This window comes from Anastrepha obliqua, chromosome 3 (assembly GCF_027943255.1).
Source record: "Anastrepha obliqua isolate idAnaObli1 chromosome 3, idAnaObli1_1.0, whole genome shotgun sequence".
In the NCBI taxonomy this organism is placed as follows: Eukaryota; Metazoa; Arthropoda; class Insecta; order Diptera; family Tephritidae; genus Anastrepha; species Anastrepha obliqua.
Genome location: NC_072894.1, coordinates 100,101,181 through 100,245,359, shown reverse-complemented (window position 1 = coordinate 100,245,359; position 144,179 = coordinate 100,101,181). Strand labels below are relative to the sequence as shown.

The window sequence follows — 144,179 nt, the reverse complement described above, 5'->3', positions numbered from 1 at the left end:
AAATCGATTATTTATTCATTTGTTTATTAATTGATCTATGTACTACTGTGGGCAAAGAGTAAGGTTAATTTGGTTGTAAAATGAAAAATCTTTATTTATTCTTGTAAATCAATTTCATCCCCTTCAAAATAATCCCCTCTCGATGAAATACACTTATGCCAACGATTTTTCCAATCCCCGAAACATGCCAAATAGTCCATTTCCGATATAGCCATCAGCACCTTCTTCGATTCAGCTTTTATCTCCTCAATCGACTCGAAACGCGTTCCCCGGAGTGGTCTCTTGAGTTTTGGGAATAGCCAGAAGTCGCACGGAGCCAAATCAGGCGAACACGGTGGTTGCGGAACGATATGCGTGGAACTTTTGGCGAAATGGTCACGAAGAACGAGTGCAGTGTGAGACGGTGTATTATCGTGATTCGAAAACCAAGAATTGTTGGCCCATAAAGTTTGGCCAGGTGGAAGGAATTCATAGTGCACCACACCACGAAAATCGAAAAAAACTGTCATCATGACCTTTATTTTTGAACGACTTTGACGTGCTTTTTTCGGTCTGGCCTCGCCTTTAGTACGATATTCGCTTGATTGGTCGGTTGTTTTAGGGTCGTAAGCATAAATCCAAGTCTCATCTCCCGTAATGATGCATTTGAGCTTGTCCTGATAGTCTGAAAGCATTGTTTCACACACATCAACGCGACGACTTTTTTCCAAGAAATTGAGAGATTTCGGTACCAAACGAGATTTGACTTTTCGTAGGCCCAAATGGTCTTTCAAAATGGTTTTCACAGATCCTTCTGATATTCCGATCATATCAGTAAAGACCTTACGACGATTTTTGAGCACTAACTCCTTCACTTTATTGACGTGTTGGTCATCTGTTGTCGTTGATGGTCGTCCGGAGCGCTCCAAGTCATCAACACGTTCTCGACCCTCTTTGAAGTCTTTGTACCACTTATAAACATTTTTCTGCGACATGGTCGAATCACCAAATGCCTTCTGCAACATGCTAAACGTTTCCGCAACCTAAATTTCATTCCGCAAACAAAATTTGATGGTACTTCTCTGCTCAATCAAATCAGACATGGTAAAAATCGAAAAATGCACTCTTGGTCGTTTGGTAAACACAAGCGTAAATATATTACTGATAATGGCATTCACATGAAATTTGGCTCAGATGTTATTAACAGTGCTGCCAACTCATGAAAAAAATAACTAGAGCGATATTTGAGAAATAAATTCACCTTACTTTTTGCACAGTAGTAAAAACTAGCACCATCTTTCTGGCTTGACTTGACTTGACTTGACTTGACTTGACTCACCTTGGCACTACAATCTCTAGGATAGCTTCAATTTTTCCAAAGAGGAAGCAAACGAGTACACAAATGAAAGGTAAAAAAAAACAGCAGAACAACAGGACTTCCTGTTTTCACATGTCAGTAACATTTGTATTGCGATAGGTTGTACATGTGGACTAGTCTGCTTACCTACGGAGTATTGCATTTACTTATACATTGACCAAAATGCGATGAGCGAGAATCCCTATCTTATTGAGCCTCTCAAAACCGAATGAACGGCGTCTCGCGGGTATACTAACTGAAAATTTAAGAGATGGGGTAAAGGTGAAGTTCATTTATCAGTCTTAGTGTGACTGCACTGCACTGCGATAAATGCGCGTCAAATTTCTGCGAGGGTCTGAAGTGTTTAAGCATCGTCTCACTGGATACCACCAAAGGATGAGCAAAAACTGATGATGATTTCAAGTTATTTTGAAATAGTGCAGAGGCAATCTTTCTTGGGCACTACAATGGGTTCTTACATAAGACCAGCCCTTCTACATTCACTTTACCTTTTCCTCGGACATCGTAGAAAAATCCAACAATTCAGAGAATACGTGAATAGTACTTTACCAAGAGCGAAATGGAGGGGCGTTTTTATATTTATTAGTTGCACTTTTCCAAAAGAAAAGCAATCAATTGGAAATCGCAAAATCTTTGTCTCTTCCAGTGGGCAATTTGGAAATTTCTTATGAATAATTCGTGCATGCTGTTGGCAGCTCCACTTGTAAACTCCTCTTTCAACTCGAAAAATCAAAGTCTCCTACTAAATACATATAAAAAGTCAACCCCACTGTTTTCTTTCTGCAATTTCTGCTAACACTTTTTAATATGCAAAGTTTCCTTCACCGCCTACATAGTTTACCATCCTCAAACCACTACAGCCAACTGCGCCAACTTTTCACAATCGCTAATGGTCGTCACGTAGTTGAAGCAACCATCAAAATCCTATTAGTCTAACTATGCTCAGCTTAGCCGTAATGCACGAACCAAGAGACATCATCAGTTCGCTTTTATTTTAAACCCGCGGAAAAGTTTGCAATCAACAGATTGTTTCTGGTCATTATCCCAGTGACCCGACCGCCGTTGTGGTGAGGCCAATGTGGCTGTTCTAATGGGAATTCGTATAAATATATACATTTGTCTGTCTGTTTTATATTTATTTGTTTGCGACGTGCTTTCTTATATCTCTCATGTCACTTTAGAGCGCTTACTGTTATTTGAAATTTCCGCTGCTCGTCACGTCGATCTTTGTACGACGAGTACTCGTAGCACATGTTAGCCACTGTTTTGCAATTTAAGCGGCTTATATTCAATAGGGTTGTGCTTAATGTGCCTCATGGCCACATTGCCTAAGCTTTTATGAGGCTAATCATAATGCGATTGCGCGTTTTTGTTTTTCTTAAAAAAAAAACCTTGCAGGGTTATGATTTCTAAGCTATTTAAAATATTAATAGGACTATGAATAAGTTCGTGCGGTTTTTTTCGAAATTTGAAACTTTATTGACGTAAAATGGTTACAAATTTAATATTCAAAGTATTGTCCATCGCTTACTACTACTTTTTCCCATCTTTCTGGCAATTCACGGATTCCCTTTGTGAAAAATTCGGTCGGTTTTGCCGCAATCCACGAATCGATCCATTTTTTGACTTCATCGTAATTACGGAAGTGCTGGTCAGCCAGGCCATGTTGCATCGATCGGAAGAGATAGTAATCGGATGGCGCAAGGTCTGGACTATACGGCGGGTGGGGTAGGACATCCCATTTGAGCGTTTCTAAGTATGTTTTGACCACTTGTGCAACATGTGGCCGAGCATTGTCATGTTGCAAAATAACTTTGTCGTGTCTATCGGCGTATTGCGGCCGTTTTTCTCGCAGTGCTCGGCTCAAACGCATCAATTGTCGTCGGTAGACATCCCCCGTAATCGTTTCATTCGGTTTCAGTAGCTCATAATACACAACACCCAGCTGGTCCCACCAGATACACAGCATAACCTTCAGGCCATGAATATTCTGCGCCGACGTCGATGTTGAAGCATGGCCAGGGTATCCATACGTTGCCCGACGTTTTGGATTGTCGTAATGGACCCACTTTTCATCGCCAGTCACAATTCGATGCAAAAAACCCTTTCTTTTGTGCCGTTGAAGCAGTTGTTCGCATGCCATAAAACGGCGTTCAACGTCTCTTGGCTTCAATTCATACGGCACCCAATGGCCTACCTTTCGGATCATTCCCATGGCTTTTAAACGTTTGGAAATGGTTGATTGATCAACTCCCAAAGTTTTTGCAACCTCTTCTTGCGTTTGAGCCGGATCTTGATCGAGCAATTCCTCCAATTCGGTATCCATGAACTTTGGTGGCGCACCCTCGCGTTCTTCGTCTTCCAAGCCAAAATCACCACTTTTAAAGCGTGCAAACCACTTCTGGCACGTTCGCTCAGCTAGAGCATGCTCACCATAAACTTCCACCAAGATACGATGACTTTCGGCTGCTTTTTTCTTCATATTAAAATAATGAAGAAGAATTCCCCGCAAAAACACATTATTTGGCACGAAATTCGACATTTTCAAGTGTGGTAAAAATATTGTTGTTTACGCTTCAAATAAAAAACTTATACTGACGTTTGTGCCTTACGACAGTAGCTCTCCAATGAATGTTTGGAAATGTGGATCGATGGAATAATAATCAAGTTACGCCATCTGTTGTAAAACCGCACGAACTTATTCATAGTCCTATTTTTTGTTCATTATTCGCGATAGCACAATTGAACTGAAATAAAATAAAATAGCATAAGCAACAGGTCATTGTACTTAAATTCTACAATGAAAGGGCGTGCGGTTGGTCAGTTATTTATTGGTACACTAAAAACAGCATTTTGACTAAAGTGAACCTCTTGTCGGGTTAAAGTTGACAATCTGAACTTGATCACCTTTGGTTTCAGCAGCATGGCGCACCATGTCACAAATCGTAGCTCCACTAGGTTAGGTTGGGTTAGGTTAGGATAAATGGCTGCCCTTATGGGGGGCCCACTTGGACAAATATTCACAATTTAGGTATGGGTAGGGGGCGGTAGGGGAGGGGAATGGAGAAGGGAAGGAAATAGACAGAAAGAAGGAGCTTTGGACTTAGTAAATTGATAAAATAATAACAATAGGCTTGGAATAAGAGGATGACGGCCAACAGTGGGTAATTTACGTTCATTATTAGACGTTTCAATCTACTGATGAATTTGACTATGTGCGTGATGTTTAAACCCAAAATAGCCGCAGGTGTAACGAAAAAATGAGAGTCCAAATGTCTAAATCTTTGCCCGACGAGACCAGGGCAGCTGAGAAGAAGATGCTGACATGATACACCTCGCCTCGTAATCCTAAGCCTCAGTCCATAAGTTCGTGCGTATTTTACCCATAATTTCACTTTTGTACGATTTTCGCATACAAAAAATTGTTCGCGAAATATAACGGAACTATTTATATTTTCTTTGATATATTGTGCATTCAACGAGTGATTTTAATCGCGGATAGACGCACGTGTTGTTAAAAAATAAAATGGAATCTTCGAACGCGTATAAAAGGCATATTTTGTATTTTTTTTATAAAAGTGGTAAAAATGCAACAACTACTGCTGCATAAATGTTCACACTGTTCACGCAAAGGATACCGTGAGTGTAAGGACTGCGCAAAAGTGGTTTTCAAAATTCCGAAGTGGTAACTGCGGCGTGGAGGATGCCCCGCGCGCTTGTCGTCCTGATTTAACTCCGACCCCTTGCTCGAACTCGTGGAAGCTGAGCCAAATTTGACAGTCGATGTGATAGCTCAGAAGATAAATTCATCGCATGGAACAGTTCACAGGCACCTGGTTCAGTTGGAAAAGGTTTCAAAGCTGGGAAAATGGGTTCCGCATAGACTTTCCGTCGCCAACCTTCAACAGAGAGTGAATGTGTGTTCTCAGCTGCTGCAAGGGCTTGAAAATGAAAGTTTTTTGAACCGTATCGTTACTGGTGATGAAAAATGGATCCTTTACAATAATTCTGCTCGCAAACGCCAAGTTAAAGATAGATAGATAAAGATGAAACACCAGAACCGACCCCTAGAGATGGCCTTCACCCCAAGAAGTTTCTCCTGTCTATTTTGTGGGATATGGCCGGTATTGTTTATTATGAACTTCTGGAACCAAACTAGACGATAACTGCTGATTATTATTCCTATCAGCTATCAAACCTGAATGAGGCACTTAACAAAAATCGACCGTCTTTAGTGAATAGACGTAAAGTTTTGTTTCACCACGACAACGCAAGACCTCATACTGCAACGCAAACATTAGGCAAGCTGAACGAGCTCGGATGGGAGCTAATTCCACATCCACTATATTCTCCGGATATTACACCTTGTGATTATCACCTTTTCCGTGGACTTCAATCACATATGAGTAACAAGAACTACTCCTCAAAAGAAGCTATAAAAAGTGATATCGAAGCGTATTTTAGCTCCAAGGACAAACAATTTTTTTAAGCAGGGAATTAAAAATTTGCCTAACGTTGGGAAGACATTGTAAATAATGAAGGAAAATATATTATTGATTAATAAATACTTTAAACATCTTTTTTATTAATTTTTAAATCACCTTTAAAAAACGCATGAACTTATGGACTGACCTGATAAGTATTCGGATGCAATCACGCACAGCTTAGCTGATAGAGAAAATTTCAATGGACCGCATCCTCAAAGTAGAAATGTTTGTCAAAAAGGCCAAGGACTGTATCCTCATTGCAGAATGTTTGGGTCAAAGTGCGGTCTATCTTTTTGTCTGAAAGACGTGATCAGTAGTGATCCGTAGGCATAGACGAAAGTTCAAAAAAGGAAATAAGAAAAAAACGGAAAATAATGATGGCTACCACGCTGTCCGTTCTCGTATACGGAGCTGTGGGCACATGCGCTAACCGGTGTATGCTCCTAGCATCGGTACAACGAACGCAAAGGGTAGGGGCAAGCTGTTCAAGTGATAAGCGGTTCAATGCCGATAGATTTACTAGCCTTTCAGAGGAAACAGTTGTGAGAGGATGGATAAAAGAGTAAGCAAGCTTGCAGCACGCGAACTGAAGGACGAAACGATAAGGAAAGACGGCTGGAGAAACGAACCACGTGGCAAATGGACGACCTCTAAAGCAGAAACTTCGATGAAGTCAGTTTTGGTACAACCCAAATGCTTTCGGGGCACGGATATTTCGAGAAATACCTGTTCAAAATAGGGAAATACGAACACCCCACAAGTATATGCGGTAACGCAGTCAAAGATGCCGGTCGAACACACCTTTTTCCAATGCGTGCATTAGAAACAGGAACGTAGAACGCTGGAGAATGCAGCCGATCACATAATCACTGAAAATGTAATCGACAAGATGATAAGCAGCGAAGAACCGTGGGAAATCTTCAAAGGTTTCACGGAAAAAATTCTCTGAATGAAAAATCGAGACCTGGACGCAGGCACACAAGTCTAGACTTTATAATAAAGAAGTTGGAACGTCACTCTGAAGTAATGCGAAAGCGGTTCCAAGGTGGGTGATGGTTCCAAGCGAGGGGGAGTTTTTTAGTCTCCGGACATACCATTGCTGCGACGGGGTTGACGCTGGATTAAGCATTTTAAACCCCCTCATCCGCAAAAAAATAAAAAAAAATCTAATTTAAGGGGGTATATGTTTTTCAAAAGGTATATGTTTTTCAAAAAAATCAAAATAAATTTTATTTCTTTATCGTAAAGTACAATCCCTTGAGAACATTTTCCAAAAATTTCATAGAGATCTGAGCAATAGATCGAAAGTTACAGCGTTTTAAATTGTGCGTCGTCACGTCCTGAGCGTACGGCCTCATGCGGCGCTTGAAACTTTAAACGCGATTATCTCAAAAACGTGTTTTTCCAAAAATGCTTTTGCGGTGGACGCGATTGCAAAAAAAGTATTCAACCGATTTTTATAATTTTTTTTTTAAATTGTTCGTAATTGATGTCGCCTCTTAGTGAACGATCAACTTTTTATGTATAAATTTTTATTTTGCAGATATGAATTTTTTAATGCCAATTTTAGGACTGTAGAAGTGGAGTTTTTTAAAAACATGTTCCTATTTTCACAAAAATCAAAATATTTAATATATTGATCGTTCACTAAGAAGATATAACCCTATACTAATGAAATCTCTTCGATTTTTTGATTTCAGTTGACTTGGTGGACTTGAATCGCGTCCACCGCAAGCCTCTTCCAAAAAAAGTGTCTTGGGGGAAAACGCCATAACTCCGCCATTTTTAAATATTTTTACACAAACAAAGCCTTTTTTTCTTTAAACATTGTAATATCCAATAATAAAAACTTTTATACAATAAAATTATTGCTACATATCTTTAAAAAAAACCCAACTTTCGCTAATTTCACCGGACCACAAGGTATATAACCCCTTAAGTCAATGTTCCCATATTTATTTTTGTATAGTTATTTGATTTTCCAATTCCAGCCAATTGTTCTCTTTAAAATAAACCCAAGCTACTTGATTTTCAAAACGAGTGGAGTGAGAGAAAGCACTTCAGTGTACCAGATACCTAAGGAAGCTTTTCATATAAAAACCATTCAAAATAAGCTACCCGTAAAACGTATTAAAATGTGATTGAAATTGTTTTTTAGCTGCTAGCAAAAGCCAACAAACGAGAGCCATAATAGGCACATAAAAAATAAAAAAGTAAATCAAATGTCAGATTAAAGTAATGAAATAAATTGAATTAGTTAAACGGATGTTTAAGCGGATTTTTGTCCACCAAAAGAATAGAAAAGCAAAACCGAAGTATATTACAGTACATAAATGTCACTTACGATTTAGAACAAAAAAAGTTCCAGAGACGGCCATAGAATTTATGGGATTTTTTTTAGGTGGAATGCGAATAACTTCACACAGTTAAAGTTATTTGTTTGTGCATCGAAGCACACGTCAGTCATGGTTCTTTTGACTAAATTTTCGATAATATGCCTATATTTTTTTTTCCTTTCCAATGCTCCAGGTTGAATACCAGCAATGGCTCATCGAGCCGCGTTTTTATTGGCAAATTTCGACTATTTATTTATTAAATTTTAATTTCAATTATATTTTACAAAAACACATTTCATTCTACAATAAAAATCACATGAACCAATGCGTTGAAATAAATTGGCTTGTGTTAGAGATCTCAGATGTTCCTCTCTTAGTGTTTTTGTTTTTTTTTTTGGTGGGTGGGTAACGTTCAAAATGCCTTTGCAGTTACAGCGACCGTCGTCTAATACTCCTTCCTCCTCTTCTTCTGGCGAAACACTCTTCCCGGGTATACTTTCTGCATTACTGGGTGAAGGTCCAGAACGACATCCATAAAAAGGACAACGTTCGGGTCCACCATATTTGTAGTCAGTTTCATGATAAAGGCTCGTCTTCTTGTGTCTCTACGTCAAGTAGTATGTCATTGCGAGTCCATGACTGAATTGTTTGTGGTTGTCATCGGCCCGTCAATTTCGGTCAGTCTCCACTGCACTGCTGCTAATGGTGATGCTCCGCCCGGTGCTGCTAGGAATTTATTAATTCAATTGTTTATAAGTCAGTTAAAATATTGGAATAAGGTTTACAAACGTAATATATCTTAAATGAATATTAATGCAAAAAATTTCTCAAATATCGTTGCCACCTAATCTAAAATTGAAAGGAATTTAATATGTTTACAAGTCAATTCAAATATTGGAATAAGGTTTACAAACGAAAGATAGGTTAAAAAATGTTAATACAAAAATATTTCTCAAATATGGTGTGAAGCGACCGAAATTGAGCAACAGAATGTTTGATGTGGTCCATAGTGAAACATTGAACGGCGTATACTTCGTTAATGTGGCGCAAAGTGACAGAGCTTGACCGAAAAGTATTGGTATAACCACTATTCTCATATTAACACTCGTTTCGGTACATGCTAAGCTAAGTTAATGGGGCAAAGTTGAATGCAGTTGAGATCTACAAGATCTGCAGGATCTTAGAGCACTTAGAACTTTGATACGGTTTTTGGAAAGAAATGACGCCATGCTAAATGTGTCAAAAGATTATCGATCCGGAATGGCGTTCTGCTAAATTTAACGCACTATTTTTTATTTTTCATTAATGATTCTTCGCTTGAAATTTGATAACGTTATTTACCAGAGGAACTGATACGGTGACATCAAGCGTCTCAGAATACGCCGCTGCTTCTAGCACTTCGCCACCCTTCATTTGCAGATCTGTTTATAGAATATGGACCCACATTGCCTCTTGATTAGAAGTTGTCCCCTAAAGTCCTTTTCTAATTAAAGTTCCTAGATAATCTTAAGTCTCGTCCTCAAGGAAATAATTTGTGTTTACTTTTAAGTGTATACGAAATCAAAGCAGGTATGTTACTATCAGGAAAAAACTTGCGTGTTTCAAGTGAGCATTTTTTTCACTTTTGTAATTAATTTCAAATAAACTTAGAATATAGTCCAGTAGGTGAAAACAGTTTATTCCTTGACCACTTACATAAATTTCAATAAGCCAATGATGTACTGCCGTATAATATGTATTAAAAATATACAATAAATATTTTTACACCTGATCTCTAACTTTTTACAATGAATTCGGTTCGAGAAATTTCCAAGGACATCAAATCACTTAAAAAATTGTCTTGCTGTAAGCGTTTTTTACATTCAACTCAGTACGCTTACTATCATACAAATTTAACCTGGCAGCGATTGTCATTTTGCGCTTGATAACGAAGAGGCAATCAACTTCCTGTTTGCGCCAATTTTCTCCACCAACCTCAATATTTCTAGTTAATCCGCTGAAGACTTTTTCTTTGTTATGGCATTGCAAACAATGCGCGTATGTGTGTGTGCATAGGTATGTGTGCACATCTTCTGCTCTCAAGGGTCAAAGCCTTGCTTTGTTTACAGCTCACTCATGCATTACTCTATACCGGCTTCCGTGCTACCGCCGCATTTCATACCAGTTTACTTCCTTTCATGACTTTCCGGCTTTTCCATTTTAAACACGCTTTACTCTTGCCACTCCTACTTTTACGGCTAGAGTATTTAGCTGCTGCTCCCGTTGTTTACCTCTTTCTTTTCTTTCCTTTTTTTGTATTTTGTATCCGTAAAATTCAATTTAACACCCAGAGGTATATGTATCTATGTCTCTGCGTAAACTTTTTCCACTTTTTATTTGCTCGTGTTTTTTCTCTCCATCGCCACATGGGCCACTTTTTTCTCTAACCTTGAGCAAGTTTTTCAATTTCACCAATGATTCACCTTGAATGTCTCAAGCGATATGGCGATTGTATAGCTGTACTTACTGCTGGCTGCTCTAGTCTGTCTCTAAATTGTGAGTTTCTGTTTAAGTTCTTTGTTGATACTGTCAATGTACATATGAAACTGTAAATAAGGATGCATGCAGCATTTAATTTGTTTTTATTGTTCAATACGAAATGTCGACTTGCTTGTGTCGTAATAAATGAAAAACAAATGTATTAAGCGATCAAAGGTAACAACAAAATTTTAAAAGATCTTTCCCTTTTCTTGATGGTTAATGCTTCCGAAATATTTTCTAAAAACTCATGTCAGCTTAATAAATAATTTCGCAGATATACGTCAATTAGTGAAGACCTCTTGTAGACAAAGCTTTGTTTCACCGAAGTCAGTTATCACTGTAATTCAGTCATTATTTTATAGATTGATTTGAATGAAATATTATATTATATATACGTTTTTTTCATGGAAAACTTCGATTTTCTTAAAGACTAAATGATGTTTTTTCCATTGAAAAATCAGATATAAGCTTTCAGAAATCGTCATTTCATTAATCTTGAATAAATTTCTTCGTTTTGTTTTTGTTTATCGAAAATTTTATGAGCTCACATTAAAACATTTTGTAATAATTCTATACTATTAACTTTATAAAATAAATAAAATTATTAATATAAATAAAAAAAAAAACATTTCAAACTTACTTTTTCATAAAATATAGGGAAAATTTCCTGTACGATTATTTTATTATTTTATTTGTTTATTATATTTGATAAATCCTTGAATCCTACAGAGGCCAGATGAAACAATTGCCTATATTGTATATGAGCGAGTCCGTATAAATTAATAAAACTACATTGTCATACATTTTTGAAAAAAAATATATTTTTAGAGAAATTACTTACATTTTTTTGTTCAAAATTTTGGAAAAATTTTAAATTTTTTGGTAATTTTTTGAAAAACACCCTTAAAAAAACGTTTTTTAACATTGTTCAACCTTTTTTAATATAAAAAAAATACTTAAAAAACATTTATTGCGAAAAATATTAGTCCTTTTTTAATTTTTCATTGAGAAAAAATTATGAATTTTTTTTTTGATTCTTTGAGAAAAAAAACTATATTTTTTGAAAAACTTTTTAATTGAGAAAAAATTATACATTTTTTTGCAATTTTTGTTTTTTGTTTATATTTTTTAGGGAAAACATTTACAAATATTAAGAATACATTTTTTTATAATTTTTTTCTTTTTTTTGAGAAAAAAATTAATAATTTTTTACTTTATACTTTTTTGGAGAACAAATTATACATATTTTGTTTTTTTTTTTTTATATAGAAAACATTACATTTAATAAAGTTATACAAAAAAATATGTTTTGTTCAACATTTTTGGAAAAATTTTTAAATATTTTGGTATATTTTTGAAAAACGCCCACACTCCGATTTAAAAAAAGCATTGTTAAAACTTTTTTTAATGTAAAAAAATCTTTTCCCGAAAAATATTATGAATTTTTTTTAAATTGCTTATTGAGAAGAAAATTATGCATTTTTTTAATTCTTTGAGAAAAGAAATTATATATTTTTAAAAACTTTTTTACTGAGAAAGAATTACATTTTATTGAGAAAAAACTATATATATTTTTAAAACTTTTTTTTTAAGAAAACGTTCATATTTTTGTACGCATAATACAATTTTGAAACACATTTTTTTATCATTTTTTTGGAGAAAAAAATTGTTATTTTTTTATACTTTTTTTGTAGAAAAAATTATAAAAATTTTTTTAAATTTTAATATAGAAAAAAATTACATTTAATTGACAAAAAAATTAATATTTTTATTTTTATAAATTTAAAAATTTTTGAAAGTTTATATTTTATAGAAAAAATTATATTTTTTTTATATTTTTTTTTTTTGTTTTTGGGAGAAACAAATAATATTTTTTTCTTTAAACTTTGTTTTAAGAAAGAAAATTAAATGCTTTTATAAATTTTTTTTGAGGAAAAAATTATATATTTTAAAAAGATTTTTTACTTTAGAAAAAAGTAACATTGAATTGAGAAAAAAATATTTTTTTTTTGTAAATTTTTTTTTCGAGAAACAATTTTTATATTTTTCTTTATAAATTTTATCTTAAGGAAAAATTAAATAGGAGAGAAACAAACTATTTTCTTTTATAATTTTTTTTTTATAACAGTTGTATGGAAAAACATATAAGATCTTTTTAATAAATTTTGTTTTAAGAAAATCATTATTTTATAAAAGTGTAGAATGCGTTGGAGCTATATAAAATTGGTTTTGGCAAGTTCTTCTCTCCTGCTTTACTAGAAGTCACAATGCGTCTTTTGACTTCTCTGGTTCCGGAACTTCTTTTAGCGTAGTGCCAACCTAGCATCTCTGTTAGAGATGGAAAGTGGATGCGAGTTACATTTTTGGTATGGAAAGGCAGATTATCGATATTAAAGAAACTTAGCTTGAATTCATTTAAAAGCAGAAGAGGCAGGAAAACGAAAGACAACTTAGTAGAAAACTGCTATAGCACTGTTGCCGAACTGATGAATAACCAAAACATTATAACAAGGCTATCCATTAGACGCTAATCATATCTAAACTCACTTCATACGAATAATAAACAAGTTAGCTTTCGTTTTTTTTTATTCTGGATTTCAAAAATATTTCTGCCTGAATTCGCAAAACACTAATGCAGAAAACATCATAAATCATGCAATTCTAAAAACAGTTTTTAGCACTTTCCCCACGCTCGATACCTTCTTGTCTTTGGGCAACTAAATAAAAAACAACTACTAAACTTTTTATAAGCATTGCAAGATGATGGTATAAATCATTCATTTACTCCCCACAGGCGGCGCCATCAAATTGAGTTTTGAACTTTCCCTTCATGCCGCTTTTGGCGTACAAAGTTCAGCTAAACTAGTTTTAAAATCTATAATTAAATACCAAACGGAACAGCTGGGGAAGGAGAAGTTCCATTTTTTTGGTGTTTTTTTTTTTTTTTTGGTTGTTGCTCGCATATTTCTGCTTTTTGCTGGAGGAATTTTAAAGTTTGATCTGCATAGCACAAGCAGCTTAACAATATTAACTTTTTGTTATAAAACAATTTGTTGTTGCGTGCCAAGTATGCGTGTACAGAATGCTTGAGCACATAAACTAAAAGAGGAGCAATGCTTTCAATAAGCTACTTTGAGTTTATTACAATGATTTAGTTGCAGAAATTTCAATTAAGCTTATAGCAGATTAATAAACCGATTGCTTTGAACTAACTATAATATTAATTGGCTAAATTTAGAAATTCTGACTAGTTTTAAAATATGCATTTCATTCTTTTTTTAAAGGAATGGTAACGTATTTAGACGAGTTACTCGCAAAAAAAAATCAAAAATCAACGATTATTTTGCGCCATTTCAAACTTGCACTTTAAAATACTATAATTTGATAGACGATAAAATATCATTTCGATTTTGTTGAATCTGTTTTTTTTTTTTTTGTTGAATCTGTTTAGAAAGCTTGAAACTTTTATTTAAAATTTAATTTGCAAACTCGAAATTTGTCCAATAATTCTGATAAAAAAGGAAAAAATTTTGATGAAAATTAGATGAATGTTTAAAAATCTTACTCAACATTTTGAAGCAACAGTTTGAACCTTGTGCTTATGCAGTTTTTGTTAGAGTATAAAATAAATTCTAGAAAAAAAAGTAAAAATTAATTCGTAAAACGGATTTTATATCAAAATTCTTCAACAATACTATTATTTTTAGGTGGTTAATATATATCTATTCTCCCAACATGAACCAAATTAGATAATGAAAACTAGTTTTCAGAATATGGCAACCCCAATGCCACTTTGCCACCCTATTTTCCACCTGATGAACTAAATAGTACTGGAAATACGATTTCTATAAATATCTCGACCACAGCGCCACCTAGCAGGTGTAAGTGAGCTCATTAAACTTTCCTGGCATCCCCTCCATAACTCACGAACATATCATTGTAATCGAATAAACGGTTTAGCTGTCTATAAGCTGCAGCACCAGCTAAAAATATATTTTTATTAAAATTTATTGAAACACCTTTTATTTGACACCTTTACCTCAATACTCGAATGAAATTTCTGATAAGCTGCTGTTTTTACAATTAAAATCACGTGGCAGCAACAGCCAAAAATTTTACTAAAGCCTCTTTAGACACCTATACTTCAATACTCGAATGAAATTTTCGATTAGTTGAAATTTTTGCGATTAAAATTATGTGGCAACACCAGCTAAGAATATTTGTTTTATTAAAGCTTTTTGAAATACCCACTTACCTCTGATGAAAGTCAATACTCGAGTCAAATTTCTGGTGAAATGTAATTTTTGCAAATAAAATCATGTGGCAACATCAGCCAAAAATATTTTTTTATTGCAGTTGTTTTTAGTAAGTAAGTTTGTTTAAACAGATTTACTTAACACCTACACCTTAATTCTAAAATGAAATTTGTTATAAGAAGTAACTTTTGTAATTAAAATCATGGGCAGCAACAGCTAAAAACTATTTGTTTATTAAATCTTGTTAAAACACCTTTTATTTGATGCCTATACCTAAATACTCTCATGAAATTTGTGATAAGTAGCAATTTTGCAATTAAAATCATGTGGCAACACCAGCCAAAAATATATTTTTTATTGAACACTGTAATCTTAAAAAACAAATAATTTTTTTGTTCTTTTTTGTTACCCATGTTGTAATACTTATGTCAACGACAAATAGCAAGGATAGAAAATAAAAAGGAGAAAGAGAAAGAGAAAGAGAAAGGAGTAGAGAGTAGCAATCGATGGGAATTGGTGAAGCGGCTGCCGATTTTGTAACAGAATTTTCATTATTTTTTTAACATATGGATATATAACAACAAATATTTAACAAGTCAGGGTGGGATAAGTGTATCCAAACGCCTAAAAAGAAAAAAACGCCGACGTCGTGCAACATTGTACAAACCTACAAGTACTTCGAGAATTTTCAACTTGGAAAGCAGAGCAAGTTGCAAGTGTTTGCTAAACGGCATCAGCTTTTCGACGGAAAATCTCAACGACGCAGTTAAGTATTAGCACTGCGGTACAAGGTATTGTCAACGTCCTAGGAGGAAATATACATTGGTATACAGTGGCTCACAGAAGTATTTTGCATAATAGCGCGTATGTACAAATTTAAGATTTTGTATGTACTAAGTATCCGAAAATAAAAATGTTAATACTTACACGCATTATTGAGCACTGTCTTAGCAATTGGGCTACACATCATGCACAAAAATTGTACCGTTAGGTGCATATAACAAAAAACGTGCGTATCAATGAAAATGTGTGCTCACAAAAGTATTTTGCTTATTGTTTATAGATACCGTTACTGGACGCAGTTCAGTTACTTTTTCTGTTTTCGCTGAAGTTGTGGCTACAAGTGCGTATTATAATCAATTTTATTTGTAATTGAGTTCATTTCGTTTGTAATTGTGGTACTGTGCATATCGGAAATGCCAAAGGGTAAAGAACTAACTACAGCTGAAAAAAAAATTATTTTACATCTCCATAATGAAGGAAAATCTACGAAATATATTTGCAATATGTTTAGTCGATGCCGCCAAATGATAGAAAATGTAATGAAACGGTGTAAAGAACGCGGTAATTTAGAAAATTTAACCCGTTTTGGTCGACCAAAGTTGCTAACTGAGAGAGAAGAACGCCAAATATTGAAAGAAAATCGCAAAAACCCACATTTATCAGCCCCAAAAATCAATGACAAAATAAAAGCAACCTTTCAGATTGAAGTATCCGATGAGACAGTGCGCAGAGCCCTCAGAAGCAACAATATTCACGGTCGTGCAGCAAGGAAAAAACCACTGATTTCACAAGTCAATAAAGCAAAGCGGCTTTTATTCGCCAACACCTATAAAACCAAAAGTTTTGAGTTTTGGAAAACCGTCATATTTAGTGATGAAAGCAAATACAACATTTTTGGTCCGGACGGACGTCGTATGGTATGGCGGAAGCCAAATGAAGAGCTGCGATTAAAAAATGTTAAATCCACTGTTAAGCACGGTGGAGGTTCCGTCATGGTATGGGGTTGTATGTCGGCCCAAGGAGTCGGAAAGCTGGTGTTTATAGATGGAACGATGGATAAACATCTTTATTTGTCTATTCTCAAAGACAACTTACATTCCAGTGCAGAAAAAATGGGAATGTCGTCTAACCACTTTTTGTTTCAACACGACAACGACCCCAAGCATACAGCTCATGATGTCAAAATGTGGATACTTTTTAATACAAAACATTTGCCAACACCTCCTCAAAGTCCCGATATCAGCCCCATAGAAAATCTGTGGGCCTATCTCGAAGAAAGAGGGCGAGAACACAAAATTTCGTCAAAAAGTTACCTTAAAGATGTTTTACTCCAAGAATGGGAAAAATACCTCTTGACTTTTGTCGCAAGTTAATAGAATCTATGCCAAGGCGCTTGGAAGCAGTTTCCAAAAATAATGGTTATCATACGAAATATTAAATTAATAGAAATTAGTATATTTGTACACCACCTAATCAAAAGCAAAATACTTTTGTGAGCAATGAATTCTATTTTATTTTACTTTTTTTACGTTTACATTGGAACATATTTTTCTTTTAAAGTTTTAATACATTGTTTATGTAGATATAAGGTTTATGTTTAAGAATTTATGAAATAATTAACAAATGAATTTAAAAAATATACAGGAATTGAAGCGTGAACTTATTTGTCTTCTCATGCAAAATACTTTTGTGAGTCACTGTATATACGAATATTTGCAACGAATTGCAAACACGCAAAATATTAACAATTTGTGGAACTTATGCGTTGAAGTTCAGACACAAGGATCAACACTTAACGACAGAGCAGTTGACGTCGCGTACAAACAGAGGCGCTGACTTCGCTGCTTAAACAATTTCGACTGCGAAAGGACGAAGCGAATCAACTTCAAGTCATCGTCGCTGTTGAAAGAACCAACTTACGAATTTGAAAACAAAAAGACAATAAAACGAATAGCAACGAAAATATATCAAAAGCAAATACAGCTGAAGGCAAACAAATAAGATCAGAGAGTACGAATGCGATTTTAGTGAACGAATAAAGCTAGCAAAATACAAAGAGGACACAATAATCAAACTAAATACGCTAAAGGTGATTCAGTGGAATACACTGCTACGCGCTAATGGTTTCCCACGACAGGTTTGAATACAACCAAGGTATCAAGGCTTCAAGAAGCCTTAGGCGTGGATGAAATAGATCCATCGGTGATCGAAGAAGAGGATGTTGAACCAACAAATGATTCAAGAATGCAGCTCAACAGCTTGAGAGAAGCAATTGCAGGGTTAACGTCAGCATTTGGCACATTGAATTGTAGTTCGCCACAGGTGCTAGACAATAACGCAAATCAACAAACATCCAACGTTTATGACGATGATGATCCAGCTTCAAACGAATCAACCTGGGAGTCAGCTGATGATGTACGTAGATTGTCGTATCCAAGAGTGACGAAACAAGTCAATGTTGTTGCAAATGTTGATAACGTTCAGCGAGAGATAGCATTGTACATTGTCGACGATAGCCTGCTTCCCTATGAAATTTAATTGGATCGCGACGTTTTACAAAACAATGGGTATCACATGGTTGTAGACAAAGGCGTACTACATTTAGACGAAATAAAAATAAATACTTTTAATATATCCAGCGATATATCGGAAGAAGATAAGAGCAAGGTACTTAACCTTTTAGTTGATAAGCAAAATTGTTTTGCGGAAGAGATAAGCCGAATTGGCAGATGCAAAAACGCCCAAATGACGATAGGGGTAACCAAATCAGGTCCTGGTAATATATCCTCACAAATCCCTTTTTCACAACGCTCTGAGTTGTCGAGAATTTTGGCGGAGCTGTTGGACAACGATATTATAAGTCCAAGTAGTTCACCTCACGCAGCTTCAGTAGTTTTGGTAAAAAAATTTAACGGCGAAAATCGAATGTGCATTGATTACCGTGCGTTTAACGAGGTCACAGTTAAGAAGAACTACGTAATGCCAATAGTGTAAGAGCAACTCTCGCCTCTTTCAAGATTCAAAAAAATATACAGCATTTTTAACTCACGAGGGCTTATTTGAGCATAACGTTATGCCTTTCGGTCTGGTAAATGCTCTTATGGTTTTCCAGGAAATAGTTGTTAACTTAATTAAGTCATTGAAACATCGCGATAAGCTATGTTGACGAGGATATCATAGCCACGAGAACCGTCGACGAAGGCATCATGGTCCTTAAAGAGTTTCTGGAAGCTATCAAAGCTACAGGTTTAACACTTAGACCATCCAAGTGTGCGTTTATGGCTCAGCAGGTTCAGTTTTTGGGTCACGATATAAACAGCGACGGAATACGTCCAGGTAAAAATAAAACGAAGGTTATCGAGGAATATCCAAAACCAATTTCAATGGTGCTTAAACTCCCAAGGTAATGCGACGACAAAACAGAGTCCAAATAGTATAGTTTTTACCTACAAACTTCGGAATGTTACCACCAATCGGTTAATTCAAGCAGTACAGGACGAAAGCGATGAGGACACATGTCAACACGACCAATTCCGAATGAAAGCAGTGGCTGAACGAATCGATGCCGAAAGGGCCAAGTGGAAGCAGCGGTTTGATTCAAAACATCAGACACCCAGACAATACAACGAAGGATAACTTGGTAGTGGTTGATTATGTACCCCAACCCACTGGTACCTCACACAAGCTTGATCCGTCGTTCAAAGAACCGTATGTGGTAACTAAAGTTCTACCCAATAGCCGCTACGTAGTAGAAGATCTGCCAGGTACTACAACTCGACGAAAACCTTACGCAGGTGTATTTACAAATGGAAACCCGAAACCGTGGTGTATTCAAAGTTTAGTAGAGGATGATAAGAAGTCAGGTCCTGATATCAACCCGAAATCACATCGATGACAACGACCGCAGAGAATCGTCCGGAGATACGATCGATCAGGAAAGGCCTAGCTGTCAACGACAAATGGCAAGGCTAGAAAATAAAAGGAGAAGGAGAAAGGAGCAGAGAGTAGCAATCGATGGGAATTGGTGAAGCGGCTGCCGATTTTGTAACTGAATTTTCATTATTTTTTTAACATATGGATATATAACAATAAATATTTAACACTTATATGTAGGTAAATAATTTTTTATAAACTATTTTTTTTTTTGTAAATACAAAAAACATATTTTCATTTCAACTAGAATTTTCACCGCAATACTCATTTCCAGGCTACTTTTTTTTACTTATTTCGCGAGGCGCTAAAGCTTTCCCACACTTGATAACTGAAGATATTTAAAATGCTCGCTTCATTGTTCAACCACTGCTTATAATTTCATAAATGCTAGAGGCCTAACCAGAAAAATGTGACAGGGCAGTAATTTGATGCCTTTAAGGTTGCATAAATATTATTGTACATTATGCAATTGAAGCTTTCAACATAAATATCACCAATGCTTCCATTCAGCCACTGCATAGCTTTTAGATTAACTATCCATCTGCAGAAATATGTTTTATAGCAAGTCTCAAATGCACAAAAGTGCGCCATGTCTGCTGCGGAGAATAAAATCGTAAAATTTTCAGCAGTTCACGATTTGTGCACTTTATGATGCCTTTGTGGTGTGGCCAATATAACGGTCTGAATTTTTTCTTATTTTTATTTTAATTTCTTTTTATCTCCAAATATTTGATTTATATATTAAAAATGGTTTATACGCAAACATATATATATTTGATTTTTCTCTTATTCTGTTCTATCAGCAACACCTTTAAAAATTTATTAAATGATCAACCAACGCAAATGCATCGAACATTTATCATGCAGCCAGAGATACTCAAGGATGTCAGTTGCAAGGATATCATGCAAATATTTACAGTAAAGCACGAATGCAATGAGGCAGCGGCAATCAGTAGCGTAAGAACTTTGAGCCAAGTCGACAAATATGCGAGCATTAAATGCAAGTAGAGTAAACAAAATGCAGGTGTCGAGGCAAATGCTAGAAGGTACTAGAAATGCTGACGCAGACGCAGACACATGCACATACATTCATACACGAGTACATATACTTGTATACATGCGGAAATTTCATATTCAACACTATCTTTAAAATATGTCAATCATTTCTTTTAGTGCTTACTGGTTGTTAAGGCTTCATCTTCTCCCAGCACCTACAAGTCCATATACTTCAAAAGCAACACGGAAACCTGGGTAAACATATTTTCCCAGATTAGGAAATAAAACTGAACAAAATAGAACAAATACTAAAATCGATTACGGAAATTGGCTCAAAGAAATACTCTGACTCCTTGAAGGGGGCACATTAGACCTTACAAGGCGCAGTGCTAAATCCCCTCATAATAAGAATAATAATCCATATACATCCCAGGGAAGCTTACTGACTTTCAGATCAAATCAAAAGGTACCCAACTAATACGGGTAGATCAGTAACGCTTGAGGAAACTTCTAAGGCTAACAAAGCTGCAGCTCTCGAATTTGGTAGGTATCCTTACCGGACATTGTCCGTAAGGTGCTCATACGGTGAGACTTTAGAGTACTTCAAGTCCGTAAGGTGCTCATACGGTGAGATTTTAGAGTACTTCAAGTCCTTTCTGCAGAAGCTGTTTGAAGAACGAGGTATATTAGATTCATCTTAGAACCTTCTTCTCAGCTGCCCTGCTCTCATCGGGCAAAGATTTAGACATCTGGGCTCTCACGTTTTCGCTACACCTGCGGGTATTGCGCGTGTAAATATCACACACCTGGTGAAATTCAATAGTAGTGAGAAGTTTAACACAATGTAAGTCCCCGCCGTGGATCGTCATCTTCTAATCCAAAGCCCCTACTTCCTGTCTGTTTCCTTTCCTTCTCCTTCCCCCACAACGTACAAATGTTTAACATTTTTCCAAGTGGGCAGCCATTTATCCTAACTTAAGGGGGGAAGCTGGTCTAGAGCGCAAAAAATGGGCATATTTTATGAATTTATTTTGACTCAACAAAGGAATCAATCGAAAATCTGTGAAATAGGTTTAATAATATAGCTTTCATGGTACAAATACAAAATGTTTCGTCTGAATTAATTTCAAAATGGCCGCTGTCCAGCAGTTCTCCTTAGGCGCCTTTTTTTCTAGTGGGTCCACTGCCGAAGACGTAAACTCCTTAATTTTTGTCCTGGATCAAAAAATAAAATTTTTTTAGTTTCTATATAACAACAGAAAGAGACGTACGTAGGATTTTTTCGATATTTTGTTTTTTCGCGAAATGGTGCACGTTTGAACAAAAAGTTACAATTTTCACTATAAAGAACGACATAAAATTGTTGATTAAAAAAAAAACTATGTAATATAAATAAAAAATCCTACGTACGTCTCCGGAGAAAGGTATTTCGAATGTATTGTCAAAATTTCGTAAGAATCGGTAAAGATTTGTTCGAGTTATGTCTTCGGCCAGTTTAAAAAAAGTGATTTCGAGAAAAACGCGTTTAAAGTTGTAAAAAGCGTTCGGGGCATACCTGCGAGGCACTGCCGTCGAATGAAAAATTTGGGCATTTAGACATTTGTGCTGGCATCCCTCATTTGGTATATTATTTCTAAGACCCTAAAGCACCTTTTAAGACAAAAAAAAATTTTTCGATTTTTTCAAAATTCTAGACCAGCTTCCCCCCTTAACCTAACACGGAGGCAAATTTGGTGGTTTTGCTTGACTTTTACCTGCTTTGCAAACAGTTATGGTAGGCTCTCGAATATCCCTTAATAGGCTGATTGATGCCTTAGCTTCTTAGCTATGGAGCCTTTGTGACTTACCATTTCATTCATAAATCGATGAAAAGGCAAAAGCGCCAAAGAATTCTCCAGAAAATTAATGAACGTCAAATTCTAAGCAAAATGGAATGGCCTCTTTGCAGAGCAGTTGGTCTAATCTAACCCTAACCTTACTTAATAGTTTAAGATATAGTCAGTTCTCAAAATATTTTTATTTGAATCATCATATCCTTGCGGTGCTTTCTCAAAAACGGGTTGCAAAAAACTATTACTTTTTTTTTATTTGCTTGATTTTTGCTGAAAACTTCGATTTTTTTTAATTGTCAGAGTTTTCCAAACATTAATTTTTTTTTTCATTTATGTTATTTGAAGCACTTGATCGATGGATACGTTTTGATGAAAATTTCCACTTTTTTTTAAATAATTAGAATTTTGAAAACATTTATTTTTTAGTTTGCACTTCTTCATATCATTTGATGGGTTTCTGGGTAAATTTTTAAAATCATAACTTTCAAATTATCTATTTTTGTTTACAATTCTTCGTTGTATATTTGCAAATAAAAGTTTGCACAAAAATTATTTTTCACTAATTTTCTTGAAATACGACAGAATTTTTTTTCTTTAAAAATTTGGAGTTCTTTTAATAGTCTTAATTATTTTGCATTTCCTGGCAGTAGCTATTCGATCGAAGAATTTTTTTTTTTTTGCTAAACATTTCAATTTATTTTTAAATAATCAGATCTTTCAAAATATTTATTTCTGTTTCCTTCTTCCTCGTAGTACTTGAACTAAAGATGTTTACAAAGGCAATAAATATTATTTAAGGGAGGATTTTTTTTTGTTGCAAATGTATATATATTTTATTTTTTAATAATCAAAAATTTCGAAACATCTTTTTGAAATTCTTCTTGTACTTGACAAGGCGATTCTATTAAAGGTGGTGTTGGTAAATCAGCTGATTTGTGTGTTTTTCTTTCGCCGTGTCCATGCGGCTGTCAGCTCAAAATGAAACAAGGCGAATTCATTCTTTATTTTTTAGTTTCCCAATACTTTGCCGTGACGTACAAAACATTGTTGCTGGTTTGAAGCTACCGCCTTTAATGAATATGCCTTGGTACCTGCATATTTTTTTGTCATTTTTTCGGATACTTGATCAATTTTTTTGTTGAAAATTTGAAGTTTGTTTTAAATAGTCAGAGTTCTAATAACACTTGTTTTTTTTGCCTTTTTCTCGTTGAAAATTTGGAGTTTCTTAGAGTTAGTTATATTTATTTAATAGTTAGAATTTCTAAAACATTTATTTTTTTGTAAATAATTTTTCTTTGCTAAAATTTTCAACTAATTTCTTTTAAATAATCAGAACTTTCGAAAGATTGCAAAATAATGGTCAGAATTTTCTAATATTTTGTTTGCACTGCCTCCTAGTACTTGAACGAAAGATATTTACAAAAATAATAAATACATCTTTTTTATTTGGTTGCAGTTTTTAATCAAAGTATTTTTTTCTTAAATGTCGTATTTTGTTTTTGTAATAACCAAAATTTTCAAAACATCTTTTTGAAATTGTTAGTATTTTATCTTTTGTTTTCAAATACATACTTAATCGAAGGATTTTTTTTTTTGTAAAAATTTGTTTTAAATAGCCAGAGTTTTAAAAACATTTATCTTTTTAACACTTTTTCGTTGAAGATTTGGAGCTTGTTTTTTAATAGTTAGAATTTCCAAGTGTGCTCATTCCTTGGGCAACCATACCAACCTAACCTAACCTAGAATTTCCAAAACATTTATTTTTTGCATTTCCTTGCAATACGAGTAAGTACTGGAACGATTTTTTTTTTGTGTTATTTTTTTAATTTCGTGTTTTTTGGTATTTTTTTAAATGATTAGAATTCTCAAAACATTTATTTATGTTTGCAAGCACTGCAGTACTTGATCGAAAGTTTAGTTTTTTTATAATTGTTTTTTTTTTTTGTTGAAATTTCGCGTATTTTAGAGTACAAAATATCTCTTGGAATATCTCTTGGAGGAGAGTTGTCTGCATTTTAATCTAAAATCAATTGTTTGCATAAAATCGTGAGAAAGCGCGAACTAGTTATGGTTCCAAAGTAATTTAAATCGCATTTAATTCAGTACTAATAAATTTTCCCTTGGGGTACAATATCTTTTCCCCAAATATGCTTGTCTACAAGCCAGCTCGCTTGCATCCACTTATTTTCAAATTTACTAGTACAGTAGCCCATTCATTCACTTCGTTGATTTTTTATGCGATTCACATAATTTATGCAAAACAGCAAAGCTCATAAAAATGTGAATAAACAGTAAAAATAAGACAGTAAAAATTGTGTGAATTTTTTTTTTTCATTTTCTCCACCTCCGACTGCTTGGACTCCATTTAAAAGTGAATTGTGTATTTGTCTGTGTGTCTGCACTGTCAACAGTTGACACTATCTTCCGCTGGGCGATAAAATAGAGCTAGGGAATATTTGTATTTAACAACTTGCTTTCTGTTTTCACGCACAATGGATACATTACTAATTTTTTCCTTTACGACTGGCTCAGTCTGGGCTACGGACTCGTGCTAATAAATGAATGTCTGATTATTATTGTCGGCGTTATTACACTGGAAAAGAGATACTATTTAAACGAAAATGTTTATATTTATTTATAAAATAATTTAATAGGTTCTTGTCTCTAAAGTATAAGTAACTAATCGCATTTAGTTGAATGAGTTGCTAACCAACTTATCGAGACGAGAACTTGCCAAAGTAGCTTTAATCTTCGGGAGGCACTCTGAGTTTTTAGACATTTTCAGACGTAGTCTCACATCGAGAGGGTTTTGGAGCCCCTTAATTAAGTGATATTGGTTATACTGTATTCCTCGTTTCAGGTCGAAGATTACTTCAAAGCATTTTAAAATCAATACGCGTTTTCAAAAATACTACACTGGTGGGTATCACATAGGGTCTCCAGCCTTAATTAATCCCTTATACATGGAGAGTGGCAGCCACCGTAGCTTATCCGCATTTAAGCACCTCTGATATCATAATTTTAAATGAAGCAAAAGCTCATCTGTAGTCAAGCCGCTAAAAAAGCTACACGTATTCAACTCGCGCAAATAAGCACAACTTTCTGACGGTATATTCCACGGTGTCAAAGAGAAAAGTATCGATAATTTAAGAATTTCATAATTCCACAATTAAAAGAAGTTATCGTCCCTATTGTTAGAAAAAACTTTACCAACACATTAATTCACCTTAAAAAGGCCAACTTTATACCATACAATTTTTGAAAATTGTTAAAAAAGTAGTAATGACTTGTTGTCAGATCTGTACTATAAGACGAGTTAGAGTCCCCCATCCAAGCTTTGGGTACCACCGACGCCTAGTTAAAGATGCCTATGGGCTCGCGCCGAACCGCAAATCAATACCCTCAAAACTAAGTCCATGGAAATCAACACGTTCCTCCAAAACAGGTTCAGAATTTATGAAGAACCCATTGAAAACTTCAACAGCTTCACCTAACCTAAGCCAAATGTCACTGGACGGTGGAATAATATGGAATAATATCATCTTAACCAAAAAAGCCAAGGTAGCCTTTGCAACACTCAAAAAGAACTGCTTTTCGCAATAGCTGACAACGCGCATCAAGTTAAGAATTTTTAAATGGAATGTTAAATCGGTTGTTTCGATACTTATCTTGGTTTGGTACTGTATTTACGACGAGGAAGTTAAAAACATTTCTAAACCGATTTCTCAGAACTATCCTCCGTACCTGGAGACTCGACAACTGGATTTCAACCGAACAATTCCTTAATAGAAGCAGACAAACGTCAATAGACATTGAAATACGAGAGCAAAAATGGAAACTCATTCGCCGTACACTGCACAAGGATCGCCCAACAGGGGAAGCCCTAAGGGATCTCGGCGACGCACAATGCGGATTTTTCGACAAATTTTGCTCACAAATCCAAACAAAGGCAATTTTTTACCGATTTTAATAATTGTTTTTTTTTTTTTTAATGCTCCTAAACGGTTTAGGAAGAGACTGCCTAAGTCCGTATTACGATTTGCTTCTTATTATATCAAAACACACAACCTTGACTAGGGGTATTTTTATAAAAAATTCAGAAAAACGTGGAACAAAGTTTATTTCTTCTTGAACAGCATTTACCTCCGCTTGAAACACAGATGCGTCCATTCCAGGTGCGTACATTCCAAGGTCCAGGAGCCATCCATGAGAATCCGGAAACGGTGCTTGCTGGGTTCATTTTCAGAGTTTGACCACAATCGAGCCACTGGCAGCAAAAATATTTGATACTCAATATCAAAATTGCTGATAGGTAGGTAGGTAGGTAGGTTAAATGGCAAGAGTACCCAGGTACACTACAAGTAGCACTTACGTGCCGTTTTGATACCATAATGTGGACCACTACCTGCGAAAAAATTGAGGGAAGAGAAAACCGTCTACAGCCCCAGAGCTGTTGATGTAATGGAGGAGAGAAATAGGATCTAGGCTGGAGAATTTCTTTAAGCCATCCCCAAAAGGCACGCTAAGAAATCTCAAGCGCCTAGCCGCCAGAGCCGGACATTTGCAGAGAAAGTGCTCAACAGTCTCTTTCTCTGCAGGAGCCCCACAGCTTCTGCAATAGGGGTTGTACAGAATTCCAAACTTCTCCGCATGAGTACCGATCACCCAGTGACCAGTCAGCACCGCAATGAGTTTGGAAATTGATTGGCAGTGGACTCCCAACATCTTAAGCATTATGTTTATATCGTATCGAGGCCATGGTGTTTTCGAAATAGCACGCGATGAGACAGACCTCCATCTGTCTTGAGCTTTTGTTTAGAAAGAAATTGTGTAGTTTCCCTTTAACAACGGTCAAGGGACAACGATGTCTGAGAGGGGGACAACTGAAACCGGTTCTGTCGACCCTTTCCTGGCAAACTCATCGGCAATTTCATTTCCCTCCATATTCCTGTGCCCTGGAATCCAGATAAGGGAAATGTTTCCTACACGTTCGAGACGTTTGAGTTGCTCCTTACAGGAGTTTACGAGAAGAGAACTGCAATACGGGGACTACAGGGCCTTGAACACAGCTTGACTATCGGAAAAAATATTTATGTCTCCCTCACAACACCGATCCCTTTGCATGCTTGCAGGATCGCGAAGACCTTTGCTTGAAAAACGCTGCTCGCTGCCGGCAGTTTAAAGGATACCGAAATATTGGCTGATTTGGAGAAAACCCCCGCTCCCACTCCAGATTCCATCTTGGATCCGTTAGTGAAAACAGAGGTATCTATATCCATACCGACTCTCCCCTGTTTCCAATCTTACCTGCTCGGAAAGATAGCCCAAGCACAACCCTCAAAGCCCAGTTTGCGGATGGAGAGATCAGTGTGAAGTACAGAGAAGGAAGGGGAGATCTGCTTCAAAATGCTACAATGTCCTACAGGAAGTTGCCTCAAGAGGCCAATCTCCTTCAACCTAACAGCGCTCTGGGCAGCAATGAATTTAACTTGCATATCCACGGGAAGGAGGTGCAGAATTACGTTGAGGGCAGCGTGGGGCATGTTCTATAAGCCCCAGTGATGCCCACACATGCAGTTCTCAGAACTCTCTCTAGTTTAGTGGTATTGTAGCGCTGCTGAAGAGCTACCCGCCAAATTAGGCAACCATATGTCAAAATTGGCAGAACCACTAAGTTGTACATTGTTGGTACTCAATAGCCTTTTAATCTTACCGTAAAAATTGTAAACTGAAATGAAGCGTTAGGTTAGGTCGTAGAGCTGCAGTAGTAGAGTAGCTGATTTAGGTTTTTTCTTAATTTTAAGTGTTTTTGCTTTTGTGGTTATCTAGAGAATTCAAATAAAAGCAAAATGTTGTTTTTTCTCTGCAGCTACTACGTTATTGGTGTGGAGTGTTAGTCGAAACATGCAAGAGTATACACACAAACAAAGTCAAAATCACTAAGCCAAGTAGCGAAACTTCAAGATCCACAACCGTCTGTATTCTCTCAACCGTGATTCGCATTCAGACATTCCCTCTCTCCCGCTCTCCGCTGTCCAACTGTCCAACCAGCTATCGTCATACATCAATATAAAAGTAATTAATGAACCTGCCCAGAGCGACTAAACTCAAACACTTATAATAAACGCAAATCCCTCCTGGCGCCTAATAATCAACTTTAACAGCGAAACTTTTCCCTCAGAAACGTGTACAACTAAGGCATATTTCCACTGAACAAAACCGAAAATGCGTTTTCAATAACCGAAACTACCTGCCCCTCAAACAAAAACAATAAATCTTACACTATTTAGCTGTTCTAAGTAAATAATTAAGTGTCTGCGCCAACAGCATGCATCCATACATCCAAACATACACACTTACATACAATAAGTGGATAGACTTCCGGCGTGAACAACTAATAAACAATTTAATGAACTGAGCAGCACACGACAAACATTCGCACACTAGTTATATTAGCAACACAGCTAACAACAACAAATCATGTCAGCAACATTTAACAAGTCTAAGCTTCAAATAATGTCCCAAAAGGATAACAGCCCCGAAACTTTTATCACTTTCATTTTCAATTTGACCAATTCATTGGAACTGGCTGATGTTGTATTAAAAGCGCCTAAAAGCAGACCACACCAGCGGGTGTTGTCGCCACAATTCTGCAGAACTTGTTGTGGCTTAGCTCTGGAGAGTCGGTTATTTATTAAATGAAAATTAGAAGGTTAGGGGCATGAAAGTTTCTCACTTAAGGTAGCACACTTCAAAGCGCTTGACATTGATAAATAACACAACATAAGCATAAACAAAGTTTTGATTTGGGCAAATTGGAGTTTCATTTCTGTGTTTTTTTAATTGTTTCTGTTTCGAGCTTGACTTGTTTACAGTAGCACAGAAAACAAACTATGTGACATATCACGCTGAAATTTGCCATGTAAGCTTATAACAGTCCTACCAAAAAACAAAAAATTTATGTTTGCCATATGTCATCCGCGGACCGTTTTATTGATAACGTGTCGTTCATATTCGTGCAGAAGCTATTTTAAGGGGTGGTCTAGAGCTCGAAAATTTAGAGTATTTTCAGGAATTTTTTTACAAAAAAATGAAAAACTGTATTTAAATTTTTTAGGCTTTTTATTTAACTTCTTTTACATAAAAAAAAAAATTAAAAACATTTTTTTTTTTATTTTAATAATTTAAAAAATGGCGTTGAAATTAACCCTTCCGCAAAACTGGACCTGTGTTTGGCTCTTCTATATAAATATATGAAGCACAAAAACCTTAAAAATTATTATTCAGTATGACTGTAGCCATGCCCCGCACTAAAATAAAAAAAAAAAATTACAAAATGGCGCGGTTTTGAATTTGACACTAAAAAAACGCAGGTCTTTTTCAGTTTTTCAATCAAAAAAATACGAAATAATTGAAATAATAATATGATTCTATAACGAGCGATAGCTATTGACGTTGTGACCAGCATATTAAAATTTCAGACGATTCGGTTAAACAGTTTTTTTTTTTGCTTCGACAACACCAGGCCGAAAAAAGTAGTTTTGAGATAATTGAGTTTAAAGTTTTGAGAGTGGATATATTCCATTGGTGCCGCCACGTAACGAATCTGACTCTACCTGCTAAAATGGTTGTAGAATCGAAAATACTGGGAATATCCTTCTAAAAATTTGGCATTATATTCCCAAAAGCTTATACTTTCGAAATATCAAAAACAAAAAAACAAAAAACAATTTTTTGAAAATTCCAGACCACCGAGACCCCTTAAATTAATAGTGGCAGCGCTGCTTTAATTCTGCACGTGTTTCCTGTAAAATATCATTTTTTTGTTTTTCATAAATGAATTTATTGCTCTAATGCCGGAACTCATATACCTTAATTTTTGCTTTGGTCAAGCGAAGTATACGCTTGAAGACAGATTAGGTTAGGTTAGTTGAAGCGGTTGTCCACAGTGAGACACACTCAGACCCATTGGGATGCTGCGTGGGGAGCTTGTCCTGATCTCTCTTAAAACCAGTATGTGCTTTTCAAAAATTTTAGCAGATCCTCGATTTCGACAGAACTGAGACCTTCCAATTCATTAAAGGATTGTCTACCGAAAATGATGAGTTTAGGCGGGCAACTATTGGCGGGACTGCATACATGCATGGGCTTTGATTAGCCCCCCAGTAAATAAGTATCCGTAAAACAGACAACTAGAACCCTCCCAAGGTTTAGATCTTCAGTATTTCCCTTCTTTTTATTCATACAGCATTTATTTCTAACCTTTCAGTCTCTTTTTTATATTCCTCAACTTTTCCTTTTTTCCATTATTTTTCCAAAATCTTCGCCTTTTTATTGAAACTATTTTGAGCAATAGCTCGGGTGCCTCAGCACTACAAGTACTGACAGTTTATTATACTCGTAAGCCATACAACTACAAAGGGTATGCATTCGTTTTCCGCAATTAGTCCCTCACTCTGTATAAGGTAAGCACAGCAACTACATCCTTGATATACCAGCATATCACATTTGAGAAGCCTTCTCAAACAAGACCAACAATAGAAATAAAATGCAGTAATAGCTCTAGAATGTGGTCAGGCTTGTTCTTCTTTTTCTTGATTGGCGCGATAATCGCTTAAACGATTTTGGCGGAATTTCACAAAGCGCGCCAGTCGTTTTTTTCTCATGCTAACCGGCGATACGCCAAGTCTTCACAATACGCCAAATATTGGAGAAGTCCTATGAAATGAAAATCGACACACTCCAGCTTTTGTTGATTTCAATGCTGCATACGACAGTACAAAAATAAGTTGCGTACAGGGTGCGCCATCTTGTATGTCGGTATGAAAACATTGAATAACTTTGAAAAAAAAACAACTGATTTGTATAAGTGTGGTATTTTTATTTTGTTTGGTTATTTACAATTTATTAAAAATATTTTTTGAATACAATATCAATCAAGTGGCCACCTTTATTAGCAATCACAAACTGCGATCTTTTTTCTGCGTTTTTCATCACCTTGTCAAGCATTTCGGGTTGTAGGTATAGCGTCGATTTCGGTTGCTTCGGTGTAAGCGATCCACGGTTGAAATTGTACTGAATTGACCTATCGAAAACATGACGGTGAAGTCGATCGGTTGGTAAATGAAAAAGTTATTCAGCGTATACATACCGACTGAATTTGGTATCCCCGCAAAACTAATACGACTATTCCAAATTACGTTGCTCAATACTTTCAGCGCCATCAGAATTGTGAAGAGCCACTCGGAGCCGTTTGATACCAAACGAGGTACGTACAAGAGCGTACAATTGTTGACCTAAGCCGATGATATAGACATCTTCGTCCTTTACAACTACACTGCTGCTTCTGCCTTTTTGCAAACTGGATAAAGAAGCAAAGCGAATCGGTACCCACGTCACTGTTGTATGACTTCGAGATTGTAAGAGACTTTGTTTTTCTAGGAACCAGCATTCACACCGATAGCAATGTTGTCAGCCGTGAAATCCAACGTAGAGCCTCTCTTGTCAACAAAGTGCTACTTTGGACTAAGTAAGCAATTTAATAGTAAAGTCCTCTCTCTCCACGAACAAAACTAACCCTTTATACGGCTCTCATCATGTCCATCCTAATGTAAGGCGCAGAATTCTGAACGATAACAACAACCTCATCGGATGTGCCTTGAAGTGTTTGAGAGGAAGATTTCGCGGAAGATTATTGGACCTTTGCACGTTGGTGACGGCGAGTATCGTAGGCGATAGAAAAATAAGCTATATGAGCTTACCACGATAGAGACATAGCACAGCGAGTAAAAATCCAGCGGCTACGTTGGCTGAGTCATGTCGTCCAAATTGACACCAACGCTCCGGCTCTAAAAGTATTCGATGCGGTACCAGCTGGTGGTTGCAAAGAAAGCGGAAGGTCTCCTCTACGTTGGAAAGATCAGGTGGAGAAGGACTTGGCTTGTTTCCAACTAGCGCCGGTTAGCACGAAAAAGAAACGAGCGGTGGACATTGTTAAAAGTCGGCTAAAATCGCGTGAAGGGTTATCGCGTCAATGAGTAAGAAGAAGAAGAAATAAAAACATCCTCTTCGTCTTCTTATTTTCTTCTTCTTCTACATAAACGTGCACCTCAAATAATTTTTTATTTTAATATTTTATTTAATGCATGAATTTTAAGGCCCATTTTTCAACCAAAATCTGCTCAACATTACCTAAGCTTGCCCGTAATTAATCAACGTCCAACATTTTCCATAAAGTTGGCCACCAAACCAGCATAAAATTGCACAACTACTCACCATCAATAAATAAAGCACATAAAGGACATATCTAAATTGTGTATAATTCCCTTAAAATTACTTTCATTTTCTACTAGAAATTTCTATTTTTCATAAAGCATTAGAAATTCCCATTTATTTAAGAATTGTGGACACCCAAGTGAGCAGCATCCAGCTATAGCAAAAACCCAGTACCACTGAGTAGCCACAAAGTACAGTGGCGCCTGGTTTTACTTTCGCCACCTACCTAACCATCCACCATTTCCTATTTAGTTGCTGGCGCCGCGCAAGTTGTATATTTGGCCTCTTGTGTACGGCGCTAAAGGCAAGAGTTGTGCATGTTGTTGTAGTTCATGACACATGAGGCAAATAATTTAGCATAACAGTTGCTAGCATATCACCGAAACAAAAACACCCACAACACCTAGAAAGCTAAGTAAGACTATGCACGAGAATTAAGAGGACTTACAAGAAAGAGTCTCAGTGCTTGCTAGCTCGTAAGAAAGGACAGAGTAAATACGGAACAAATTGCGTATGTTCCAGCAGTAGCCGGAGCGCAAAAACGTACAACTCGAAATGGTGGACATAACAACAAAAACTGCATACACAAGTATATGTGGAGTAAATTGTTGGTTACTTTATCAAAGCATTTTTGCTGGCGTCACTACGGTCAGCTGTACCAATCAAGTAAGTGCCGATTTACACAGGGAAACATTTATTTTATTTTATTTTATTATTAATCAAACACACAACCATAAATTATTTTACAGTGTTTGAGCTTAATTCTAAAAGATTAAAAATAACATTAAAAATAGAAGAGTTTTGGAAGGGCAACATTTTGTTCGTGGGAGAAAGACGGACGAGGAAGAGAGAGAGGATTTTGTTTCACGTACTTACGACACGCTTTGTGATTCTTTTTCGTATTTCATTCATTCGTTTTCTTCTTTTGTGGGAAAAAGTTCTTAGTTCTGTGTTGGTTTTCAATCAAATTGAAGAAATCAACGATGACAAACATCAAAACGCTGCTTGGGAAATACAGCATAATTTTTTTCAGTAAAGTTTATTTCTAGATACCCGGCTTAATCTTAAGTTGAGTATATACAGGGTCCGGCACTCGAAGTGTAACCAATTAAAAAGGCCATAAATTTAGTTTGGAAAATTACTTTTATTCAATTCAAAGTAAAAAATGTGTGGAAATATTGCAAAATTACGAATCAATTTACTTTTGCTCGATATGACCACATTTAGTCTTGACTATGGCCTGGAGATGGACCAAAAGCGAATCGCAAGCTGCGCGAATGTGACAATCTCGCGGACAATGTCTTTTTTCACCGCCTCGAGACTGGTGAATCTTTTAGTTCGGACCTCGCTTCCCAAAATGGCCCAAAGAGAGTATTCCATCGGATTCGCGCCTGGTGAATTTGAGAGCCATTGTGTGGACGTTATGAAGTTAGAAACGTTGTTTTTTGACCATTCTTGGTTCACTCAAGTTTTGTGAGACGGTGCCGAGTCCAGTGGGCGGTGGAACGTCCATGTCTGCCACCGAAATATTTGTCTGCCCACAGTTTCAAAGCGACATCCAGAATATTTTCCCGATAATATTTCGCGTTTACCTTGACGCCAGGCTCAATGAAAACGATTGAAGGGCACCCATTTGCGGTTACAGCGGACTAAACCATTACATATGGCGGGTTCTACCTCCTGGTGATATGAATGATCGGTCAAATAAACCCTATCGTTTTGGGATATTACGAATTGTTCAATTTGAAAAATTTTCCCGTCATAAAACACAATGTTCAGAAAGTTACCGCTTTCGGCCCGAAGCAACTCCTACGCTCTCTCAAATCTGACTTGTTGCTGTTTTGGTGTGTGATTATGCGCCTTTTGGATCTTGTGAGGTAATTTTTCAGTATGCGGCGGATGCTACGGTCAGATATTTTCAGTTCTTTCGCATTTGATTGGCGCTTTGTCAATTTTTGAAACATTTCACATGACGTTGCAGTGTTTTGATGACCACCTTCATGACGTTCCGCGATGCTCCCAGTATCATTGTAACGAGTAATGGTGCGATAAACAAAAGCTTTATTTACTTGAGCTCACAAACAATCGCTGGTTGTGATTTTCCAGCCAAATATAATGCAATCACACTATTACGTTTGAAATCCATTACTGATTTTCTTTTCTCGCGGTTACTCTCGGCAAAATGCTTCTGCGCGCTTATAAACAATACTCTGGACTGTCATTTAGCCAACTAACAGACAGCTGATGCCCGTACATCAGCTGCGCGAGCAATCTGAAGTTGGTTACACTTCCAGTGCCGGACCCTGTATAACTGAAAATGAAAAAAGGTTTAATATTTATTATTGTATTTAACCAATCCAATTTGCCTTATTCATTGAAATATTTAAAAAACTGTTGACGAACGTTCTCCGCTTTACATTTTCATAGATAGTAGAATATATTCGAACCAGAAGATGCTAAAGAAGTAAACTCAAAAGCAACGAATGTTGCCCGTGTGACCCCGAATGAAACATCAAAAGAGAATTTCCAGTGCCTCACTTCCAGATGTCTCTATGTGTAAATCGTCGCTTACTTTATCAATGCACTTAATAGAAGCTGAAATACGTTGTCAGCACCCGCTGTCTTCTCGCCACAACTACGTGGCTGAGAAAGAAGAGTAAGAACATGTGGGCATACAACACTGCTGGACGCGTGTGAGTCTACTAAGTGAATGGCTAGTGGAGTATGTAACCTGAAGCTGTTAATTTTAAAGCATCCGAGGCTTTAGTTGCTGCGCTCAATTATTTTGTTATTTTTGCTTCATACATTACATGTGATGTGATGATTTTTTTCATTTAAAATTCTTATATATTTTATTTTAGATTTTTTCCTTCTTTCGCATTCCACGCAGCCTGTTGCTTACTTGCGAGATGTTGTTGTCATTATATGTGGTTACATGTCAGAAACCCCAAATTTTACTCGTACTTGTCTTTGATGATGTTACATGACCGGAAATTGAAGCGTCAGCCTACTGTTACCAAAGGGATTTATCGGCAAGTTTTATTCAATTCATTTGTTTCTTACTTATTTAAAAAAGTTGTTTAAGAAAATATGATGCATTCTCCTAGAAAACTTTTGTGGAAACTAAAAAAAAAATTCTAAAAATTTTCATTAAAATTTCAAACTTTTTAATTAGAATTTGAAAAAAACGAGTAAGCAGGACTATATATATATATAAGTATGTAAACATATAGAACATCCTCTTTGTCTCGACCACATTTCATGAATCTTTAGGGCTTTTTTTTAAACATTCACAGACAAATACCACGATTTTCCATGCGAAGCTCTTCCCCTTAATGGAAATAGTGGAAATCATATCCAAAAGAGGGTTCGAGAAAGTAAAAATTAAAATACTTTCTGACCGCCAATCGGTTCTCAAAGCCTTGAAAAACTTCACATTCAAGTCAAAAGTGGGTACCAGCACATGAGGGACACGAAGGAAACGAGAAGGCAGACTTTTATGCCAAAAAATGGGCAGAAGGGCTATTTATTAGACCAACCCCATTTTCCTGCTTTAACAAAAATACCTAATATAAAACAGGAAACTAAAAAATGGATCCAAACTAAAATCAGTGAACTCTGGAACGGCACAAGCGGCCTTAATCACTCCAAGAAGTCGTTCAACTTCAATGCCTACAGAACAAAATCTGCTGTAACCCTAGATAAAAAGGGAGCACTGTGGAGCACTTATAGGTCACTTTGCCTATAATAAACACTTTAACACAATAGGGCTTACTCTTAAAAGATCATGCAGGCTCTGCTGTGATGAAGAGGAGAATGGAACACTTAATCACCAACTGTGAGGTATTGGGCCACAGGAAACACAGAATCCTGGGCTCGTACCTACTAGAGGAGGAAGACCTACAATTGCTCTCTCCTAAGGAGCTGGTTCGATTCCTCGGTATACTAAATAGTTATAATTAAGTAATTAGGGACGCACAATAGATCAATCCAGTCGCAGTTCATAAAGGCCTTAGCTTAACCGGTACAACCATAACCATTACCATTAGACATTCACAGAGTTGTCCTCGCCAAAAAGTATAAAGTTGTCTTTTAGAAACTGTGGAAGTGATGACAATTGCAAAGCTTTTTTCCTTTATTTGGCTCAGAAAGCCGCACCAGCGCGCAATCATTCGACGTTTTCAAGCTGATCCCTATATCTTAGGAACTGTGTGAATAAGTTTCTAAACTTTTACTTGATGACGCCTAATCGTACGTCGAATTCCTCTTAAATAATTTTTTTAGCCTGGTTGTTTATTTTTTTTTTGGTTTTTTGTTTTGTTTTAACTTAAATGATATTGTGCGATGTCATTAAAATTCTTCGGCGTTCCAAATTGGGTACTGGATATTGTCTTCTATAAGAAATCTCCATATATCCATTCTTGCAATAAACAGCATTAGAACTTTTCAAATAGGCACTTGTACTTTTTTTAAATTTCAAATAATTATCATAGCCTTAATGAAACACCCTATCACCACTGCGTATTTGTGAAATTTGTCCTTCCATGCATGGGCGTATCATCGCTCGGCGTGTGCAATTAAGTTTATCTAAACACGTGTTTACGAGAAGTGTTTTAATTAGAAAAATTGACCTCATTGAGAAATAATTTATGTGCCTTATTTTACTGCTGTCATTACAAGGGTGTTCGCAAAGGGTTTAAGTGTGCATGTGTGCATGCGAACATACAAGAACCAATCTAAGCATGTAAGTGTGTATTCAAAAACATGAAAATGTGGATTACAAGCAAGCGAACAGCCATTAATTTCAGACGACGCACATTGAGAACAAAGACATGACAAGACGCGAGTAAAAAGAAAAAACATTTTAAAATATTCTGTTTCTTAGAAGGAAATTAAAGCTTTAGGTGAAACCCCCAATCTACAAAGCAACCCAATCTTCTTTGCACAATAAATAATATATGTTAGGTCAGTCCATAAGTTCGTGCGTTTTTTAAAGGTGGTTTTAAATTAATAAAAAAGATGTTTAAAGTATTTATTAATCAATAATAGGTATATTTTCTTTCATTATTTATGTACAATGTCTTCCCAACGTTAGGCAAATTTTTAATTCCCTGCTTAAAAAAATTGTTTGTCCTTGGAGCTAAAATACGCTTCGATATCACTTTTTATAGCTTCTTTAGAGGAATAGTTCTTGTTACTCAACTTTGCGTCTATTCACTAAAGCCGGTCGATTTTTGTTAAGGTTCAGATTTGATAGCTGATGGGAATAATAATCAGCAGTTATCGTCTGGTTTGGTTCCAGAAGTTCATTATAAACAATACCGGCCATATCCCACCAAATAGACAGGAGAATCTTCTTGGGGGAAGACCATCTCTAGGGATCGGTTCTGGTTCTGGTGTCTCATCTTTATCTAACCATTAGCGTTTGCGAACAGGATTATTGTAAAGGACCCATTTTTCATCACCAGTCACGATACGGTTCAAAAAACTTTCATTTTCAAGCCCTTGCAGCTGCTGGGAACACACATTCACTCTCTGTTGAAGGTTGGCGACGGAAAGTCTATGCGGAACCCATTTTTACAGCTTTGAAACCTTTCCCAACTGAACCAGGTGCCTGTGAACTGTTCTATGCGATGAATTTAACCTCTGAGCATCATATCGACTGTCAAATTTGGCTCAGCTTCCACGAGTTCGAGCAAGGTGTCGGAATTAAACACTTCAGGGCGACCAGCGCGCGGGGCATCCTCCACGTCGCAGTTACCACTTCGGAAACCACTTACGGACTGCGCAATTATACTTACGGTATCCTCTCCATGAACAGTGTTTATTTCTGCAGCAGTAGTTGTTGCATTTTTACCACTTTTATAAAAAAATACAAAATATGCCTCTTATACGCGTTCGAAGATTCCATTTTATTTTTTAACAACACGTGCTTCCATCCGTGATTAAAATCTCTTGTTGAATGCACAATATATCAAAAAATCCTACCAATACTCTTGTAAACCTACCTATCATAAAAACACTACTGAAAGAAAAAAGTAGAATTCTTACTAACATCAAAAAACACAACCGTCTACAAATATACCTCCCTCCTAACATTCTCCAACAAGAAAAAAGCAAAACTAAAACTTATCAAAAAATTAATTAATGACAATATAAAGATTCAATTTAATAATAAACTCGAACACACACTTATTTCCCTTAAGAATACCGACCCCTCAAAATTTTCAGTAATTAAACGAACTTTTCTAAAAAACGACAACTCAATTAGTCACATAAACGTTTCTTTTAACTCATCAGATATACTTCAAAAAGCTGGCCTCGATTGCAATCTGCTAGAAAAAAATTTTACAACAGGCAACTACTGCATCAAAAACAGTGAAGATATACCCGATATAGTAGTGCTTCATTTTGAAGCAATTCATTCTTCAAAACAGTGCAAGCCTGACAATCTCGTTCACTTACAGGTGCAAGAATGCTTCAATAAGTTTTTAGAAACAAAAACTTTATTCGACAGCTTTCGAGCAACCAAAACAAGATTTGATGCCATCAAACAAGCCAATAATTTAACCGAAGAACAGACAGGCAACTTCTTTATTCGTTTCGATAATCTCTCAGATATATTTTCCAATCTTAAAAGTAAACCGTCCTCAGGCTTAGACCAAATACCTAACATCATTCTGAAAAACTTATCCCAAGAACTAATTTCAGAATATTACACACTATTCAACAATATGTTGAATAATATCTATTTTCCTCCTATTTGGAAAACAGCTAAACTGATCGTGATACCAAAAAAAAGAAAGACAAAAACTGTTTGAAAAATCTCCGACCAATTAGCTTGTTACCAAACATTAGTAAAGTTTTTGAGGTCGTCATCCACATAAATAGAGTCACTAAAACCAACAACTTAGTGAATTCTAAGCAATTTGGTTTAAAATATTGACATTCAACTATACATGCAATTAACCTTTTGACCTCCGAAATTAACTGGAGCTGGAATAAAAAACATGTCACAGGAGCTTGCTTCTTAGACATTGAAAAAGCTTTCGACAAAGTGTAGATCGAAGGCTTGATGTCTAAACTCATAGGCTATAAATTCCAAATTCTCATTTATAACATGCTGTCAAAAAAAAATTTTTCAGTACACATAAATAATATGAAAAGTAAGCGCGAATTTAATATAGCAAATGGTTTGCAACAAGGGACAGTAAATACCTCAGTTCTTTTCAATCTCTTTATACTTGACTTGCTGCATAAAATAGACAATATCATAGCCTTTGCTGATGATATTGTCATTCACCATCCAGACAGAAGAATAGAGGATATTAACAGAAATCTGCAACTGAAATACAATATTGTAGAAGATTTTACAGCAAACTGGCATCTTAAAATAAATACAAAGAAATGCGAAATCATTTTGTTTCGTCCACCCATAAAAAGATGCAACTCAAATATAAGAAAAAAATGGAAAAATCTAAATATAATATCTAATGAAACCAGAATCCCTATTCAAACCACTGAGAGAGTCAAATATCTCGGTATCCACCTTGATCAATTTTTATACTATAACGATCACATTAACTTCCAAGTCGAGAAGACCGGAAGAGCTTTCCATATCTATAAAAAAATGTTTTCATCGAAATTACTACACAAGAAAGTCAAAATACTAATGTATCAAACCCTGGTAAGACCGATACTCACATATGGTTGCTCAATTTGGTACAACATTTCACCCTCATATATGGAACGACCAAGGAAGCTTGAGAGAAGAATACTACGATCATGTACTTCCTTATACAGATCACAAAATAGTAACTATACCAAATACATCTCGAACTCAAAGCTTTATAATACAGCGAAAGTGCCCAGAGTTGATTGTCATATTATAAATTTAATAAGAAAACATATCCGGCGTTGCCTATACAATACAAATAACATATTAATAAGGGCCTTTTACTACGAAAGGGACGATTATTTCTCACTAGCTATTTCTAATGGATTTCCACCTCCCGAATCCTTCTTATACCTCGACGTAAAAGGCTTTATACAAAACGAAAACCACACGCCAATAATATATCACATATTCAGAAGAGCGAACAATAAAATAATCACATCAAAAACACTTAATGCAAATAATAAACGTTTTGATACATATATTTAAAGCTGCGACAAAATCGGATCCACCCTTACTATTAAAAACTGTTGGTGGTTAACAAATGACACGCAACACTAATTCATACCACCTTTCTAGTCTGACTACCTTCTTTTACTACTTTTAAGCCTTTTATTATAAACAATAATTTATGCATCGTTTTTGTTCCCTTTTTCCCTGCATCAAAGATACAAAATATTTAATAACTTGTAAGTTAAAACAAAATTAATTTCAATACTAAGGAAAAGTTACTAGACATCAGATAATATATGTACTTGAGAGCTCGTCTAGAGACATTGTACGACACATCATTAATATACTAATACTATTGTTTATTGTAGTACTTAATATTATTAGTTGAAAATAAATAAACAAATATAAAAATATAAAAAAAAAACGGTCATTTTCCGAACATTGTGTTTCCTGACGAGAAAACTTTTCAAATTGAGCAATTCGTAAGCTCCCAAAATGATAGGGTTTATTTGACCAACCGTTCGTACGAGAATTTGAGTCAACGATTGACCACCAGGAGGCAACACTACAGGTAATAGTTTGGGTCGCTGTAACCGCAGATGGGCGCTCTCCAGACGTTTTCATCGAGCCTGGCGTCAAGGTAAATGCGAAATATTATCGGGAAAGTATTCTGGAGTTTGCTTTAAAGCCGTGGGCAGACAAACATTTCGGGGGCAGACCATGGACGTTTCAACAGGACTCGGCATTGTCTCACAAAGCTCAAGTGAACCAAGAATGGCTCAAAACATTTGGGCCATTTTGGAGAGCAAAGTCTAAACTAAAAGATTCACCAGTCTCTAGGAGCTGAAAAAAACCATTGACCGTGAGTGGTCCAAAATATTGCAAGTCACAGGCGGGCAACTTTGCAATTCGTTTCTGGACCGTCTCAAGGCCATAGTCAAGGCAAAAAGTGATCATATCGAGCAAAAGTTGGTTGGTTGGTTTAAGTGGTGATTCGTCTAGAATCCAACTAGTGCTTCCTCACCATTTTGTTGCCACATCCCCAAAAGTAAATTGATTCTTAAACGTGCATATTTTCACACCCAAATTGACCGCCATGCAAGTAAAAATATTTAGAAAATAAAACTAAGAAAGCTCACAAGCAAAAAGATAAAAAATGCTGAAAAACCAATTAAAGTTCTTAAAATACCTTTCGTAATAAGCAAAGAAAAATTGCAAAAAAAAAATAATAAACGCGTTAAAAATTCAGTTTAAGTACATTTTTTTTCTAAGTACCCACACATCATCATGGATGAATTTTTCACTGTGATAAAAACAAAAAAAAAACATTAAATTTAAAACTCATCACCACTCAAAGAAAATGTATGTTAATTTAACTATTTGTTCCATGAGATTTTTATCTGTATACCTGTATAATTTCCTCCCGCCCAACGACCAGCACAACTTTTAAATTTTTTCCCCCCAAACATTTGCCACGACTATTCGACGTTCCGGCTAACTTTGCTGGTCATTTGCCAGCATTATTTTTAGCTTAAGCGGTTACACTTACATTGTCCTTTGCAGACCAAAAAGAATTAACATATCAAAGAGCCATTTAAATCGACGTTTAGCCATTTGAGTGTTACATAAATTTTGTCGCACGGACTGGTTGTCAAATAAAGTAACACTCAAGTTGCTGGTGTGGGAAATTGTCAATTTTGCGCAGAGTGGCATATGTACATACATATATACTGCGGCCCTGTATTATTTATAGCATGGGAATTTTTATTGCATGTATTGCCTGTTCTAAAAAAAACAGAAAATTATTCTTCTCAAATAAGGGGACTGAAATGTAAAGTAATTTTAAAATTTCTGCCTAATCATTTGTAATTTTCGATTCATCATAGACGAATTGTGTGCCGAAGTAGTTATATTCGGGACTTTTTTTTCATAATGTCAGGAACATCTCAAAAGTGCCGTCACACCAATGATATGTGGTGCACGCTCCCACTAATACTATAACAATCCTCCACCTCGGGTAACTCTAGCCTGGGACCACAAAAGAAAAACTTTTGGATAGAGAAGCGTTTATGTCCGAAGACACAACAGGTACCTGCGTCTAGGTTCCTCTCCAGCACATATCTCGTAAGAGGGTAAGGGGGGATGGTTGATAGCCCAGGGTTTGTTCCATGATAGCTCGTTCCTCTCTGAAGCGGCCGCAATAAAAAAAACGTATTCTGCGTGTTCGTGAATATTCGGGCAATTTGGGCAGAAGGGGTTGTCTGCCAGCTTAAAGCGGTGCAGGTATTCCTGACCAAAGCCATGTCCTCTTAGCCACTGCGAGAGGTGGTATTCGGTATCTTAAATGTTTTTTCATTAACCACTCTTCAACACGTGGTATGAGTTATAATCGGCATATGTCAAAAGGGTTTGCCTATTTCCATGACTGCTCAAGGTACAATCAGATTAAAGAAGGTTGCCCTCTGAAGACAATCTCTCAAGGGACATGTTAATATTTTCAGGTAGCTAAAACCGTATTTCTCCGAACTTCGGGCAGTTCTTTTCCTAAATAAACAGGAGATTGAGCGGCGTGCTAGGGTAGTCTTTCCAAGTAGCACTGAAGCTAGTAGCTCAGTTTTTACTGACGGGGCTTCAAAATGGAACCGGAAGTCGGAGCAGGGGTTTTCTCTAAAACATCCAATTGATCTTTTTCGTCAAAATTGCAGATTCAAACTACTAAACTTCTGTAAGGAGAAGATCAAATCTCTTGGATATGCAGTTAACATTTCTCTGATCTGGGTTCCAGGGCATAGGAGCATAGAGGGAACTGAAATTGCTGATGAGTTTGCCAGGTAGAAGCCGACTCAATTAGTCTCAGAGGTATCCTACCCAGACATCGGCATCCCCTTGAAAGGGTAATAGCACAACTTATTTATCAAGAAAGCGCAGAAAAGTTGGAGCTCCATTCCTTCATGCTCTCCCTTTCCTTTGACTCTAGTGCAATAAAAGAAGGACTCAGAACGTACTGCGGACTCCACGCTATTCAATTTTCAAACTCTTAGCTGTATTTACCGGTCATGGGACGATCGGCCCACACGCGGTAAAGCTAGGTTTACCATTTAACCCACATTGCAGAAGCTGTGAAGACCTTTCGGAGAAGCAGACTGTTGAGCGCTTCCTCTGAAAATGTCTGGGTTTGGCAGCTAGACGATTATGGTCACTGAGTGCTCCTTTCTTCGACAAGCTGGATAGTGTGCCAACACGAATCCCATCAATCTTCTTCATTACATCAGCAGCTCTAGCTCTGTAGATATCTGCCTGTTCAAAGTCCTAAAATGGTACCAAAATGGCGTTTTGCTTGAGGCGTGCCAGAGAGGTACTTCAACCAATTCACCTCCTTCCTTCTCACCTTTCTACCTTTCCTATTCTTTCGTATTTCCAAAGTTTTATTTGTTGGTAAGTTTTTTTTTTTTGTAATGATCTTACGGCTTATGAGCTAATCTTCGTAAAATATATTATTCGAGAAATGGACAGAAACTCTGACATATACTTTAATATTTTCCAAAGCCAGTAGAGGCAAGAACTCTTCCATTTTTGTGACGTAGAGTGTGTGAGCGTTATGAAGTGCACTGAGTTCAAAAAAAGTTAAAACATTCTCACAGTGTATTACTTTGGAGCTGAGCGTCCACCGATATGCTCCAGGCTCTATTTATTTTGCTGAGGGAGCAATTAACAGTTAACAGTTTACTAATGCACTTCAAAACGTTTTTGTTCAATATTTGGCATCCTTGAAGCCTCCAATAGTGCACAATAGGGCCCTCTGCCATAACACCCGACGGTCGACTAATTTCCTTCACAGATTGAATATCAGTATCTTGCCTATATTCACGACGAATTTCCACAGTGACCGTACTCACGAAATTTCAAATAAATATTCTTCAAAAAATTTAAATTGCCATACTAAGTATTTGGTTTAATCAAATTTTTGCAGTTCACTCTACAAAAATAATGAAGGGAAGAATAAATAATTTTGGTATTTTCTTGCGACCGTTCAAAGATCTCGTAATCTGCAAATCACTTTGGGAAAAAGCATTTCCAATCTCAAGTATAGGGTTTTTGAATAGGTGCGCTTCAACTTTTTTCCGATAGGGAGGGCGAACGACGCAATATTTTTTATTTTTCGCTTGTCATTTGTAAACTTCATTAGTATACATTTTATCATGGAACGCTACACAGTTGAGCAACGATTGCAAATCGTGCAAATTTTTTATGAAAATAATCGTTCTGTTGCTGCTACTTTAAGAGCATTACGGCCATTTTACGGTCCATTTAACAAGCCGTCCCGTTTTGGGGTTATGTGAAATCATTGGTCTACAGTAACAAGCCGGCGACGATTCGTGAGCTCAGAGCCAATATTGAACGCGAAATTGCTGGAATTTCGGGCGATTTATGCAAAAGAGTGGTCGAAAATTGGGTTCAACGAATGAACTTCGTAAAACGTGCACGCGGTGGTCATGCAAAAGAAATCGAATTTCATACTATTTCATACTTAAATGTATATGTTCAAACTCGATAATAAAAAAAAAATTAGTTAAAAAAGTCAAACCCTTTGTGTTTTATTCAAACAAGTTCAAAAGTTGAAGCGCTCTTACTGAAAAACCCTATATATACATTAATGACCCTTAACAGTTTATTATAGAAATCATGGAAAATTGTCATATAAAGCATAGGCAACCTACTTAATAGAATTTTTCTAAAAAACGATAGTTAGTAGTTTATTATAATGGAAACTTTGCTGGGCAGTAGGTACCTCTACAAACATATATAGAAAGCTTGAAAAATCAGCAGCCAAGATTTTCAGTATGTATTATTCAATAACTTGAAGCATTTTCAAAAGCTTGAAAGTCACATTGCCGTAATTATAAGCCTTTTAAGCAATCAATGGGAATGAAGCTTTTGCATTAAAGCTTTAACGATTTTTTAGAAGCTTTAATAGGTGCGTGCATTCGCTAAGTTACGAAGAAAAGCTGTACACTGCAAGAAATTTTATTCGTGATATACTCGTACTCAATATTTTACTGATAATTTTCGTATACCATAAACTTGAGAACATAAAATTCATATGGGAACAGATGGCAGCCATTTTCAGTAAGAAAGAGAGAAATTACCGGGTTTGAATATTTTGAAAATAAGAATTTTAATATACTCGTAGGTGAATAAATCGATTAAAAGTGATTTAGAAGTTGATCATACAAGGGTTGGCAACATTTCAAACGACATTCCGATTTTACTCCGATAAGAACCTCATCACGTTGGTATCCTTGCCGCGGGGAAGAAGCTGAAGTCGTGGTTTGACGCCGATATCATTGGGACCAACCCAACACGTACTTAGAAGGAAGCTCCATATGGGGATTGCCAGCCATCCTTCCACTTTACGGCGCAATTGCCGTAGCCAGGGGGTTTACCAGAGCGACTGTACCTTAACGGCGCCTCTCTAACACCGAGCCGCCTTAGGGAGTAACTGTGGCCTTGCCACGGCATGGCTGCAGTGGTGAACCATTTAAATTCCCCTTTATACTACTTAGACCACTGCGCTTTCCTTGTCGAGTAGGTAGTCGTACGAAAAAGATGACTTCAAATACTTACTCTTGCGACCAAACTTCTACTGTAACGGGAGCAGGTTACAGTGGTCGTGATATTACTGCCAAACATACGAAAAATGCTATGCAACGCACAGGTGCCATAGTCCGCGAAAACTCGGACCTGGAAAATGTTGCAAGCGTGAATACTAACAAGGAAGAAGCTTCGCTTCGCTCTGCGGTGAAGCTTGATGGTGCCAGCTCTGTGAGTAAGAAAGAGCCTACAGCCACCGCAACCAAGGATGAAAGCGAAAGCACGCTACAAGACTGCAGTCAAAATCTGCGACCGGCATTCAACTTATCGGCGCTCACGTTCAACGTTTGAGATCGGATAATCTTTACTTTTAGGTACGCAGTGCTGTGTAAGTTACATAGCAAATCAAGCAATTGTGAACCGGATTCAAAACTTGGGTTTGACAGGCGCTATTGTGAGCCGTCTCAAGCTTCTTTTTCTTCATTGACGCGATAGCCGCTTAATCGATTATGGTTGAATTTAATAAATCAAGTGACCTTAAGTCCTTCTCCATCTAATCTTTCCAAGCGTTTCTCTTCCTTTGCTACCACCAGCAGGTATCGTATCGAGAGCTGGAACGTTTGTATATACCTTATACTCAAATATGAACGAGACGTTATCAATAAAACGGTCCGCGGTTGACATATGGCAAAAATAAATTTTTTGTTTTTTGGTAGGACTGTCATAAGCTTACATGGAAAATTTCAGCGTGATATGTCACATAGTTTGTTTTCTGTGCTACTGTAAACAAGTCAAGCTCGAGTGTGTTCTTCGAATTCTCTTTTATGACTTCAATTGTCTCAAAATGTTTTCCACGGAGCGGCAACTTGAGCTTGGGAAACAGAAAAAAGTCACATGGAGCCATATCAGGCGAATACGGTGCTTGCGGAACGATATTAACATTATTTTTGTTCAAATAATCGCGAACAAGACGTGATGTGTGAGCTGGTGCATTATCGTGATGCAAGAACCATGACTTGTTGTCCCACAATTCCTTCCTTTTAAGACGAATGTTCTCGCGCAAACGCTTTAAAACGTCTAAATAATATTCAGCGTTAACCGATCGGCCTTGCGGAAGGAACTCCGAGTGCACCACACCTTCGTAATTGAAAAAAACAGTCAGCATAACCTTTATTTTTGAGCGACTTTGGCGTGGTTTTTTGGGTTGATGTACGGCCCTCTTTGAACGATTTGTACCACTGGAAAACACGTGCACGCGATAGAGCAGAGTACCCATAGGTTGTCTGCAACATTTTTAAGGCGTCTGAAGCCGAAATTTTGTTGGAATAACAAAATTTCAAACAAATTCTTTGTTCAACTTGAATTTCCATCGTTAAATTCGAAGAACACACTCGAGCTTGACTTGTTTACAGTAGCACAGAAAACAAACTATGTGACATATCACGCTGAAATTTGCCATGTAAGCTTATAACAGTCCTACCAAAAAACAAAAAATGTATTTTTGCCATATGTCATCCGCGGACCGTTTTATTGATAACGTCTCGTTCATATTTGGGTAGAAGGTATTATTTATAGAGAAATTTTATGTATAATTTTTAGTCATTGGTTACGTTTATGAAGGCCTGGTGTGCGTGAAGGCCTGTCGTTGTCCGAAATTTTGAATAAAACCAACGATGCTCTTTTTAACATTTTCTCAAATATGCGCATAATAATATTTATTGTTACGTTTCTTGTTGTTGTTTTTGTTCTTTTTTATTATCCTTATATAATTATTGTTATTATTATTTTCTTCTGTAGTAGGTAGTACTTGATTATAATACAATATTTTTCAATAAATATTGATGCTTATATTTTATTATTAATATTTTTTATATTTTCTTCTCTCTTTTGTGTTTTTCTTCTTTTTTTCTTTTGAATATATAATAATATAATTAACGCAGAACTCAAGAACGCACACAATATAAATATATTTTTACATATACATACATACACAACTTCTGTATAGTTTATGGTATATAAATACTTACATATATAAGCGGTTATGTATTACAAATACAAATACAAAGCAGAAATGTATTTATGCGTTTAAGGCAGGAGTAAATATTATTTCATGTTATTGCCAAATATATATGATATAGAGGGTGGTTAAATTTTAAGGGCCGATATTAAATGTGAACCACACCTAAACGTCAAGTTTTTTTCTGCATTTCATTTAACATTTTTGAATTTCAGATTAACTCAATTTGAACTATGGAAAGATACATAATCGAATAACGCGTTAAAGTTATGGCTTATTATGAAAACGGGAGTTGAAATCAAAATGCATATCGCGCACTTCGTGAAGAAAATCATCTTCAGTGATGAGGCACATTTTCACCTCAGTGGATTCGTCAATAAGCAGAATTGCCGCATTTGGGCGAATGATAATCCAAAAGTGATTGCCGAAAAACCAATGCACCCACAAAAAGTGACTGTTTTTCCAAAATGAGGAAGGTCAGGCAGTTACTGTGAATAGTGTTCGCTATCGTGAGATGATAACGAACTTTTTATGGCCCGAATTGGAAGTTAGGAATGTGGACGATATGTGGTTTCAACAAGACGGTGCCACTTGTCACACAGCTAACGAAACAATGGCTCTTTTGCGCTAAAGATTTGATGGCCGAATAATCTCACGTCGCGGCGATGTCAATTGGCCGCCAAGATCATGTGATTTGACACCGTTGTACTTCTTTCTTTGGAGTTATTTGAAAAAAAAGGTGTACGTCGATAAGTCAGCAACAGTACAAGAGCTAAAGGATGAGATAATTCGGCACATTAACGGCATAGAACCTTAATTATGCCTCAGCATCATCGAAAATTTGGACCATCGGATGGAGGTGTGCCGCCGAGGCCGCGGCGGCCATTCGGCCAATATTTTGTTTCATACGTAATTGAGCCATACCAGTATTATCATAATAAAGAAAAATTAGAATAATTTTTAAAAAAAATTGTATTTTATTCAAAATCAACACCGGCCCTTAAAACTTAACCACCCTTTATAAGCAACCATATTATAGATGTACGTGTGTATGTAGGCGGTTAATGGAATTTAAAAATGAATGAACTTTTTATATATTAGTTTTCCAATTTTTTACAATTTAGTAAATATTTTTATTCAACAATTTCTAACTTTCAAAACGAATCATGAAAACTTACTTTTACAAATCATAGCTTTTGCAGAGTTCTAAATTTGTTTAGTATTTTTTACTTGCTGTCAATATAATAATAACATGAAATATTAAGTATGAAAGAGGAAATGTGAATTATGGATTATGAAATATAAAATATAAAACGTAAAATGTAAAATATGAAATATAAAATATTAAATATAAAATATAAATATAAAATAAAAAAATAAAAAAAAAATATAAAATATAAAATATAAAATATAAAATATAAAATATAAAATATAAAATATAAAATATAAAATATAAAATATAAAATATAAAATATAAAATATAAAATATAAAATATAAAATATAAAATATAAAATATAAAATATAAAATATAAAATATAAAATATAAAATATAAAATATAAAATATAAAATATAAAATATAAAATATAAAATATAAAATATAAAATATAAAATATAAAATATGTGAGTTATGAAATATGAATTATGAATTATGGATTATGAAATTTAAAATATGAAAACTTAATTATGAAGTGTGAATTATGAATTATGAACCACAAATCAATTACGAATTATTTTACAATATAAAATATAAAATGTGAATTATGAATTATAAATTATGAATTATGAGTTATGAGTTATGAGTTATGAATTATGAATTATGAATTATGAATTATGAATTATGAATTATGAATTATGAATTATGAATTATGAATTATGAGTTATGGGTTACGAATTATGAATTATGAATTATAAATTATGAGTTATGAATTATGAATTAAGAATTATGAAATTTTAAATTTGAAACTTAAAATTTGAAATTTAAATTTTGAAATAAAAAATGTGAATTATGAGTTATGAATTAATTTCAATTTGAAATTTGAAGTTTGGAATATGAAATATAAAATACGAATTATAAATTAAAATACTTAATAATATTACATTTCTGCTTCAAATAAAATTATTTCTGTGTATAATTTTTTTTTTATTATAAATATTAACATAATTGAAAGGATTTCGTAACCATTTAAATTTCCTGCAGTTTCATTCACACTATACACAAATATTCACTACTTTTACGTTTACTTATGTAGAAAATAGTGTTTGTTTATATTTACAAAACAAAAATTTTTGTTTTTATTGCCCATCAACAATACGAAAATAGAATTGAACTTTAAGATGATATTTAATAATAAAATAGAAATAAATTTTAGGGCAAGGCAGTTTTAAACATCTGTGCAGATCAAAAGCCCTCTGGTGGATGCTATTATGAGTGCACAAATCCAGTAGCTTCGCATTGTAATTTTCTGCTATGACCGATAGACGATCATTTGGAGGTCACATACATCGATCCGCCCCAATGTAAACGCCGATTTAGGTTTAGGCGCAAATACATATTACTTGGTAACTTTTACGAATTACTCAGGAATTAATATTTATCACAGTTTAATATCGATTTTTATCATTTTTTCTATTGGTTTTTTTAATGTGCAATAATAAATGGAAATGAAAAGACAAGAAATAAAATACATGAAACTTATTTTAGCACTCACTATATCACCAATCCATAAATCACATCAAACGATAACTTTGGCGTGTGAATCATCGATTGTGGTACAAACTAATAAATGCACATTAGGGTGCACGCAAGAAATAATGAGATTTTTCGCGTTATTTTTGATTTTTTTTTTTAATGTTTGAGGAAAACTTGAAAATCTCAGCCCAATCCGACGTCGGCAATCAAGAAAATGGATCATGGGACTACATTTAGGTTGAATTAAGCGGGTCGCTGGAAGGAAAAACGTAAAGTCCTGCCAATACTCAACTTTTGGAAGTACTTTCAAATCGGTTTAGCACACATAGTTCTAAATTTTTCGACAATATTTTGTCGGAAGTCCTAAAATATGATCGATTTTATAATGCGTTGGAAAAACACTATTAATTTTTTTGTTTTTTTTTTGCGAGTTGCACCCCAATGTAAAATAATCGACTGAATTTTGTTTGGAGTACAAGCTAATAAATGTACAAGGTAACGCAAAATTAAGCATCCAATTTTGTTTGTGATTAATTTTTTCACTAAATAAAAAATATTCATTTTTGCAGTAATTTTTAAAATTTAATTCCAACTGTTATAAAAAGGGGCGCAAAATTAATCACCATTTTCTAATTGGCCGCCGTAGCCGAATGGGTTGGTGCGTGATTACCATTCGGAATTCACAGAGAGGTCGTTGGTTCGAATCTCGGTGAAAGCAAAATTAATAAAAACATTTTTCTAATAGCGGTCGCCCCTCGGCAGGCAATGGCAAACCTCCGAGTGTACTTCTGCCATGAAAAAGCTCCCCATAAAAATATCTGCCGTTCGGAGACTTGAAACTGTAGGTCCCTCCATTTGTGGAACAACATCAAGACGCACACCACAAATAGGAGGAGGAGCTCGGCCAAACACCTAACAGAAGTGTACGCGCCAATTATTTATTTTTTGTTTTTAAATATTTTGTCACTAAATAAAAAAAATCATTTTTCGAGTCATTTTTAAAATTCGTTCCAAGTGTTTATATAAGGTGGCACAAAATTAATCATCCATTTTTTTAATAACTTTTTTACTAAAAAAATTATTAATATATTTTTAAATAAAAAAAAATATTTTCCAGTAATTTTTAAAATTTTTTTCCAACTGTTTGGTGGGGCATTTGTTTATTTCTCATGTGTTATATGAGGTGGCGCAAAACTAATCATCCTTTTTTTAATAACTTTTTTGCTAAAAAAATTAATAATATTTTTTTAAATAAAAAATAATTATTTTGCAGTAATTTTTTAAATTTAATTCCAACTGTTTGATGGGCATTTGTTTGTTTATCATGTGTTAAATAAGGTGGCGCAAAATTAATCATCCATTTTTAATAACTTTTTCCCAAAATAAAAAAAATATTTTCCAGTTGTTTTTAAAATTTAATTCTAACTGTTTGTTGGGCATTTGTTTGTTTCTCATGTGTTATATATAAAAGGTGGCACAAAATTAATCATTCTTTTCTTTTTTTTTACTTTTTGCAATAATTTTTAAAATTTAATTCCAACTGTTAAAAGTGCCATTTCTTTGTTTCTCCGCTGTTATATAAGGTGACGCAAAATTAGCTTTGTATTTTTTTTCTTTTTTTTTATTAACTTTTTTGCTAAAACAAAATATTTAGTGTGAGGGTAAACTGGTATTTTGACCTGTACGCGCTCCATTGCTTGCCGGTTTGTATACTGTGGCTGTCTACTTCACAAGTGTCAAATATGATTGACATGCAACGCCATTTGCAAAAATTAAAAATCTTCCGATGGGGTTATTAATTTTGCGACACCTCTTATTTAATACATAAATAGACTTGTAACCATTTTCGTAATGTTGCTGGGTAAAAAAATCGCCACCCTCTTCATAGTTGCTTTAGATAGTTTCTTCTTAAAGTATTTTTTCGCCAGGTAATGTTTAATATCTCTGCCTCTTCCTATAAATTTCTATATGCATATATGTGTGTGTATAATAATATCTATTTATTTATATATATATATATATATATATATATATATATATATATATATTTGCTTTTTTTCTTTTGTCTGTTAATTTCATTATAAAGCAAGTAAACAATTTCTACACACAGAGCACTCAAAGTCACATCTAAGTGTTTTTATTATCTTTTTATCCTGGGAAAAGTAGGCTGCATTATAAAACTGTAAAATTTACAAAAGAACTTTTGAAGCTGGTCAAAAAATCACAAACATCTTTGCAATTGCGAAATTTTCTTAAATTTCTATTTTTTGTTTTTGTAGCAAATATTAACTGAGTGTTTAAATTCTTTGCAGTTTTTGCATGTTTTGGAAATTTTAAAATAATATACTTTTGTGTGTGTGTGAGCATTCATATATAGTTTTCTAAAATGTAAATGTACTTGAGTTGCGTTTTGTTTTACTTTTTATAATGTTTTTTTTTATACTAAATAAAAATAAAAAATTATTGAAAGCACTGAGAATTTAGTTAACAGTGCGCACTACAACACAAATTTATATAAATATTTATTTTGTTTTTATATATATGTATCTATATATCTATATATATATATATATTTACATGCATGCGTAACTATTTTTTTCTTTTGTTTGTGTATTGCTGCTAAACCTATCTTCTAAATTATGCTTATAGTTTTGGTTTTTGTTTTTATATTTTATTTAATTTTTTAAATATTGTGTTTGGGTCATTTTTTGGTTTCGGTTGATTCTAGCGGCCTTTGAAGGGCTTACATGGTTCTAAGTATAATTTCACAATTTTTTCCATTTCGATTATAATGGCATAATAATTTTCACATAAATCTGTATCATATTTTAAAGCTTTAATTGCATATATATGTTGTTTGTGTTTTTGTAATTTTTTTTGTGTTGTTATTTGCTAGGTTACACACAATTTAATTTCATAAAAAATATTTGTTGCTGTAAGAAAAGAAAATGAAAAGTACATTTTTCAAGCATTACACTAATGTTTTTTGTAGCAGTTTTTGCAGTGTACAACAAAACTTCTTAGTAATCTAAGTTAATAACAATTTTGTTGTACGATTTTGCCAGAAACAAAAAATCAAGCTTAATCATTTTTTATGCTTAAGTTTCATTTTATATTTACTCTCAAGTACTTGTTTCCTTTTAGAAGACTTTTCACATGTTCACATTTCACATTTGTTTTTCCTTTTCGGGCATTTATTTTGCATTCTGTTTTGCATAAATAATTTTACTACTTTCTTTAACCTAACTGTACAAATTTTTTATATAATAGAATATTTTCCACTTAACTAGTTTTTAGTATTGCCTCTCGTTTTGATCACACCTTCTCTCCGCTCTTTGCCATCATCACTCATCACTCAACATTCAGTTATTTGTCATTTGGTATTTGGTTAGATCCAGCAAATGTTCGTAGAGTAGATCCTCGTGTGGCGTCAAACCGATCATTATCCAACCACAGATGGCGCCAATGCTGCGCGTCACCGACAAACTACTCCATACGCTCAATACGCTGTTGCTATACTGCTCCGTGGAGAAGAAGAAAAAAATTATAGAATTAATGTTTGAAACTGCAATTTAACGTTCAATTGAAGTTATGTATTTAAAAACAAAAATCCACAAACTATATTTTAGTTATGCTCTAAATCGCAACAGATAAATTTCAAATTCCCTAACAGAAGAAAAACAAATTATGGCCAGAATATTCGGCATGGTTTTACTGTGTACGCCAGAGGGATAATGACCCGGAAAATGCACACTAAAAAGCTCATTATTCTAGCGGTAAACTTAAAGCTCACCACCCCTATGACAACTGCTAAAAGCGAGTACTTATAAATTACAATAGCAAACAGCCAGCGAAGAATAGCCACTTTTGTCTTAAGTAGATCAAAGCAAAGAATGTTCGAATGACTCTGAAATTATCTTTCAAAGTCTCTCGGCAGAAACTGAAAGGCCCTGTGCTGTAACGTTAAGGGCTTCCGCAAATCACATTCTCATTTCAGTCAGTGAATCTTACTTTAGTATCGAAGAGCTTCCCAAAAGTCTAAGAGTCCGTAACTATTTAACTCTTGGCTTTCTCAAAAATTCGCTCGTTAGAGCTGGTTTATCAGCTCGACCTAAATTTTCTGACTCTTTTCTTATTTTATTTTATATATTTTTTTAATATTCTATTGACCTCTTCTTTGTCATTACTAACTTACCATTTCCTCTTGCGTTAGCGTCACATTCGCATTGTTGCTGTAATAGAGTCGTTCGTCAATTGAATCGGAGCAGATCGTTAATATTATTGTCGCTATATAAATCATTGCAATGATTAACCAACGAAATGAGACTAACTCGGTGGCATTGCTGAAATCCCAACGGCAAATATCCATGCTGCAAAAAAAAAGAAATAAAACTAAATATTTAGACTGAAGTATTTGTGAAAACTCAATAATTTTTAGTTATTGCAAAATATTTTTTTTTGTTTTGCAAAAAGGTATATATGGCGTAAAATTAATGACCCTTTTTTAATTATGTATAATAATTTCCTGACTAAATAAAAAATAATCGTTTTTCTAGTAATTTTTTAATTCAATTCCAATTGTTTTATGGGACATTTGTTTGTTTCTCATGTGATAAATAAGATGGTGCAAAATTAATCATCCGTTTTTTTAATAACTTTTTCCCTAAATAAAAAAGAATTATTTTGCAGTTATTTTTTTTTAATTTAATTCCAATTGTTTGTTGGGGCATTTGTTTGTTTCTCATGTATTATAAGTAAATGGTGGCGCAAAATTAATCATCCATTTTTTTGAATAACTTTTTTACTAAAAAAGCAATAATTTTTTTATTAAATTTGATTCTAACTGTTAGAAGGCACATTTGTTTGTTTCTCAACTGTTATATAAGGTGGCGCAAAATCAGTCATCGATCCTTTTTTTTTGTTAACTTTTTTGTTAAAATAAAATATTTTGTGTGATGATAAGCTGGTATCAAGCGACTCAAAATTACGCAACCTCTAAAATTTTTTTTATCGAGGAACTTTGATAAAAATTACGAGAATCAAAAAACAAATTTTCCAAACATTTTATTTTTTTTCAGTGTATCAAGATTGCTCTTATAAGTTGTAGTTTTTTTGGTTGGAAGGAATTACGAAATAAATTTAATAATAATTTTTTCTTGCAATAAATGCAACAAGCTATTGCCTTAAAGTTAAATTTAGGCATAGAAAAAATTGTCTTATTGCAATAATTTTTTCTTTTTTTTAAGAAGTTATCAATAAACCTTTAACCTTAAAGTAAGAATTTCGTAAAGCCGAAAATGTTTTTCTAGTTTTCAATTTTCCTATAAAATTAGTCAAGCAGCTTTTTCTGCTGTCAAAATGGTTTGTTTGTTTCTAAATTTTGTTTTTTTTTTGCGGAAAAGGTATCAAGTAATTTGACCTTATTAATTATAATTCGTTTGGTTGGGAGGTTTGCAAATAACTTTTTTTCTATTATATATTTTTTACAAAAAGTGTTAAGATGCGTTTGCATTAAAGTCAACATTACAAGTAGCTAAAATGTGATTATTGCAACAATTGTTTTTTTATTTATTTTTTTTTTGTTACAGAAATGGTCAAGATATTTTTGCGTTAAAGTCAAACTTCCGACTTAAAAACAAAAACGTGAACAAAAACATTTTTTTTTTCTTGCAAAAAAGGTGAAGAAACTTTTACATTAATGTCAAAATTGTGAAAATTGAAACTATTTATTTTCATATTTTCAACATATTTTTTTCTATGCATCAAACAATTTTCCGTCTATGTTATAATAACATCATTTTATTTTCTTTTCTTTTTTTGCAAAAGGTATCAGGTAGCCTTTGTCTTAAAGTACAAATACAAATAATAATTTGCTTGTTATAATAAAAACAAATTATCAAGAAGCTGTTTGGAGTTAAAAGTTCTTTGATTAAAAAAAAAAAATTTTGTCAAAGGTGCCAAAAAATTTAGCCGTGTTTAAAAAAAAATTGTTTATTTCTTTTCTTTTTTTTTGCAAAAAGTGTCAAGAAGCTTTTGCCTTAAAGTAAAGATTACAAAAAAGACAAATATTTATTTTTGCTACACTATTAATTTGTTTAACAGAAGTTGTAAAAAAAGAGTCAAGAGTTCGAAATATTTTTAATTCAACAAAACATTTTTTTTTATGGAAAGGGAATGAAGAAACGTTTACCTTGAGTTCAAAATTGCGAAATGTCAAAATTTTCTTATTGTAACAAAAAAAAAAAACAAAAAACATTACTGAAGTTATGAAGAAACTTCTGCCTTAAAGGGAAGATTGCGTGGAAGACGGAATTACTGGAAGTAAAAACAATTTCTTGTTGCAACAAAAATAAAATGTTTACAGAAGTTAAAGAAGCTTTTGGCTTAAATTAAAAATTACGAAAAGTCTTATTGTATCAAAAACAAACTAAAAAATTACAGAAATTGTCAAAATGGCAAACAGTCAACATTGTTTTTTATTAGATAAAATTGTTTTTTTTAAGTCGTTTTCTTGCAAAAGGTTTAGCTTTATTAATTATAATTCTTTTGGTTGTGAGGTTCACTAAATACATTATTTTAATTTTTCTACAGAAGTTCTCAAGAAAAGACTACAAAATGTCAAAATTTTCTTGTCGGAAAGAGGAGAAAAATTTTGGTTTACAAAAGTTCTGCAGAAAATCTTGCAGAGAGATCGAAATTGCAAAAAATCAAACTTTCAAAAAGATTTTTATTTATTTTTGTATGTAACAATTTATTTGGGAGGTTTATCATATTAACTTCAAAAGGAGAAATCGTAGCACGAGCGCTAAGCTTCAAGCCAAACATTTCTTAAGGCACCTTTCTGGTCTAGAATTTGGAAAAAATCGATTTTTTTCATGTTATGATAGTTTATACTTTCAAAAATATTCTTGCAAATTTTTATTTTGAAATTCGTTGTAGTTTAGAGGTTAAAGTTCTTTAAAACGAGCCCTGCTTGGAGTACGATACCCAGGTATAAGCGCGTTAACCATTTTTTTCTCGAAACTATTTTTTCCAAGTTGGCATTGATGATTTCTCAAAAAGTACTGAACTGATTGATTTGAATTTTTAATTTGTTATTGAGTGGACTTGTGGCTCTCGCGGGTAACAAAATTAATACTTTATAATCAATTTTTCTATTTTTTTTTTAGGAGTGAAAAAAATCCTTTTTCTTTTTTGTTTTTCCAATAAACAGATAAAATATCTAGCAAACAATTTTTTTTTTGTAAATCTGCTACCCACCATAGCGATGAATGATGATGAATTTTCGACCGATTTTTTTTTTTTCAGACGTACCTGAGCAACCCAATCAGTTACGCCAGTGGCATGTGTTACGTCAGGGGAAGTAATTTCTTGTATTATTGTCATTGAAAAAAATATTTTTTTTTGTAAATAAAGAATTGATCTAATGAATAAAAACGATTTTAAATTGATACCGATTGTTTTTCTTCAATTTTCAACGCCTTCAATTTTCACTTCTCTAGACCAGAAAGGTGCCTTAAGAAACTGTTTCTACCTTAATCCTAAATAGAAGAATAGCATTTAAATATGTATATTCAAAAAACAAACCTGGGAAAAAACTAAACTTAATCATATTTCATTTGACTTATTTACTCTACTGTCCTCTCCTTTAAATTTCAGAAATACTCCCTTCCATTAATAAAAGTTCAAGCCGAAATGCACATTTGAATAATCAAAATGCGCTAAAAGTTAGTTTTCGTGTCAAAAAAAGCGTTTTTCAAATTCGGCATCTTGTGAATTCCAAGCCTGCTGCCGCATAAATAACCGCCACTACTCCTGGCATCGCTCCTTTAATTATATTATTTATCTCAAATGAATATGAATAGCCGCAAGAGAAAGTCTAACAACGGCTGGCATACCATAAATAACAAAAGATGGTTGAATTTCTTTTTTTTTTTGTGCGCTCACTACCCTTTTTTCATGAATAGACATACATACATATATTTGCATTTAGTTTTAAATTTCAATGAATGCAGCGGTGGCATTCGGCACATTTGGCATTTCATGCCTTCACCACCGAAATACAGGAAATATCGAAGGAATACCACAAAAGCCATTTTCCCCCACACGAAATGTAATAATAATCATATAATACAAAATAATAAAAGTAATGAAAAATAGAATAAATCAAATGCACGCGCATACACCACCTACACACATACGCACACCCAATCAGAGTTCAAGCATGTGCAGGTGTAGTTGAGATACAATACAAATACACACACAAACATACATATATGAATGAGAGTGCATGCACTTATAATTCTCTGCATTACAAACAAAGTTGACATTTAAAAATATTTCACACAAAAGCAAAAAATAATAGTAAGTACCGCGCAGTTACGATGAAAAGAACAACAATTCGTTGTATGCACGGAAGTGAATTGAAAGGGCAAAAGACAAAAAATACCGCAAATAGTAGAATGGAAAAAATGTAGAAGCAGAGCAGCTGTGTGTAGCAGCTGCAGAAAATATTTTAAGTTGAAAAAGTTGACGTGTTAAAGGTCAAAATATTTTTCAAATGAAGGCAACACAAAACACGAACAACAACTGCACTTCAGATGTGTATACAGGTGCAAACAGTGCCCTTGTAGGAATACACCAAGTTAGTTAAATACGGCAAGCTAGTTTTTGGCTGATTCCCCATATAAAATGTATCCAAAAAGTATAGTTGGGTGAAAGAAAATTTTAGAAATCTGAGGAAGGAGCTATCAGCATTATAAAACCTCAATGCCTACGCTCACCTCCACCTCCATTCACCACCTAACTGAAGACGAGGAATGCAGGCCGCGTGCGAGACATGATCAAAGCTAACAAGCGGGATGGTTGTGGGGGAGCTACTTTCACACATGAAATTTAAAAGCCTCCCGAACTGCGCAGCGTGTGTTTCGGAACGTGCGGCTGCCAAAGGCGTCGATTCTTCAGGTTAGAAGCAGCCTAATGCTATTGAGTATACGATCACCTTACCCTCGGACCTCACCAGATCTTCCTTAAGCTTGTTACTTATGGATGTACTCCACGTTTTTCGAGCTACTGATATAAAAACGTGAATTTAGGCCCGCGATGAATGCAATCTCCAAGTGGTGCACACAGAAATGTGGAAAATCCACCTGCTAAGGCAGCAAGCACGTTGGATTAGAAGGTGCAGAATTTGTATTTATAAGGATGACCAATTTAAAGGTATCACATTTTAAATTGAAATAAAACAAGATTTATTTTTTAAAGATAATCCCATTTTGAATTACCGCCTGGCGGACTTCGGTCGATATCTCGTGAATAACTTTATCAATGTTGGCTTCAAATGCCTAATCGAAGCTGGTTTGATCACAAAGCATTTAGACTTTACATGCCCCCACAAGTAACACAAGTAAAAGTCCAAAGGTGAGATACCACACGATCTTGGGGGCCAATCCACTGGTCCGAGACGAGAGATAAATTGCTCACCGAAGCGATGACGCAGTAAATCCATTGTTTCACGTGCTGTATGACAAAGTAGCGCCGTTTTGTTGGAACCAAATATTATAGAGATCATGGACTTCAATTTCCGGCATCAGCAAAGACGTTTATTATGGCGCGATAGCGTTCGCCATTCACCATTACATTGCCGTCAGCCTCATCTTTGAAGAAATATTGGACAATGATACATCCAGCCCATAGGCCGCACCAGACGGTGAAATGCACAAAATTTTAAAAAATGAAAAAAAATTAAGTATTCAGTATGACAGTTGTTATTGTTGTTGAAGTGTTTGAGTATTTTTTTTTTTATTTTTTTGCTCTAAGTCAGACCCATTTAGTGAGGTCCAAGTATAGCAGCAAATTCTTTGATGTCTGAGATCTCATTAATTTGCTGTAATAAAGGCTTACCGAAGGAGCGAAGTCATTCCCTAGCTCACCCTGGACATTCACATAAATAGTGGAAAAGACTTTCCTTCACCCCTTCCGCTTGACAGCTTTTGCAGATGGGTTGAAGGCGAGGTTGAGCCTGGTTGCATAATCCCCTACTTTCCAATGCCCTGTAAGAGTTGCAGTGATGCGTGAAATGTTTGGTCGAGGACATCCTAACAGGTGATTCGTCCTTTGGATATTGTACGACGGCCATGTGATGTTGTTGTAATACATGTAGTTAATTGCTTCCATCTTCTTTCGACTAAAGCATGATAGTGTGAAGCAATGCATGCTTTTATTGTGTTCAGTGGGGGGGAGACTGCCACCGCCTCTGCTATGTCTAGTCCTTTTCTTGCTAGCCCATCCGCTACCCCGTATGTTCCTATGACCGGGAACCCATATCAGTATGACAATAGTCACGCGTGATCTGTCAAAAAACTATATTGGAAAAAGCACCTCCAATCTGATCACCCTTTATATAGTATATAGTATACGCGTGTTACATAATTTCCTGTCGGGGTTTGTTTGGATGATTAGAATGCAAACTGTGTAGAAGAAAGAAAATTGCACACAGATGCATAAGAATGTAGCTACAAAAGTATGCTATAGAGGCAACAGAATTATGCGCTCTAAAGGTGATGCCAAATGGCACAATAGAAAAAAAACAACAAATAAAGAAAAAAAAACTATAAAAAAAAGTACTGAAATAAACACTCCTACTTATTCTCTCATCAACCACCCAGCAATGAGCTCACTTTGGTATGTCGGTACTTATTTCATTATTATGTAAAAGTGAAATAGGAGACTATTTTGAAAATGTCAAAGGCGCATTCATGTCAGCACGTCATACGCTACAAAAATAACAAAGAAAGTTTTAATAATAACCCTCAAATGTACGAGACATGCACACATACACTCGTACATATACATATTTATATGTGTGGGTATGGATGGGGTGGGAAAGCGATATGTTTGGCGTGATGGAATGACAAAACGAGGTGTGACGATGAAAGCCGTATGGGCGTTGTTTTCCGGACACATCATTTTGTAATTATTTCTATATTTATTTCCCACAGAATATAGGATATGTAGTGTCAAGAAAAAATATTTATTTTTAAATTAAAGTAATAATTTGCGGGATGTGAGACACCTGGTGGTATTTGTGAACAACACTTACACATATGTAAGCGGTTTATTTGGATTTATTTACTTTTTTATTTATTTATTTATTTTTATTTTTTTAGTTTAGTCAAAAACACAAAGGTTCTTACTGACTATTGACTTGGTGCCAATATTAATATTAATAGAATATGGATGGTATGTAGAAGACCACGCAAGTGGGGAAAGGACGATTCTTCTACATATAGTTCAAGCAGCTTACACCTTCCAAGATTAGCCCAAGTATCCTCTAGGTAGCTTCCGAACATCCGTTCGAGAGCGAGCCAACGTGAGAAGGCGAAGCATTCTAGGAACGCTGGTCATGCGCTGGGTTTGGGACCCGCCTCTTAAAAATCCCCCCCATGAAAAGATGTAAAAAGCCTCGGATGAGAACTTTCTATACTGAACATGACCCCTGCAAAAGAACTAAGAACGATTTGAGGGCATGCACCTGGAATTTCCGGTTCCTTAATGGGGAGTGGGGCTCTCATCATGCCCGTCCTAGCGTATGACGCAGAAGTCTGGACGATGGCAACATCCGATAAAGCGACGCTCTGAGTGTTGGAGAGAATGATTCTGCGCAAGATTTTTGAGCTTTGCACGTCGGCAATGGCAAATATCGCAGGCGATGGAACGATAAGCTGTATGAGCTTTACGACGACATAGACATACCGCAGCGAGTAAAGATTCAGCGGCTACGTGAACAACTTGGTGAATTAAATGATGTAATAAAGAAGGGAATCGATTTTTAGTTATTGTAAAATCTAACGATATGGAATTCTAGTTCTCGATAAAATTCGTGCAGAGCCCGAGCAATATGTGCATTGACTTCGAAATTCATTTTGAATATCTTGAGATAAAAAGGATAAGAGCTGCATAGAGTGCTCGCCGGAATGGCGCCAAGGCAACAGTGAATGGCGAACGCTATCGCGCCATGATAAACGACTTTTTGGCGACTATTCCTGGAACTTTGGTATGTACAGTAACCACTTTTGCAACGCCTTCACTCCTACCATCCATACAACCACACGCGCCTACGATGACCGCGAAGAAGTGTTTTAAATTTATGATGTATTATCTCAATCAAGCACTCACTCTCACACGCACACACACACAGTCACATACCAGCGTGCTACTGCCATATGAGCATTCATTAACCTTTGAAAAGTTTGAGTAAGAGTGCTAAGAAGCCGCATAACCAACTCAACCAACCCATCACTCCAATGTACCTATTAGCCAGCCCTTCACTCTTCAGACTAGTAGGTGGTTCAACTGGTGCTCCATTTTTCACTGGCCCACTAAATCAGTGCACCAATTTTCTGAATTTATTTTTTCTCATTTTATCTTTTGCTACTTTAATTTACATTTCTGCTGCGGTAAGCGTTTAAATATTGATTTTGTTGTATCCCTCACCCTTCCGTCAAGGTCAATGTGTTCTTGAAATATCTAATAAGTACTAATTTTACATTGCATTGCAGGCAGGAATTATATATTACTTTGTGTAAGAAAATATATAACAATCCAAGCGCCCGCAGTCAATTTGTGAAATTGCTTTTACTAACCGCCACACATGTGAATGTTTGCACAGGAGAATAAATACAGGTTTTTTTTCTTGTGTGAGTATTAGTGTGGTACGCTACCCTCAATTGCACCGTCTTTCCTTTCCATACCCACCACGCAGTATTGGAAAGTGGAGAAATGATGCGAATTAAACGCTGCTGTTGTTAGACAAGGCTGTTCACAGCACCTCCGGAAATGTGTGTTCATGTATCCTTCAGACATAAGAACATAGGCGGTGAACGGGGCAGCGCAAATTGCCTAAATTAAAGGTCTGCCCGATCGAATCGGTAGTAGGGACACCAGGTGGACCAATACAAAGCGAAATTCACGAAATTCTAATTGTGAAAATTAGCTAAAAGCAAATGGTTAGGCCTTCAGATCCATGCCAATAAACCGAAGTCGACTCATTCTCTTAAACTCAAAACATAACCCAGGCTTTTGTTCAAATTTGGCTGGATGTGTGCAACAGAGTCATAGAAAATTAATCCTCTTGGGCTGATGCTACCGTGTGAGGACGCGCAGAATATTTGATCAGTGTCATATTCCATACGGAACGGTTTAATTGGATCATTCAATTAAAAACAGAATTTTGTTCATATTTCACACAGCTTTTTATGCCATTTCGACAGAAATGAAATTTTTAAATTTCGGTTTACTTCTTAAAATTTCAAAATTTTCTAAAAATTTAAACGTTCTAAAGTTTTGGAAATTTCGCTTTCTTATTTCTTAAAAATTTAAATTTTCTGAAATTTTAAACAAAATTTTCGAAATTTCTCTGAAAAATTTTTCTAAAAAAATTAAATTTTCTGAAATTTTTAAACACTCTAAATTTTTGAAATTTCTCTGAAATTTTTCTCAAGATTTTAAATTTTCTGAAATTTTTAAACGTTCTAAAATTTTCGAATTTCTAAATTTCCCTTTTCATTTCTTAAAATTTCGAAATTTTCTAAAAATTTAAACATTCTAAAATGTAGGACATTCCCAGCTTTCGCTCTCTTATTTCTCAAATTTTTTGAAATTTTTAAACTTACCATAATTTTGAAAATCTACAAATCTCGCTTTCTTATTCCTAAAATTTTTTTAATTTTCCAAAAATTTTATTAAAAATTATATTTTGATTGAAAGCTCAGAGATTTTATATTTTCAATAATCACCGAATTTTCCAAAATTTCGCAATTTTCTAATATTCTCAATATTTTAAAATTCTAAGTTTCTATAATAATTTAAGCCACAAAATTTTAGAATTTTTTTCAGTTTTTAATTTTTGTATTCTATAACTAATATTTTTAAAGTCCTACAGTTATTAGATTTCTTAAAATTCCTTAATTTAGGAAAGAAAATTAAATTTTCTATAATTTTTAAACTTTCTAGTTTTCTCTCGTTATTTTAAACTTGAAAATAATTTAAACGAAAAAAAATTTTAAATTTTCTACATTTTTTCCTAACATTCTTGTATTTTTAAATTTGCTAAACAAAATTTAATTTTTTATTAAGAAATTTTTAAAATGCATAATATTCTGAAATTTTTACATTTATATATTCGAAAATTATGAAATTTTCTAATATTTCAAAATTTCTAAATTTTCCAATATTTTAAATTTGGAAAAGATATTGAATTTCTGGAAATGTCCTAATTTCAAAATTTTGAGAACTTAAATTTCCTACAATTTTTAAAATTTATAGATTTTTTGAAACGTTTAAAAGTTTCAAATTTTCTGCAATTTTTTCTATTATTTTCATGTTTTGAAATTTACTAAGCCAAACAGAATTTAAATTTCCTATCATTTTAAAAGTTTCTAAATTTATAGAACCTCCAAAAACATTTTAAATTTCCCAAATTTTTCCTACCATTTTTGAGTTTTTAAAATTGCTAAACAAAATTCAGTTTTCAGTTAAGAAATTTTAAAAAGGCATAATTTTCCGAAATTTTTAAATTTTCCACAGCTTTTAAATATTCGAAATTTATGATATTTTCTAATTTCTTAAAATTTCTAAATTTTCCAGTATTTGAAGTTTTCTGAAGGTATTCAATTTCTGAACATTGAGATATCCTAATTTCCACATTATAAGAATTTAAGTTTTCTATAATTTTTAAAATTTCAAAATTTTTCGAACTATAGAAAAAATTTAAGCTATAAAAATTTGCAAGTTTTTACAATTTTTTCAATCATTTCCATATTTTTAAATTTACTAAGCAAAACTGAATTTTAATTTCTTATATTTTTAAAAATTTCTAAATTTATGGAACCTTCAAAAAAATTTAAAATTTCTCCAATTTTCCCTACCATTTCCGTATTTTTAAATTTACTAAAAAAAATTGACTTTCTGTTGTGTTTTTAATCTGGTAATACTACCATTTTCTAAAAACTTTGAATTGTTTAAATATTATAAATTTTATTAATCAGAATATCCGAAGGTTTTTGTACATTCGAAATTATGAGATTTTCTAATTTCTACAATAATATTCTTAATTTTTGAAAGATATTGAATTTCTTAAAATTTCCTAATTTCCAAATTTTAACAGTTTCTTAATTTTCCAAAATTTTCATTATTTTATTGTAGAATTTTTAATTTTCTAGTTTTCCTTAATTCTCTAAACTTTTTTAATCTTTCAAAGAAAAATAAATGCCTATGAAATGGCAGTAAACAGTTGCAGTAAGCCTTTTTTAGACTCAAATTATTTACTATATCTTCTCAGGGCGCCCTTCCGTACTGCAGCCGATTCGTTGTTAAAGGTCAATTTTACAAACACTTGAAAATATGCAGCGTAGTAAATAGCACAAAATACTCGTTCGCTTCCAATGGCAAACAGTCAGCTGATGGCCTTCTTCACAGCAAAACTGTGCCGTATATTATAAATCAGTGACGTAGTAGTCATTATATGGCCCATAGAGATGGGAGAGGCTGAGGACAAGCTTCAGCGTCTCTAGCATATTGAAAACGGTACTCGTGTACAACTGTGACAAGAGAAAACAAAAAGAGCAACAACAAATCACAAGTCATAACACGTGGCTGTAAATGTTTGCGCTTTTGAGTGAACTGCAGTTTTAAGGTAAAATGCTTCTTAAGCCCATTTATGTATGCACATACACACATGGATATAAATGCACAAGTATATACTCAAATATGTACAAGCACTCACATACACACATACTGGGTGTAAGTGTTTGTGACTATGCCATTTTTCTATTGCTATATTTACGTTTTGAGGTTTTATTCTGGTCCGAAGGTTATTAAAAATATCACAACCAGATCTGTGTTATCATCACAAAGTGCACTTTTTCATGTTCATCCAACCATACATTTATTTTTGTGCAAAATCTAGTGTATTTATAAGTGCTTGTGTGCATTTATTTAACTCTCAAACGCTGTATTATTAGCAATTTTTGTTGCCATTTTCTATATTTATTCAAACATTGCACACATGACTTGCTTCATAATTTTCACAGTTGTGGTTGCGGTCGTATTGTTACGTACAATAGATGATATATTATACATACAGACATACACAGCTATTCCTAGTCTTAAGCAGTAACATATTCATGCAGGTTACATACGAAGCGTTTTTTTACTCAATTCTTACTTTCAAAGAATTTAGTGATTGAAATCGCTGACTGAGTGAAACTGGTTATAAATGAAAAGGCTGTATTTAACATGCGCACGAATATTAGAAATTTGCGCATATAACGGTTGGTCGTAGTATATATTAGAAATTATGTATTTAACACATCAAAATGTTCAGAATGATCAGAGAAAAACATTTTACTATATAGTAGTCTATACAGGTATAGCCAAGTTTAAAAGAATAGATGACCCCCCATAGAAGTCAGTTATATGTAATTTTATCAAAACAGTATTGAGTTAAACCTATTAGTTTTAAATTTATAACAATTTTTACGAGAATACTATATAGAATATTTGAATATGAATGTAAGTCCAGCGGTGTAATTATTGTTCTATTTTGTATCTGATAGGCATTATTTTAAGGAGAAACACACAATTAAGTTAGGTTAGGTTTACCTGGATGGCTGAAAGCCATCGAGCTTTAGTGGTACCAGATGGAGCTTGACCCTTACGTTTCCTTGTAGTAGGCTTCTTGTAATAAGCCTGCGTCTTTTGCGAATCTAAGTAAGCTCTGAAGCTCTAGCGCCGAGAGCCATTCTAACCTCTCATATTGTAGAGCTCCTAAACATTTCGTTCGGGTTCTAGCTAATGCAGGGCAAGAACATAGAAGGTGTTCAAGAGTTTCCCTCTCTTCTAGTTCATTGCAAAATCTGCAGCTACCATTGTTTGCAATTACCATGTTGTATGCGTGATCTTGTCTTGCCGCTAACAAATTGAAGCCTGTCAGTGTACCTACGATAGTTCTGCTTTCTTTTCCAGACAGAGCTAATACGAATCGGCCGTATTTGTCTGCATTCTGTGTATACATGATTTTCGCGGTTTTACAAGTGGCTAGATTATTCCGCCTCCCGTCTATCCGAGTTTTCATGTCCGTCATTGTATACCGTAAATAGCGCTTTTGGCAATTTCATCTACAATTTCGTTTCCTGCAATGCCCTTATGTCCGGTTACCCAATAGACGTATAACCGTCTCTTTGGAATCCTTTCGGAATCTCTTCGCCCAATTGTATTTCGGAGTCATATAGTCCGTATTGGTCCGATATCTTCTAGTAAAAAGTATCATATACGTTTTATCGCCGTTTATCCCCAAGCCTGTCTTAGTTGTCCATTGATGCACTGTTGCTAGTGTGCTTCAAAGCAATTATTTTCTGTAGAATTTTATCCGGACTTTCAGATAAAAAATTAAAAAGAAATCAAAACATTATTTAAAAAAAAAATCAAAAAATGGAATATGTCAGTAAAATTGGTAGAGTAAATCGACAGTACGTAGAAACACTGCAATAGAATACTATGGCAGGCAAAGTGGTTGAGATCTTCATAACGCCAGAACACTAAAATAAACACCGATACACTAAAAAAGTAAAAATTTCGTTCACTTTTAATAACTTTTCTAACACCTCTCTCTTTGATCCAACCTACTGAAAGAGCAAAATTCCAGAGAGTGGCAGAGTAATACAAACATAATTTCCAACAAATCAGAGGTTGTAACTCGAGTTTGAAGAACGCAGCACAATACCTGATAAAGTGTTGGGCTGAGTTTGCAGCCTCCATTCATGAGGAACAGATGTTGTCGTACCCTACTTAAATGTGCGGCAAATATACAATAATGACCAGTGAAAATATCAACAATCTTCCCCCATTGACAAAATAGATATGTAAGTTCATATATATAATTGGCGCGTACACCCATTTTGGGTGTGTGGCCGAGCTCCTCCTCCTATTTGTGGTGTGTGTCTTGATGTTGTTCCACAAATGGAGGGACCTACACTCTTAAGCCGACTCCGAACGGCAGATATTTTTATGAGGATCTTTTTCATGGCAGAAATTCACTCGGAGGTTTGCCATTGCCTGCCGGGGGGTGACTGATATTAGAAAAAACTTGGTCAATATTACTTATATGTAAAATAACGAAAAAGTTTCTACAACGAGTAGTGCCTCTTGCCTGATCTCATATTGTTTACAGACCGAATAGGAGACATGTGGTTTCATGATGTTAACTATGAATATTTCATATTCACTTACAATTTCAGAGTGTACAAAATAAATGTGATGAGACCTTAGTGGAGCAGCGAAATGGACACGACTTAGTAGGTAAGATTTGCCTAAGACAAGGCACTTGGTGGTTCTAATGCATTGCGATAACTGCATTTGATTTCTATCCCCTAACTAAATTGCTTCAACGATTTAGATATTTTTAAGAAGTCCCTCCAATCAGGCATTTTGCAAATTTCCCAGGTCTTCAAAGAAATAATTGCCAAAGCACAGCTTCTTTGAAGTGCAGGACGTTCACAGCGGAGTTGTTGTGCGGACTCAGTTTCTTCTTCATTTTCACAACTTATGCAAAAGGCATTGTATGGTACACCCATTCCACCGGCTAGAGAGCCAATAGTGTATTGACCCGTTATAACACTTTTGAGGACGTTGGTAGTTGAAATAAAGCCAAGCAGATATTTTGCCCTTTTAAAATAACAAATAGTACTGCACCAATTATCCCTGAGGTATGCAACACTTTTTACTTTTTCTTTCATAGGCATTTACATTGTGAATGCGCAAAACTATAGTTCTACCTGTGTTGGTAATTGCATTTTTTAATGCCTTAGGAAAAAGTTGTTCTTAACTTCATATTTAGAATTTATGTAAAACAGGATGATTTATAAAAATAAAGGAGCTACATTGAGGCAAATTAAAAGCGAATCATCCAAATATGTTGATGTTCCAAGTACAAAAATACCATTACGCTACTCGGAGATCATTCATCTGTTTCAAACGCACTTTTTCATTTACCATATACTTCAACTTTTTCTATCATTCTGCTGTTTGTGTGATGCAATAGTGAACAGCTCTGGTACTATGAGCTTACCATCCTCCCATTAGTGTAGAGTACTATTTTTTTCTTTACAATTTTTTATAAGAATTTTGCACTTTTCTCCTACTTATTATCTTTATACGTATTTCAGGATTTCTTATCACCATTTAAATTCGAAACCACCTACCGCTAAGCTAATTTTTTCCCCCACACACAAACTTACCGATCAAATACCGACACCATGCAGACAATCGCCAAACAATAGAATGTATTCAGATAGATCTCAGCAAATGAGGCATAATCCTCCACGAAGCTAAATGTTTGCTGCGTGCCACTTAGCGTAGGTTTACCATCGACATCCACACCGCCGACATCGCCGCCATCACCGTTCACCGCTGACGCAGCTACTGTTGTCGCTGTCACTGCTGCTCCTGCTACCTCCGCACCCTGTCCCTTGGATACAGTCTCGCCAGCAAGACTGAGTACCCGCGACCAATCCATCGGGTGACTGCTTAATACGAATAGCAAATGGGCCAAAGCTAGACCAGCTAGCAAACCGTGACAGATATTCGAGATGAGTATCCAAATTCGTTGAATGACGCAGGCCAATTGTATATTCGACGTGATCTCACGATGATGCCTATAAGAGAAGAGAGAAAAAAGGAATGAATATGTGACTAACATAATTGATTGGATTTAAAAGAAATCCAATAGAAAATGTGTTGAAGAAACATGAAAACAATTGGCATAAAAGGCTTAAATGTAAATATATGGCACTAAAACAGTGGCACGTAGCCATTTTCGGGAACGGTTATTCATATACACATACATACATGTATATACATACATAAGGGTGTTTCTCCAAATATAAAAATATTTTTTCTGGCTTCCACTAGAATATTTCGGAGAAATATTAAAATTTACTTGAACTGGATGGATTTGAAAATACCTGATTTTATAAATGAAATTAATTTAAAATTTTTTTTGTTTTCTAAAAAGTTATCTCAGATGAAAAAGAAATTTAGTCGGTAACACCACCTCTTCTGTGAATGTTCTGCACTTCGAAGAAGCCTTGCAAAATATCTTGGCGATTATTTCTTAAAAACTAAACTAACCCAAACTACCTCATATGGTAGAAGAGTTCAAGCTCGCTCAATTTTGAATCAAAGAAAATTATTTTATTACGTGGATGACATCAAAATAATGAAATTCCTTATTCCATTTCTGACTTTTCTTGGCAATAGGTTTAAAGAAAATTTAAATAACTCAACCTAATTTTGATCGATTTAGTTTAATTTGTCGCAAACTGGTAGAGTTTTTTCAAGAGGAGGTCTTCGCGATCACGCATTCATGCAAAATGCTCCAGGATTGCTCTTGAGAGGGAGACATAAATATCCTTTCCGATAGTTAAACTGCGAACAAGGCCCTGTCGTCGCAGATTTCTTCTGGTCAAGGAAGAGATCAAACGTTTCGAACGTGCAGGAAGCATTTCCCTTATCTCTCATCTGGGTTCCAGAGCATAGGATCATAAAGGGAAATGATATATTATTATCGATAAACTTGCCAGGAAGGGGTCAACAGAATCAGCTTCAGTTGCCCCCATCTCAGACATCGGTGTCCCCTTGATCGTTATTAAAGGGAAACTGCACAATTTCTTTCGCGCAGAACAGATGGAATTCTACCTTATCGTGTGTTAACTCCATCGGCCTCCGTACGTCAGAAGTGCTGGGGATCCCCGCCATTCAATTTCCAAATTCATAGTGGTGTTCACCGGCCACTGGATGATCGAAACTCATGCAGAAAAGCTTGAAATTTCGTACAACCCCCAGTGCAGAAGCTGTGGGGATCCTGTAGAGAAAGACACTGCAAATGTCCGGGTCTGGCGGCTATTTTGTATCCTTAATTTGCAAGTTGCCATAGGAACTCCAATATTGCCTCTGTTTTTGAGCAGTGTTCTTGCAAATTGATTCAATACATCCATGTCCCGGTTCCCAAATAAGGCTGACCTTGAAGATACTATTTAGAGCCACCTGTCATTCCTGAGCAACCTTTGAGTACCTTCCATCGGGCCAGACAGTCAAATAAGAATATTATTTATCCATTTTGAAGCGTTTGAGAGATGCTATAAGTAGGCAAACAATTCTGGGATTTTGCATGATGATAACGCGCCATCGCACTGAGCCTAAATTGTGCTGGTTCATTTGGCCAAACACTAAGGAAATACCCCTTATATGGTCCCGTGCGACTTCTTTTTGTTTCCCAAGTTGAAGTTACCACTTCGTGGAAGGAGATTTCAGTCGATAGAAGAGATCAAAGATAACGCAATGAAGGAGCTGAAGGCCATCTCTTCTTCGGCCTACCAGGGGTGCATGGAGGACTGAGTTAAACGTTGGAATATGTGTGTTGCTTCAGACGGGTCATATTTCGAAGGAGATAAAATAAATTTGCCTGAAATTTAACTCTGTTTTGTTTTATTTAAACATTCCCGGTACTTTCTGATCGTAGGGTATAACTGCCTCTATTGATTTGATGGCCGCCTGGCTGTCCAAGAAGGTATTTGTCGCAGTTTTGGTTACGGCGTGTGTGTTAACGTACACAGTTACCTCCTTTATGGCTAAGACCTCTGCCTGGTTGACGCTATAGTAGTCCGGAAGTCGGGCAAATAATTCGCATCCCAATTCTTTTGAAAAAACTCCATGGCCTACTTTTCTTTATGAGGTTTGCACTTCGACGTCATTGCCTTTTGTGCCCATAGCCTACTTTATTTTCTGGCTTGGATCCACCCATGTTGACAATTTTTCCCCCTCTATTCCATGGTCTTTGAGTTTGACACTCTCTTCTTGACGAGATGTTAGTCTTGAAGATCCCGTCGAAGGTGGGTTTAGGAAAATAGTACTCGATTTATTGATTAAAACTGCCTGCTTCTTTAAGTTTTGTAATTTTTTGCAGATAGTGATCTACATTTTGGCATCAAGGTGGCACCCTAGTGCTACTTGTAATGTACCCGTGGTACTCTTGTCACCTGGTTGTAAAAGTATTTTTCACTTTCTTCTTAGATTTCTTGGAAAATTAACCCATTCACAATCGAAAATTTTTTTACAAATATTATTATTTTGATGATGTTGCTAAAATTTTTCAACATTTAAACATAAACATAAATTAAAATTAAATTTTTTTAAGTAACTCTTCAGAATATAATAAATTTCATAATTCGCAAAAAACGTACCAATTATTATTATTAATATTTTTTCCATTTATTTATATATATATATATATATATTTATATATATATTTTATCCATCCTAACCTACATTTATATGAACGTTCTTATATGCAAAGTACAACCAAGAGATTTCCTTCACTTAAATTACGACATTGTTGTAAATGGCAATGCAACAACACCAAATGGTAACGTGTTACTATTTTTATATGCCTGCGATAAGATTCTCTTTTTTTAGATTACTGGCAATAACAATTTTTCCTTCATTTTCCATTCATTTCTCGCACACTGCGTATTTTCAAAAGCGTCATTCGCTGAATTCGATACAAATACACCAAAAATGTAAGTGTAGCACCATAGAAGCACCTTTGAACGCCCACAAGCACCTTTTCCCCGGTCTACAAATGGAAGCTTCATTGCTCAGACGGTCATTGTGTCCGGACGTCGCGTCTAGAGACGTAGGCGTATGGTCGTAATCAGCTGCACCCCACAGACCACGCACACAACTACCTATGCTTCGTATTTGTTGACGACTTTGCACGCATCGCATAAAATCGCTGAGCCTACGTGGTATGACCTTTTTGCATATTTTTGGATTTAATCTTCTTTTTCTTTTGCTTTTTTTTTTTGAGGCGCAGAATTCTTGTAATTTGCGTAGGCGTAAACGCTTACAAGGCAAATGTCGAAAATCTTGCAAATTAGACTCATTTTATTGCTAATGCAAGGCAAATACACAATCATCCACAGCGCACACACCCACACACACACATACCTACAGACCTATAGGCATTAGCAACGATTGTGCGTTTTATGTTTTGCGATTTGCGATATGCGATGGCGGATGTGCCCGTTTTTATTGCCTAAAAATAGCAACCAGCTTTTTACCGACAGCCAAAAATAAATTCGACTAATGAAATTTACAGTGTAGGACATAACGTAAGCACCTGTTTATTCAGCCAGAGATTGGATTGTTGCCTTTTATTTGCATATTCACACGGCCTGGCGTCCAATGGAGATACTTTTTTGGGAATTTGTTAATCAGAAGATTTTTAATCAGGATGGCGTATATTTTGTTATTTTGAATATTTGATGTGGCATTTATTTAAAAAAAGAATCAGTATAAAGTTGCTGCACCTATTTGTTGTGTATTTTGTTACTTCGTCTCTTCTTCTTATGTGACGCTACAACCCTGAGTCCGTTTTTGACCGAATCTATAATACAGCAGCACTTGGCCCTTTCAACGGAGATATGGTATTTCGCTTTTTGGGTAACGTGAAGCGTCTTCTTTCATACGGTTGACATGGCCACGTCAGCGTAGCCGCTGTTCGGATAATTTTTCTATTGAAGGCTCCGAGCACTGACATTGTCTCTGCCATATAGCAGGGCGAGAATGATAAGCTCTTTCTAGAGTGCCAGTTTCATCCTTCGAGAGAGAATTGTACTTATCAATTGCCTTTGCCTTTACCAATGAGTCCTAGAATGAAATAGGGTCTGGAGTCTAATAGTCTCCAGGGTCTGAAGCCGATAGTAATAAGTATCACTATGTTATGGGGGAAATGGCAACTGTTTTTCAAACGGCAATTTTTACCATCCTGAATGAATAATCGAGGATGGAGAAGGAGCGGGAAATTGCTTGGAATTTTCTGTGGCAGTCAGGCTCTACTGAAGGTCCTGGAGAACGCGAAGCAAACCTCAAAAATTGTTCAAGAATGTAAGAAGAATCTTAATTCTGTCGCAAGGCAGAATAGGCTTGTGTTTATATGGGTTCCAGGACACTCCGGTGTTCAAGGAAACGAAATTTCCAATGAATTGACCTACCGTGGATCAGCGGTTCCCCCACAAGAGCCAGAGCCAATAATCAGAATCAGTTCAGCAGGAATCATGAATTGGATCGGCAATTATATATACAATCTACAAAGTGTTTTGTGACAAGTCCGAACAGAAAACTGTTAAAATTTCTACGAAAACTTGGAAGGAAAAGTGTTCGGTTGATGGTCGGCATTATTACAGGAACAGGGTCAGCATATGAGCACCATAGGACCCAATGTGCCTGTCTTTCTTGGAGGAGTCAGATAGCACTGAGCACTTTCTCTGTGAGTGTCTTGCCTTTGCTAGAGCAAGGCTACGAGTTTTGGGTTCCGATGTCGTGATACTGAGTAATATTCGTTCTCTAAAACTGAAGGATATTTACCGATTTGCCTCACACAGCCTTTGTCTCCGTGTGTGTCTGAGTGTTTTAGGAGCCACCAAATCTCTTGGTGCTCCTTGACTCGACCTATTCAAATTTCAGTTTTCTCAATTGCCTAATGAGACCAAAGTAACACTTGTTGGCAAGAGTTATTCTCCGTTTGATTTCCTGGCTGACGTCATTTTTGTTGTTGATGCTGGTCCCAAAGTAGAGAAAGTCCTTCACAACTTCGAATGGTTGGTTGTCTACACTGACTTCACTATCTACGTGATTGTAGTTACCTCGGACACCATACTTTTCTTTATGAAGAGCCTATTTCCCTCATTTCCAATCTTAATCGTTCGAATATTAGTAACATTTCCAAATTTCAAGTCGAATAAAGCTCTTCTATTTAAACTTAAATCTTTCTTCATATATGAGGAAAGCAAATATTGATCGTCGGCAGATGTTACATATTTTTAGGCACATCTGCTATTCATTTTAATATTTAACCCTCCGATTCCCAAGGAAAACTGATTCGAAAAAGCAAATAAATAATAAATAAAAAAAACTGTGGAGTAGAGAAAAGGGATCTAGGCTGAAGAACTGTCTCAACCCAAGAGCCACACTAAGGAACCTCGAGCGCCTAGCCACCAGACCCGAACATTTGCAGTATCTTTCTCTCCAGGATCCGCACAGCTTTTGCACTTTTCTCCGCATGAGTTCCGACCACCCAGTGACCGGTGAACACTGCTATAAATTTAGAAATTGAATGGCGGGGATCTCCAGTACTGAAGTGTTTTTAAGATAACACACGATAAGGTAAAAGATATCTTGCGTTTTTTTTGAGAAAGAAATTGTGCATCTTCTCTTTAACAACGTTCATGACAATTAGGACAACTGAAACTATCGGTAATTTCATTTCCCTTTATGTTCCTATACCCTAGAACCCAGAGGAGAGAGAAGAGAAGTGTTTCCTGGACGTTTGAGGCGTTTGATCACCTCTTTGCAGGAGTTGACTAGAAGAAAGCGGCAACATGGCGGCGACATGGCCTTATCTTGATGGCAGCTTGACTATGGGAAAAGATATTTACGTCCACCTCTCAACAAAGATCCCTGCAGGATCGCGAAGATGTCTGCTTGAAAAACACTACCAGTTTTCGACAGTTTAAAGGAGACTGAAATATTGGCTGATTTACAGAAAGTCCCCATTTCAACTCCATGTTCCATCTTGCAGAAGTCAGTGAAAACAGAAGTACCTATGTGCGTGCAGACTTTCCCTTTCTTTCAATCCAACCTGCTTGGAAAGATAGCCCATCAAAACCCAGTTTGAAGATAGAGAGTAATTTTTCAAAATATTATATTGAAAGTGGCTAACTACAGCCGGATATAATGAAAATTTACTACACACACTGTTTCCAGAAGTAACTGTGCTACCTTCTTAATATCTAACTTCATATAGGGATCCAGGCGCAAATTTTCTATAAGAAATTGCAGTAAAGTAGCACAGGTCAAAATTTGTGTAAACTAGTGTAATAATTAATCAATGATTTATCTGAAATGAGAACTGACAACTTGGCTGATTTCCATCCAGTTGATCAAGTATCAAATTGCATGCATAATAGATTGGCACACTTGAGCAAGCAAATACTTCGAAACGAATGCCATCGGCCATTGAAGTTGCTTATACGCCACGTTGACCAAATGACTAGTCAGCGCTTCGTTTCTGTGAAAGTGCGGGCGTAAGTGTGACATACACACGATTACTAGTATAGGTTTGTCACCCAACTTTTAAGCCTTTCGTAGTAAAATTTGTATTTTTTATAAATATTTTTTATTTACATTTCTATTTAAGCCAAATAAAGGCAGCGTCATCATGCATATGAATAGCAACTCAGTTCACGTAAATTTAATTTAATAACCAATATGTGTGTGCTCTTCGTATATATTTGCATATATACGTAAGCGGGTGTGAAACCATATATTTTTATATTCAATTTCTTCATTCTAAAAATGAACATTGCAACAAAAACATGTCAATTCTTCCGCAACCATCGTGACATTTGCCGTAATAACACATCGCTGCAAATTTAGCTAGCAGCAGTGCAAAATCGTACGCCCACACGCTTCATTTTATTTTTACTTTTATTTGTTATTGTTATTTTCCATTACCTACTCCCCACTCACCTTCCACACTCGGCATCCAATAGACAACGCGTATCGCCGAAACTGCCACTCGCCCGCAACACGCCCGCATGTTCCAAACCACCAGCCAAACTGCCGCCTGCGGCAGACAAGCGATGTGCACCGCCATAGCGCCCACTGCCACCGGCGCCACCTGCACCACCTACACCACCACCAACACCATTGCCACCTCCGCCACCGCTAAGGCCTCCCATACTACCTACACCCACAAACGAATGTTTATAGTAGCAGTGCTCAACTGGTCGATATCCCGATGACGTCTGCAGGAACATTTTGTCAATGTGTGCGGGCGTATCCTCGGTGGGGGAGACAACCGGTGTGAATGGATTGTAGATTTCCTCACCATCTGCGGGTACAATGTCATCGGAAAGCTCCCGCAATATGGAAGAGAGACCGCCAGCTGAGTAAAGTTTGCCTGTAAAGTGAGAAAAAAATATATTTAAATAAACACAAAAATGTTGAAGAGAGTACCTATTTACTATGCTATGGGCGTAAGCAGAGTACATATAAAAGAGTATAGGTAGAGAGCGATGCCACATTGAGGAAGAAGAAATTCAGATTGAGAGAAAGCAAGAAATTCTAATTTCGAGACATTCCTCTGAGATATTTTAATATGTTTTGAATGGTCTGAATGAATGCTCCCTGTGCGAAGGTTTGCCATTTTGGGCGCTGATAGGTAATTATTTCCCAAGATTAAGATCTTGAGGAATATGTCATTTTATTAAATTCAGAATAAACTTAATTTCTGGCAAAAAATTTTAGGAAAACTGCCGTGAAATATGAAAGATATCTAGGTAAAGCTTTCTAAAGTAGTCACCTCCATTTACTTGCTTTAAAAAAGTCTCTTTATAAAAGGGAGTATTTTAGGGCAAAAAAAACTCTGGATATCAGCGGAAAAAAATTCTTAACAAATTTGTCCACCCACTGACAGAATATTTAAGTATCTACAGCAAACTATGGAACAACCTCTATTTCCAAAAATTGTAGCTTGGCTTTTCCTGTTGTCGTGGTTGTTGTATCAGCATAAAGCATTCACTATAAATATAGCGAATGCCCCTGAAGTGATAGTCATTGGCCGAAAATACTTAAGTATTTAAGTCGCTTCGGTGACGTTGCACTGAACAACGTGGAAATATTTCCTTTCATTTTTCGTTTTCTCAATTACTTCAAGTCTAAAACATCGTTATAGTTTTTACAGACCACTTAGAGCTTATATTACTACAAATATTTAAATAAATATCTTTAAAAAAACCTGTAGAAAGTTATAAAATTCATTCTTCGATACCGCAAAGTCAAGCGGAATAGAACTTGAGATCTCATTGAATTTGCTTAGAGCGCGGACAATAGGAGTATTACGCGCATAATTCGTGTTAAGCAATTTAAGATGAAATGGGTAAGTGTGGCGTAGAGATCTAGTACGGATATGCTCCGTAATAGAGATGTCTCCTTTATTTACGCTAAAAAAAAAGAATGTGAGAGTATACACCTTCTGCTCTCTAGAGACTTTAAGTTAATTAAAATTATAGGAAAGATAGGATTTGGGAATTTTAACGATCTGAAAATATATTTAGGGAACACCTTCTACACCTATCAATTGCAAATTGGTTGCAAGGCCTCTCGATAAATGTTGCATACTCTAATCTAGAGCGAACAAAGGAAGAAGAAAGTAATTTGAGAGTGAATGGATCCGAGAACTTCGAGGCCGTATAAAACTTAAGATTGAGTAAGAATAAAGTTAATGAGAGTCAAAAATTACATCTTAATCTTTGAATTCATGAACAGATTCAAGTAAAGTGTTAACAATACTCTTAAGGCTGAAAACTCCTTTGAATTTTGTCGAAAGTAACATTTCTTGATATTTAGAGAAATGCCAGACTTATTCCATCAGCGAACGAGCGCATTAATTTGCGAGAAACGAAAAAACCAGACATGGGGAAAAAGGAAGATGAGGTTTTACATTAAAGGATGACGATCAACAGTAGCTACTTACGTGCCTATTAACCACTTCAAGCTACTGATAAATTTCACCAGATGTGTGATATTTAGACCCGCAATATCCGGAATGAGAGCCAAGATGTCTAAATCTTTGCACGACGAGAGCAGTGCAGCTGAGAAGAAGGTCCACCTCGTCCTCCACACGGCTTCTGCAGAAAGGACTCGAAGCGATTCCAAGTCTCACCGCATGGACACTATCCGGTAAGGATACCAACCAAATTCGAGAGCTCTGACTTTGTTAGCCTTATCTTCTCATTTTGCGATGAAACCCTCATCAGCTCAACAGTTTCCCTCTACACCGCTGTGACCGCCAACCCAAATGAGCCTAGTATCAAAGTAATCAGTTGCAATTGAGAATGAAGTCAGGAATTTCTCCACTGAATTCGAACGCACAAACAATGAGCCCTGGGCCCTAATTGCCGCTTGGCTGACAGAGTAGATATCTACGTCATTTACAGTAATAACAGAAGTAAGCAACCAACCGACTGATTCCTACCTCCGCTTGGAAAACACTACAGTGACCCGGAAGACTATATTTGAGCTTGATAGGGAGCTTCTCGCAGAGTACTCCCACACCAACTCTTCCGTCCAACTTCGAGCCATCCGTAAACATGTTTGCTATCGACTTCGGCTAAGCTGCATAGCTGAAATATTTCACAATAACTCTGCTCCTTGGTTGGTTGATAATAGCCTCACCTGAGTGTCTAAAGAAAGTCAGGCACTATTCGACTAAAAGCACCCGATATCGTCTGTTGTCACTATTCGTAGTTAACTGAAAGTGTATAAGTTTTTTTGTAACCTTTGATAAATATTATGTAAAAAAGTCCACTCGCCCCAATAAATTTGCACGAATTTACTTAGCTTACATTTAAATTCTGATTACCAAAATAAAGGTTGAAGAAAAAGATGTGATCGTTTCTCTATATGTACGTACGTATATGACGAGATAGATATAGCATTTGCTAATAATTTGGAAATGATTTCGTGGCTCCATGTTGAGTGGATGGACTGGAGGAAGTGCACTTCGATCAATAACTTTCCTTCAGCTAAAAAACTATAGGGGGATAGCCATGGGGAAAATTCCGCCGTTCAAATTGCATTGATCTTGTGTTGTCGTGTTCATTTCTTTTGAATATGAGACAAAAATTTTCTAGTTTCAGCTCAGTTTCAGTTTATTTTTGAAAAATCAGAAACTATGAAAATCTTTCGAATGGGTCGCTCGATTTAGATGAAATGTTCATGTTGTTTAAACTCACCTACATTTCTTTAGAATCTTAGATTGAAGAAGAAGAAACCGAAGAAAGAACACTTTCTGTGTTGGTGCATTGCTTCATATAGAAAAAGGCTTTCCACGCTCGGATTCGCCTTTTTTGAAGAGTCTCAAGAGTTCTCATTGAAGAGGTATCGCAAATAAAGTTGCCGAAATTAACGAAATTCATTAAATCTAGAGGTTGGTTCAGAGAAGCCTAAGGAGTGTAAAGGACGAGCTCCAGTGGTATTACAATGAGACTATTCAGGCCGAAGTGTGAGGGATGACAGCCACTTAACCTAATCTAACCTAACCTTGATTCACTTAAATAATTTAAAAACATAAAAAAATGTATAACTCGAATTTTATTTTCTGATTTTTAAAAACCCACATATGCAGATGCAGTGCGTAGTATTGGGGCTCATTGCAAAGTTTTGACAATTTATTGTTTTAGTATTTAATTTAATTATCTTTTTTTATAACAATACTCTCATTCTCCAAAACTAATATAATAAGTACGAGTTTATATTATTAACTTTTTGTACGTTCGATTGTCACGGCAAAGTAGAAAGTAAAGAATGAAGAATGAATGAAAACTTTTTAATCAGATTTTTTAGAAAATTTAAATTTTTATATTTTACTCGTGGTCTCCATATAACGAATGCTCGATATATTTTTATGTGGAAGAAAACACCCAACACCGTGGCCAAAAAATGTCAAAAATCACCGACCTTTTTATGCCACTTCAAATTTGCAAACAAGCGGATTACCAGGGTTAAAAATATGCGGCAGGTACACATTAGATTCTTGGATTAGAAGTACTTGTTTATAGAGGGCCAATTGCAAAGGATCCAATTTAGGATCAAATGATTTAAAGGGACACTAAGGGTAAAAATAAAGAAACCGAACTTTAAAACCCTCTCATGGTAGTATCAACTCAGCATTTTCTCTACTTTCCACTTTCGTGAAAGGCCACAAAGTGGCATCATCTCACCCTCTTTTACGCATAGCCGTAACCGAATGGGTTTGGCAATGAATACCACTCGGTAGGCCCCGAGTTCAAAGCCTACTGTGTCCACGAAACACCAAATTATGGAAAATAATAACGATAACCTAACGAAGTATAGATAAGTAGGTGAGCGCTGTTTTGATACCATTTTCATACCTGCAACGGGCAGATATCTATAGCCAACCGGCGCTGTTGATGAAAGAAAGTTAATGGGATTTAGGTTGGAGCATTGCCTCAGGCTGTCTACAAAAGGAACACCCAGTGACCTTAATCGTCTGGCAATAGTCTGCTTCTCTGAAATGAAGCAATAGTCTCTTTCTCTCAGCTTTCCTGCGTGTGTGCCGATCGTTCAATGACCGGTAAACACTGCTACGAGTTTGAAAATTGTATGACGTGGAGTCCCCAGCACCATCTGCGTCCTGCGTATATTGGATTCTCGCCATAGGATTCTCGAAATACCACACAAAGAAATGGGGATCGATCTGATCTGTGCTTTCCTGAGAAATAAGTTGTGCAATTCCCCTTTAACAACAGTCAGGGCGATGCCGATGACCAGATGGGAGACCTCTGAGGCCAATTCAGTAACGAAGTATGCAAGTAAGAAAAATATAAAGTATATATTTATATACAAGTATATGTTCTACATTCAGCTTATATTGCCTAATTTGATAAGATTTTTTCCTGCCGACCGATAACTTAGGAAACCCCATTAGACGGTCAAAAAGCAGGCAGAATATAAAGTGAGAGAGATAGAGAATAAATAGTCCATTAACAACCGGCTCTATTTTTTTCTCTTTATCCACCAATCAGCGTTAAGAGCACTAAGCTGATATATATTCTCATATTTCTACTATTACTTTGGTTCTCTCTTCAAGTTTTGCCCATTCGTTTCGAACTCTCATAGTTGTTTTGAATTTCTTTCAAGGAGCTCAATCTAAGTAAGGAAACCAATAAATATGTATACGTATAGGTGACAGGCATTGCAGTGGGTGAGCGCTACCTCTTTGCAGGCTACTAATAGCGAGGCTAATAATAGATTTGTGTTGTTTTGCACGAGGAATGGTGAATACCTACGCCATTCCGTTTTGTACTGGTAGTTGGGAAATGTCGCAGTAAATTTGTGGGTACTATACAAATGACACTTAATTACAGCTACCACGCGAATGCAAAGCATTAAAGGTTGGGTGCATTAAGATCGAATTTTTCCCATTGCACTCACAATTTAACACCCGCAACGCATTGCCTCTAGCACCAATCCAAACTGCCACTATTCCTCATTCTCGAAATCAACAATACTTTTCCCTACTCTTTATGTTCTTTCCTGCGGTTTGTATGAACGAATACTCACTTATTAAATGCCCACGCTTATCCCGTTGCGATTTCGTTTTCCGATGCACCCGTCGTTCATCGTAATTCTGATCGATTTCCAGCTCGCCTGACAACGAAGCGTCATTCATTTCTGAACACTGCTTCAAATATCGCATCAAAGTTTCGTTCGCCTGTCGCACTTCCATTTCACCAGCGGCAATTAGTTTGCGTTCGCGCCGCCTACGCGATTCCGATTTGCTACGTTTGCGACGCGGACTCTTCTCCAGACTGCTGCGCGAACGTACCGAACGTTGGGCGGGACTCGCCTGCGGATCCGATAATGATTGCAGCTTACGCACTGTACCACTACCACCGGCGCCACTGCTAACACCACCACCACCACCCCCACCTCCACTCGCTGCACTACCACTGCCCACACTTAACGCTGACGGCGTCGGCGAACTGTGCTTCAGTTCACGATCCATGAAACCCAAGATGCCGCGATGAAACGAAGCGTCCACTTCTTGAGTGCGCCTCGCCGGCGATTGTGGCGAATGTGTGCGTCGATGACGATGTCCGTGTGTAACCGTAGGCGGTAGCTGCTGTAACGTTTCACGTAAGCTAAGTGCATCGCCAGATGAGTTACGACTGCTGCCACCGCCACCGCCAGTGCCGCCATTAGGATTAGGTGCTGTAGGCGACTCAATTTGTGTGGCACCATCTTCCTTCACCGCAATGCTGCCAATATCTCTGGTTGTACCACACGCTGTCATTGTTGGCTTGAAGGTGTTCTCTTTGGTAACTTGCTCCTGTTGGTGCGCAACTTCGTCGTCGTCGTCCTCCTGCGGTGGCGGAGAATGACCATTTACCAACAAAACCGTTTGCTGAGATGTGGTCGACAAACTCAATGAGGTTGTGCCCAATGGATCGAGTGTGTCTTCTGTGGAAAGTCTACGTCGCTCATGCACGGTAGTTACACTCACAATAGAGCAGACATCTTCTGAGTCGCCGTGTGTGCCATCCTCGGCGACCTCCTCATCCGCAAGATGTGTAAGTGCTGTGGGAATTTCAATTGTTGTTGATGTTTGTGGAGCAGCTACAGTGGTAATGGATGTGGCGGTGGCGGTGGTCCCGGCGATTCCCAATGCACTAGTCTGAGCTCTGGCTGTCCGCGCCTGACTACGACGCTCACGCACTGGCGAGTCAATTGCGTTTGAATGCGTTGTTTGCTGTTGTGTTCGCGTCTGTTGCAGCTGATTCAATTGCGCGTTTGGTGTCGTCGCTGCCGCATCCGCTGCTTGTGTTGGCGTCGTTGTTACTGATGTGGCTGTTGTTGTTGTTATAATACCATTGCTCCGCCTAAGCTGCTGGCCATTGCTATTACTGTTGCTGTTACCGTTACTGTTGCTGTTACTGCTATTATTGCTCTGACGCTCGTGCCGTTGATGACGCGAATCCGAACGTCGGTGACGATGACGATGCACCTTCGGGGTGGCTTCCATCTTCAAGCTCTCTTGCAACAACCTACGCGGAAATGGGTTAGCGCTTGTGGGTTTTGCCTGCTACTGCTGCTGTTGCTGGTTATTTGTTATTGGTTAAAGGGATAAAGATTGTTGTTTTTGGTGCTCGCTTTCTTTTCGGTTAACAAAATTATTTGCTGCTTTGCGTTAAGTAAACAGCTGCTGCTACTTAACTACTTTGCAATGGTTATAAACTATGCTCGCTACTTGCGGTACGCTTGACTAGTTGAGTTGTTGGTTTTTGGAATTATTGTTGTTGTTTTTAGAATTTGTGTTGTATGTATTTCGTTTTTGTTTGTGGTTTCTTTTTGGACTTTTTTCTTAGTTTTGCCAAGTAGTTTCGGCCTTCATGTTTCTACACCCACCAAATGCGCCTTGTGGCAATACTTATTTGTTTTTGTATTTGAAAATTTTCCTTAAATTTTTGCTATGTCTTGTATATTTTCTTATTTACTTTTGTATCTGAAAATGTGCCTTTCGTCTTTGGGTCTTTTCAATGCTTATTTCTTTATTGTTTTCCTCTTAATTTTGCTATGTTTTGCTTGGTTACTTATCTTGTCAGGCTATTCAGCGTTTGTTGAAAACTCAAACCAATGATTTTCGTTTCTTTGCTTTTGTTGCTGTGCTTTACATGATAATTTTCCTATACTATGCTTATTAAGCATTGTTGTTATTTCCTTAGTTTCACGTATTTATCTGTGTGAAACCTTCACTTTTCATTGACCCACAAAAAAATCGAATTCATTCGAAATACTCGCTAGGCTTTTGAAGTCCCTCTTTCACCTGCGCTGCCTGCCAGTGCTACGCTAATGCTGCTGCTGCTGTTTCTTCTTCTTCGTTTTCCCACTAGTCTGCCACGCGCGTGCCACTGCTTATTGATTTTATGTTTAATTGAGTTTTGATATTTGATTTAACTGTCATTTCGCGCTTTTATCACTCAATCAAAATGTGTATTTTTATTTTTTATTCATTTGTTGTTTTTTTTTTTTGGTTTGCTTAAGTGTACGACTTCACGTCTTTTATTTTCCGCGTATTTACCTCCGTTTGTTATTCCACACGCGCGTATCTATTTTTCAGCTCCTCGCTGGTCTCGTGTCGCTTGGTCCAGTTCGTTTTGACCTAAATAGCATTTCTGGGTAAGCAAAATATTCAGTATTTCAAGCATTCAAGCGCCTTACATTTGCCTCTTAACAGCCTATGTAAATGCGTGTGTGCTGCTGTGTGTACGCGAATTTCCTTTGTATCCTAGTTGGACGTTTTTAAAGTTTAGTTAATAATTTTTCAAATATTTTTTAATATTTAGCGCATATCTTTAGATTATTTTTTTGTTTTAGCTATTTTTTAATTTTGTTTTGTTCTTGTTTATCTGCTTTTTCGTAAATTTTTGTATTTGTTATTTTGTTATTTATATCCCACTTACTTTGCCACAACAAAGCTCATTTCACTTCACTTGACTCTTGAACACTTCTTCAACGCTTCACTATACAAGTGGTTCGTTTTTTCGCGACGCGTTCGCTCGCGTTCACGGCTACAAAGCGACTGACTTGTTTAAGCACTGCTTGCGCCCAAAATGGCTGCTGTTTAAATGCTTTCCCTGCCATAGTATGCTTTCATGCTTTTCTTGTGCTAAGTCTGCTGCCGCTGACAGTCTGGTTGGTTCGTTACTCTGCCAGGCCACTTTCTCTTACTTCGTTCGCATGCAAACGCCTTTGTTGTAGTCTATGCTTTATGATGACGTCAGCAGTGCTAGTGGCTGCCAAAAAACATCTCACCACCAAAAAGCCACATAAGTAACTTGGTTTTTGTGTGTAGATTTGTACGTGCATATGTGCGTATGCGGGAAAGCCGTACTTGGCGCATGTTTGGGGTGGAAATAATTTCATAAATGTATACACCCATGTATGCTTGCAACAGCGAGTTCTTTTCGTTGGTTGAACTTTATTTTCACTATTGTAAATACAATTTGCAATTGCCAAAAACAAAAGCAATTATAAAAAGTAATTTTTATATATTTTTTTTAACTTTCGTTTGTTTCATTTTCGCCATTTGTCTACTTCCTACTACGTTCGCTTCCCACCATCACTTGCCCGTGTTTTCCCACTATTTCCTTTCTTTCAAAACGCCTTTCACTACTATCATCTCTCCTCTTTGCGCCCACATATTTGTTTTTGTACTTATCCCTACATATGTACATGTATTTCGCATGCTAAGTATTTCCCTACTCCCTTGCAACTTTTATTTCTGCTCTCCCTTACTTGAAGATTCATATTACTTGCCTATATTTCAAGCACCATTCCTCAGCTGTACTCATCTCATATGTATTTGTGTGGGTGCATTTTCGGTAATTACCCAATATCACACCCAAATATTATTATGTGTATGTATGTATGCCTACAGTATTTGTATATATAGTATAGGTATATTTATAGCAAAGTTAGTGTCTATTTTTAGCTCAAACAACCAAGCCTTTCCCATCTACTTTGCAGGACTCTTTACAATTTGACACTGAGCAAAATTTGGAGATATTTTTTAATACTTTATTAATTTTTTTTTTTCGGCAAATTACTGCAGATTGTGGCCTGTCAAGACGGAACTTATGCCCTTAACGAATAGGTATTCCATTTGTATTATACTTTCTGATAGGGTAAAGTACCTACGGCTAATTCTTCACAGAAAGCCAACGTTGAAGGCCAACATAGGAGACGTTTCCACGACAGTCGGTTCTGCGTTACCGAAACGACCCGGATTTATATCCGGCCAAGGACTGTACCTCCAGTAGCATTGTTTATGCTGCTACAACAACAACAACAACCAACATTGAAGAGAGGTTTAAGAAGGCGGCAGTCGTCTTGTATGGAAGCAGTAGGGCCATCAGCTGCAGCTTGGGTCTATCGCCTAGAATCATAGTATATTCTATCTCTATAGCGTAGTTATAAGGCCAGTTTTGCTGCATGGCGTCCCCGTCTGGGGACATCCACTGGAGAGCACGGCATCAATTAAGAAGCTAAAGAGATACGAAGGATCTGCACTCAATGAAATCAGTCGTGCCCTTCGGACTTCTTAATGAAATGCTGAATGTGGTACCCGCGGTATCACAGGCAAAACTGTCGCCGCACATGCTCTGACCGAGGTACTCAGCCCAGAAACTCGACTTAAGCTGTAGACACTTCTTTTTCCTTACAAACTTTGTGTTAATCCCCATGGTGACGATGACATGGATACACACTCTTGCTGGGTCAGAGCGGGAACTTTTCATTCACATTCCTTCAGGGGAGGCTTGAAAGGCTGCAGTGCATATTAGACCTATTCACTGATGGCTCAAAGCTGGACAGATGAGTTGGTGGGGGAGTATTCCTCGAGAAGCCCCCCATCAAGCACCAATGCAGACAACTGAAACACTGCAGTGTCTTCCAAGCAGAGGTAGACGCCATCAAAGAACCAGTTGATTAACTTTTATAAAAGTAAACATTTACTCCGACAGTCTAGCGACAATTAGCGCCTTGGGCTCGATATTGATGCGCTCGAAATTTGTCGGGGAATGTCTGCACCTCCCGACCGTATCTGAATATTTCGATATTAGGCGCATTTGGGTTCTTAGTCATAGGCACATTACAGGAAACTGCAGGATGTATGAACCAGCTAGACAGGCGACCTTCGAGGTGGTTTCCCCGCGTAATGAGAGGATTATATATATACAAGTATAATTGGCGCTTACACCGCTTTTGAGTGTTTGGCCGAGTTCCTCCTCCTATTTTTAGTGTGGAGCTTTTTCATGGCAGAAATACAATCGGAGGTTCGCCATTGCTTGCCGAGGACCGATTGCTATTAGTAAAACTTTTTCTACCATTTTGGCTACGGTCGTCGCCTTGGGATTAGATTCGCGTCAACTCAGCGAGCGCTGGGTAAGTGCACGAGATCGAAGTAAGAGGTAAATCAAAGGCAATTGAATTAACTTTAAAAGCTGAAAAGCCGCAGCGCTCGACTTTTGTGGGGATTCTTCCGGACATCCTTCGATAGGTATCCATGAATGACTATGAAATTTTGCGCACAATTTCTTTACGTAATTCACCAAGTATCTCTGGGAGATTTTTTCTTATCTTATAACTCCTTTAACAAATGCATATCACCTTTTTTTATTTAAATGAAGTGAGTGGTTGTAAAAGTCTCTGATTATCTATGAACCAGCACTAACACCGATAACAATGTCAGCCTTGAAATCAAACAGAGAATATCTCTTGCCAACAAGTGTTAGTTTGGACTATGTAGGCAATTAAGTAGTAAAGTCCTCCCTCGACGAACAAAACTAACACTCTACAAGGATCTCATCATACCCCTCCTAACGAATGGCGCAGAAGCTTGGACGATGACAACATCCGATTAGACGATCCTTGGAGTGTTTGAGACAAAGACTCTTAGGAAGATTTTTGGGATTTGCACGTTAGCGACGCCGAGTATCGTTGGCAATGAAACAATAAGCTGTATGAGCATTACGACAACATAGGCAAAGCGCAGCGAATAAAGATCGAGCGACTTCGTTGGCCGAGTCATGTCGTCCGAATGGATAGAAACGCTCCGGTTCTAAAAGTATTTGATGCGGTACCAGCTGGTGGAAGCAGAGGAAGAAGAAAACCTTCTCTTCGTTGAAAGGATCAGGTGGAAAAAGTTTTGGCTTCACTTGGTGTGTCCAACTGGTGCGGGTTAGCACGACTGGAGTACTTTGTTAAACTCGGTCAGAATCGTGTAAACCGTTATAGCGCCAATCAAGAGAAAGAAGAAGTAGACAATAGTTAGAGCCGTGATCAGCGTGCAAAGTTTGACGACTCCTTCTACAGTTTTTAAACTTTTTCTCAATCCATCACTGAAATCCAAGATTTTTCTCATTGTGTGCGAGTATAAGTATATCTAGAGTATTATCCATGCAGAAGTTTTGGGTATGTGCAATGCTTGTATGTGTATGTATGTATGTGTGCAACAATTTCCAAAAATTTCTGCCACCTTCTGTCGTCACCGTACACACACATGAATTTATGACGTCCACCTTACTTTATGAAGAATGTGGAGCGTGCGCGCCAAGAACAAGAGCTACAAAGTTACTAAACGCGCTTACTTACTCTTCTTTTCAGAATTGATTGCCTCTTCCATTGCCCAGCTTTTTCTCTGCCGCTCAAAGCTTCTTTAAGAAATATTTGGTCGAAGCGCATGCGCTGTTTTTTGCTGCTGCCACTATTTTTTATGCTTTTACTTACAACAAGCAATAGGAAAGACGCCAGCACACTACCAACGCGCATGTAGCGCACATTTTTGCACGATGACGTCAATCGGAAAAGCTCAGGATATAATAAATCAACCAATCCCCGACAAAAAAACAACATGACTGCAAATAGGTACACGCGCATAACCAACCATTCTGGCAATAACACAAGCAACAACAGAAAGGCAGACAGGGGAACAGGGAAGCAGGCAGCATCTGCAACAACAGCGAAAAGCCGGCAGCAGAAAGTTTAACAATAGCAATAACATGGCAGGCGCAACAGCTTTAGCTGCCACTACCACTACCAATGCCAATACTGTGATGCTTCCTCTGCTTGAGGCAAACAAAGGATAAAAAGTGTTTGAGCTGCATGCTGTATGGAATGGGTGATTTAGCAGCCAAACAATGATGCAGCCGCTGACACCAGCAGTCCGAATAGCGCCACAACAATAGCAACACTGATGCTGATGCTGGTGGTGATGATGGCATTTGGCAGTTGGCAGTTGGCAGCGACGTGGGTTGATGCAGCATTTTATAAGCGAATATTTGTAACTGTGTGAGCGTATACCCGCCACCGCTGCAAGCAGTACTCCGTCAGCGAGTTGGTGGCACAGGTTTCTGTGCGGGTGTTTGGGCTGTTGCGCAGCAGCTTCGTCGTGCGCCAAAAAAGTCTCGAGTCTGCATTTAATTGCTTTCGAGACATTTCAAAAGGTCAACAACGCCAACGCGACAACACTTTTTTGGGGGCAAAAAAAAAAAAAAAATAGAAGGAGACAATCTGAAAAGTTTGTTAAGGGAATTAGACAGGCTTTGGAGATGTCAGCGACGCCCACTAAGAAACAAAAAAAAACAAATATATATATACACTTTTAAAAAGGTCAAAGTTGCAGCGAGCGTTAGATACTTAGGTGAATACACACATACAAATACCTTCTTTTTTACCTCTTGTTATTTATGCTTAGCGATATTTCACTGAAACTCATAAAACTCTATGTTTATGAAGTCACGCAGTGATAGAAGCAAACACCAACTACCCAAAGTTAAATTTTTATATTCTATTGATGTCATCAAGACAAACTGGATGCCGTCCAATTTCGCCACAAATTTATTGCACTTGGCTGCAGCCGGCTGCCCGGTGGCTGTGTCACGCAATTTGCAATTCCTACTATCCATCTCTTAAGCCAGCCAGCCAGCTAGTCTTTGCCAATGAGCCAACCAAGCGTTGTGCCAACTAAATACTTAACACCACTCTTCGGTCACACGCATTTGTTGTGACGTCACACAAGCAAACAATACAATTACATACCAGTGTATTAAAGAGCGCGCACTTACACACACACACACACACAAACAAAACGCTGACGTCAGTCAAGCAGTCTTTGCGCCCTAAAGGCAAATGCAGCTAAAGCCCGCATTTATTGTAAGGAAAAAAAGAACACTCAGCATGTCATAAAAAGCCTGAATACTTGAGTGCCTAAAGGCAGTGAAATGGCTGTTGGAAAAGTTGCGCAAATGTGTCAACAACAACAATTCACCTGACATACAGATACCCAAATACGTTCGAATACAAATGTGTGATTGTTAATGTTTTATGAAAAAATTCTTCTCGAAGTCACCAAAACGGAAAAGAAATTGAGGACGGGGGTTGAGAGCAGGAACTCAAGTGCGCATTAGATATATGCAATAAAATAATATATAACGGTTTCGGGGTCATTTTTGTGGGATTGAAGCAAACCTACCCGAAGCGAAAGTGGGTAAACTTAGTAGCGAAAATCAAGGGTAGAGAAATGAATGCTTACAAATGTATGTATTCATAAAACAATAGATAAAATAAAAATCAAAAACATTTTTTCGATTTTTCGACCGCTTTCCATTCTACACTCACAAGGCGTCTCCAAACGTTCATCAACCGCTGCTTGCACCGCATAATGCGAAATTTCTGGCCTCGAACTATATTTAACACCGATTTACGGAGGCTAATCAATCCGATGTAACGACTGAAATCCACAGAATAAATGGCAATGGATCGGCTACACCCTGAGGAAGAGTGACGACAACATCGCCCAACAGGCGCTGTGATGGAACCCCTCCGAACAGACAAGACGAAGTGCAGACAGGCCACGAACCACCAGGCGCCGCTCAACGGAGGCGCAAATGAGGTCCGTACATAAGGCCTAGAACGAACTGAGAGCCTTTGCACAAAACCGTGTTCGAAGGCGAAGCGGAGTTGTTGACGCCCTATGCTCCAACTAGGAGTTAGAGGACCTTATATATATATATATATATATAATATTTCCATTCTACGATGGCCTTCAATCAAAGCCTACGATTACTCAAGATCTGCAAAATAATAAAATAAGTGAAGGTTGTTAAATGGCTGAACTACCAGTCTACCACCCTCAAGTAGCACTAAAGCTCCGATTTGATATCATTATGAGACTTCCAGCCAACCAGAGCTATTGATATTATGAAGAAGATTGATTGGATTAAGGTTGGCGGACTGCCCGAGGCTTTCGGGGATAGGAGCACCCAGTAAACTTAATCGTCTAGTTGACAAATCCGAACATTTACAGAGAAAGTGCTCAACAGACTCCTTCTCTGAAAGGACCTCACAGCTTCCGTGTAGGGGGTTAAATGGTAAACCTAGTTTTTCCGCGTGTATGCCGATTGTCCCATGGTCGGTAAACAGAGCTACGAGCTTGGAAATTGAATAGCATGGAGCCTGCAGTACGTTCTGAGTCCTTCTTCTATTGCACTAGAACCATGAAGAAATAAGTGATGAAATCTCCCTTTAAAAGCAGTCAGTGGGATACCGATGACCATGTAGGAGACCAATTCAGTCGACCCCTTCCTGGTAAGCTATGATCTGGAACACAGATCAGAGGAACGTTACCTTCACACTCAAGACACTCCTCTTTATAGGAGTTGACTAATTTGGATCTGCACCATGGCGTCGACAGAGCCTGGATGGCGGTTTAAGTATCGGAAAAAATGTTAATATCTTCCTCGTCCCCATGTTGCGTAAGCATTTTGCATACCTACAGAATAGCAAAGACTTCTGCCAGTATTCGGTAATTATAAGGAAATAGACAAATTTGCTGATTTAGAGAAAACCCCTGCTCCGACTATCGATTCCATTTTGGAGCCATTAGTGAAGACAGAGATACCAGCTTCGGTACAGATTTTCCACTTGTTCCAATCCTACATACTTGGAAGTATTATCCTGGCACGATCCTCAAGAATAGTAAGACCTGTCCGAAGTACAGAGAAATAAGGTGCTAACTGCCCAAAAATGATACCATGCCCCTTTAGAGATTGCCTCCAAGGCCAACCTCCTTTAACTTGATTGCTCTTTGAACTTTGAACTTCGTGTAGTCGATAAACAATTGACCCATATCTCTCACGACTAACCGTTTCTTCACATTTGTGAATAAAAAATAGTAGCAGAAGGGCTTGATTTATGGATGTATTGTTAATACTTGAGAAATTCACAACTCAATTCATGAAATTTAGCATTGCAACTGCGGAAGAGATTATTTTTCGAAGCCAAGTAGTAGCCAAGAAATTTTTATTTTAAAACGCCGTTATTAGATGGACACAAAATATTTGTTAGGTCCTTCATTGGCCACACTACAGATACAAATTATTGTTATTAAGTTAATTGGATTCACGGTAATTGGCGTGAATGACACGGCCTGCATCTCAGGAGCCTCGTGTCATGACAGGTCCGCATTGGCCTTATTCGGCTTTAATTCAATACGATAAATCCATTATGCGAGCTTCGATTAGCCCTAGCCGATTTTACATAGCCGTATGCCATTTTAGTCAATTATCTCAACTCGTTGTTTTTCTTTGTAATTATGATTAATTAATTGTAAGCATTATACCTGTAGTCTGTATGAATTTATTCATTCAAATATTTTATATACAAATAAATAAAAATAACCGAAAACTTCACAATTTTCCAAAAGACACATTAACAAATTCAAAAAAGTGCTATATTTAAAAAAAAAAATTATTTAAAAAGTTTTACTTTTTAACTAGAACTTTTAGAAAACTTATAAGTATGCAGTTTTATAGCTCATTCAATTTTAGCTTAACATTGGTAAGTTGGACGCGTTGATTTTTGACAATTTTTTTTTTTTGCATACGATGTTGAGCATTTTCGTCCACATAAAAGACTTTCGAGGTGCTTTTTTGTAATATAGTAAATGAATATATGGTATATATATATATATGTATATAATTGGCGCATACACCCTTTTTGGGTGTTTGGCAGAGATCCTTCTCCTATTTCTAGTGTGCGTCTTGATGTTGTTCCACAAATGGAGGGACCTACAGTTTCAAGCCGACTCCGAACGGCAGATATTTTTATGAGGAGCTTTTTCATGGCAGAAATACACTCGGAGGTTTGCCATTGCCTGCCTCTTTCTTAATGATTTCTCTCTGTGAATTCCGAATAGTAGTCTCGCTCCAACCCATTCGGCTACGGAGGCCGCCTAGGAACCAAAAAAACAAAATATATATACATATATAATTTATATATATATTTTAAATATAATGAGATTGGTCTTGTCCTTTTTTCTTTCTATAGATTTTACTTTTCTTAATCCTTAATTTAAATTGTTAGCCCTAAACTGTTATTAAAAACATAAGACATTTAGTTGGTCTTATAATTTTTTCCTGCGGTGTATAACCGCTTTTTTATAAGCCAGTTGAGAATGGCAAAATTGAATGCTAAGTGAATGAAATAATAAGCAAATCGTGCATTCCATTGTTGAGCACAGAACTCACTCGTGTAAAGAAATACCTATTTAGGGGAATATTTTGAGACTTTTAGTAACTACTGAATTGTGAAGATTGTGTACTGGTACTGCGAGTAAAATATTTCAGCACATAAAATTAATATACAAATTTGTTTTTCATGATTTTCCTTTTAATTTTCTTCTGTCCTCCTTTTTTACCAACACCACAGTTCATTCATTTTATTTTTATTTCTCTTCTACCCATATTTCATTTGTTCAGTTGTCCTTGCCAACTTTCGTGTTATTGCTAGTTTGATCAATAATTCGTGTAAATTTTATTTTTTCAGTTCACAATAACTGCGCCACATAAATGCAGCTACGCGCCGGTTATCGCAGATTAATCCATAAAAATGCCCAATTTAGAGGCGCCTATTGGTTACGATGAATCTTCGCCCGACAATTCCTATTCCGCCGAGGCAGTTGATGATGTACCGACGGTGGGCGAACCGATGCAACCACTGCCGGCTGGCGCTGTTGAGATACGCGTACAACCACCTGAGACACCAGCCAATGTACGTCGCTTGCCTGTGCTTAGTCCGCATCCTGTACGCGTACGCCCACTGCCACGCTTCAGCGATTTCGATCGTGATATAGCCGCGCTAGAGGAGGAGAATCATTGGCCTGTGGTGCCGGTGGTACAGCTGTTGCCGATAAATTTGCCGCCACAACTGCCGGAACCTTCATTGGATGAATTGTTGGTGAGTAGCACAAATTGTGAGCAAATATTTTTCCCCTTTTTTTAATTTATGGTACATATTTTCTTTTCATATCTTCAGCGCCGTGTCACGGGACGCAATGATTTGCATAATGTGGAAATAGTGCGTCTGCGCGTCATCTCCTACTCCATCAGTTTGGCGCGCTTGCCACTCTTCTTGCCACGGCTGCAGCATCTTGACTTGAGTGGTAGTGTACTTTGTTCGTTGCGCGATCTCGGCTATGGTCTGATGCATTTGAATTATTTGAATGTGAGTAATTGTGGACTGAATAGTTTCGATGGCACAAGTGGGCTGCCAGCTGTGCGCACACTTATCGCCGATGGCAATATGATACAACGCGTTGATCCGCTCACCGAACTGCCTTTACTGCAGCATCTGAGCGCGCAGAATAATCGTATCAGTGACTTGGGTTTACTTACTTTTCTCGGCTTGTGTCCGAATTTGCGGGAATTAGAGTTACAGGGTAATCCTGTCGTCAATCTCTCACTCTACCGCACCACAATGCAACGTAGCGTGCCTACGCTGCGGCTATTGGATGGCGCAACTTTGGGAGAGGAGAACGTCACGCAGGCCACAATTGTCATTGAATCTGCCAATGTTAACTCCTCAACAGATGGTGAGATTTCATCGCTTTCGAGCGAGTTGTACTCCGACTCTTCACACGCCGAATCGAATGCGTCGTCATTGCCAATTGTGGCTGTAGCTACGCGGAGGCCTGCCACAGCGCCTCAGCGTGCAGCCTCTGAAAGAAGCGGTTCGAATCAGTTGCAAAGGCCAGCTTCTGGTGTGTCGAAGTTCATTGAATATTTTTGTCAATTGTTTAATAATAATTTTTCACAGTTTCTCATTCGGCTGAAACGCGTCGTAACTCACTCTCCATGGGCGCGCCCGTGGTTGGTTCAGTGGTTAGTTTGGCGCGTCGCAACCGGCGCCAGCGTCGTCAGGCTTGGACTACGTCTTCAAATAGTTCTTCATCAAACTCATCCACACACTCTCCATTGGGTAATGAAAGTTTCGAACTGCGGTTGCCTACGCTGCAACAGCAAATGTCTAGCGATAGCAACGACTGATTGCAGAATGCAACTAATCAGAATAATAAGCAGTTTAAGGCTTTTCAAAATAAAGATTCAAATGATATATTTTATTGGAAAATACATATTTTACTAAGTACTAAAAATGGTGTGACTTTCGATCGTTGTAGAAATTCTACCATTATATGCAATGAGGTGAACTGAAAAATTCAGGGAGATTTCCACTAGAGGCCTTTAATGAGCCATATGGTAAAGAAGGGAAAATGCCACCGTTTCCAATGTAAAAAGGTAGAACAGCAAGCTAAAAAAAATTATAGTATTTATTGGTCCAATGCAGTAAAGAATGGAAAAGCACGCTAGTTTTAATAATTCCGTTTTGGTAATATAGACGTCAAAGATGAAGCAGGCACTGGTAGGTCAATCGAAGAAAATGTCAATAAAATCATGGAAATTTTGGAGTCGTACTGGCCTGCGGGCACTTATTTTATTTTTTGAGAATTGAGGATTAGTCGTAAAGTCATGTCGAAATATTTGCACAAACCTGATCTCAAGAAGAAGTTCGATTGATGAAAATGACCTTTTGAACAGCTGAAACCTAACGAAGTTTACCCTTTTTTGTTTAACGGAGTAACCGACGATGATAAATGGCTGACATACAAAAACTACAGACGAAAAAAATTGTAACCAAATTGCGTTGTGGCCACCGTAGCCGAATGGGTTGGTGCATTTAAAAGTGTACAAGTTCGAAACTCCGAGCACGAAACACCAATTGATAGACACATTTTTTTTCGCTCCCCGCCTTACAATGGCAAACCTCCGAGTGTTTTTCTGTCAATGAAAAAACTGCTCATAAAAAACCATCTGCCGTTCGAAGTCGGCTTAAAAGTGTAGGTCGCTCCAATTGTGGAACAACATCAAGACGTCCAATAAAAATAGGAGGGGGAGTTCGGCCAAACACCCAAAAACGGTGGAGGCACCAAATATGTATCTACTTATATATATATATATATATATATAATATATATATATATACATATATAATTGCGTTGAATCGACCCAACAGATTACCAAATCCGCATTAAAAGCTCTGACTATGTGTTTGGTCGGATCTCTCTCTGGTATATATCTCTCTATCCGCAAACTGGAGTTTGATATCTGTACCGTTGCTGGTACCTCGGTCTTAATTAATGGCTCCATGAATGAATCAGCCAATTTATATATTTCCTTAGTACTGCCGTTTTTCAGGCAGAAGTCTTGACGATCCTACCAGCATGCGAAAGCTTACGGAATGTGGGAGATATTAAAATTTTTCCGATAGTCAAGCCGCGATCAAAGCTCTGACAACACAATGGTGAAGATCCAAAATAGTCAACTCCTGTAAGGAAGAGATTAAATCTCTTGGGTGTGCAGGTAACATTTGACTGGGTACAATTTATTACACAGGAAAGCACAGAAGAGATGAAGCTCCATTTCTTCATGCGCTACTTCATGTGCTACTTGGGGAGTGCCATACTGGTACTTCAACCATTTCATCTACCTACCTTGATCGGATCGGAAGAGAAACATATACTACGAGCTACTCCTATCAGGCCAAACACTCTGTTCGGACCTCTACTTTCATCAACTGGCCAGATTGAAGCAAACTATCGAATATAAGTGACCTGAATTGGTCAAGAAAAAGTATGGTATTAATTACGCGCCAGAAGCACCGTGGGATTGTATGTTGCTCTGATGGTATAAAGCTGGCCTCAAAAGAGACTTACACAAATGAGCTGGTCAAGTTTTTGTCAATAGCGAAGTGATCTTCACGGTATTTTCTAATTGCCTTCAGAATTAGTAAAAATTATTGAAGAAAATGGTGTATATTTGAACTAAATCGGATAATTCTAAATCAAGTGAAAAATTACTCAGAACAACATTTTATCCAAACTAATATTCACTTTATTCCTGTAAAGAAAGAAATTTGCCTCTTTGATTTTTTTTTTATAAAATTTTTTCTCAAATTCTCATGTTTGTTCTATTACTATAAATAGTAATAAGCCGCGCCTTATACCTACGTGTGCGACCGGCCCTCTATTCTCCTTGAGCTAATAAATTATGTCTCCTTATGGAGTGCCTGCCAATTAGGCCGTTTTATTTGTTGTAAACATATTCATCCAATTAAATATTGTTATAGGAAATATGACAATACCATTTCTATTAATTACAGCAGACAATACTCACATAACTCAACAAATATTTTCGAAAAAGGCGAACAAAGCAATCTACCACCATAATCGGACACATAAAATATTCTGCCACATATAAGGAGGTACAATTACAACACATTAACAGAATTCATTTAACGCCAACAAATCGCAGTTATTATTTCGGTATGTTTATTGAGGTAGTAGAACCTGTAGGAAATGAGATATTTGTTCAAAAACTAAATTAGTACAGTTTGTCTGTTAAGACCTGTCTCTCAAATAGAGAAACGCTGGCATTATGAGTGTTAATTTTGTTGACTAAGCACTTTTGGTAGTCGACATTCATTTCTTATTCAATCAACCTGTTCTTAGAAACATACAACGAGAATGCCTCCATTTATAGGTAATTGAAAGCAAATATAAAAAAGCTTCTCTAGGAATTTTTACGTTGGTGTCATAAAGATTTAGTCTTAGAAGACCCCTAGTGGAATTTTTCGAGCAATAATTGTTTGAAATATTTTAATCCTCTAACGACTTTCCCAATTGGTTTTTTACGGAGCTTCTTTAAGAAAGGGTAAAAATTACCCCTTTAGATGGGAACTAAGGGGTTAAAATGTTCCACGTGAAATTTTACTCGATATGTTTTAAACTTTCCTTTCGCTTAGACATATATTTTTATCATTTTTAAAGCATAACTTGAAACATGAAACCGGAACGTAACAATTTAAGTGGGCCGGAAAAAAATTCGAGCCATCGAGTGCTTTGTTCCTAGATATGTGCCCTCTTTGGGTATTTGGGTGAGCTCCTCCCCCTATGTGTGGTGTTCGTCTTAATGTTGTCCCACACATGGACGGACTTACAGTTTTAAGCTGACTCCCAAGGGCAGATATTTTTTATGAGAAGCTTTTTCATGGCAGAAATTAACTCGGAGGCTTGCCATTGTCTGCTAAGGGGTGACCGCTATTTGAAAAAACGTTTTCTACCATTTTGCTGTTTCATGCACGTAGATTCGAAACTACGCACTTCCGAATGGTAGTCACGCATCAACACATTTGACTACATTGGCCCAGATAGGTATGCTTTCCATACCTCCTTCCCGTACATATGGTGGTTGGCTCTTGTGGATGTCTCTCTATAGTCCCTCTTCTTACCTGAGCTCTTATTTTATTATGTCTAGCCTAACTTCTAAACTGGTTGAACAAAGCAGGAATATCCTTACCGTCTTAAGCGAAAACCATAAGGTTACCTTAATTCGGGTCCCGGGATATCGGAACATTGAAGGAAACGAAAGTGCAGACGAACTGGCAAGAAGGGGATCTGACATGCTTAACATTCCTGCAGAATCGATATTCACACCACTGGGTGTAATCCAGAATACAATCTCCTCAAACCTACGAATCGCGGGTTGTAGATGAAGGGATTAGATGACATGCAAAGTCAGCAGAATGTTATGGCCCAACTACAAGCACAAACAAACATCAATATTGATAAAAATGAAACGTAGGGATGCCGACAGACGCATGGCAGTGATAACTGGCTTCTGACCGAAAGATGAGCAAGCAATTAAAATGGGTACCCCTTACAAATTAAACTGTCACAGTTTTAAGCAACTGGAGAAAAAGGAAAATATCTTCCACTTCCTCTGTGAATGCCCTGCTATCTGGAAGGTGAGGTTGTTAACTCTTAGCAAATCGCTTTTTGAGAACCTTGAAGAGCTGGCCGGAATAGACATAAACAAGCTTATAAGGCTACTCAATCGCACAGACTAGATACGGTCGTGTAGGAATGAACCATATAACTTGTTGGTAGTGAGGATGTGGTAAAAAAATGTTGCGGAAGAGATAATTGGAATCTTGGCGAATCACCAATTATATATACCAACCAACCAACTTGACTACAAGGAAGGATTCGGTCCCTATTTGTGCCTTTTTTGTTACACTTTTTGCTGGCCTTCACATCTTCCAGTATTTGTTGAATAGACTACCCGCTTATTAAATATTGCAATTAAATACTCTTAAAAGGTACTCGCAATAGATATTACAGAATCTCCACATGTTTTTTTTCCTGCAGGATACTTCTAACAGGTGGGAATATAAAAAAAGCCTTGTATGCACATACCAATTTTGTTATTGCAGTTGACAGAGTTACGCTATTTATCTACACAGCGGGGTGAGATTTTACGTACAACCTGTATTCATATGCACATACTCACATATATATATGTACATGTATGGTAAATATAGATATGTACATCAAGTAATACATTAAGAAAATTCGTGGGCGTGCAAAATACATAACAAAAAGTCAGAATTACAGTTCTAATAATGCTTTTACGAAACTAATCATTTGAATTCAAATGAAATAGTGCATGTCTGAACACCCTCTAGCGTCGGTCGTAACTTTGATTGATTCATGCCTACTCAAGGTCAAGGTACCATATTTTATTTATATATGAATTCAGTTTTGATGACGAGTATGGGGAAATTTCATACCCTCACCCGAAGGCATAATTAGCCTTTGTGAATGTTCTCTGTAAGTTCCGATAGGAGGCATATCCCTCTAACCTGGTTTCCTTTGACTACTCAAAATACTGTTTTGCTAAACCACTCTCTATTCTAGACGAGATTTAGAATGTCTGATACTTCTACCTTAATGGAGGTAGATGCGATAGTAGGGAAAAAGCGTTTTTTCAAATATTTGAGTCGCTTCGACAGCAACTCTAGACTTTGACGTGGACGTGTTAAATGAATTCTTCATCTTTCAACTTTGCAACTTTTGTAGAGGACGGGTCTTTGTGAGTGCATGCCATCTTTAGTAAAACGTTGTTGTAATAACATAGTGTCGGCAACAGATTTTCACGGTTCAGAACCACACTTTGGTATCAGCCGGGCAGAAGCTAAATGTAGGGTAAATATTTGGGAGAATACTCAAAGAACAACCCATTGGGAAGTCACACAAGAACTCCGTCTAGCCAAAAAGCGTATAAGACCTTTTACCAAAATCAAACATCAGGAATTTAGTGGTTTTCTGGGAGGTCACTATTACTTACATTACCACTGCAAGGACTCTGTCTATCATTGATAGGTCACACGCTAAGAAAACTACCAGATAGCGCTTTGACCCACTGGCCAAAGATCACTTAGAGAAGGTCGATGTTGCGCGAGCTAGCAGATGCCGACATTACATGGGACAGGGCAAAAACAACAGCCCAAACCATGTACAATGGAAGAGACTTGTCGAGGCCTTATGCTCCCGAGTGGAGTGTAGAAGAATATAAAAAACAGACTCTGTCTGGGGGATGATGAAACCGCAAAGCATATCTTATTCAACTGTATTGCCTTGACAAAGACAAGACTGCACGCCTTCCATCGAGGTGAACTGGATCCGAATTAAATCAAGAATGCTCCTATTGCAGATATTCTGAAATTTTCCCGTAAAGCAGAAAATGTACTAAAAGAATTTGGTTTTCAGCCAATTCACAACCTGAGGCAGAGAACATCTGTGTTAAATAGAACCAGGTGTAATACATATAATGGAAGTAGTGCCAGACAATAGGACGAGTATTAACTACTTCTAAAACATGTAACAGGATACAAAAGGTCCTTTAGGACGAAATGTCGGTCAGTGGACACACTACAGCATAGTGTCTCCTAAGTCGACCGGCTTAAAGATTGAACGTACCTCATTTTGACTATTACAGAAACTGCAAGAGTGAGGAGGAGGAAGAGTCTGTCAGACATCTTCTCTATCTGATGATTTTAGAAATATAAGTCTCAGCCAGATCAATGGGTTTACACTTAAAATAAAATCGTTTAACGAGGAGTAGCAGGTGAACTGCTACTGTGGTATCACAATTGATCGGTAACGGGATAAATGAGTTGGTTTAAGACCCACTGCCACTTTTACTTAGCTACAGACAGCTTTTACCCGAGCGAATCACCAACTGCATTAAAAATTAAAGTTGCAGACGTTCTTATACAGATTTTTATTAAAACTTATCATTTGTTTTTATTATGCAACTAGGATTTACATATTTTATTGTTTCTTGGTCCCATTGTGTGAGAGATGTGCAATCGATGTAAATGTAAAACTTTTGAAAACAGGGAAGGTATGTGTTAATGAGTGGAAATATGCTACACTTTTCAACAACAACTACGAAAATATACTTAAGGGTATTATTTTATACGTATTTAGTTATACGACTACTTTTTGAAGCCGTAATCAGATATCAGGCCTTTCCTCAAGCACTTTCTACGCTATTAGACAAAGCAAGTGGATCTCTACTTTTGAATATTTCAGCATTAGTTCCGTACATCCTTAGCCGTTCGATGCATGCAGCTGGCTGCATTTATGTTCAGCTTTTAATCCTCTCGGTATAGTAGAGAAACTTTTTTCCTCTTTAACTCCATCGCCGCTACTACTCAGTGTAAGTATACTGAAAGAGCGCTGCTGAGGGCGCACGCACCGGTACCAGCTGGCTTTGACCGTTTGGATTACGAAATACCATATAATCACGGCCATTAATTAAGCGACGCACACCACCTGCATTACCACCACCTGGCATCTGGTAATTGCCCAAAAACCCACCACCACCGAAATGTTCATGATGCCGCCAAGGATTCAAAACGCCATCCTTACCCAGATGAGACGCATCGGGATGATGTTTATGACGATGATTGTTACTGAAGATGCTTTGGTAAGGAGGTGGCGGTGTGATGGTCGACTCCGAGGATGAAGCAGTCAAACGTTTTTTGTCGGTATCTATTTCCAGCTGACGCAACCAACGTGGCATATGCACCGCTAGTCCATTGGTGGTACGTCCAATACCATGACGCGCCCACTTGCTAGTCTCACGACGGCTATTCAAATAGCGGAATAAGATTTCGGTGAAGAAAACAACCACAGCAGTGACAAAGCCGGCAAACATGATGTAGTAGGTCATCATGAGATCGGTATTTCGTAGCTGACGTTCTGTGCCGGCCAGATTTTGTGGGCATATTTCGGCGTTGGGTAGATCTTTTGATGACAGATACTTGATGATGCCGGATTCGACAAGGTTGAGGAGCCTGAAATAGAGTTATAGACATTATTTAAATGAAAAGAAAAAATACGAACTCGAATAAGGTAGGAACTGAGATTGTGAAGTAATAGGAATAATAATAATCTAAGGCACTCGATTTTCAAAAAAACAGATAGTGAGCGGGGTGCAGCATTTACAGATAGGTGAACCTGTTCACAGATGGCTTGAAGGATTGATGAAGGTGTATTCTGCGCGGAACTCCTCATCAAGCTCAAGTTCAAGCTACCAAACCACTGCAAAGAGTTCTAAATCAAAGAAGCTGCTACGGACAGCCAAGCGGGAATTAGGGCGCTACGTTTGTTGATGGTGCACTCGAAACTGTACGAGAATGCCTGCCTCCCTTTCGACCGCATCAAATTCTTTGAAATTGGTCTCATTTAGGTACTTGGTCATAAAGACATCACGAAAACTGTAGAGCAAATAAAATAGTTAGATTGGGTACCCGCAAAATAAGAGGATTGGAGTCCCTTTGACTAGCTGTATTCTGCTCTTGGAAAGATGAACTTTACATCAACACAGCGATATCTTCAGGCAACTACACCACCTGCAACCCATAGATGGATCGGGTGTGCCCAAGAGAACTTCTAAAGTTACCACAGCTTGAACACTTGAATTTTTTGGGTGCTCTTACTGGATATTGTCCGCCAAGTATACATGCTGTGGGACTCAGCTTATTTACTCCAAGCCCTTTTTGCGGAGGCTATCCGAAACATGAATGGAGCCATCTTGGCACCTTCTTCTTAGCTATTCTACTCTCGGGAAGCTAAGGTTTATAAAACCTGGTTCTCAGTTTTTTACTACGCCTGGCAGATATAGCAGGCCTAGAGAGCCATCTGATGAATTTCATCACTAGCATGCTGCAGTGAATACAATCGTGATTAGTAATCATTCGGTCTCCTTTGTTTGCTTTTCAAAACTCTGAATGTCCATCCCCCTATGCTCTCTTTCCTGTTATTTCCTCCCCTTTTTCATCACACGGCATGGATTGGATTTCTGATCTCTCTCATGAGCAACCACATAACCTAATTTAACATATCTTTAGAGAGGAAGTTGAGTATCATGATTGAGAAAGATTATTTGAAGTTTGTTCATGAGGCCTGAATTTTTAACACTATACTTCATCTTATTATTTATTTAAGCGTCTACAGCCTTTAATAAAAACTAGCATCTGAAACCTGATAACCTTTCAGGTACAAACAGTTATCTAATTTCCAGCTCACACTTCTCCGATTAGAACTCCCGAGTTAACTTAACGAGTGAACTTTTCGACAAAGAAGCTGCTTCTAAGAGTAGCCTGAGGTTAGCATGGCAGTAGATCGTAGATCGTATAATATTTCTAAAGAAGTCCTCTTCGGAAAGTACTTCCAAACTTAGTTTCCACTAAAGAGGAGTAGAAGGATAACCAATTTACGGAAAACTTCGCAGCATCTACCGCACTCGTTTCCTTTCGTCATAATTTTGCTTGTTGAAGTGTATATCTTTTTAACTTACGCCCCCCAATAACTCTTTTAATGTAATGTACTAGTCTTTTTTAGTAGAAATTAAAATTCAACCAAGCATTAGGAAGCACAAATCTGCCCAAACAAAGTCCGGAGCTCAGCCTATTTAATTGTTCACAGGTAAATGCAGGTAAAATCTTCAAATCTGACGAGAATAGTGAGAAGAAGCTATACATTATTTACTACCTCCCAAACAACTTATAGAATAGTAATGATTTTGATATAAATAAACAGCTGCGGTTTGGAATGTTTGGCGGTAAAGGACAAGTTAACTCTGTTATCTTTTTATGTATAGAGGAAATTGAGAAGAATAATAACAATCAGCTGATGCAGGCAAGTATTTCTTATATTTCTCTATGGATACCACCGAATAATTGCATCGGATCGAAGATCCACAAGAAATGTGCGGAGTAGCAGAGATAAAGTATCAATGAACTGTATGAGCTTAACGACGTTCATGATGTAAATAGTTTATGTTACTAAAAAGAGCGTTAAACTAGGCAACAATTGAGATAAGTAATGGGCCATGTGTGTTAATAAATTTTTAAGGCAAGCCGCAGCTAAAAATAGCATAAAAGTAGAAGACTAAGGCAACTGAGCTTAATCTATCTCCGTGTAGGTAGTTGAATAATAAGTGCACACAAACTAAAAGCTATGTACATATTTCAGGTGAAGCTCATCCAGCTCGTTTATACAACAGTTTACGTATATCGGCATCACATAAATGAAAAAAAAAATCGTGTATAACACTTAATACTTCAACTTACTTTGGATCGAAAAGCTCGCTCAAATTCGAGCCAATCGGGTAAGCGAAGGAACGATTTTTCTTCAAAAAAGGCTCCTTAGCCATGGCGAAAGGGCAGTGCAGCTTCTCATCAGTCATGCTTATAGTTTTTCGATAACGATAGTCGGCATAGAGTAAATGATGAATAGCCGGCCGATCGCGTATAAATACATAGCCATCCTTTTCGACAAAATTTTGCAAATTAAAAGTATCATTCGAGCTCTTCGAAAATATAGCATGATTGTTGCGGATCATATTCGACAGCATGTAGAGACTCTCGTTAGTCTAGAAAAATTAAAACGAAAATTTTGAATGGATTTGTTTCCCTTTCTATGGATAAACACCATTTGTTCCTGCCCTTCGGCAACTTACCTAGATACCTACATGTATGTGCATACATACTTACATTTCTTATGGCATACTCTATTCCGCCACCACGTGCCGAAACAAAATGTTTATTCTTGTATAGTATATCGCTAACGGTATTATAGGGCAAAGTAAATTGCGATAGCGTGAGAAAAGCTGTTAAATTGGCTGTATAAAATGAAGTTAATATCGTAATGAATATCCACCAGGTGGCAAAGAGTAAACGTGTTGAATCTGCATGAAAAAGAAAATGAATATATTTATATTGAGCAAATATAGAAGTAATTAACTCATGTATGCGTTTGATTTGTGGTACATTTTTTTATTGATATCTAGGCAAGTCAATATTCTAATGACAGCCGATAAACACTTAAATCTATATCACCCAAAATTAATCATGAAAATATGGGATAAAAGGATAAAAATCGATTTTTTTTTTTGCATGTTATTGTAGTAAAACATTTCAAAAATACCGTGCTAAAATTTTAAGTCAATCCGAGCAAAACTTTTTAAGTTATAGAGCATAAAGCCGAACCGCCTCAAACATCTGCCGAGACGCAGCAGTTGCGCGCGTAGTCCGTTACAAACTTTAAACGCGGTTTTCTCGAACCTTTTTTTTAAAGTGCGTAGTCATTGGCATTTGAAAACTACTCAACCGATCCTTTTGAAATTTTGCACCCATATTTTACATATAAAAAACCTCCCCCCAACGTTTTTTTTCGCCATTTTTTTTATATTAAGGTGGTTTTACACCTACAAAATGGCGGCATTTTTTCGTCAAAAATCACTTTTTACTTCAAACGACTACCAAATGGCTGAAAATGAAAATAAATCGTCAAAATAAACGTTGGGGGGAAGTTTAACTCATACTTTAACTAAATTATTCGATTTTTTTGATTTCAGATGATTCTACGCTGAGATATGCTGACTACTGCAAAATGTATTTTTGAGAAGACGTCTACGTAAATGTGCTCTCATTCACTCATTTTGCAATATTTTTACATGAAAATTTTATCAAATATTCTTGAAATATTACTTTATATTATGCAACAACTTTTAATAAACTGACTTGAACCGTTTCACTACAATAAATTCATGAAAAAAGTGTTTTTTTTAGCGTTTATCCCTTACCCCCCCCCCCCCTCTCCCCCCCCCCTTAAGAAAAAACAATATAATTAATATTTAGTCGGCAAGCCTTTATTTTTTCTCACAGCATTTAGTCTTCTTGGCATAAATTTAGCCAGCTTCTTACATGTTAAAGGATCTTTTTCCCCCACTTCTTCTTTAATAGCATCTTCTATGTCTTTCTTGCTTTTAATAACATGCTTTTTCTTTTGGTTTTCCAAATGAGCCCACAGATGTTTAATTACATTGATGCCCGGAGATTGTGGAGGTGTTTGAAGTACTTTGGGGCAGTTGTACATAAGCCATCGACGGACATCAAGTGCCTCATGCTTGGGATGGTTGTCTTGATAGTACTGAAAACTGTCCTCAATTCCCAACTTTTCAGCACTTGGGACCAAATTTTCTTTCATAATTGTTAGATATTGTTTGTGGTCCATATTGCCTTTAATGAAGCACAAATTTTCAGTACCAGCAGCGGACATACAACCCCATACCATTACCGATCCACCCCCACGTTTAACTGTAGGACGTAAACCAGCAACACTTCATTAGGTCTTCTCCACACATATGATTGTCCATCTGACCTAAATATGTTAAACTTGCTTTCATCTGTAAATAAAACATGCTTCCAGAACTCTAAATCGTTATCCCCAAGATGCTTTGCGAGTTTTATTTTCTTGTGTCGGTTATTCTCGTTGATGAAAGGTTTTTTCATGCAACTCTTCCATTATAATTATTATTTCGCAACACTATACGTATACTTTCAGGGTTTCAGTTAATATTAAGGTGTTGGGCGACTTCTGTTGCGAGCTTAGGAGTACTCAAATTTGGATTTATCTTAATCTGTTGCACTATCCTCCGTTCCCGTTCACCTGCATCCGAAAACAGTTTTAGTCGTCCCGATTTCTTTTTATTTTCCATAGATTTTGTTTCTTTGAAACGTTTTATTACGTATACAGTCAATCGGGGTCTATCCACTATTTCTGCGATTTCCCAAACGGTTTCAACCGTTTCATGATAACTGATAATTAAATTTCTGATTTCAATTAGGCTTTGTCTACGCTGTCTAATGTTTATAAATTGGACTTTTATATAATAAAACACGACTGAAATTTTAATTAATTTAATTTATTACGTTTAGTTCTTTCTTTGCACAGTTCTACCGAGAGAAAATTAATTGTGGGATTCCCCGTTTTCAAGTGCCAAACAATCGTAATAATTCCAGACGTCCGACTTAATTTTTGGCACCAAATTTGCGAATGCTGCATAATACATTTTTTATAACAAGGAGGTAATGGCGGGCACCGTAGCCGAATGGGTTGGTGCGTGATTACCATTCGGAATTCACAGAGAGAGCGTTGGTTCGAATCTCGTTGAAACCAAAATTATATATATATATAATGGATTTGTACATTATTATTACCATTTTTAAAATCCTATTTGAATACCCAATAGAAAAATACAAGAAAAAAATATTTAACTTGCCTTTCCCACAAAAATGTTGAATTTGAAGCTGCATGATATGTATGAATATGTCCGAGCTCTTTATTGAGCCATTGTACATATACAGTTAACGTCAAAAGAAAGTGTGCACAATATATTGACAAGTTTGGACTACTTCTTGGGTTATGTTTTAATTTTATTTAATTTTATACTTATATATAATAATAAATAATTATGCAGGTACCTATGTTATGTATATTTTTCAAACATTGTACAAAAATTGTAAATATTCGGCGCATTTCTATCAAAATTTCAAACTTTCATCAAATATCCGAAAAAATTCAAGTATGCAGTTTTATAGATCATTAAATTTTGGTACAGCAAATTCTAAGTTTTAATAAGGTCAAAAATCACACTGATTTTTGTGCATTTTCTCCATTTACCTTCTACTCCACCTCCTTTTGTATGGAAGAAAAAACCCAACACCGTCAGCAGACAAAATTGCACTTCATTGTACCAAAATTCTGGGATCTATAAAACTGCATGCCCGAATTTGTTTTTAATTCTGAGTAAAAAGTTTGAAATTGGGATGAAAATGTTGTCGCATTTTTACAAATTTAAAGTCCGAGACATTGCTTAAAGTCCGAAACTTTGCTTTATATGGTTCTTAAACTATATTTTTATAAAAAAATAATTCAAGTAGCAAAATTAATAAATAAATAGCCAAAACTTATCAATCAGTTCTAACTGTCCCTTACTAAATTCTTTCAGTCAAAGTTCCATATCTCCGTAAGTTTTCCTCAGATTACCTTGAAAGTTTGACACAATATTAAGGAAGCATTCACCTTTAGAAAAATTCAAGAAAAACCAATATTGATATCACTAGTTCCAGTTCCTTTACTAAATTATTTCAAAATCTAAAAAAGCCATAATTGGTTTTTGAAAAACAAATTAGTGAAATGAGCCTAAAGTCTCACTCCAGATGTCCTTTACTAAATTATTTCAGTTAAAGTTCCATATCTCCGTAAGTTTTCCTTATATTAAGAAAGCGTTAAACTTTAGAAAATATCTAGAATAACCAATATAAATTTTTGAAAAAAATCAATGAAATGAGCCTAAGGCGTCACTAGTTCCAAGTTGTCCTTACTAAATTCTTTCAGTTAAAGTTCTGTGTCTCTTTAATTTCCTAAAAACTCTACATCTTTACATCTAAATTGTGACGTGAATATATTTTTCATTAAACTTGAGTATTACCTAACTCAAACCATCATCAGCACAGTTACTTGCCTGCAATTGGCGATAATGTGCTGCCCTGCTTCATCAGAGCGCCGTACACAAACCATGCACAGTGGCCCAACGAATAGGGTTTCTGCTCCGTATCACCAGTCAAACGATTGCGTAATATAATCAGCATATAAATAACGGGCCCAACCGCCAGCAAGGATATGAAAATCAAAATCCAAACCCAAAAATCGAATGGAGCCATCAGACCTGAACCAGTGGCTGATTCGCGTGGACGCTGCATCACCATAATCCATTCGCCCTCATCCAAAGTCGTTGACGAGTAGAAAACGAAACTGTGCTGCTCACTGAGGGTGGGTATAAAAGCTGCAGCTACATCTGCTTCCTATGGAAAATTGCACGCGCAAAAAAAAAGAAAAATTCATTTAATTAAAATTTTGTCAATTTCAAGCATTAAATTATGGCAATTATGAGGTTGATTGTGATTATTACTGAAAATAAAATTTATATAGAAATAACACATGGACTAAAAAACCCCGGGCCAAACACATAGTAGTACTAGCTGTAAAAAGATAGCTGCAAAAAATTCGTGATATTCTATTCTTAGCTCGTGAGTTATTGTGCACTACTTTTGTTATTTTATATTTTAAAAACAATGGATCAAAAAGAATTTCATGTTTTGATTTTACACCGCTTCTTGATGGGAAAAAATATCGTTCAAGCAAAGCAATGGCTTGAAAAGTGTTATGGGAACTCCGCTCCATCAGAAACAACAATGAAACTATGGTTCGCTGAGCTCAAACGTGACCAAGACATGCACAACTCAGTGGACGCCCAAATAAGGCAGTAATATTGAATGATCGAAAAGTGAAGTTGCGTGAGTTTGCTGGCATCGCAAAGATATCAAAAGAACGTGTTGGCTTTCTATTGCATCAGCACTGTGAGAAGGTCTGTTCAAAGTGGGTGCCGCGTTTGCTCAAAACAGGAACGTGTTGATGATTCTGAGCCAAATAATGCCAAAACTATATGGATTGAACCTCGAATTCCTCCCACATCCATCGTATTTGCCAGATTTGGCATTAGCGACTATTAGCTGTTCGCAGACCTAAAAAAATGCTCGCCGATAAGAAATTTCGCAGCGCTGAAGAGGTTATCGCTGAAACTGAACCTTTTTTGAGGCAGAAGATAAATCGTTCTACAAAAGAGGTATTGAAATGTTAGAGCGGCGCTGGAATGGTGCGTTGTTCTTGATGGAAATTACGTTAGTGAATAAACCTAACTTTAAAAAAAAAACGTTTTGCTTTGTTAGACTTGGGACTTTTTACCCGATATGTTATATTCATACTCCACTAGTAAGCTAGGAGCCATTTTCAATTACACTTCAGTTTCAAAAAAGTTTTTTGAGTAAAAAAATTTCGTTAAAAATATGCTACATTTCAAAAACTTAAGTATTTATTATCTTTACTCACCGAATTATTTAGCATCTTTATCAAGCTTTTCTCGTAATCCTCTCTTGAGCCAATAATATTTTCTTCCGGCACCACCACTTCGTATGTGAATTCAAGTTGTTCTTGCAAGAAGTCTATTAACTCAAATGCCACTCCTTTGCCCACTCGCGTATCATTTTCAATCACTGTATAACTGAGTGGATAATCCTCGAGTGTGGCAATCACCAATTTTCTGCCCTTAATCCACTCTTTTAAGCCATTAATTTTCTGTTCCTTCTGAATTATAGAATTAACCGTTTCAACCAGTCCTTCTTCCACTGTTGAATCATCAGCTGCCAATTCGGGTAGCTTCGTAATCACTTTACCATTTTCATCCAATTGTATAAGATTAGCGGGTAGACGTGTATCGTTAAGGTTTGTGCAGGATAGGCAGAGTGCTGCAGAAAGTATTAATTCGAAGCCGGTCATTGCGAGAGCGCTGAACTCTGCTTAAGTTAATTTTGTTTTCCTTATTTTTTTGGTGATTAGTTTTTTAAATTATTTCTCTATTTGTGCTTTTTAATAATGAGCAAAAGTAATTGAACTTAATTTTGTACCGTAGCAAAACTTTGTATTTACACATAGCGCCAAAATTCAGCAGTCAATGGGCACACACTTATCTTTCGCTGATAATTGAAGCGTAATCACGTAATTTGTTGAATGCAGAATTTTCAGGTTTTAAAATTTTTGGAAAAACATTCATGAAAAAAACTATAAAAATTTGCCTTAAGTCCACTTGAGATGTTGAGTTCAAGCATTTTTATTATGAGATACTTTTTTAATGCACTGTATACATCGGTGGAATTTTTAATATTATATTTACCAAAGGATTAACGAAACCAACAATTTTTTGTTTCCATAGAGGGATTCAATGCCAAAGAATCCAAGTATTTTGGGCAGTGTCGTCAATTCTTTTAAAACTTAGTTTATTTATATTAGGCTCGATTATAATAAAATCAAACTGAAATGTTATGAAAAAAATGTAATAATCTTGAGAATGTTGAATGTTGAAAATTGTTGAATGTTCAAAATTTTGGCATGAAATTTTTAAAGTAAAACATCTTCGGTTCTTTTTACCGTTTTTATAATTTATTTTTGCTTTAATTTAAAATTCATATTTTAAAAAATTTGTTGGGGAAAATATCTTAACTAAATTGTTTAGTTGAAATAATTAAAATTCTTTTGGTAAAATAACTAGATTTTATGTTTCTTTCTTTAGTAGCAGTTCTATATTCAAAAATGAGGATACATACATCTTAAAAAAAATATTTTTTTTAAAATAACTAAATTCATTAGTTGAAAATTTTGGAAAAATAACTAAATTCTTTAATTTAAAACTATTTTGGAAAGATTCTTTTTGGAAATAACTAAATTTTTTAGTATTGGCATTTATGAAAAAAAACAAGAGGGTGATATTTTTCATAAATGAGGATAAAAAATGTATTGGAAAAAATATTAAATCTTTAATTGAAAATTTTTCAGGAACATTGTTTTGTTTAGTTTAAATTTTTTTTAGGAAAAAAATTTTGCCATTTTTGAAAATCATTAATAGAGGGATGATAATTTTCAAAAATAAGGATAAAATGCATTTAAAAATATTTTTGGGAAAATAACTAAATTCTTTAGTAGAATATTTTTGGGAACAAAATTTTTTTGACAATTATGAAAAAAAGGGAATGATATTTTTCATGAATGAGGATAAAATATATGTATCTTAAAAAATTTGTTGGAAAAAATATTAAATCTTTGATTGAAAATTTTTGAGGAGCATTTTTTTGTCGAAAAAATAGAGGGATGATATTTTTCAACATTTTCAAAATAACTAAATTCTTTAATTTAAATTTTATTAAGAAAAAAATTGTTTGTTGTCAAGCTTGAAAAACAATAATAGAGGGATGATAATTTTCAAAAATGAGGATAAAATACATAATTTTTTTTAGGAAAATAACTAAATTATTTAGTCGAAATTTTTTTTGTCATATTTGAAGAAAAGAATGAAAGTTTCTTGAAAACTAAACATACAATTAAACAAAAATCTCTTAAAAAATGGATTAGGAGAAATACTAAATTTTTAGCTGAAAATTGTTGACCAACATTTTTTTCTGGTTTTGAAATTAAAATAGTACACTATTTTTCAAAAATGCGAATAAAATATTTCTTTTACATAATTTTTATGGGAAAATAACTAAATTCTTTAGTTTAAAATTTGGTTGGGAAAACATTTTATAGTTATATACCTATATATTGTATAATTGGCGCGTACACCCTTTTTGGGTGTTTGGCCGAGCTCCTCGTCCTATTTGTGGTGTGCGTCTTGATGTTGATCCACAAATGGAGGGACCTACAATTTCAGGCCGACTCCGAACGGCAGATATTTTTATGAGGAGCTTTTTCATGGCAGAAATACACTCGGAGCTTTGCCATTGCCTGCCGAGGGGCGACCGTTATTAAAAAAATGTTTTTCTTAATTTTGGTGGTTCACCGAGACTCGAACCTACGTTCTCTCTGAACTCCGAATGGTACTCACGCACGAACCCATTCGGCTACGGCGGCTGCCGTATATTTTTCGTTTTTTAAAAACAAAAAAGGGGTGATACTTTTCAAAAATGAGAATAGAATGCATCTTAAAAAAATTTTTTTGGAAAAATAACTAAATTCTTTAGTTGAATTTTTTTTTTTTTTTGTCATTTTTAAAATACAAAAATCCATATTTTTCAGAAATCAGGATAAAATATACCTTTCAAACAAATTTGTTTTTAAAGATAATTGAACTATTTAATTGCAACTTTTTGAAGAAAGTTCTTTAGTGTTTTTTGAAATCCAAAAATTTATGAGAAGTGTTTCCTTTTAAAAAATTTTCAACATTGAATAAATCTCAAATTTTGTGAATTTTTTTCACCAATTTTTCTCTTTTTTTTCAATTTACTTCTTATTATACTCAAGCATACAAAAAGCCCATTTTTAAAAGGATTAGCGGCAATGTGCAAAATACTTGAATCTCTTAAGATTTTTCCTGCCTGCTTAAACAACATGAATCAAGTCCTTACAGGATCCACTCAACTAGTCCCCTTTGTAAACCTACTTCCTTATTTAGCCCCATACAGTGCCTCGTAAGACGCATTCATGTGAATAACCGACGCTTCTCCTAAGCCTATCATAGGTAATATTTTTGAAAGAAGAGAGAAGAAACTTTGCTAATCGCCCTTCTGGAGGTTTATTTAACTAGTTGCGCCTACTAAAATTGGCATATATTGTAGTCAAAATTAGGTGTTTAATTTGTGGCGCTGGTGTGAAGAATCGGCTGATGAGTCTTGAGCTTCAATTATTGCATGGCCACAATTAGGAATCGGGCTAGATACTTCAGTAATTCTCTTGACGAGTGAGAAGACTTGCACCTTCACCACGGCATTAAAGTTGTTCTCGGTGATTTCAATGCCGACCTTGAAAAATGTAAAAGAACAAGACAGCTTAGAAATTTAGCTACTGCAGATTTGCAGTGTAGATGAAGTATAGCTGTATTGAGAATTACAGCAACTATTATGGGAAACAGGACGCCAGGAAAATAGGCTTTAAAAATAATTCTTCCATAAAATAGAATGTGCCACTGATAGCGAGAAAACTGTCACTCATTTCCCGACTCTAGCGTCCACGTTTGTGCACCCTCAGCAACGTGAGCTAAACCTGAACCTCCTGAACCTACTACGTGTGTGATGCGGTAAGATACAGCAGAAAGAGAGGAAGTTTTAGTGGCACCACTCCGACGAAGTGTTTTAATGGCGCCACTAAAATAAGGAAATAAGCAGCGTCAATCCACCAGGAGGAACGGCTAAAAGCTTGCATTTGTCTTAGCTCGCTATATAAATATGTGAATTAAATTTAAATGCCCACAGTGGCGTTGTGCCCTGCGCTTGAGACCCGTTACGTAAAAATCCTTTCCATTGAGTACAGAAAATAGCAACAAAGCCTCCTGAGTAGACTTCTGAAATAAACAGAAAGCACTGCAATCAATAAACCAACCAACTGATTATTTTCTAGAGAAATCCCAAACGGAGTGAAATTTTGTTTTAATCGGCAATTATCAGTTAAATTCTATTTATTTTATTTTTAATTTTTTCACTTTTTTAACTTTTTATTACTTCTCTCTTTACATAAGTATTTTTTGAAACGACTTCTAAAAGTAGTTAATTATTATTTTTTTTATTTTTTATTATTACTTAATCATTATTTCAATATGCTGACTCAGCACTGCTGTCGTTTTTCTTGCTCAATTTCATTTATTTTTTATAATATATATATTTTTTTTAAAATAGTGTAAGCCTCTTAAACTTAGCTCATTAATAACGATTTTGTTCAAATCTTTTACCGTCGCTTTATTTTACTCAACCTTTTCACATTTAAAATTTTTACCGCTTTTCAACCGTTTCTCATCATCGCACGACGTTGACTGTTCTACGAATCTGTGGATGAAATCTATGACAATTTTTTTCTATTTTCATAAAAAATTATAATCCACTCGGAGACCAACACAAATCTAATGTCAGTCAAGACAAAGACAAATAGAAATTATTATAATTATGTGCATACACGTATGGAAGGGCTGGAATGAATATTAAAAATGAATTGTAATCTTACACACAAACAAAGTTACATGTGTGCACGAATGCAATACAATTGAACACTATTACCACACAGGTACGGGCACCCATACAAGTAAGTACAATACATATATGCAGGTAAACATTGCAGGGAAATCAACTGGCGCCGAACTTGTGTCACGACCTACTTTTTAACGTGGAATATATTCAATTAACTGCTTCGACTGGACATGTAAGGATATTGAGTAAAAGATATTGTAAATCCACAATGAAACTTTCAGAGATTACTAGGAATTGGTTTTAAAAAATTAGACAAAAAATAATTTTGCCAAAAGTAAAAAATGTTTGCCCAAAACATCCCAGTCTCAGGTATTAATGAAAAAATAATAACCTGATGGAATAGTTCTTCAAAAATTAAAAAAAGAAATTTACTGAAAAATTTTAACAAAAATAAAATAAAATTCAAAAAAACAGTTCCACTATGGAACTATCTAAGATTACTGAGCATGGTGTAATTACGAATAGTGCTGTTAGTAAAAAAAAAATAAGAAAAAAATTACATTTTGTTTTTCAAAAAGAAGAAAACAAATTGCGAAAACAAACAATCCCACTATGGAATTTTACGATTACTGAGCATAGTATCATCTATTAAAAAAACATATATACAAAATCTGAAAGATGTGGTTTTAATAAATTAGGCAAAAGAAAAAAATCCAAATAGTATAGTTTCAGCTAATGAAAAAATAAGAAATAAAAATCTGAGATACTTGTTTTTCAAAATTTAGAAAAAAAAAATTTACTGAAAAATTAAAAAAAAATTCCGAAAAAGAGTCCCAGTCTCAGCTATTGTTTTTCAAAATGAGAAAAAAAAATTACCAAAAATTTTAAATTTTAACAAAAAAAAAATAAATTTTTTCCAAAAGAAAATCCCATTCTGAAAATTTTAGGGATTACTGAATATAGTCCCAGCTATTTGAGTGATGCGTTTTTCAAAAACAAAATTTATAACCAAAAATTTTAACAAAAAAATTTAATTTTTCTCGATAAAAAACAAAAACAATCCCACTATGAATTTAAAAAAATTAAATTTTTTTCGATAAAAAATAAAAAAAAAATTTAGAAACTCCCACTATGGAACTTTCGCAGCTATTAAATAAAAAGAAAACATTCTTAAGCATTTTCAAAAAAAAATTAAATTTACTCAAAAATTAAAAAATATAAAAAATCAAAAATTAAAAAAAAACCCAATAGTATAGTTTCAGCTATTAATGGATAAATAAATAAAGAAAGGTATTTGTTTTTCAAAAATTAGAAAAATATATATTTTACAAAAAATTTTGAAAAAAAAATTAAATTTACTCAAAAATTAAAAAATATAAAAAATCAAAAATTAAAAAAAAAACCCAATAGTATAGTTTCAGCTATTAATGGATAAATAAATAAAAAAAGGTATTTGTTTTTCAAAAATTAGAAAAATATATATTTTACAAAAAATTTTGAAAAAAAAATTTAAAAAAATTCCGAAAAAGAGTCCCAGTCTCAGCTAATGTTTTTCAAAATAGAAAAAAAATTATCAAAAATTTAAATTTAACAAAAAGACTTAATTTTTTCCAAAAGAAAATCCCACTACGAAAATTTTAGGGATCACTCAGCATAGTCTCGGTTATTAATAAACAATTTGAGGGATGTGTTTTTCAAAAATAAGAAAAAAAATGTAATCAAAAATTTTGACAAAAAAATTTAATTTTTTTCGATAAAAAACAAAAATAAAATTTAAAAAATCCTACTATGGAACTTTCTAGGATTAGGGAGCATCGTCTCAGCTATTAAAAAAAAAACAAAAATTCTTAGGGATTTATTTTTCAAAAAAAAAAAACATTTACCCAAAAATTATGGAAAACGGTACATTTTTCCTCAAAAAACACAAATTAAAAACAAAAAATAACACTATGAAACTTTCTAGGATTCCCAAGCATATTCTCTGCTATTAAAAAGAAAAAAACAAAAAAATTCTTAGGGATTTATTTCTCAAATTTATTTCTCAAACAAATTTAATTTACCCAAAAATTAAAACAAAAATATTATATTTTTCCTAAAAAAACTTTCAGGGAATACTGAGCATAATCTCAGCTATTAATAAAAAAATAAAAAAATTTCTAAGAGATTTATACCTCCAAAATAAGATAAGAATAAAAGTGTTTACTCAAAAATTTAATTACATATTTTTCCAAAAAAAAAAAATTAAATCCCACTATGAAACTTTCAGAGATTTCTGATTATAGTCTCAGCTATGATAAAATAAGCTAGGTTTGTTTTTCAAAAAAAAAGGAGAAAAACTAATTTATTGCTCAAAAATTATGGGAAAAAATAAAATTGTTTTCTGATTAAGCAACTGAAAAGTGGATTCAAAGATTACTTCCTAATCCACAATTTCATTAAGAATATTTAGACGCGAATTCTTTATAAAATATGAGGTAGAGATTAAATGCTTTGTTACAATACTGAGTTGCTGCTAAGTTAATATCAAAATAACGAAGTGGTTCGCTAATGGTGAAATGGGACTAGTTCTGGGTCATACATTGATTTTAATAGTTCAGGTTTACCCCACGGGATACAGGCACACGAAACACTAAATGTAAATAAAATTAAGCGGTCAGCAGTCAACGGTCAGAGAGTATACGAACTGAAATGACTGAGTCCCCATAACAGTAATGCATTAATAACAACAAAAGCAAACAGTAGCAAAATAATAACTAACTATATGTGGCAGCGCACAACCAGCAACAAAGGCTATTCATACTAAACATTGCTCCATATATGCACTAAAAAAACTGGTGAGTTGTCATTTTGAGGAGTTATGGAATTGTGAGTTGTCTATTGAAGACACAGACCGACATTTTGAAACAATTTATTTACTCTGCACGCTCATAGTTCGATGTGAAAACTGGCGCTGTAGAACGCCCAAGTAAGAGATTTTAAGTTGCACACATTGCATGGCATTGAAAATTTGTACATATGTATACATGCAGTTAGCCTTTGACATTATTCAGCTATAATTCAGGACATAACATTTTTATTAGCCGCTTTACGGAACAACCATTATTAGAGGAAGCATGCGAATTGTGCTTGTAAGCATAGGTAATGAAAACTCGCGGGCCATCATACACGGATTGTGCGTGTATGGGTGAATAATTAACGATGTCTCATTAGCGATTACTGTTTATCACCCATGTACATAAATGTGTATGTATTAATTCATTAAAAAAATGCGCAACTCTTACTGACGATCTGTTTGCTGGCATACAAAAATGTGTTTTGTTTTTTTGTGAACTTTAAATATGAATTCACCAAATCGCAATAGCAGCAATCAGGCGTTGCATTGCAAATTGCTTTTAAATGCCATTTAAGCTGCATTATTATTTAAAATATTCTGCGGTCATAGCGTATAAATGTGTAATTGGTCAACAGTTTTAACGCCACGCTGCTCTCTGCGGCTGCGAGTATTTGCCTTGCAATTAGTGTTAGTGAGTGTGCAAATAGTTGCATTTGTTTGTTTGCATATGTAGTGTAAATATATGTAGATGTATGATTTTACTTGCCTTTGTACAATTCGTCATGGTCATCTGTTGATTTTGTGCACGTTTTAAATATTACTGTAAACGCTGTTTGATGCACTCTGGCACAGGTCATAAATAGAAATTCTTGAGAATAATAATGCAGGTCACTTGCCTTGGTCACCTGCCAGACTTTAAAGATAAACTGAGATTGAAGCCCGACTGTTAGGTTAGGTTAAAGCAGTTAAGAGGAGAAGTACGTGGCAATCTCTCAATTTAGAAGATCTCTGATTTTAATGTAACTAAGATCTTTATGGGCCCCCCAACCACTTCAGTCGGTAGTCGAGTCCTGTAAATCCAGGCTGAAATATGTCGGTGGACATATTAGCCTGATGCTACCATGGGTCTCGGGACACGTGGATAACGCGAGATCTCTGACTATTTAGCCAGAATGGGCTCTGAGCCCAACTTGCTTGGCCTGGAGTCCGTTCTGCCACTCCCTTCTTCAGCCATCAAAGCCACGGTTAGCAAACGGGTTACTCTAACCCACAAGCGAGCTTGGCAGGCAGAGAGAGGCTGCTGATGGACAAAACTGATGTTACCTGGCATGTCCGACAGACTGTCGCAGTTCTTCCTGTCACTAAGCAGAGGGGACTTTAGGAGGCTCGTTGGACTGATGACGAGCCAAATTCTATGGGCGAAGCACATGGAAAAGATAAGCATCTCAGACAGTGCACTCTACCCAGCATGTGGAGAGGAGAATGAGACGGCGGACCACTTTCTGTGCGTCTGTCCAGCCTTCGCTCGAATGAGGCTTGAGGTCTTTTGCACTGATGTATTAAGAAGCGACCACCTTGGCTCCTTGACACCACAAGATCTACTCAGATTTCTCCGGAGGTCGAGTAGATTTAAAGAAAATTAAAAAGGGAATTAGAGTGCATCACAATGGACTTAACTGTGTCTGAGTGCTGTACTTGCTAGTCTGTCCCGACAAAACAAAATATCTTTATGGCAGCACTTTCTACCCTCAATAGAAAGTCCTCGCCTAACTGATACCGGACACTAACACAAACAGCGAAAAATTGTTTTAATGACTCATTCAGCTCACATGGATTTCGGTGGGATTGTTTATATCACCTTGAACCAAAATTTCCCGGAATATGTTTCGAAAATTCAAAAATCAAGTTTATCCCTAAAAAATATTATTATCGCCTGCAAAGCACTCCCCACCAATTGGAACGCTCTTAGGTATATATAGCATTTCATCCAGCTCTTAAAATATTTGGGAATTGGAACTCTATTTTCGGTATAGCCATCATAGCTGTCTTCGATTTTTCCATTACTTCTTTTCAGCTGTTAAAACGCGGTAACCATAGTGAGTTTTTTGACTCAATCAAGCAGAAAAAATCACAGGTTAATTCGATGGCTTTTGGATGTTTATTCGTTCTTAGTTAAAAATTCACGGAGAATGATGACACTGTACGGCGGTGCGTTATCATGGTGCAAAATCCACGAGTTGTTTTTTCTGAAATCCTTTCTTTTTTGACGAAGTACTTCACTTAAATGTCTCGCAATGCCCAATTGCAGTCCTTATTACTATTTGATCTTCTGGCAAAAAATGGTGATTTACAATACCTTTGTAATCCATAAAAAACGTTGAGCATCGCATTCTTTTTTGACTGAAAACGGCGTGATCGTTTTGGTCTTGGTTCATTCGTACCTCTCCACACACTCGCCTGATGTCTGGACGGCGTGGCATACTCATTATGATTGTTGGGTTGGATGCAGCCTTGGCGATATCAAAGCGAGCTCTTTTTTGCAAGAAATTCAAGTTCTTTGAGACCAACATTGCAGGAACACAGCGCAAACCGAAAATCATTAACTACAATGTCCTGAACGGATCCATAAGCAATGTGCAAGAGTGAGCTGCCAGCTCCCTGGTGGTTAATTTGCGGTTATTGCTCAACTTTCCTTTCATTTTGTTAATGTATTCATCAGTTTTCGATGTCGACGGCCTGCCACTACGTTCATCATCCTCAATGGTGTCACGGTATCTTCTGAAGTGTTCATGCCACTCGTAAGCGGCTGCACCTATTTGTGGTGTACGGCTTGACGTTGTTCCATTAATGGAGGGACCTAGAGTCTTATGTCGCCTACGAATGGCAGATGGTTTTTGTGTGTAGCTTTTTCACGGCAGATATACACGCGGAGATTTACACTTGCCTACCCTGCCTGCTATTAGAAAAAACCTTTTCTATCATTTATTGTTTTATGTCCATTATGCCCACAATGGGTTTCAAACTCGAATCCTGCCGAACCCGCACTAATATTGATATATTATATATATGTATATATACACTTGCATTCTGTTTAAGAAGTAACTTGTTACTCTTTTATTGATTACAACTTATGATTTAAGTAAGCAAAGCCACTGCGTTCTACACGGCGTATGCGTAACATTCCATATACATATTACATATATCAAGGCGGGCTTTTTTGATTTAATTGGTCGTGATTAATGTGTCCCAAAGGATTAAAACAATAATAATAAATAATTGACGCGTACACTGCTGTTAGGTGTTTCGCCGAGTTCCTCCTCATATTCGTGGTATATGTCTTGCTTTTGTTCCACAAATGTTCCACAATGCACCCCAGTAGTTAAATGATATCTAAACCCATAATCCAAATGCCACACTCTAAACTATTTTCACTTAAGCACTATTTTCACGTTTTAAAGCCATATTATTACATCTACCTTCCCCTTTCTGACTTCCTGTAGCTTATAATCTCCAGCGAAAAATCAAATCAAGTTCAAGTTTAATGGTTCCACGCCGTCTCCTGCAGTAAATGGGCATGCACGACCTAACATAATTACATTTTATATGCCACTAAAATGTTTATAAATGCCATATATACACACATACTTACACAGATGCTTTTAGCGGGTAGAACCTGTCATGCATTTTTTCTGGCTCAAGGTTGGCAAATGTTAACAAACTTACTCACTTATTTTCAGATATATTTTTATACTTATGTATGTATAATATGTAGGTCCATATATTACCTGCATGTTGGCAATATTTGCTTTCGTATAAAATGATTCCCTTGTTTCTTTCATGCGCAAGCCATTTATTCCTAAAGGAGCGTTTATCATTAATTCAACAAATTCTTCCGCCATTACTACAACACAGATAGGCTTAGATGACTTTGACCTACATAAATAATTAGCAGAGAAATTAAAATAAATACCAGTTCTCGAGGGAAGCTCATACAATTATTGATTTTAGTTTTAGCCAGTTTCATTATTTAATTTTTTTTTGTATTTTTTAAGGAGAAGCTTTGTAACTGCTATGCGCTACGCTTAAGTTAGCTTTACAAAGGCATTCTCAGGAAAAGAAAAAAATACTCTCCCAATCTTATTTACACCTACTTGTACTAATATCTACAGAAACCCGATCGTCCTCGAAAAAAATAATAGTTTGGGGGAAAAAAATCCATTATTTTCTCGGTAGATGGTTGTAGTGATCGATATCTCGTAAAGTATCGATCAAACCATTGAACGTTTATGCTCGTTGTCAAGGGAACATTTCACACAAAAAATTCGTTACATTTTTATTTTTTTTGATAAAGGCGAAAATGCAAGTCAAGCCCCTGATACTGTGAATGGTGTTTATTATAACGGGAGTGCAGATACAGTAACGGCTAATTCCGTGTAATTTTGGTTTCATCGATTCCGTTAAGAGGTTATATACCTTGTGAGCCCGAAAAAATCGACGATTGTCATAATTTTTTTAAATATGTTTTAGAACTTTTATTCAAATGAGGCATATATCATACTGAAGGGTCACTCTCGAAGAATACATTTTGGTGTTTTTATTTTAAAAAATGTTATTATTTATTGTTGATATCGCCCCTCCCCCGAAACGCCGTTTTTTAGAAGAGGCTTGCGATGATCACGGTAGCGTATGAGCAGCTCAACTATATATAGGTATATATAATTGACGCGTACACCCTTTTTGGGTGTTTGGCCGAGCTCCTCCTCCTATTTGTGGTGCGCGCCTTGATGTTGTTCCACAAATGGAGGGACCTACAGTTTCAAGCCGACTCCGACCGGCAGATATTTTTATGAGCAGCTTTTTCATGGCAGAAATACACTCGGAGCTTTGCCATTGCCTGCCGAGGGGCGACCGTTATTAGAAAAATGTTTTTCTTAATTTTGGTGGTTCACCGAGACTCGAACCGACGTTCTCTCTGTGAATTCCGAATGGTAGTCGCGCACCAACCCATTCGGCTACGGAGGCCGCCAGCTTAACTGAAATCAAAAAAATTAAATGATTATTGTACAATAGGAAAATGTTTTTCAGTGAATCTGAAAGGTTTATTTACCCAAAAAATTGTTCTCGATACGAAACCGGCTTTGCACCAAAAAAAACGATTTTAAAAAGTGAACCGTTCTGATTCACGAGGTTGTAACTTCGAATAATTAAAAAAAAGTTTATGCAAATCGGTCAAAAATTTTTTGATAAATAATGATCACCGCGACGGTAATCTTCAAAAAACACGACTTCGAGATAATCGCGTCCAAAGTTTTGCGAGCACTTCATTTATGGATAATTTGCGCGCTTCCACGGTCTGTAACTTTCGTTCTAGTGCTCCGATTTTTATGATTTTTATTTTTAAGATGATGTACTTTTAGAAGATGCCATAAAAATTTTTCGATTTTTTAGTCCAACACAAAGTATATAACCCCTTAAGGCATTTTTGATGTTAAAAACAATTTCCTTCATGCCGAAAATGTCGATGAAATCACAGAAATAATTGAAGTTGGCTGGCATGTTAGTAGTCGCAGCAACGTGCAGTAGCTAAAGATGGACAATAATATGTTATGTAATTTTTTGCATTTGAAAAAGTAAAAATTTTGTAGCTTTAAAGGGTTACATGCATCTAGAATTTTCAAAGAATCAATTTTTTTACAGATTATTATTCTTTATAGTTTTAGGCGTATTTCTGTGGAAGTCGATTGTAAAAATTCCCCATAGATACAAAGTTATGGTAGAAAATGTAACGACAGGAGTTTGATGCGCACAGGAAGATGTCCTTCGTTTGAGGCACTTGAAAGTTTAAACTCGTTTTTCTCGAAACTACTTTTTCCGACACAGTCTGCATGTTTACTCATACAGTTTTTAATATTTTTTGAAATATTCGAAATATACCCGGAGTTTTGATATTTTTATTAAAAAATTGTATGACGTAAAACGCATACTTTTTTAAAATGCCATAAATTGCAAAATTTATCAAAATTTAAAAATCCGGCTCGACAGACTGTAACTGCCACTTTATTTTCAAGATTTTTTTTACTTTTTACAGATCCATCAACACTTCAAGGAGAAATGATAAAGAAATGATACAAGTCGATACAATTTTTTTATAAAGTTTGAGTACTAGTAAACAATGTATAGAATTTTTTTATATTTATTTCTATTGTTACTCCTTCCAAAAACAGTTTTTCTTTTAGCGCATTTTTGGCGCTGCTGAACGTATGTAACCCCTCAAAGGCTATATTTCGAAATTATATGAAAGCTTATCACAGTAAAAATTTCCTAGTTATTGGCCCAATGCTTGTACCGCCAAATCAGGTACATTTTACATATTGAAAATTTAATATAAAATTACTGAGCAAAAGAAAGCATAATTTTTCACAGCATTCAAAGTAATAACATTTTGAATCAGAAAAATCAGCTCCTTCAAAATCGCTGACAGCCGGTTAATAGTCTGACGTTGGCCACACCTTCTGAATTCTCTCCGCCATAGTATGAACCAGGGAGAATATATTACCATATTTATATCAGTTTGATACTTTAAGTATTATGGATTAAAAGATTTGAACATCCGAAGTAAAATTGCGAGAGTAATTTTGTCTGCTTTAGCGAAGTTTTCAACCATCTATGCGATCCTTCTGGCAGAAAAATGTAAAACACAGATGGCATTCCAAGCAGTAAAAAGGGGTTGTTCCTAAGTTTGGGACTGGTAGCGGCAGGCTAATCACCTACCCTGCCAGAAATCAAATAGATTAACTTAACCAACGCAAGACAAATGTCTTGTCGAGGTGCTATGCTCTCGAGAGGAGTGAACAAGAAAAAAAAATAAAAAAATTTGTCTGCTACGTCATTTCCCACGAATTCTTACGCTCTTCTAATCAGTCGTTGTTCAGACGGCAACAGAGCAACAGGAGCGAAGACTGTGTGATTTTTTTCGTGTATCACGACGCCCTCATGAACCATGTGACGTTAGCCAATCAGCTGATTCCTTCAAAATCATTAATAGCCGCGGTTAACGATCTGATCTTATAGCCACACCTCTAGAAATCTTTCCACCAGGGGTTAAACTATGTATATTTTTATAAGAAAAAATTTTACTGTCCTTATTATTTTGCAACGGGGTGTATATGAGAAGAAATCGTAAGGGTACTAATTAATAGTGGTTAGGCTTTGTATAGCCGCCCAAGGAGTGTCACTTCAACAGCATTTACCAAAAATGTACGGGGGAATGTTTTATGCTGTTACAGCAACAACTCTTTCTCCTCTCACAGTACACATAAAGACATTTAAAATCAAAGTTTTATGCCGTTATCATATTCAGCTACCACCCTTTTGTAATAAGGACCTATTCCCATATTTGCTAACCAATTCCATACAATAAAAACAGCCATAATTTTGTGCACAATTGTGTAATCATAACATTAATAATTTATTCAGAAATTATAATCTCTTTTACAGAATTTCCATTTGGATGTGTGTGTGTGTATGTGTAATTTTAATTCTATTTGCTTAGCCATTACGGGAGCTCCAATGACGAATGACAATTCAGCCACATTCACATGCACAGTTCAATGAAGATGCGAACTGGCGTATACTTACAAATAGATGTATGTATATATGTATGTGTGTGTGTATGCCTGCTTGCTTTCATAGGTTTGGTGCTTATTTATTTATTGTACAATAATACGATCTAATGGCGTATCAATTACATACTTCAATATTTGTAGACTTATTTGTTTATCAGAATAATTTGAAATAATTAGAAAAGCGTAGAATTAGACTTAGAATACAAAAATTTTTTAAATGTAATTATAAGTATATTTATGTCAGTGCTGCTTATTAGCTGGATTTTTGGTTTTAATTTTTTTTATTTTTGTTTTTTTTTTTTGTATCGTTTGTAATACTATACATTTTAAGATTTGAATGTTTGAATATTTTGACTTTTTTTAATTTGGTTTTTTTTTTATTCAGTGATTAGTTTTTGGGCAGAACTTCTTGGGAAATACAAAACAACTTTATTTTTTAATTTAAATTTTTTTCCATGAAGAAATAATAATTGCCTGGTTTTTAAACATAAAAAGTTGCCTTAGCTTTATAGTTAATTCTCAAATTCATAATGTTTCACACTCTTGAAAGGGTTAGGTCACTGTGGAAATTTCATTTTAATTTTTTCATTTTCAGGCCACTGATGTTTTTTTTTTGGTTAAACGGTTGCTTAATAGTTTGAAAATAAAAAAATTGAAGGTCCAAAACCCATTTTCATGCCTATATTTTGAAATTTTATGGGTAGCGCGTCGAAATCTTTAAATGCGTTTTTCTCGAAACTTCATTTCTGAAGTCGGCCGACCTCATAAATGGAACAAATCTTAAACGATTAACTTGAAATTTTAATACATTTTACTTGGAAGTACGGATATATTAGTTTTTATAAGAACATTTCTAAAGATTTAAAAAAACCTCAAAATTTTATTTTTACTTAAAAAAAAAACTCAAATTTTTTTATTTGAAATTTTTGTTTTGGTTTAACAATAATAAGAAAATAATTTTAAAATTTAAATTACAATTATTTTTTTCCTTTAAAAACACATTAAATTTTTTTTACTTTAAAAAATATCAGAAAAAATTTTTTTTTTTTTTTGTTGGTTTAATAATAATCAGAAAATAATTTTAAAATTTAAATCAAAAAAAATTTTTTGACTTTAAAATAACCTCAGATTTGTTTACTTTACCAGAAGAAATTTTTTTTTTGGTTAAGAAATAATCAGAAAATAATTTTAAAATTAAAATTAAAAATATTTTTTCTTAAAAAAACATTAAATTTTTTTTTACTTTAAAAAATATCAGAAAAAAAATTTTTGGGTTTAAAAATAATCAGAAAATAATTTTAAAATTTAAATTAAAAAAAATGTGTTTAACCTAAAAAAAAGAAGGTTTTTTTACCTTTAAAATAAAAAACAAACCTCAGATTTTTTGACTTTAAAAAATATCAGAAAAAAAATTTTTTTGGTTTAAAAATAATCAGAAACTAATTTTAGAATTTAAATCAAAAATTTTTTTTTACCTTAAAAAACATCAGATTTCTTTTACTTTAAAATATTTCAGAAAAAAATTTTTTTTTGTTTTTTAAATAAAGAAAAAAGAAAAAATCAGAAAGGAGAAAAACAAAAACAATTTAATTTTAAAATGAAAATTTTTATTTTTATTAAAAAAAAAACAAATAGAGTTCTTGTTTTTTTGCTCACCATAAATTGAAAATTGCTCATCAATGTACCCACCAAAAACAAAATAGCTGCGTGAAAGAAATGTCAATCTTGTCTTAATTTTATTTTTTCTAGTTTTATCAAAATAGTTTGTAAAAACTTATACTTGCTAGATTATAAATATATTAAATAAGTAAATAAATAAATAATAAAATAAAAACTGTGCTATTTTCTGTTTTTTTTTTTTTTATAATTTGAAGTTATAACTCGCACAATAAAACGCCTTTTTCCGAATTTCTTTGCTAAAGATTCTCAACATATGCGTTCTTGCCCCGCTACAGCAGCCTAACCCCTTAAGTGACGAAATATTTCATTCAAATTTCCAATAAATTGTGCTCTGTACAAGAAATCAAGATTTTAGTGTAAAGGTGTCTGTATTCGTGTAGCTCTTCATTTCAGTTTTGCATATCTGTGTGAAAGCACTAAGTTTTCAAGTTCAACTTTTCCTGAAAAAAACATTATTTTTCAGTATTTCTTAACAAACTTTTGTATTCAAAGCAAAGACTCTCAACGTCAATTATTGTTGATCGAGTGACCATTGATTCAATTTTAGTACGAAAGCTCAAACTTCTCAACTTCAGCTTTGTAGATCAATGGTCAATTTCGAGACTTCAAAGCTATATATGCCCATTTGAGTTGGAGCTAATATTTTGAAAAAGATATATTAATTTTAATCATAATACTCCAAGTTCTCAATTTAAATTTTTGATTGAAGAAGTGCTTATTTCATGAAAGCTCAAAACACTCCACTGCAGCTTTTATCAATAAAGCCCTAATTTTGGAATGAAAGCTGAAAGCTTTCAGTTTGTTTACGCTAAAATTTTATTAAATACTTTTTGATTTAGTTGTAGGCCTCTAAGGTCTGAACTTAATTTTTTTTATACAAGTGATTTCAGTGTTTAACGTCAAAGTCTCCATTTCACCTTTTCTCGAAGAAATTTTAATAAGCTTCAAAGCCTCAACACCAACTTTTGTCAGTGAAACATTGATTTCAGTATCACAATGCAAAGCTCTAAATTCGGAATTGTTTTAGAATGGTGTTGTTATCAGCATCAAAGTTCGAAGCTTCACAGTTCTGTTTTTATTAAAAAGGCGTCAATATAAAAGTTCAGGACTCACCGCTTCACAGTCTGTCAAGCACTCGTAAGCATTGATTTCAGTTCGAAAATAAAAAGAGCTGAACTACAGCTTTAGTTAAAAAAAAAACTTTGATAAAACACTTCAAAAGCTTAATAGCTCAAAACTTTGAAAACCTGTAAAATTTCAGAATGTTCAACTCAGTTTAGAGTTTTCGATCGATTATTTCAGCAGCTGCTTTTTAAGAAAATGTCAATGTTACTAGTTTTAATAGGTGTGAGGAAGAGGAGCGCGGCCAAACACCTAATTTTTAATCTATAATGCTCAATTAAAATATCTTATTGAAAAGCTTGTGAAACTATTTAATGTAATGAATGGTATTTATTATTATTATACTCAAACGTTAAAAAGGCGTACATTTTAAAGTATTGCTAATATTGCTAAAAATGTGTAGGCGAAAATGAAGCTGCTAAAGTTTGAAGCTTTTAAAGCTTTTGTGAAACCTCCAAAGGGAAAAGATTTAAAAAAGTATTTAACTTTTGTAACTGTACAATAAAACTAGAGTTCTTTTCAAATTTTTTTAGTGACAGTTTTAGTGAAAAACTTCAAAAAGCTAAAGCTTTTAAATCATACTCCGCCGGTAGCCATTAGCAAAATTGCAATTTTTAAACATAAATTTTCATTTTTTTTTCAATTTTCAATTTTTTATAAAATTTTTTCTTCGCGAATGAACTAAACTAATGGCAATGTTTAAATAAATAAATGATGATTAATGCGCACTGCCTTATCGACTAGCAGTTTAATTACTAAACTAAATAATTTTGCAGTACATTTCAATAATTTATAAGGTAATATATGTAGATATATAAAATTTTATGCAAAAGTGCAAAATTAGAAATTCTTTAAATCTAATAAAGTAAACAAAGATAAGGAGACTAGCAGTGCTACTTAAAGCGTAGCCGTATAGCTTCACTTCATCCAGCATTTCAAACTGTCGCAAGCTTTTGTTTTTTATTTTTTTGCTTTTTTTTTCATTTATTTCCTTCAGTTTCCATCTGCACCCAAAGCAAGGTTTAGACTTCCACGAGGATGTTCGACGTTTGTTGGCCTTATTTTCTCTAATTTTAGTATTAGCGCTGTTATGACACAAGCACCAGCCTCCTTGGTGAACCAAGTCATGTCCTTGAGTGATGCACTCGACGTTGAGCCGCCGCTAAGGCTGCCGGCACCACCACTGCTGCTACTACTCTGTTCAAGCGTTATGCCGCTACTCGATTCGTGCGGATGCAGCAAATCACAGGAAGAACGCCGTTCCAACAAACTCAGCGACGCTGCTGCAGCACTCGATGAAGCAGCCACCGCCGCTGTAACATTCATCTTACTGCTATTCGTCAAGCAGAGCGATTGTCGACGCACGTACACTTCAAAAGCGGTGCCTATGCGATACGAATGCGAGTTGGCCTTATATTTGTGCTGGCTATTCATTGACAAAATGCCAGCAGCATTTGGTGAGAAATGCAATTCGAGTCGCGTGCCTGGCTCATCCTTCTGATTGCTTGTCGCAGCGTGTGATTCACAACTCGACTCCAACGGCAGTGGTTGGCCGTGGTCGAGTATGGCGCGTATTTTGTCCACACGCGTCATATAGTATAGCGGCAGCCATTCGCCGGTGTCGAGGGAGTGCTGTGCAGCTACCGAATTGACCGTTTGCTGATTCAACTTGAAATATACCCAACCGTGCAACTTTTCCGAAACGAAAGCGTTGCAATGCGAACAAAAGCAAACAGGATCGGTCAACGGTTGGAAGAATGACTGCGGCAGCACAAGCGAAGCACGGAATTGTTGCACCAATTTTAAGTATTCACAATCCTTACGTTCAATGGAGGGTATCGATTGTAGCGAATCAAATTGTGTGGACGATGAAGAGGAGAGCAGACCGAAATGCTGCGATAAAGGCTGATTCAGCTGCTGATAGTGTAAACGCAGCAGGTCATGCTGCTGTTGCAGCAATAACAAGTGCTCCAAATTATCATTGTCCTCCAAATCGTCATCGTCATCATCATCATCATCATCGTCAACATCTTCTTCTTCATCGGCCCGCTCTCCAGCATTATCATCGTGCATATCAACGACGTTCGCATCAACAGCATCCAAAACGGGTGCGGCGGCCAAAACGCTAGCAGTTAAATTGCTATCAGTTTCAAGAGCGCGTTCGCTCGACGCTATACAATTCGTAAGTGTGCCCGCTGCAGCTGTCGCCACGCCCGCCGAGCTAGCACTTGCGCCATGTATACCAACACTACTTACCAGCTGCTCTAGTGCATCTAAATTATTAGAAGAACGCGAATCGAGCAAGTTCTCTTTCGAACTGCAGCGACGCAGTTCACTTTGCAATGACACGCCACCGACAGCGCCTGCCTCCTCGTAAGCATCGTAGTCTTTATTTGTATCGTTTGCGTACGAAGTAGATGAAGTAGGCACGGCGCCATTGTTTGACGCCGACCCATTTGATGTGGCGGATGTGCATGCGGCGGCAGCATCGCCCATTGCGCCACCTGTTGTTGAGTTAGCCGAGGCGTTCATGGCGTTCTGGAAGCGTTGAGTGCTCTGACTGCGCTGTATGTTGAGATTGGTATTGTGCTGTAGTTGCAGCGATTCGCGGAGGCAGCTGGAAAATCGGAGGCAGGTGAAATTTAGTGCGACATATAAGAAAAATAGGAGTGTAGTTTGATTAGAAGTTTACAATTGCTGTGAAATCTCGATATAACGAAAATGTAGAGAATGAACAAATGCTGTGTTATATAGATAATTGCTTGGTAACCGAAAAATCTTAATATAGCCGAAACTGAAGAAATTCGAAAATTTTCTTTTGCCAAAATTACAATAAAATTATTATAAAGCTGCTAGTGCTGCCTTTGCTTCTGTTTACCTAATAATTTTATTATCATGCAAACTTTTTAAAATAAAAACATAAGAAAAAAAGAGTTATTAAAAAAAAATATATTATTAAAAACAAAAATAAAAATTATTAAATAGAAATAAAAATTATTAAAAAAATAAAATTTTTTTAAACAAACATTAACTTTTTGATTATATTCTAGCGAATAAGCTTGATATATGTAATATAGGTGATGTCCCTATGTTTCTTAACTCGTCTAGAAGAGAGGTACTCGATATTACTCTTGCTAGCGAATCATGTACACAACTGGTGCAGGACTGGAGCGTTGATAAACAGCACTCTTTTGCCGACCACCAATATATAACATTCATTTTAAAAGCCGAAACGGCAAAACCCATGAAGTACCTTAACAAAAAACGTATGAATTGAATCAAATATAAAGAACATCTTGCCAATGGACTTCCTGATATCAGGCAGTTTGAAATGGCAAACATAAACGATATCGAAAACGCTGTCAACATGATAACGAAGACGTGTCAAAGCGCAGCACGACAATTGTCCCCTGACAAAAACAGGAGGTAAGCATAAACCTTTTTGGTGGACTCCAGAAATCTCAGAACTTCACAATCGAACTCGGAAACTCTTCAACCAATGTAAAATAACAGACGAATGGGAAGAATATCGACAATGTCTCAAAGACTTTAAGAAAGCTGTCAGAAGTGCAAAACGCACATCCACACAAATTAGAGAACACTTCAGAAGTAAGCAGACTACGCAAGATTCTTGCATCAAACCCAGTCTCTCCCAGTTTTATCATGACTCAAGATGGAACTTGGACTACTTCAACTGACCACACTCTTAGAATACTTCTAGAATCTCACTTTCCAGGCTGTGTTGCCAACTTACCTGCACTTCCCAGCACTTTTCAGAGTAATTATGGGAATAGATCAGATCTAATCAGATCTAATAGCATCTCTACAGCAATACTAAGCTTTAAAAAATTTAAATCACCAGGTCCTGACAACATTATTCCAGCAGAACTTCAAGAAGGACTGAAAATTCTACTGCCTTGGTTAACAAGGACCTTTAACAAGTGTTTAAATCTCTCTTACCTTCCGACAATTTGGAAGAAATCGAAGGTAGTATTCATTCCGAAAACGGGGAAGCCTTCACACTGCAAACCAAACGACTTCAGGCCCATTAGCCTAACCTCTTTTTGCTTAAAGGCTTTTGAAAAAGTCTTAGATGAGCAAATCAAAACCCAACTTGATACTAAGTTGATATCTGAGGCACAACATGCCTACACTAAAGGGAAATCGGCTGAAACGGCACTTCATTCACTGGTGCAAACAGTGGAAACTTCCCTTCACAATAAGGAGTACTCTCTTGTCGCATTTATGGACATAGAAGGTGCTTTTAATAATATTGAACCCAACGCTATTTTGTCTGAAATTGCCAAATTGGGTATTAATTACTCCATCCGAAAGATGATAGAACAAATGCTCCAAAATAGAATAATCACTTCAGAGCTTGGGTTAAGCCGCATGAGAATGTACGCCGTCAAAGGCACTCCTCAAGGCGGAGTACTTTCACCCCTTCTCTGGAATCTCGCTGTAAACAGTTTGCTTCGAAATCTCGAAAAAGCAGGCTGCAAGGTTGTAGCCTATGCAGATGATGTTGCTCTCTGCGTGTCAGGCAAACACCTGAATACCCTCACTGAGCTCATGCAACGCTCAATCAATATTCTGTCAAAATGGTGCAACGAATGCGGACTAAATGCGAATCCAGCAAAGACAGATCTTGTTCTCTTCAATAGGAAACAACAATCTCCTCCACTGCAAACAATAACATTAAAAGGGGAATCATTACTCCTATCTGATTCAGCTAAATATCTAGGAGTTATTCTAGATAGGAAGTTGAGTTGGAAATTGAACATCGAAAACAGATGTAAAAAAGCTTTCATAGCTCTTTATACTTGTAAGAAAGCTATAGGCAAAACCTGGGGTTTTTCACCTCGGATCATTTATTGGATATATACCTCGATCATCAAACCGGTGTGGTTGTATGGTGGACAGCACTCGAAAAACGGTGCAGAGTAGCCACAATTGATCGAGTCCAAAGAACAGCCTGCCTCCTGATAACAGGATGCTTAAGTACAACACCTACTAAGACTCTTCGCTCTTCTAGGTTCTCCAACAATTGACAATCTTTCAGTACTCTAGGACCTGAAAATCGAATCTCTCATCAAATTTTCGAAACGAATTAATATCTTTGACCAAAATCTACAATAAAAATCTCGGTTAGGTGGGGAAATCATTTAAAATAATGAGCTCTAGGGCAACACAACGGACCCAACTTGCGGTCTATGTGGCACTCCGATGCGGGGTCCCCCTTAAACCAACCAACCATTAAAAAACAAAATTATTAAAAAAAAAAAACAAATTATTAAAAAAATAAAAATTATTAAAAAATACAAACTATTAAAATAATAAAAATTATTTAAAAAAAAATAGTATTATTAAGAAAAATCAAAATTATTACAAAAAAAAAATTAAAATTATTAAAAACATAGAAATTATTAAAAAAACAAACCAAAATTATTAAAAAAATATAAAAATTATTAAAAAAAAAATATTAAAAAAAAATAAAAGTTATTAAAAAATAAAATTATTAAACAAATAAAAATTATTTAAAAGAAAAAATAGTAAAAACAAAAAACTAAAAAAAAATAAAATTATTAAAAAAATTAGAATTATTATTGTAAAAAAAAATTAAAAATTATTAAAAAAAACAAATTATAAAAAAAAAATTTTTGAAAAGAAAATAAAAATTTTTCAAAAAAAAAAAAAGAAAAAAAATGTAATTATTAAACAAAAATAAAAATTAATAAAAAAACTATTAAAAATAAATAAAAATTATTAAAAAATTATTAAAAATATATAAAAACTGTTAAAAAAATATAAAAATTATTAAAAAAATAAAAAATTTTTTAAAAAAATAAAAATTATTAAAAAAAATAATAATTATTAAAAAAATTAAACTTATTAAAAAAATAAAACCTATTAAATAAAATAAAAAAAAATTATAAAAAAATGAAAATTATTAAAACAGAAATATGCATCCTTAGCATGGTGACCCAAGGTCAAGCAAAGCAAGGCGGCAAACGAATTAAGCAAACTGCATCGCCTGGTATGTGTTGGTATTACAGGGGCTATGAAAACATGTCCCACGGATGGATTGGGTGTGCTCCTGAACATACCACCGCTTCCAATTCTAATTGAAAGGGAAGCTCGCTCGAGTGCCTTAAGACTAAAAGGTATATCTGAACTTAAAAGTGGGGATATGAAAGGACATTTAAAGATCTTAGAAGACTTCCTACATAGTCCCATTCTTCATAGGGATGATATACTATCACCCAAACCAATACTCTTCAGGAACTTCCAAGTTATAATCAATGAACGAACAGACTGGAGAACTAACTCTATCACTTTCAAACCTGGCTCCCAGCTATGGTTTACTGATGGGTCCAAATTGGAAAATGGTAGAACAGGGGCAGGAATCAATGGGCCCAAATTCAAAAAATCGATTCCGATAGGATCCTACCCAACAATATTCCAGGCAGAAATACATGCCATTGAAATATGTGTGAGAGAATGCCTTAGAAGGAAAATGAGAGGTACTCACATCTACATACTTTCAGATAGCCAAGCGGCTCTAAAAGCCCTTCTATCAACAACTATCACCTCTAAATTGGTAAATGATTGCCTAAACCTCCTAAACACGTTAGGAAACCTCAACACAATAACACTATGTTGGATTCCGGGACATGAAGGACATGAGGGAAATGAAATGGCTGACGACCTTGCAAAACAAGGAGCAAATATGCAACTTACTGGTCCTGAGCCTTTCTGTGGACTGACAAAAGGCCACATTAATGAATTCCTTAGGAAATGGGAGGAAAGAAAACTTGCCGCACACTGGCTAAACTGTGCCGGTCAGCGTCAAGCCAAACTATTCCTAAGTCCCAACAAAGGAATATCTGACAAACTTCTCTCACTAAACAGAGTAGATCTGCGTCTTTTAACCGGATACCTTACAGGTCACTGCAGCCTGAGGTACCATCTAAACAATATTGGTCTATCCGAGACCAATGTCTGCCGCTTTTGCGAAATGGACATAGAAAGCTCAGAACATGTGCTTTGTGAATGTCCTGCGTTGGGCAGACAAAGACTTCACCACCTTGGTGGTATCGTAGTATCTCCATGCAATCTTTGGAACAACAAACCCAAAACTGTGCTAAAATTTCTAATAAGCCTAAAACTCTAAGGTTACAAAATAGGCCTTTCACAATAGATCAGCTCTGGTCGCAGTGCGTAATGGCCTTCTAATAATAATAATAAAACAAAAATAAAAATTATTAAAAAAAGTTATGAAAAAAAAATTTAATAAATGGAAAATAAAAATTATTAAAAGAAAATATTAAAAAAATTAAAATTATTAAACAAAAATAAAAATTATTAAAAAATAAATAAATATTATTAAAAATAAATAAAAATTATTAAAAAATAAATAAAAATTATTAAAAATATATATAAAAGTTATAAAAAAAAACAATTCTAAAACTCACATGTGTACATATAAATTATTTTTCGGAAAAAGAAACACATTATTTTTGCGTAAATGTTTACGCAAATTGCTTAAAACTGTTTTATAGTCGAACTTTAGCTCCTGTGCGATGCTACTACTAATAATTGCCGGTCAACTTCAGTTTAATCGACATTTTCTTTAACATCAAAAATGCCTGAACGGAATCGACAATACCAAAATTTATACAAAATTGGCAATATCGGCACCGTAAACAATATTCACAATTTCAGCGCCCTTGTTTGCGCCTTCGCTTTTATCAAAGAAAAACTGTGAAATGCAATCAAGCTGACATTTCACAACAAAAAATAGCAAAATAAATTTTTTAGTGTGAAATGTCAGCTTGACAACGAGCATAAACTTGAAATTATTTGATCAATACTTTACGACATATCGATCGCTACAGCGATCTACCGCGAAAATAATGGATTTCTTTTTCCCCAAACTAATATTAGGGCAACAAAATTAATTTCTTTAAGTGTTTTCTATTTTTTTTTTTTTGTTTTTCAATTCATTCACGTACCACGAGGTATTAGCTGCGCTAGATTCCACAGCTCGATTCTGCTCCAACGTACGATTTTTAATAGAAATATTCAGCATCAAATTCTCCGAAACGCTTTCCATCACCGAGCGGTTCCTAATTGCATAAAATAAATATTTTGACAATTAATATATAATAAAATTTCGATATTTATTTTCAATCTTACATCGCCGCATTGCTACTTCCCGCCGCTACACCCCCCACCGCTCCGCCACTTGTCTGCATTGCCTGTTGTTGCTGCTGCTGCTGCTGCAACACGTGTTCCGTTTCCTTCTCATGCACCTCCAAATCGGCCTTTTCACACTGTGGCACCCCATTATCCTGCTCATGCAAGTTGTCGTACTCCAATGCCGCCGCCTCTTCAATAATCGGCGTACTGTTGCGTCCCACATCATTGCTAGTAATGAGCGAAATTTTTTCACATTTGCCATAGAGATCAAAAACGGGATACACGTGGTTGGGCAAGCCGGCAGCCAAGTCTTCCAAATTAATAGACCCAACCATAATTACTGCCAAGAGAGTTCGAATTTGTCGTAAGGAGAAATAAGATAAATTTTGAAATTTCATTGCTATTGCCACTCACTCACCCAACATGCCCACATTTGAAAGTGTCATGGTGATCACCGTGCCCGGCTGTATTTGCTCCAGTGCTTCACCATACTTCGACGCTATTTTCTGGCCATTTATATTGATGTAATCGTGTGTGGCCACCCAGCATGGGCGCCTACAGTGTAAAATTGAGATCGGCAATTGTGAGACGCTGGTTGGTTGCGGGCATGCGGCTACAACGCCAACGCCTATAGTGCCCTTCCATTTCGAATTCACTGCGTCGACTTTAATCTGTGTGTGAAGACGAAATAAATAAGTATAAAGGCGATTGAGTAATGAACTAATATATAATTCTGTACTCACGCTAATACTCTCGCCCTTGCACAGTGGCTTGCCCACAAATACGAGCCCTTGATTGTAGGACTGCGTGCGCATTGCGGCGCGATGTTCATCCAAGAGGCGTACATGTTTGCCATGCAGTTCAGAGAATTCGTATGTTTGCATTTCCGAATCAATTGATTCCAACATGGAGTCTTGTTTATTAAGCGGATCCACACCGAAGTCGAGTGAGTCTTGCAGCCGTAAGGTGCACGGACGTAATGGAGAAGTTGGGCCTTGCGAGGAGATTACTTGCACTGCCATTGTTGAACCTTGTAGCTCAACTACGACATAAACGTCCTTTGGGAAAGATAGCAGTTTAAGACCAGAAGAATAGTTAAAGTTTCTCTTTGAATACAGTTACAATCTTAAGCTGAGAAAAATATTGAGTGCCAGGAGCATAATTGCCCCCTTTCTTGGGTTGCACGCTTCTCGTTACTTACGTTCGGTACATTCTGAAATTGTATGTTCATGTCCTCCGAATTGAGCAGTATGCGCAGCGTACGCGCCGGCGTCAGCTCCAACGCAATACGGTCGCCAACACGCAACCACTCCAACGAAGCCATCGATCGCTGCAACAGCGTTGAATTGTGTCGCACTTCATTACCAGATACGTACCAAACATTGGCTGGAATGCGTTTAATGCCTAAGGGTATATTTTTGCGTACATAGTCGTCGGAGAGATTCAAATCGGTAACGCCAATATTGAGGCAGCCTGTAAAGCACAGCAGTTTTTGTTAAGCGAATTTGAATAGAGTGGAAAATTTACACAACTAACCCGCAAATAAGGGATTGTGCGAAATCAGCTTGATTTCGAATGGTGCGCCGACGCTTAAGGGATGCTCAGAGAAAACCACACAACGAGAAAGTGCCGCCGAGGCGCCTGTAATACGCGAAGCCACCGTCCAACTTTGAGACAACGTCACATGACCAGATATGCAGGTCCAACGGTGTTTCGTCTCCGATGTGGCTGGCTGTATAACCGAGGTCGCTTGACAGCTCTGCGAATTTTCACTCGTCGCATATGGTGCACGTATATCTGGCTGGGTTTGTGTGAGTGTCACTTGAGCGCACTGCCCGTACAAATCGATCACTGCCCACACATTTGGCATACGACATTCGCAAGCTGGTCCCTGATCGACGCCATCTATGAAGAAATGTACATAGTCGCCGTTACGCATCACACCAACACGTGTGCCCGAACCCAGACTATCTAAGTCGATAAGCACATTCGAACGTATAGTTTTGCGGTTGTGGAATATCATAGAGCCGCAGAGTATAATCATATCGTTTGCGTCTAGATCAGTTGCATTGGCAGCGAGTTGTATGTCCTCGGGACGCGTGCCAGTTACGCCGATCTCTATGTTGCCCGACCAATGACGTACCATAGTTTCTAGCACGACTTCGAACAATTCGCGTTGACGAAGCGGCCTATTGCTAAAGACAATGGCATCGTTGAATTCCGCCAGCGAATTGGGACGAGAGGCGGTGAGACCACCGTTTGAAATGCCGGCGTTTTTGCCTGTAAAAAAAAACCTATAAAAGTTAACTGCAACGCAATGATGCCTGGCTCAAAACTCACCATGTATATTATGGAAGCGCAAAGGAGGCTCACTGTAGAGCGTTGTATTGGAGATGGTAGAATTCCCTGTATCAGGGCTGCCACACTCAGATGTGTCTATTATGCTAGCCTGCGCCGCCTGACCGTAAAGGTCAATAACTCCAAATACGCGCTCCGGCACATTAGTGGCCGCTGGTCCTTGATCAACACCATTAACCCAAAAATGCAGTGTACCGTCGTCTTTACGCACGACGCCCACACGATCACCCACCTGTAGGCGATCAAGATTCTGGCCATACTGCTCGATTACTGTGATGCCATTGTGCATAACACCATTTCCAGTCATCATCCAAGTGCCAGAGCTGAAAAGTAACAAAGTCAATTCAGAAACATGCGCGCGAAAATAAAGATTGTTTATGGAAATCTTACCGCACGTTTGTCATGGTGAAGGGAAAGTCCAACTCATCAGCGCTGTGCGTAGTCACGCCCATTTCAACAGAACCAGCCCATTTTGTGACCACTCGTTCGAGACGCACTTGAAACAATTCATTGGGACGTAAGGGACGGCGTGTTAGCACGACGCCATTGTTGAAGTCATCGGATGCACTGGGTATTTTAGTAAAAAATATTATTTCGTGCGTTTGTCATAAAGTTTTACTTCTGCAAACTTACTTTGGCCGCAATGCCGTGCGGCCACTAAGCGTCACTGTGGCATGTGATCCGCAAAGCGGATGGAAGGTGAGCCGATCGTCATTGCGCTGCGTCGCTGGTGCCGATAGCGCCGAATCGCCCAATACCGCCGCTGCCGCAGCAGCCACCGCCGAACTCACCTCACCTTCAGGACTCAGCAAACTCAAAACAGGTGTCGGTGTAGCCGAATTCGCCGTGATGAGCGCATTTGTTGCTGCAGCATTGTTGATAGCCATTGCACCACTAGTAAGCCCCGAGGTGGCGGTGAGTATGAGGTTGTTGCGTCGCGTTACTAAATTTTGTTGTTCACGCTCGTCGCGATCCACGATGGTCACCTTAATGGTCATGCCATAGAGGTCTATGACCCCCCAAAGCGTTTGAGCGACACGAGTTGCCGCTACCCCCTGATCCTGACCATTGATGTAGTAATGCAGATTTCCATTGGACTTGCGCATCATGCCCACCCGATCCCCTATAAGATGCAGAGACTTACAGTAATGCTATCTAGAGGAGTATGAAGATAACTAACCTTCGCGCAGCTCATCCAAATTAAACTCGCCATACTGTCGGCGCGTGCCTTTGCCGTTAGTCAGTATGCCGCAACCAGACATCATTATTGTGCCGCTGCGCATGTTGGTCATAGTGGCTGGGAAGTGCAGTACAGATGGATTGTGTGTGGTTACACCCACTTCTATCGAGCCTGACCACTTGTCCACCAACTTGTCGATCCGTATCTCAAACAGCTCATTATCCTTGAGCGGCCGATGTGTCATGACCACGCCATTATTGAACTCATCGAGCGGACGTCGGCGTTCTGCGCAGCGGCAATTCGGCGACAGCTTGACCAGCGAACCGCAGCGCGTGTGGAAACGCAATCGATCCATATCATAAAAGTCAACAACGCTTTGCAATGATCCTGCGGTATTCGCGATCACAGCAGCAGCAGAAGAAGAAAGCGGTAATGCACTATGCAGGCCAGTTTGTGATATCGTCGAAAGAGCTGCGGCGCCTGCACTGCCAAGACTTGATAAAGCAGCGTTTATATCGGCATTAGTGCTAATGGTTGAAACTAATCCACCGCCGCTATTGGCGTTGTTTGCCGTTGGTGATGCAGAAGAAACCACAGTTACGTCCACACTCATTGGCACATCGATATTCTGCACAATTTGCTGAGCCTGCTGTACACATGAGTCAACGTAATCCTGCAATGAATATAATTTAATATTTAAATTGACAATTTTAGTTAACCATCTTCAAAGCCTACTTACCCCCGAACCGCCAACATCGGTGGGGCAGAGTGACACTTGCACACAACGACCATACAAATCGACTAGCGCCCATAAGGTTTTGGGCATGTTACGCGCAGCTATGCCTTGAGGGTCACCATTGACGTAGAATACTAATTCATTGTTGGAAGTGCGCATCACGCCAACACGATCGCGCTCGCCTAACGTCTCCAAGTCGACGCCATAAAACTCAATTAGGCACACGCCATCTTTGCGTACATCAATGCCGGACATAACCCAAGTGCCATTTCGCATAGCCGTAGCGCAGGAAGGTAGCTCTAGCTTTTCCGGTGACTCCGCCGTTACGCCAATCTCAATACTGCCGCCCCATGAGTGATTCTATACCAAAATTTATATAAAATATTTGCATAAAACAACAAAAAACATTTACTTTCAGCCACATACCTTCTTCTCGATTACCACTTCAAAAAGTGCATCGTCTACTAACGGCTCTGCGCTGAACACGAGCGCGTGACTGAAATCCCGCACAGAACGCGCTGCAGTGCGATTGCCATTGGAAAGCGTAATGCGGCGTCCGCAACGTTGATGGAATGTTTGTAATGCTTGCGAGTTGACATGATTAGTACCAGCACAGCTGCCCAACGCTGCACTAATGCCACCGCTGCCAGACCCACTCAGTCCAACAGCTCCTCCGCCGCCACTAGCCATTTATTGTAAACGGGCACACTTGACTCACTAACGCTAGCGTAACTGTCGCAGCTTACAACTGGTTCTCAAAAGTATCGAGACGTATTTAAAGCAAAATACCTTTGTTGTCTGCACCAATCGATCAAGTTTGCTGCACTATTGCACTCACTGACCCAGCTTCTTCTGCACAAAATACCCGCAATGCAATGTAAACGGTCACTAAATTCTAAATTTTTGTAACGTACAAATCTTTTCCTCTTTTGTTTAATTCAAAATGAAAATTGTTCTCTTCTATGAATTTTCACAAAAAGTGAAAAATTTGTCTACTCTTCTTTTTCACCACCAATCGCAGGCGGAGCAGTAACAAGGCAAATTTAACGTTGACATAAAAATGCGAAAGTAACAAAACGAAATGTCTGATAATAAACAAAATATTTACGAATTGACTACAAAAGGAAGAAGGAAATACGGCCTGAATGCCAAAACAATAATAGAATTGGATAAATTTGCTTGAAAGATAAGCGGGAGAGAAAGCACTGCCAGCGTAAACTAATGCTTAAGCTATTAATTAGTATCTTAAGGTACGTTCACATATGCAGTGATTACCACTAAATCGACAAAAGTTAATCTACGCGTTCACATACGGCAAATTATCTACACATTTGACAAATAGCTGACAAGACTTTTTTGCAAGGTTTTTCCTCATAAAAATAGGTTTGGTGGTACATTATAGTGTTTTTGGTTTGTTAAATTAAAAAAAAGGCAAAAAGAAGTAATAGTTAAGTTAATTGCGCAATTCCCTGCTACTAATAGACAGTTGTTGGAAATCCGTAAACGATGTCTACTGAAATTGCAAAACAAGTATGGCAGCAATGCGCACGCGAAATTCGATATTACATTTTATAAAAAGCAATAATAGGCCAAATCGACTATGCACACACGCTTTTTTCTTTAATATCAATGCACAATTAAAAATATCTAACATAAATTTTATTCCACCTCTCTTCATTACTGGCGTCAATTTCATTTAGTTTTTATTTTGACGTTTCTCCTCACATGCGTAATAATAATTGTCGATAACACAGAACCCCCAGGCATGCACAAAAAAGTATCTTCATAATCTAAAATTATTTCATAATTTCGAAATTCGGGAGAGAAATTTTTTTTGTGGAAAATCTCGCTAGTTAGAGCCAATTTACACGATGATTTCTCACCC

General features: G+C 36.2%; 4 protein-coding genes across 8 annotated transcripts; 1 reads left to right on the top strand and 3 right to left on the bottom strand.

Moving 5' to 3' along the window:
- Positions 1-54,304: 54,304 nt before the first annotated feature.
- LOC129242647 (uncharacterized) lies at positions 54,305-84,981 on the bottom strand. The gene is made up of 5 exons (XM_054879413.1): positions 83,469-84,981; positions 77,850-78,282; positions 70,499-70,915; positions 55,399-55,573; positions 54,305-54,721 (listed from the first exon to the last, which is right to left on the bottom strand). Exons 1-5 carry the CDS (start codon positions 84,928-84,930, stop codon positions 54,566-54,568), a joined length of 2,643 nt encoding a protein of 880 aa, XP_054735388.1. The 5' UTR covers positions 84,931-84,981; the 3' UTR covers positions 54,305-54,565.
- An 872-nt stretch (positions 84,982-85,853) lies between these two features.
- Positions 85,854-96,885, top strand: LOC129242648 (internalin I). 4 transcript variants are annotated; one of them, XM_054879414.1, is made up of 4 exons: positions 85,854-86,084; positions 95,292-95,702; positions 95,781-96,504; positions 96,561-96,885. In XM_054879414.1, the coding sequence occupies exons 2-4, from the start codon at positions 95,355-95,357 to the stop codon at positions 96,788-96,790; spliced, it is 1,302 nt and encodes a 433-aa protein (XP_054735389.1). In that variant the 5' UTR covers positions 85,854-86,084; positions 95,292-95,354; the 3' UTR covers positions 96,791-96,885. The 4 variants fall into 4 exon arrangements, with proteins under 4 accessions (XP_054735389.1, XP_054735391.1, XP_054735393.1 ...); XM_054879416.1 differs by lacking the exon at positions 85,854-86,084 and adding an exon at positions 88,004-88,078; XM_054879418.1 differs by lacking the exon at positions 85,854-86,084 and adding an exon at positions 88,092-88,368.
- Positions 96,886-103,197: 6,312 nt separating this feature from the next.
- On the bottom strand, positions 103,198-116,217 carry LOC129240863 (glutamate receptor ionotropic, delta-1). 2 transcript variants are annotated; one of them, XM_054876895.1, is made up of 6 exons: positions 116,178-116,217; positions 111,946-112,589; positions 110,522-110,861; positions 106,707-106,900; positions 106,284-106,585; positions 103,198-104,003 (listed from the first exon to the last, which is right to left on the bottom strand). In XM_054876895.1, exons 2-6 carry the CDS (start codon positions 112,390-112,392, stop codon positions 103,355-103,357), a joined length of 1,932 nt encoding a protein of 643 aa, XP_054732870.1. In that variant the 5' UTR covers positions 112,393-112,589; positions 116,178-116,217; the 3' UTR covers positions 103,198-103,354. The 2 variants fall into 2 exon arrangements, with proteins under 2 accessions (XP_054732870.1, XP_054732871.1); XM_054876896.1 differs by lacking the exon at positions 116,178-116,217 and having other exon boundaries at positions 111,946-112,666.
- A 13,824-nt stretch (positions 116,218-130,041) lies between these two features.
- Positions 130,042-143,208, bottom strand: LOC129240801 (neuralized-like protein 4). Its single transcript, XM_054876802.1, has 13 exons — positions 142,721-143,208; positions 142,298-142,654; positions 141,559-142,231; positions 141,012-141,501; positions 140,769-140,945; positions 140,361-140,701; positions 139,557-140,300; positions 139,222-139,493; positions 138,764-139,078; positions 138,439-138,691; positions 138,018-138,360; positions 137,834-137,947; positions 130,042-132,435 (listed from the first exon to the last, which is right to left on the bottom strand). The coding sequence occupies exons 1-13, from the start codon at positions 142,982-142,984 to the stop codon at positions 130,812-130,814; spliced, it is 5,967 nt and encodes a 1,988-aa protein (XP_054732777.1). The 5' UTR covers positions 142,985-143,208; the 3' UTR covers positions 130,042-130,811.
- Positions 143,209-144,179: the final 971 nt, after the last annotated feature.

Coding starts and splice junctions, on each gene's coding strand:
- LOC129242647 (XM_054879413.1), bottom strand. CDS start 84,930: ATGGAAGCCACCCCGAAGGTGCATCGTCATCGTCACCGACGTTCGGAT. Junction 55,574..70,498: donor ATGGTGTCGGTATTTGATCG/GTAAGTTTGTGT, acceptor TTTTTTTTGCAG/CATGGATATTTGCCGTTGGG. Junction 54,722..55,398: donor CGCTAACGCAAGAGGAAATG/GTAAGTTAGTAA, acceptor TCCACGGAGCAG/TATAGCAACAGCGTATTGAG.
- LOC129242648 (XM_054879414.1), top strand. CDS start 95,355: ATGCCCAATTTAGAGGCGCCTATTGGTTACGATGAATCTTCGCCCGAC. Junction 95,703..95,780: donor CTTCATTGGATGAATTGTTG/GTGAGTAGCACA, acceptor TCATATCTTCAG/CGCCGTGTCACGGGACGCAA. Junction 96,505..96,560: donor GTTGCAAAGGCCAGCTTCTG/GTGTGTCGAAGT, acceptor AATTTTTCACAG/TTTCTCATTCGGCTGAAACG.
- LOC129240863 (XM_054876895.1), bottom strand. CDS start 112,392: ATGACCGGCTTCGAATTAATACTTTCTGCAGCACTCTGCCTATCCTGC. Junction 106,901..110,521: donor CACATTATCGCCAATTGCAG/GCAAGTAACTGT, acceptor TTTTTCATGCAG/ATTCAACACGTTTACTCTTT. Junction 104,004..106,283: donor AGCGAGCTTTTCGATCCAAA/GTAAGTTGAAGT, acceptor ACTCTATTTCAG/GCTCCTCAACCTTGTCGAAT.
- LOC129240801 (XM_054876802.1), bottom strand. CDS start 142,984: ATGGCTAGTGGCGGCGGAGGAGCTGTTGGACTGAGTGGGTCTGGCAGC. Junction 140,702..140,768: donor TTCACCATGACAAACGTGCG/GTAAGATTTCCA, acceptor GTTACTTTTCAG/CTCTGGCACTTGGATGATGA. Junction 140,301..140,360: donor GCGCTTCCATAATATACATG/GTGAGTTTTGAG, acceptor TTTTTTTTACAG/GCAAAAACGCCGGCATTTCA.